The sequence below is a fragment of the Macaca mulatta genome, chromosome 4, assembly GCF_049350105.2.
Source record: "Macaca mulatta isolate MMU2019108-1 chromosome 4, T2T-MMU8v2.0, whole genome shotgun sequence".
Classification (NCBI taxonomy): domain Eukaryota; kingdom Metazoa; phylum Chordata; class Mammalia; order Primates; family Cercopithecidae; genus Macaca; species Macaca mulatta.
The window spans coordinates 1,637,040-1,757,437 of NC_133409.1; the positions used below are offsets into that span (position 1 = coordinate 1,637,040).

Here is a 120,398-nt window from a genome sequence, read left to right on the forward strand (position 1 = left end):
ATTTACTAATATTTAAGTTAAACACGATCGTTGTATTTAAGGGTGAAGATCAGTGAGACTTTTATGTGGCCGGCAGGTTGTTTTGATGAAGTGTCTGCCAGAAGGTTCTCTGAAGCCCCCTGAGCTGTGTCTCCACTCTGCTTCAACTCCTTGTTGCTCTAAGAGTCAGCCCCACTCTAACTGCTGCACGTAGGATGCACAGCACAGCAGAGCGGCTTAAGCCATGTCCACGTGATGCCATGCAACACATCTGTACTGGGCATCTGTGTAAAATGCACGGTGAATTTCATCATATGCCTTGATTGCAGAATAAGCAAGACACACTGACTTTATGCTCAATGTCCAAGTTTTTAAACAATGCTGTCTTCAACCCTGAAAGGGTTCTGTCCTATTCCGGCAAGTAGGTATCAGCTGGGCCACCTAAAACACCAGCAATCATGTGATATTCCAAGCCTACTCCTGGGACAGGTGACAGAATCAATGTCTCCCTCATCCAGTAGAAAGTGAGCTGCAGCCGGAGGATCTGGGGTGTGGGACGCAGCCCCAGGAAATGTGAGTGGCTGAGGCTGAGGAGCATCTGTTGACTGTGGACTTGTGGATCTGTCACTTGTAGTTCCCTTTGTGAGTGCAGTGGCTGAATTCCAGGTGTGTGTGAATGTGGCAAAGTGACCGATCTGTGGATTTGTAAGATATGTCAAGATTGATTGGGAAAACTTTGTTCTATTTTTTACATACCTATCTGACCTAATTCTAGAATGCCCTTCAGACCTGCTCCCTCCCTTCCTGAACGGAAGATCAAAGCCATCACTATGGATCTCCTAATTGCTGAAACCAAAGATCACATTTTCAGCCATTTTAACCTATGACTAATTATAGGCCCCTGGCATCTCAGGGACACCGCATGTGTTTCCTCGGGACGTGCCCTTTCTAACGGCCTGTGGTGCTGTGTGATCAGTTTTCTCCCCGCCCCTCTCTGTAGACTCACCTTTTCCAATAGACCCACGAGTGCTGGTGTTCCCAGGTTCTATTCTTGGGTCTCTACAAGATTCCTGAGTGGTGCTGGTCCCTGCCATGCCTGTGTCCAGCCTGACGGGCCTGCATGCCTCTAGTGTTGGAAGGAAGCTGTGCCACTGCGAATACAGTGGTGTGTGCTCACTGTGCTGCGTAAGGCTAGATGCTTTATGGATACACATTCTCTCATTTAAACCTGGGGGAGGTAATGTTATCCTTTCAGACATACGTGCAGATTCAAGGTGGCTGTCATGCCCATGCCCTGTGCTAACAGGCGGTAGACACTGAGTCAAGACCTCTTGCCCTACGCCAGTTGCCCAGCCACAGCAGTCCTCAAAGCTGTGTCTTTCTCCTCTGCTTGTGTCCTCCCCTGCATTTCCTAAGGTCATGGTGGTAAAATCTGAACCCAACTCAAGTCAGAAGCCTAGAAGTTGTCCCAAGGCCCTCCTCTGTCACCTCCTACCCTCCCCCAGTTTCAAAGGCTCAGAGCTTCTCTAGAATTTCTAAACTGTATCACTCTCCTTGTGTCTCCAAGAAGAGACCGGAGGACTCTTATCTAAGGAAACTGAAAAAGCTAAGGATTCTAAGATCAGGACTTCCCCAAGGACCCCATGACTGACAAGACAGCTGAAGACCCAATCAGGCAGGCAGGCTTTCGGCCACTTTTTTAAAGCCCAGCTCCTACACGAGACCAGGCATTCAAGAATCACCAGGCATTGCAGAAGAAAAACTGAAAATGAAAACAGACCGAAACAACCAAATAAACAGAAAAAGAAACTTGGAAAAAATAGTGTCTACAAAGGACACTATGAAATAACAAAATAAAACTACTGACACAATTTCCTCAGAGACAGAAGACAAAGTGTTGCAGCCATGAAACAAAGACTTTCCAACAAAAAAGGAACAGTCTGGGCTTTCAGAATTTAAAAACAGCAAAATTAAATAATTAATAGAAGGGATGAAAGATAAAGTTGAGAAACCTTCCCAGAAAGTAGGGCAAAATGACAGATATTAGGAGAGAAAATATAAGATCATTACAGGACTATGATATAGTGTATGACCTCTGAGACAGGGAACAGAACAGATAAAATGGAGGGCAGAAAATCATCAAAGAAATCATTCAAGAAAACTTTTCCAGATCTGAAAGAAATGAATTAGCTTTATGGCACTGCTACCTTTGCAGACAGGAGCACTGACAATGGGAGGTGAGGCTTGAGGGCTCTGGGGGCTGGGCCTCCCCCATGGGATCCTCTACTGGAAGCACCAAAAGGCTAGACAGGCAGGTGCCCCAGGACCACAAGGCAGCCATGCCTGGGTCCTTTCGAGAGGAAGCTCACCCATCCCGACCTCTTTAAGAGTGGGGGAAACATGTTCCTTGCCACAGGTCAGAGTCACAAACTCAAGTCTGTAGATGGGAAATGACAGAGATGAGTTGGCAAATAAAATACGTGGAAAGTTGAAGTAAATGCAGTGAAATCTCAGTAATGCAAAATCTTGAACATTGGTTCTGAAGTTGAAGCTTCTAATATTGGGAAAAGATGGAAAGAGCTGCGTCTTTTAAGTGGAGAATTGGATGAGGGGGGTAGGAAGCTCACTGACAGAGGCAGCACACCAAAAGCAGCTTCTACTGTGGAGGGAGGCTCAGCAGAAAGAGACAAGACAGACGGATTCTGGAAGAAGATTCCAGAAAATTATAAAAAGGCCACCTGGGAAGAAGTCAGATGCCCTTCCACCCATTTTCCTCCTCCCATTGATGCTAAGGATGGGACAGAAACTGTGGCAAAGACACCACTTGCACTTTTTGCTCAGGCAGGACAGTTTGATTGGACATTCTCTACAATAATGAAGCTAACAGTCAAAGATGAACTGAGGCAATCACACTGATATCTGGTCAGGCCAATTTAAGTTGCTAGGACATGTGTTCTGTGATGAAGGACTGAGAGGATACACTGAAAATTCTACAGAGTGCCCAGCATGGTAGGTAAAAACAAACCCACACCAAGGTCTCTCATCACAAAATTTCACAAATAGGGACAAAGAGAGGCCCTTATAAACATCCAGGGAGAAAATATGGGTACAGACAAGCATCGACAACCAGAAAAGCATCAGATGCCTGCCTGAAACACTGGAAGCGGGGAGACAATGAGGCAATGTCTTCAAAATTCTAAGAAATTATTTCCAACCTAGAATTCTACAACCAGGTAAACTTTTAATTAAATATGAAGGTATAATAAAGACATTTTCAGACCTGCAAGGCCTCAAAAACATATTCCCTATTCTCCTCTTCTCTCAGGATAAGGAAATAAATCGAGAAAGAGGATTGTATGGGACTCAGTGCCCCAATCCCAGAGAGAGGGATGACAGCCACAGCTCACAAGGCAGGGCTGGGCCAGTGAGCAGAAGATATGTCGAGAAGATGAAATTGACAGGATGCCTAATATATAGGTGTACTGTGTACTGAAATGAGATTTCTGCAACTGAGAACTGAAATTATGATAAATGTATAGAAAACTAAATAAACTCACAGAAAAAAACAAGAATCTAGGGAAAACAAGTGATAAGTGAAAAAGTAAAAGTAACTATTTGGTTTAGCTGTGAACAGTGATTTCATGGAAATAGTAATATAAACTAAAATTAAAAACATTCGAGAGAACTCGGAAACGCAGTGAGATGAGAGGCAAGAGAGGAAATCCTTTGATGTCCATACGGAGTGCTAGATAGGTAATCCCTAAAACAGAAAATAAAGAAATAGCAATAGGAATATTATTTAGAAGTACACAGATTATTAGGAAACAATCATCTGAAAAGCTGAAAGTGTAAGTAGGTGTTTCTGGGAAACACAGAATAATTTCTAAATTATTCTGCTTTTATAAACAGCCTATAGAACTATTTTGACTCTCTAAACTATGTGAATGTTTTACTTTGAAAAAATTAAACCTCAAATTAAAAAAGAGTAAGTAGGCTGGGAAATCAAGCTAATGAATTATTGTAGGAGACAATGTTGAAACAAATGACATCTTTATACACTGTGAACTCAATAATGTAGATTAGTCAGTTGTTTCTTATGCATTTGTCTTTCAAATCATATAGAAAATAAAAAGTGCAGGTCTAAAAATAATGCTTTTAAAATTCCCCATATATTTATCTCTACTGGAGATTTTTTACTGTTTCATGTGGCACTTGGGAACCAGGCATCAAGTTACTGTCTAGGGCCCTTTAATTTTAACCTGAGGGATTTCCCTTTGGCATTTCTTGCACAGCAAGTCTAGTGGTAATGAACTCCCTCAGCTTATGTTTATTTGGGAGTGGTTCCTTCATTTTTGAAGGATAGTTTTGCCAGACAGACAATTCTCAGTTGACGGTGTTTTTTCTTTCGGCATTTTAAATGTATCTACCTATTGTGCTCTGTCCTCCAAAGTTTCTGATAAAATGGCAATAATTCTATTGAAGGTCCCTTGTAATCTATCTGATTGGTAACTTCTCACTCTCAGGATTGTCTTTGGCCCTCAATGGTTTGGCTATAATGTCTCGGTATGAGTCTCTTTCCAAGTTTATCCTAGCTGGAGTTTGTTGAGTTTCTTGGATTTGTAGATTTATGTCTTTTATCAAATAGGAGTTTTCAGAATTATTTATTCTATTTCTCTCTCTCTTCCCCTTCTAAGACTCCTGAAATGTGTGTTGGTCCACTTGCTGTTTCCCAGGTTCCTTAAGCTCTGTTCACGTTTCTTCATTCTTCATTCCATTTCTCAGGCTCAATAATTTTCCTGTTTTCAAGTTTGCTGATTCTTTATTGTCTGCTCAAATCTGCTTCTGAACTCCTCTGGTGAATTTTCATTTCAGTTACTGTTCTTTTCAGATTTAGAATTTCTTTTTGGATCCTATTTGTAATTTATCCTTATTGAGTCCATTTTCAATGGACTTTGTCCATGTTTTCTTTGAGCATCTTTAAGATAGCTGTTTCAAAGTCTTGTCCACTAAGTCTGACATCTAGGCTTCTTCACAAATATTTACTGCCATTTATTTTTTGTTTTGTTCGAATGAATGGGCTATACTTTCCTGTTTCTTGTATGCCATGTAATTTTCTTTATCACTGAAAAACAGACATTTGAATCTTATAACGTTGTACCTCTGGAAATCAGATAATCTTCCTCCCCTTGGGTTTGCTTTTTGTTAAAGGGTGTCTCTGTGGTGAAGACCAGCCTGAGGGAAAAACGTCTCAGTTCTTCTTAGTTTTTTTCTGAACCTGCCACTCCCCTGGCCATGTGCTGGAGCTTTCTAAATTTTCTCTTATATATGGTTGCTCTTGAATGTCCTAATCCTTAAATGCCTGACTCCCCCAAAAAGCAAAAACAAATCAATAGAAACCCACCAGTGTCCCTCCATTAGATCCCATGAAGATGCTTTAGCCAGGGTCCTTATTGCTCATCCTGGCTCCAGCGAACTGCACCAGGAATGTGTGCATGACTGTCTACCATGCACTTGGGAACCAGGCATCCAAAACTGATGGAAACTAACCACAACTTACCAGGCAAGCTTCCCATTAGAGGCTGCAAGTTGTCAAGTAGACTCCCGAGTTCCAAAATACTTACTTTGGTTAGTTTCTGCCAGTGCCATTTTTGTTTAGGTGGGGATACAGATCCCTGGTGTTTCCAAGTCTGCCATCTTCTCTGACATCATTCCCCTCCCATGAATTTCTTAAGGTAACACTTCTATTTGTAAAAGTAATTTTGGTTTTGATTTCCTCAATACATATTTTTAAATGGTGAGTTAATTTCTGAGTGGAAAAATTTTTGCTTTTTATCCTTTTGTTGTTGATTTCTCATTCTATTTTTCTTTTCTTCTTCTTGTTTTTTTTTAAAGAGTCTTGCTCTGTCACCCAGGCTGCAGTGCAGTGGCGCAATCTTGGCTGACTACAACCTCCACCTCCCAGGTTCAAGCGATTCTCCTGCCTCAGCCTTCTGAATAGCTGGGACAACAGGCGGCCACCACCACGTCCAGCTAATTTTTGTATTTTTAGTAGAGACAGGGTTTCTCCATGTTGGCCAGGCTGGTCTCGAACCCCTGACCTCAGGTGATCCACCCACCTCAGCCTCCCAAAGTGCTGGGATTACAAGTGTGAGCCACCGCTCCTGGCCTCTATTTTCTTAAGGGCAGGAAATAGGCTTGTGTTATTTCAGTAAATTGGCTTTTCAGTATTTTGACTGAGGTTTACTTTGGGGTCTACTACATGGTTAAATTTTGTGAACTGCCCATCTGTGTTTGAGAATATTAAAAAAAAGGTATCTATTTGTTCTGTATATTTCTATTAGAATAAGCTTGTTTACTTACTCAAATGTATGTCATTTCTTTTGGTTTATGAAATCTTGATTTCCGAGAGTGAAATGCATGTTAAGTGTCCTACTACTGAGTCTATTTCTCCTTGTATTTTGCTTGTAATTTTCATTTATTATGCCAGATGCATGAGGATGATAGCTTTAAGACTTTCCTTTTATTATTTACTTTTCTTCTTTTAATGTGCACACTTAACATTTCAGCATACATAAACTTACATTTTTCCAAAAACATCCAGATTTAATAAAAATTTGTGTCCTTTCTAAGCAGGTAAGAAATTTAGTATGCTTTTTTCTTTTTATCTCATTGCCCTCATTCATCTCTTTCCTTGAAATAATATGGAAATTTAGTCTCCAATTGTTCGGCTGCTTTGCTTTGGGTTAATAGTTGCTTAGCAATGACTGAAATTTTACTAATTTCTGTACTCAACATTGTTTCTCATTGCCCATGTATTCCTGTTAGATGTGCTCATTTTGCTATCCAGTTTCTCTTGGAAAGGATCTATGGGTCAAATAATTTCCGATTCCTGAAAATGTGTTAACTTTTCCTTAGTGTAGAATGCTAATTTGGCTGACCTTAGGATTCTGGGCTCAACATTATTTTTCTATAAAGGTAAAGAAACATGATGTGGCCGCTGGAGTAAGAAGCAGGTTGCAGAAGTTTTCTGTAAGATGGGATGGACAGCATGGAGGGGACACCGCTGATGACTCAGGGACAAGGGGCTGTCTGAGCAGCTGAGGGACCCTGGGTTCACAGCTGGAGAGATGGCCTTAAGTAGGAGCAGAGTGAGCTCATCCATGTGGGTAGGTTAAAAAGTGGATACTTCCTCTGTTGTGGATTTGTCTATTTCTACTGGTATTCTGTTTATGAATTCTGACTTGATGATGCAGATGCTTGAAGGGTAGCAAACATGGGTGTGAGAACTTACAGAAAGCAAAGTTGTCACCTGTGACTGAGGACAGGAGAAGTGCTGGAGGGTTGAGAAGAGGACACGAACCAACCATCTGAAGAGCGGGGGGAAGTGGGGAATGGCCACTGGGCAGCACCCAGGGCTCACTGGATTTAAGGTGGGACCAGTAATGATGACTGTGGGATTTTCTCTAGCCACATTCTAAAAGCAGAGTTGGATTTAACACAGGTGTGTGGTTTTACCACATAGATACAATAAAATAAGAGAGGCAAAGTAGTGTATACAAGAAAGTCACTTCCATTACTGGCCACGGAAGTCAGCAGATAGGGGAGGACAGGTGAAGAAGGGACCAGGGCCGATGACGGGCACTCGGCTGCAGTGTGCTGGGTCAATGGACCCAGCTCCTGTCTGACTGAGGAATCACCGTGTGCCAGAGGTAATGAGCTGTGTGGCTGGAGAGTGCTGGGGACTGAGACTGTGAAGGAGTTGAGTTACTGGTAATGACAAGGCCAAAGGTGGGGAACAAGATCACTGGGAGGGGACATCAAGAAACTGAGATCAGGGCACTGGAAGGATCAGCTACAGGATACTAAGGCTGCCAGAAACGATTACAAGAGTCATACTGGGAAGAGTTGACAGCCAGGAACCCGAAGGCCAACAAGGAGGACTGGCGGGTGGCAGGGTTGGATGATGAGATTCCAAGTTTGTTGCTTTAATGGAGAAGGGGAAATGGTCTGTGCAGAAGACTATTTTCCAAAAACGGCCATAGTAATACTTCTGGTCTCACATGATTTCCTGGGACTCTGTCCTGCTCAGTCAAGAGGAAGCAGTTTCTTCATCTCCATCTGAATTTGGACTTTTTTTTTTTTTTTGGTCTGCCTTGATGGACAGGATATGGCAGAAGAGATGTTGGATGCTGTGACTTCGGAGGCTGGGCTATGAAGAGTAACATGGTTTCTACCTGGCTCTTTAGCCTTTGGGATGCTTGTGTTCAGAATCCAGTTACCATCCAGTTATCAGTTAACTAGTCTTCAGGACCAATGAGAGGCTCACATGGAGAGACAAAAGCCCCATCTAAGAGCCAGCATCAGCCAGATACAGGCAAGAACGAATATGTGTCCGACTCCAGGTCTTCCAGCCAAGCCCAGACATGGGAGCCAGGACAGGTGATGCCTGCCATGCCTTGCCTGGACTCAACGCCCAGAATCCATAAGCACAGTGAATGGGTGTTCTGCACCACTACATGCTGAAGCGACTACAACAGCCTGGAAACAGGCCAAGAATGCGAGGGGCATCGGCTCTAGGCACCAAGGTATGGGGGAAACGCCAGCTTTCTGTGAGCAGGAAGGTGAAGGGAACGGTCAAAGACAGGGTGGGTGACGGTAGATTTACGTGGAGTTTCAGGAGTCAGTGAAAGACCACAGAGCCGTGGCCATGGTGGCAGCAGGGAGATGTTTCTGGGGCAGGCTCACCATTCCCCACATCCACATGCTGAAATGTCTTACAAAGAATCAAAGAAATGTGAAAGTATATTAATTATGAGTAATAAACATATTTTGCTTTACTTTCAATTTGATACATGGAAATTTCATCATAAGACTTGACTGCAGTGTTAACTTACATATTGGAATGACAAAAAATTCAGTTCTCTGGTTTTTCAAGTGTAGTGAAGATTATATTAACTTAATGGCTTAAATAAGGCTTGTTAACCAAACACAAATATTTCATTGACAAACTAGAATTCAGGTATTATGAAGGAGAAAACAATTTTCAGAGATGCCCACTCTCTTAGTCTAAGAGATGAGGAATTTATTTGAAAGTTATACAAGTGCAAAGAAATAGATCTAGAAGCAGCAGGGTTTCAAATGAGCAAAGATGGAAGAAATAGAAAGTTAATGTTTACTGACATGGGGAAATCCTCACAAGAGCAATGAAAAAAATCTATTTCCAAAGCTAGGAAAAAATGTGGGTCCTACAAGACTTGCATGGAAAATAATTAGATGTAAATGTCCTTAAGAAGAAACTGAAGGGAGTGGTTAGGGTATTTAAAATGTAAGAAATACAAATGTCATAAAATACCCAGAGGCCATGTCCCTTTTTAGTAAACACTCAGGATTTTAAGGAAAGATGACGCTTTGGAGCTCTGTGCCTTTGGCCTGTTGGTCAAGGTAATTCGTCAAGTGCAGGCACACGAACGGGCCTGCAAGCACGTTCAGGGGCTTATTTTGTTTTTAAAGAGCAACAACCAGAAGGAAGTGTCTTCAGGTGACAGAAGTGAGCACTCCTAAGGACCCTGGGCACCTTCAGAGCCACAGTGTGGCCCAGCAGGACCGGGGGTCACACCAGCTTTTCCTCTCCTTTCTCAGGTGGAGAGAGACATGAGTTCGAGGTTTCTGGAAGACGGCCTCCCACAGAGGGCTGGCCTTCTAACTCCTCATCTGAATCTTTTCTATCATCAACACCCTGGCCATTCCTTTTGCCACAGGTACAGCTCCGTACAATCTGGGGCTTAAAATTTCAATTCTTGGATGACCTGAAGATTCTTCCATGAAAAGGATTACTCTGAACTTAATTTTTTTTTAAAAAACAAAAGCCTCCAATGCTCAGAGATAAAGAGGAACAAACGTGCCATTCACTTGCGGCATCGTAAACCAGGCCTGCTGGCAGCACAGCCGCCGGCTGCTCTCAGCATGTTCTCTGTGGATTTCCTGTGTGACTGCATGGAGGGCCAGGCCTGTCCTCACAGGCACTGCCACTGAAAATCCTGAGCCAGGCCCTGGCAAAATGAAATGAAAGGGATGACTCCACAGAAACAGATACAGGAGTCACACACATGCTGTCATGCCTCCCAGGCAGAACCCTCCAGGCAGAATTAACTCTTCCACCAGAAAGGTGGGAAGTTAGTTGTTACTTTTCTGTTCAAACACTTCTCAGGACCAAGAGCACACATAGTTGGAAACTTACGTTTGATTAGAATTTCTGATTAGAAAAGAATTTCTGAAATACGCCCAGCTTCACTTTCTGGGGTTTTGGTTCCTCATGGTCCACTCAAGTCTGAAAACATTAAATGGGAAATCCATTTTAACTTGCTCGCCATTGTGAGTATTGTGATGAAACTTCGTACCTCCTGCTCTGTCATGCCCGGGACATGAATCAGCCCCGCATCCAGCTTCTCCGACCATGAGTCACTTAGTGGTGGTCTTGGTTTTCAGATAGCAAGAAGGGTGATTACAGTATGATATTTTGAGAGAGATCACATTCACGTAACTTTTATTGGTTATTGACTGCTGTTAATCTCTTACTGTTCCTTGTTAAGCTTTGCCACAGTATGTACGTAGAGGAAAAAGCCACGTGTATACATATATGTAGGGTTCCACACATACTATCCACAGTCTCAGGCATCCACTGAGGGTCTTGGGATGTCTCTCCCACAGATAAGGGAGGACTACTATATAGTGTTTTCTGACTTTCTAATAACAGGAGACAATCCCTCATAATCTAGTGTTGTTAATAAAAAATCAGAATACAACAGATCCCCATTTATTTTAAAATGAAATTAGCTAGGCATCATATATATGAATGAAAGATCAGAATGAAATACACGAAGATATTAACAATGATTGTTTTGGGCCACAGAATCAGGCACAAGCTCGGGAGAGAAGCCAACAAAAGCTCTTCTGCATGATGGGCGGAGGCACCACTGAAAAGGCATCTTTCCTTCTTCATGCAAGCGAGGCCCGGCTCCCACAGGCATGGTCTCCTTGCAGCTGCGACAGCAGAGGAGGGCGCTAGCAGGGCTCTGCGTCCAGGTGTGCCTCTTTTTCTCTCCACGCTCTTTCTGGAGGAAGCAAGCGTGTCTTGAAACCAAGTTAACTCGGCACCAGGTCAGCAGGATTCAATATCTGAGTCCTGTTTACTTTGGTACGTGATACGGAAGATTTATGTTATAAAGGCAGACGTGACTGATTTCTTCTGGAGATGCGGGTGGTGAACTTACCTGGAGGACGGCTAGTACCTTCTCCACTGGTCATGCTCATACTGTCTGCTTCCTGCAGTAAACAGACATGAAAACCAAAGTAAGAATATATCTCTCTCAATACACAAACAAGAACGCTGCACATTTTTAAGTATGAACAAAGATGCTGAGCTGTATTTGGAGGACAGAGCTTCATCCTCTTTATAGTTGTGGCCACATGCCATTAAAACTGTGTTCCATAATTATTCCATTAAAGTGGAAGCAATTAATTAAGAGGTTCATGGAAGGAAACAATGTCGAAGTTGTTCCTCTTCACACCAGCTCCATCCATCTGCGGGATTTCTAGGCATTTACTATTGCTGACGTTTGGAAATGGAAATTCACATGCAGATGGCTCACCGTGGACGTTCTGCCAACACAGAAAAGCCCACGTGCAGCTCTTTCTGTGGCTGGCCCAGACTTCCCTTCTCCAGTCCCAGCGTGGGTGGCCACTGTCTGCCTTTCTGACAGACAGGGAACGTTGGGAAGAGACTCGGGGCGGAACCTCCCTCCTCGTAGTAGAAACAGTGACAGTTTTTCACATTTTAAAAATAACACTTTTCTTCCAGAGTTCCCTGCTCTATCTTCTGGTGTATGACAGCGTGAGCCTTCACTTGCAGTGACTGGGGACGGTCTCCACGACTCTCCTCTGACCCATTCCTGCCGTGGGCAGTCTGGGTCTCTCACACTCCCCCCAAAAGTGTGGGCTCCGGCAGAAGGTGTGAAAGGAGAGGGTTACAGCCACAGTGAGGTTTCCAGACCCTTGTTACCTCTGCCCCCACCCTTGTTATCACAGATGATCACAGGCAGTTTTACAGCAGGCCTCCTACAGAATCACCACAGAGAAGTGACAATCTGGAAAGTCACAGGCAAATTGTAGCTATGGACTGTGGAATTTAACACATCATTTCTTGCCAGCTGGGCTGAGCAACAGCAAGGAAGAGGTTAAAGCCTTCTCACTTGAGCAGCCTTTGTTCTCGGGGCAGCTGCCTGCACTGAGCTCTGAGGCCTTTGAAGTGGACCAGAGAGTTCAGGCTCCCCAGGACCCCACTACCTGTCCACACACTTAGGCCCCGGAAACTTGACAACCTTTTGGCAGTGACTGAATACTTTCATGATGAGGCATTTTTAGTGTTTTTACTAACACAAGGAATTTTACCTATCAATTGCCCTGGAAACAGTGACAACTTTCTACTTGAACTACTTTAATGTCTCCAAGAAATACCAAAAGAGGAGTTCAAGGTAGGCAAAACCCAGGAAGAAATGTGTTGCCCCAAAGTCACTCACAGTAATTACAAGTGAAAAAGTGGATTACTTGGTCTGAAAAGCACATTCCAGTATGTGTATAACATACCCTTTACACTGGAATCTCTGAAATGAGAATACACACAGGCACCCCGATGTCATTTCTGTAACTACGTCCGCATGGAAGGCAGAACGCAAATGAAACGTAGCACCCTCGCTTCTGTTTTGCAAGAACCGCTTAATTTCTCCTGCTCTTATTCCTAAACTCTTAAATCTGGCATTCGGCATTTAACATCTCAATTCTGCCTTTAAGCTGAGAGTCTCCTAGGGCTACTTTCTGGCCCCAAACCACATGCATCACCACTCTTTGATTTCTGTGTTACTGTTACGATCTACTCCAATAAAGCAGAGATCTTTGTCAAAGACCTATTTATGAAACTAGGGCACGGCCTTGAAGTGGTGTTAGGCTCCAGCTGCTGACGTCATTACAGTTTTACTGTTTCTAAGTGACCAGAACAGAAGTGGTAAAACGTGCTTCCCTAGGCCTTGCACCCAGACTGACAAACATTCCTTCAGGTGCCCAATAGTTCCTGAAATTCTAAGTGGTCCTGTGGGCGGCGAGAAGGGACCCTACACCTGGAGTTCACGCCACGTAGCCCGACCGTCTCCTCCTTTCTGGAGGGCTGCGGGCTCTGCAGAGCCCGGGAGAGCCCACTGAACAGTGACGTAGGAACGAGGCGGCAGAGACCGGTGTGGAGCTGCTCTCCTGGTCTCACGTCCTTCACTCAGCAGGGCCAGCGGTGCCCACACTTATCCTGGGCCCACTGCTCACATCTCCTCTGTGCTCCTTTCTGGGTCAGGAAGAGCTACAAATTCACTTTGGTTACTTGACTTTTTATTTGTCTTTGTCAATGACATCCTAAATAAATGGATATCAGAAATGAAACTTGTGCTAAAGTGGTACTTATAGATGTGCGTACTGGATTTAAAAGCAAATTACTGGGCATGCTACGGAAAGCTTGGCAAAATGCAGAACCTAGGGAGAACCTCTGCAACCCCACAGCCTTGTGGACCAGCTCAGGGATTCAGGAATCTACAGGAAGCAAGTATTAAAGCAAGACAAGAGGGCACACACACCAGGGGCCTTCATCTGCTAAGTCTGCCTCCTTAGGTCCATCCTGGGACATGCACAGCACCCTCAGCAGTGGGAACACAGCAAAGATGAAAATGAGGGACTGAGTGTGGGACACGCAGGGTGCAGGGGGCCACAGAGCCCATGGCGCAGGGAGTCCCGAGGGAGGATGGCATGTTCTGGGTAGAGAAAGGAGTGCCTCCTGGGGAGGCCTGTGGCCACTCATACGTCCAAACCCACAGAGACACAGGCTGCGGAGGCAGCCCTGGGTTGTTTACTGGAGGCTGAGTAACCCTTTTCTGAAATGCTTGGAACCAGAAGTGGTTCAGGTTTCAGATTTTTTTCAGATTTTGGAATATCTGCATTATACTTACCGGGGTTCAGCAACCCTAATCTGAATGTCCGAAATTCCAAAATGCTTCAAGGAGCATTTCCTTTGAGCGTCCTGTTGGTGGGTAAAAATTCTGGACTGTGGAGCATTCTGGATTTCAGACTTGGGATACTCAGTCTGTACATATTTTCTGCTTCCTATCAGCAGCTTACACTATTACAGGCAGAAAGGATTAAGAAACAAGTGCTCCCGGAGATACCGGCGGTGCCTGTCCTGGCTCCTGTCGGGGACAGTCTGCCTTTGTTCCCTTCCTCCCTGCTCCCTGGCCCTTTCTGTCAGCTGTCCTCAGAGCCTCTCCTCTCTGCCAGCTTCTGGACGGCCTCCCTCTCCAGCTCAGTCCTGATGGGACGCTGCCTCTGTCTGTCTCCCGCCAGCCCCCCATGTCCTGTCACCTCCAAACCTGTGTCCATCCGAGGGCTGTCTCCTCACCCACACAACCAGCTGCTGCATGCCACTTAGAGATCCCTCAGACTTAGCTCAGCCTGCCCCAAGGAGCTGCCACCAGGCAGGACGAGGAAACCATGGTGGCTTCCGGACTTCTGGCAAGACCAGGGGTGACTGGGGGCTGCCTGTTACCGGCTGGCCGAGGGATCTGCTGCAGAGGCACACAGGGTTCCAAGAGTGAGACTTTCCCCGGGCAGGGATCCAGGGCTGACAATGACTAGCTACGGTTCTGCCTATGGAAAGTCATTCTGCTGTTTTAATTTGCACGAGGAGGAGAAATTTCTGGACGCTGTTCTCTGCTAACAGAATCAGAAAAAAACCTGTTTCCTGTCAATCCAAGGAAGGGGGTTCTTCTGGTCTACTTCAAAGACGCTCCTGTCTCTGTCACCACACTAAAGAAAGAAAGAAGCCAATGTGCATGGCATGCTTCCTGGCACCCGGCCCAGGGCTATGCGCTGGGGGAGCCCCGGGAGGAGCAGACGGTTCTGCTCCCTCCAGGCCACACCTGCAGGCTTTGGTGCTGTTCCTGCTTCACTTCATTCTGCAAGAACAGCGACACTGAGGTAGGACTGACATTGCTTTATGTTTCACAGAACAGTTTGACATAAATATTAAGAGAAATGTTAGCATTAATGCCAGGAAAGGAAAAACTTGGTTTTGGAAGAAGCGGCCACGATCACCTCCGCCTGGGTGCTGGTGCTGTGGAGGCGCCGTCCCTGCAGCTGGTCAGGCCACACTGATCAAAAGCCAGGGAGCAGCCCAGGGGTCCAGGGATCCCCTAAGGGCAGGCCACTGGGAAGGGACAGAACCAGGGCTTGAGTCAAAGTCAGTCTGTCTGAAGCTACCACAGCGGGCCACCTCTGGAAGAAAGGGAAAAAAGAAAAGCCTGTGACTCTTACCATTCCCAGAGGAGTCAGTACCAAACAGGTCCCACTCTACCTACCTTCTAAGATCAGGGCAGGCCGGGGCATGTTCTTGATGGTACATCTGTCTGTAAATGACACAGCTCTACCTTTCTCACTCACTCCTAGGAGTTATGACATGGTTCCACCTTCCTTACTGGCTCCTGAGAGTTACACTTTACTAACGTCTCACCCACCATTCAATAAATAGAATCCAAAGTCACAGAATTCCAGAGCTAGAAAGGACACTCAAGGTTATCTAGGGCACGTGCCCGATGGAAAGGGTTCAGGGCGTTGCCTGCAGCGACACGTCCCGTCAGTGGCAGGCCTGACGGCACACTCTCGTTTCCTCCGTGATGTGACGGGCGGGCACACCTGTCTGCAGAACCCACAGCCTTTGCCCATCCTCCCATCTGGACTGTGGACTCTCTTGACCATCCCCTCCCCACCTTCCTGAGGCCCAGGGGGAAGAAGGGGACAACTCCAAGCCAGAGGGTAAGAGAAGGTCCCCTTTCTTACCACGAGGCTAGGAGTAGGGGACACGACAGCATGCCCTGCCCAGTCAGGCTGCCCGAAAGAGAGGCTGCGGCTCTTCCCTCCCCTCCAGCCTGCCTTACTGGGTCAGGTGGGTTCTGCTGAATCCTTACCTGGAGGGGCCGATGCCTTTCATGTCATCGAGGTTGGCCTGGCATTTACGGCCAGGCTGGTCATGGATCTCCAGGGCGGGAAGGTGTGGATGGATGAGGCTGGGATGCCCGTTACACCCAGTGGCTTTACTCTATATCAGTCAACCCAGTATTTCCAACATTACTAGACCCTAGATCTAGACCAAGCTGTGTGCCATCATCAGCTGGATGTGGACGGTCTGCAGGCCTTGAGCATTTCCACGGGATGTGGTCACTGAGGTCTCACCACCTGCTGCAATCACCTGGGTCCAGCTTCTTGGTTGGTGTGGACTCCAGATTCACACAGAGCTGCAGGGCCCTCCAGGTCTAGCCCACCTGACCTCGTGACAGCTCTGACTGCCTCCTCTGTCTCCACATCTGGCACAGAGGTGTCTGGCATCAGCTCCCACCCTCTCATCAGGCCTTTGCTTAAATATCACCTTGTCAAGGAGATCTCAGATCCGCTATTTAAAGCAGCAGAGAGAGCGAGGGAGTGATGGAGGGGGAGCGTAAGCTCTACCCACCCATTTGGACCTAAGTGCTCTGCACACGCTCACCTTCCTCTGGGAGCAGCCTCACCATGGCTCATGTGAGGAAGGCCTCTCACCCCAAAGACTCAGAAGCCCAGATCCCGCACTCTTCCCAAAGCAGCCCTAATGTGCACTGCCAGCTGCAGACAGATCCGCCAGGATCCGCCAGGTCAGGGCTGTAGGCCCCCAGCCCACGGGGAGCCCCCAGGACAGGCGCTGAGCAATCTACACACACACGACCTCAGGGCTGCAGTTTCTGACCTGAAAGCAGACTCTTAACCAGAGTGGAGAAGCGAACTGGAAAGCCACAGCACACGCATCGCACAGGACTGCACCCCTAGGCCAGAGTCACCGAGGGCAGCGGCAACGGCCCCCAGCACCAGGCTTCAGTCTGAGGCTAGGTCAGTTTACAAAATCGCTCCTGTTGTTTTCAGGTTCCCTGTTCGTGGTTTACTCCAATCAACTGCAGTACCTTCTAAGTTAAAAGCAATCTCAAATATCCTTGCACAAACGGAAGGTCTTCTGCCCAGATCTCAGCTGCACTGCACTGGTATAAATACTTGGATTTAGTCAGTGACAAAGTGGAAGTGACCCTTATGTTAAACTGCAGTAGAGACCATGAGAGGACGGACTGCACATGCTCAGTGGGGGCCATCTTGAAGCTCCAGATGACAGTGAGCACACGGCTTGGTGGGGTAGAGTTTCTGCAGGTTAGGCTCATTCAAGGAAACATCTCAAGCACATATAAACCTAAATTCATGGAGCCCTCTCTCAAGGACGGGCATTTCAAACACAGTCACCACGAATTCTGATCTACCCTGAACAATCATACGGTGGACTCGCAATGTTTGCTGACTGCACAGACCCAAGAGGAAAGGACACGGTACTCAACAGACATGCGGCCCTGCAGCCTCCATGCAGACTCCACCCCAGACGGACCCCAAAGGTCAACTGGATTCACACCGAAGACTTGCTGTGTTTTAGAGAATAATTTGAGCAGCTTGCGAGTCTACACATTTGAGACGTTGTGAAAGTCACAAATACCATAAATTAAAGGTAGATTTGGCTTTTAAGGCATTCAATGATAAATATTAGGTAATTTCAAAGTTTATGAAGTTTGGCTCTCAAAACTGTAAGGAATTTGAGCTCAAATCCTGATGTGAAGCTCTCGATGTATTTAAATTCAGCATAATACATGCATTAAAACAGTATCTGTACAATATATGTAAAAATCACAGGGTTGGGGCTATTTTCTACCTCACAGTATAATCCAAGTCACGGAAAATATCGGAATGCTATCACCTGAACACGGCTATGGTGAAACACTACAACCTGCCCTTTTTTCATGAGAACAATGGATCTTCCACATGTAAACTTTACAAGTGCCTTCTAGCGAGCAAATTACAAAAACTGGATCTTGAGCAGAATGAACTGATAGAAAATGAATAAAGGGGCCAGAAGCAGACAGGGCTAGCATCAAGCATGGAAATTATTTGTTTTTATTTCACTAAATGATAAAAATTAGATGCATCGGTATACTTATCTGTTTATTTACTGGAACTATACAACCTCTTTCTGAAAGAAAGGAAGGCAGTTATCAGCAAAAGCACAAGGTGAGAGGCAGTGCCATGCAGGTGGCCCAGCAGTGACCACTGGCCTTCTTACCTGGTCCCTGGTCTCTCCACGGCTGCCCCTGACTGGAACGGCTATACCCAGAGCCCGTCCTGTGGTAGCCGGAGCCCTGTCTTCCCCACCTCCCTGTGGGAACACATGGTCAGAGGATTAGCAAGTTGTCAAATGTCTTAACCCAAATGACACATCATGTAAAGGTGGCAAGGCGGCACCAGGTTGGCAGTTTGCCTGTACTTAAATCAGAGGGAGGGTCATGAAAAAACGCAAATTTAAGGGTTGCATCCCCAGAGAACCCGGCTCGGGAGGGAGTCATTGATCTGCCTGTTAAACCCTACCCCAGGGGAATCTGGTATTGGTGGTGAGAGGTCAGACTCTGCAAACAAAGACTCTAGCAGCCCAACCACTCCTCTTCCCTGGGGCCCCCTGGACCCACACAGGCCACGGCACCCATGACCAAGCCCATCCCTCTGGGGCCCTGGGTGAGGCATGGAGCAGCACTTCTGGGACTTGTGAGCGTCTCCCCATTCTCCATAAACTTCATTCACACACACTTTTCACACTTTAAAATTTCCGTAACTTCCCAGTCCATGACACCTTGTCCTGTTCGTCTCTACCAGAAGGCCTGATTCAATACAAACTCATGTGATTTTTTAAAGGAATCATGATAGTCCATGGCGCTCCACAAAGAAGGCCCAGGCCACTCAGCCCTGCCATGGGTACCGTCCCTGCTCCACAGGTGCACTGGAAGCATCTGCGAGGAGGGCCACACTGTCACCAGGACTCCCAGTGCGTGACCACACATGCAGCGTGCAGGCCACAGGCCGCCTGGGGCTTTAACTATGAGTGAAGGACGGCCTTGCAGGATGTGCCTCCGCCAGGCTGGTCCTCCCTGGACATGCTGCGGTGTCCATGGGGGCATGGCTTTGTGCTGGCACATGCTGCCGGGCTGCCCTCAGGACACACATGTCTGTTAACAGACACACAAATCTGTTAGTTCAGGACCTGTATCCTGAACTAACAGATTTCTGATCATATCACCTCAAAAAACTTCAAAAGCTCCCCACTGTGAGGTGGGTAGAAAAGCCATGACTCGCCTGGCATTCAACAGCCTCTGTGGTCTCTGAGGCCAACTTAACTTCCCCAGTGTCCTCCCACTGTGGTACCTTACCCCAGTCTAGCTACTGAAAGTCCCCCAAGTCCACCTTCCTGCCGGGATGTCATCCCTTTGTGACTGCTGCCCTTGCCTCTGAGCTACTGGTCTGCAGGACTGGTGACATGCCCCTCACATCTGGCCAGGGTCAGCCCGTGTGTGCTCATCTTACACACGTGGTCTCCAGCTCACCTCCAGCATGGGCACTCATGACCACACACGGAGAATAACAGGTGACTCCAAGCTCGGAGCAGTTGTGAGCTCACGGCTGTCGGCGTGGGTCCAGAGGCCAACACACCAGGAGTAGGTTGGCGTTGCAGTGGCCTGGCTGTGCGGCCCGTGTAAGCAGACAATGGCAGTCAGGACTGCAGAGCCCCACCACGTCCCTACAGCCCCTCCCCAACAGAGGAGGGGTAAGCTCGGCATTACCCGAGAACACGGGGCTGGGGCCAAGCGATGGAGGCTCCAGCCTAACGTCTGCAACTAAGAACCAACCTTGGTTTTGGGTGAGCCACGTGGGGAATAAGGTTCTTCAGCAAAATGAGGCACTGAACCACATAACCTTAAGTTGGATTTGTGAAGAAAATTACTTTGAGAACAAAAAAGGGAACAGTTTCCAAATCACGAAATGATCTTACTAATCTATCACAGCTCTTAAAATGTAGTTCGCCGCATTAATGGAATAATACAACAGGAAAATGCAGTCTGCCTCATTAACTTGGAATAATATGACAGGACACTGATTTCTGCCCATTTGTAGGCAAACTTCATTAGAAAGGAGTCAAAATTTAGTTTCTATACAAATTACAAGTAACTGTACCACTGCATTAAACTAACAGGTTATCTTTAGTGCTCAAAATAAACTTGTCATGCAGGACCTCCTGGCCTCTGAAATGAAAGAGGAGTTTGGCCTGACAGCCGCCATGCCTGCGGCCACCTAAGCAGCCTGTGTCTCTGAAACGGAAGAGTTGGGCCAGGCAACTGCCATGCCTACTGCCACCTAGGCAGCCTGTGTCTCTGAAATGAAAGAGGAGTTTGGCCTGACAGCCGCCATGCCTACTGCCACCTAAGCGGCAGCGTCCAGGACCTGCAGGTCTCTCAGCCCCTTGCCATGGTTTCGCTGACAACCTCAGTTTGGAGAGGGGAGGGAACCCTGCAGGACTGCGTGTGCAGTGCAGACTTTTTTTTTTTTTTGTAAAGACAGGGTCTCGCTATGTTTCTCAGGTCCGTGTCAAACTCCTGGCCTTAAATGATTCTCCCACCTCGGCCTCCCAAAGTGCTCAGATTGCAGGTATGTGCCCAGCCATGGCGCAGACTTCTGAGGACCTGCCAGCCAGGTAAGGAAACAGGCAATGTGAGAGAATATCACATATTTATTTTGCAATAAATCAACTTTGTTTTGGGGTCCCAATCTCTGTCTATCTATAGTTGGTGGCTGAAAGTCAAAGACAGAGAAAAGGATTGGGAACAGTAGAAAAAGCAGCCTTCCCTCTCATGGTTGGACATGGCTCCACACACCCTGGCTGCTCTCCTTTCGTGGGGTGCTACACACGACACCTGGTGGGATCTGGGTGCACCTGAGGTAGCTCACAAAACCTCTGAGAATGGTATTTGCAAGGCTGACACCAAGTAGTTCTCCTAGAGATACTCTGGGTGGATAAGAATCTGGGCTGAGTTCTCTTATTCCATCGAGAAAAATAATGGGACTGCAGTAGTTACAGGTGTAAACATGAACTGAAGGAGGGCATGAAATAATAATTAAAAAGTCTTATTAACAAAATAAGCTAATAAGATGTCTAACTTCACTGACAGACAAAGCAGCATTCAATCAATGAGATACATTTTTCATCTACCAAATTGTTTTTTACAAACCATCAGAACACGAGGTCAAGAGATCGAGACCATCCTGGCCAACATGGTGAAACCCCGTCTCTACTAAAAATACAAAAATTAGCCAGGTGTGGTGGCAGGCGCCTATAGTCCCAGCTACTCAGGAGGCTGAGGCAAGAGAATCGCTTGAACCCGGGAGGTGGAGGTTGCAGTGAGCCAGGATCGAGCCACTGCACTCCAGCCTGGGCAACAAGAGCGAAACTCCATCTCAAAAAAACAAAACAAAAAAAAAAACCCCAGACTTTTAGAAGTGTCAAGGGTGCCCTGAAATGGAAACTCTTGCTCACTGCTGGAGAAGGTATTCAGTGATCATTTTACCTAAAATTGATTAAATTTCAATCTACGATCCCACAGATGATGACACTCTGTTTTAAGAAAATAATAATAATACACATAAAAGCATTAGGAGTAATGAGAAAAAAATGGAAAGATCCTCAGAGCTCCAAACAGGGAACAAACTATCTAGTAGTGGAAGATTCTGGGACCGTTGCTTAAGAAGAATGGTGTTAACGCCCGAAATTAGGTGTAAGTGGGAAAGCAGGATGCACACTGCGTGGAGTGTGCTCACCACAAGATCCAAACACGGAAAGCCTCGGCAGAAGCCCACACTTGTTATCTTTATGTGACAGAATTAAAGGCCATGGATACTTCCTTTTTAATTACTTTCTTTATACTCATTTTTTATAATATACTTTTATTGTAAGAAAAAATAAACCTAAACTCTTGTCAAATAAACAAACATTACCTAAGCAGCCCTTCTACTTTGGGGAACCCCAGAAAGGTTGTTACACACGCAGAGAAAGAGTTCTTAATTATTTAATTAATGAGTGAATCCTTCCTGAGAAATTTTCCAAATGGGACCAGAATTCAAACCACTGGGTAGAGATCTATCATTTTAATTCTTCTTTTTTTTTTTTTTTTGAGATGGAGTCTCGCTCTGTCGCCCAGGCTGGAGTGCAGTGGTGTGATCTCGGCTCACTGCAACCTCCGCCTCCCAGGTTCAAGTGATCCTCCTGCCTCAGCCTCCCAAGTAGCTGGGACTACAGGTGCCCACCAACACGCCTGGGTAATTTTTGTATTTTTAGTAGAGACGGGGTTTCACCGTGTTGGCCAGGCTGGTCTGGAACTCCTGACCTCAGGAGATCCGCCTGCCTCGGCCTCCCAAACTGCTGGGATTACAGGCATGAGCCACCACACCCGGCCCCATCATTTAAATTCTATTCTGTTCATCCAATTGTATCAGCCTCTTCTTAGAATTCATTTATCAACAAAACTCAGGAAGCAGTTAGGGTCTACGTCTGTGGGGCTTCTTGAGGCACCTGGCCCTTTCCCACCTGCATGGTGTGAGCCCCAGTGGGCTCGGCCGGTGATGCGTCTGTTCTCCTTCATGCAGGCCTTGCAGACCACTGCCTTCAGGTTGTGGAATTTGGTGAGCCGAGATCTCTGCAAACAGACCAGATGCAAATGAGATGTGAGGGGCCAGATGTGACTGGAAGGAAGCTTATGGGACACCCTCCCACGCCACTCCCAAGGCTAGGCAGCAATGGTGGCTGCACCCTCCTCCCAGGCACAAATCGCAGCAGTTTTCCTTCAGCATGGCCACATCCCAAGGGGTTCTTCGAGAACATATTCTCCTAAATCCCCCAGAAAAATAACACCAAGAAGCTTGTGTAGGTTAAACAATCATTTCTAAAAAAGAATCTTCAAGTCCTATTATGACCATTTAGGTGATTACCACACAATCTTACCTTAAAAATGTTTGGATTTAATATATCTTAATCTTTCAATTCTTAATTATAAGAACATTCAGCAGAAATGCCAAGGCCAGAAAACAAAAACAAAAACAAAACATCAGCAGATCAAGAAACGGAACATGGAACATTCAACCTTTCCTTCAAGCTTCCTGTTTTATTACTATTATTCTATCCTGTACTTTTTTTTTCCAAACTAGAACCTATAATCACTTGGAACTCGGTCAAGAGATTGGATAAAGAAAGGAAAAGATCCTTGATGGATGATTTACAGGCTGTGGTCCAATAAGGCTACTTCAGCTTTCATTTCTATAGCCTACTTTCCAATACTTGCTGGCTTATTAGAAGCATATTTCTCCTCTTATTCTGCTTTTGCTCTCTACAAAATTCAGGCTGCTTCTAAGTTCTAAATACTTGCAGTCCTATGCCACTCTGGAATCCGTGTGTGTGTGTATGTGAGGAACAGTGATGGCAACACATTACCAAATGTGTTCTCTCTGCTATGAAAGCTTGGAGTGCTTTATCGTGACAGACCGGTACGCTCTCTCACGGATCACACCGCTTTTTGCATCCCTGCGGGTACTAAAACACATTCCAAATGAGCTTGGCTTGAGGCCTTATTTGGAAATCTTCCAGGAGTCATGTAGCGATTGTATTTATAAAGCTGGACAGCAGCCAGCGTCCCCAACTAAACTGGTAGTCTCTGGGGAGTATTTTCAAGTAATAAACCATAACTATACCTATCGGATTAGTCTGATATCTGTGGGGACACTTTCGCAGGGAGTACTTGTTCCTCATTAAAAAACGGGGAGAGGGGCTGGTCACGGTGGCTCATGCCTGTAATCCCAGCACTTTGGGAGGCTGAAGCAGGTGGATCACTTTGAGCCCACAAGTTCAAGATCAGCCTGGGCAACATGGAAAAACCTCATCTCTACAGAAAATACAAAAATTAGCCAGGCACGGTGATGCACACCTGCGGTCCCGGCTACTCAGAGGGCTGAGGAGGTAGGATCACTCGAGCCCAGGAGGTGGAAGTTTGCAGTCAGTGGAGATTGCACCACTGCACTCCAGGCTGGGCAACAGAGCAAGACCCTGTCTCAAAAAAAAAAGTATGTGTATTACATATATGTGTACACATATGTGTGTGTGTGAGAAATAGGGAGAGGAGTAAAAAGCACTTCAAAAATTAAAAATGTGTCAGACTGGTGTGATGCTGCTTGCCCTACCTAAGCATAAGTTTCGGAGTCCTGAACCCTATTTAAGAATTCTGGAAGAAGCTACAGGTTGAGCACTCCTAATCTGAAAATCCAAAATCTAAAACTGCTACAAGCGGAAAATTCCACACCTGATCTCATGTGATGGATGCAGTGAAAACACTGTTTCATGCATGTCGTTAACAATATTGTATAAAATTACCTTCGGGCCATTGTATAAGGTGTATATGAGACATACATGAATTCTGCGTTTAAACCTGGGTCTCAGACCCAAGAGATCTCATTATGTAGGTACAGCTGACCCTTGAACAACATGGGTTTGAACTGCATAGATCACTTACACTCCCATTCTCTTCTGCCTCTGCCACGCCTGAGGCAGCAAGACCCACCCCCTTCCTCCTTCTCCTCAGCCCACTCAACGTGATGATGATCACCTCCACTTAATGGACAGTAAATATAGTTTTCTCTTACGATTTTCTTAATCACATTTTCTTTTCTCTAGCTCACTTACTTTATTGTAAGAATACAGTATATAATACATATATAATACAAATGACGTGTTAATTGACTGCTTATGTTATTGGTTAAGGCTCTGGTCAACAGTAGGCTCTTTGTAGTAACATTTTGGGGGAGTCAAAAATTATCTGCAGGTTTTCCACTGCAGAACGATTTGGAGCCCTTAACCCTTGCACTGTTCAAGGATCAACTGTATATGCAAACGTTCCAAAATTCCAAAAACATTCAAAATCCAAAACACTCTGGTCCTAAGTATTTCAGATAAGGGCTATTCAACCTGTATGAGTTATGTTGACGCTGAAGCCAAATGCTTCAAATCATGTGTTCCTGGTTTAATGGAATAATGGAATCCTTTATTTGGAAAGCATTAATTTGAAAAATGCAACAGCCAACTTCATGTTTTTTGTGTAGCCTGGTACTACAGGGATGTTTCTGGTGAAAGGTAGGTGTCTGTGAACTCACATTTTGTTCTAAAAGCACCTCCACAGCATAACCCTTTTCAGACTGCAAGTACTTCTGATGAAAAAGCTTCCCATCAAATATATTCCAGGGCATGAAATCACTCATCTTCCAGGGGAAGCCACACGCGCTGTTGACTAAAACCAGAGTGGTGAGGCCGCGGACGAGAAGGGAGCCCAGCTGCACGGCTCTGGGGTTGATGTAATCAGGCTGTGGAGACCAGAACACACACCAAAAATGTAAGGCAGGAGTCACACACGCAGGAAACAGATCTCAGCACTGCACAGTTACTCTGCTCCAAACGGACGCTCGCTTAGAATGGACGGCATCACCATGGCTGCGTCCTCAAAGCTGAGCTTCACCAGCTCTACTGATGACAGAGGTCTTGGAAGCAAGCTCGGCTGACAGAAACGAGGGCGCCTCTTCATTAAGAGTGTCCCCATCCATCCGCCCATCTGTTTGAACCTCAGCCACTGACTCAGGCCTGCTCCACACACACAGGCGTGAGCACAGTCTCCTGCCTCCCAGGAACCTCTGGGCTGAGAACAGACATGGTGAAAACTGTGGTCCACTAGGAGAAAGCTCACATGATCATTCACTTCTGGGTGTATTCTTTCCTGAACAACTTTCTTCGAAGGCAAAGGGACGGACAGGGAAGCCAAGAGAGTATCATTTTAGACACTATTAAATTTATTGTATTTAAAAATCATAATTGTTGTAATGATGAGTATTTGTTACGAAAGATCTAACTTTAAATGAATACTTACAATTTAAGAATAAAACAGCTTACATATCTCACCAGGTTGGTAGGCTGATAATCTTTGCAAATTAAGATCATACCCGTATGAAATATTTCTTTTCACTGTCAAATTTACCTTGATGTCCAACATTCTGACTGTTCTCAAACAGGGAAGTCATCCTAAGATGCCGCAGAGGGCTCCTGCATTTAGCAAGAATGCTGCATGAGACACTCTCTGCCTCCTGGCTGACACTGGCCCCAGGGGAAGTGACACTGATATCTAGCGAGTGTCCACATGAATCCATAAATGAGGTAAGTGCAACTGAATCCGTCATCGTCCGGCTTATCTATGCAGCGCAAATTAACCAAGAGGTATTTTAAATAAAACTGAAACAAATTAGGAGAAAAGTAACAGATATTTTAGCCCCTTTAGAAGTTAAGGTTTCACTTACTAAAATAGAAGCTTGCTAACCATTGTAAGAAATTTATCATGAACTGAGATTATCCGAGAGTTAATCTAAGGTTTAATCACAATGATTTTGGTTGCACAGTACTACTTTATCCTCAAATAGTGCTGTACGACACTTTGTGTTGTACAAAATTATCCAAAACAACACTTGTTTTTAAAAACAGCAATCATTATACAAGTACACAGGGCTCAGCAGATGCTGACTAACAGGACGTGTTAGTGAGAAGTGCATTTCCTACAGAAGCCTGAAGGTGACTGCCAGTATTGTTTTAGCATCCATTCTATGCTTTTCTTATTCATTGTTATTTACAATGGTTTTCAAATGTTAAATCAACCTTGCATTCTAAAAATAAACCCAACTTGGTCATCATGTATTACTGGTTTTATATATTGCTGGATTTGATTTGTTAATATTTTGTTTGGAAGTTTTGAATTTATTTTCATGAAACAGAACGGCCTACATTTTTATTTCTTGTGACGTCTTTGTTAGATTTTTGCATCAGGATTTTGCTGGACTTATAGAAACAGTTGGAAAGCCTTCCTTCTTCTGCTCTCTGGAAGAATGGGTGCAGCACAGCTGCTGGTTCCTCCTTCGGGGTCTGGAAAAACTCACAGGGAAGCCCTCTGATCCTGAGGTTTCCTTGTGGGCACAGTTTTCATCTCAGATTCAATGTTTTCAGCAGACATGGAACCATTCAAGTTTTCTATTTCTTCATACCTCAGTCTTATTAGGTTGTATTTTTCAAGGAATGTGTTCATTTTACCTGAAATTTTTTCACACGTTTACTCTTCGTGGCACACATTTTACCTGAAGTTTCCAATGCATTGGTATAAATGTTCCCTCATCTCTTTAGTCTGCATTCTCTATGTATACAGATGTCCCTTTTTCAGGCTGTATACTGGCAATTTGTGCTTTCTCCTTTTTTGATCAATTTCATAACAGGTTTATCAGTTTTATTCATCTTTTCAAATTAACTTAGAAAAAAAGACTTTATGTTTTTAGAGCAGTTTTAGGTTCACAGCAAAACTGAGAGGAAGGTGCAGAGATTTCCCACATACCCTCTGCTTCTCTACAGATCAATGCCTCCACCTGCCAGTCCCTGGAGGACACATTTGCTACAATCGATGGACCCACACTGACACGTCCCTCAAGTCCACAGCTGACACGAGGGTTCACTCTTGGCGGTGCACATTCTGCGAGTTTGGACAAACACGTAAGGACCTGGACCCACCATGAGACTCATCCAGAGCAGGTGCACTGCCCTAAAGTCCTCCTGCTGCCTGCTCACCCTCCCTCCCCCGAGCCCTCAGCAAGCACTGATCTTTCTACTGTTTCCATTGTTCTCCCTCTTCCGACTTCCTATAGCTGGAATCAGACAGTAGCAGCTTCTTCAGGTTGGCTTCTGTCCCTCAGTAATACGCATTTAAGTTTCCTCCATGTCTTTTCATAGCTTGATAGACTTGTTTTTAGTAATGAATGACATTCCACTGTCTGGATGGACCACAGTTGGTTCATCTCATCACCCACCGAAGGACACCTGGCTGCTTCCAAGTTTTGGGAGTTACGAATAGGGCTGCTGAAACGTCTGTGTACAGGTTGTGGTGTGGCCGCAGCAAGGAGCACAGCTACTGGACTGCGTGCTAAGACCCGTCTAACTTTGTAAGAAACCGCTTCACAGCCATCCAGAGTGGCTGCGCCACTTTGAATCCCTACCAGCAAGGAGGGAGAACTCCTGCAAATGACATAAAAAGAAACCTTTCTCTATTCTCCATTCGTTTCCTATTTCACTAGTTCCTGCTTTTACTATTTCCTTCCTACCTACCACACACCCCGCGTTTGATTTTTTATTTGTAATTTATAGAGATGTATACTTAGATCATTGATTTTCAGCCTTTTTTTTTTTTCAAGTACATTCATTTAATTCTACAAATTTCCTTCTCAGAATAGCTTTCAGCTGCATCCCACACATTTTTATGGACAATATTTTCACTGTCATTCAAAATATTTTATAATGCCGACTGTGGTTTCTCCTTTTTCCCTGTGAATTATTTAGAAGTGTACTGTTTCAATTTCAAATAATTGAGAATTTTTACTTATTGTTATTACTGATTTCTAGCTTACTGTGGACAGAAAAAAGATGGATGATTTCAATTGTCTGAAATTCGCAGAAGCTTGCTTTATGAACTGTCATCTAGTCAATTCTGGTAGATTTTCCATATGCACTGGAAAAGTGTTTACTCCATAGTTTTTGGGTGCAGAATTCTATAGGCCCGTTAGGATGAGTGTGTTCACTGTGTTCAAAAATGTGTTCAGAAATTCGAATCCATAGCAACCTTCTGTCTGTTTGTCCTATCAGCTCTTGAGAGAGGCTTTGTTAAAGCTCCACAGACTTCCTCTGCAGGGGCCAGACAGTGAAGAGTTTAGGCCCCCTATAGTTTCTGTTAGATATTCTTTTTTAAACTAACCCTTTAAAAATCCCAAAAAGCATTCTTAGCTCATAGACCCACACAAAAGCAGGCCAAAGGCCACACTTGGCCTACTGGCTGCAGTTTGTGGACCCCTGTGCTCACAGGTCCCACCGTGATTACAGATGTGTCTGCTTCGTTCTTCAGTCGTGTCCGTTTTCATCTGATGTACCTGGAAGCTGTGCATACTAACTTACAGATCTAGAGAATCCGGAAATAATCCTGGGGCGCTGACCTTTCTTCTCGGGTGTCCCTTCTTTCTTTCATGGCCGTTTCTAACTGAAGTCTACTTCTGATGCAGGCACACTGGTTTCTTTGGGTTAGCAGTGGCATGGAACAGCTTTTTCTGTCCTAAAACTTTTAATTTTCCAGTGTCCTGAGACCTTAGGTATCTGTTTGGTTGGTGATTATTTTAATTTTTATTTTGAAATGACTACAGATTCACAGGAATTGACAAAGATAGGATAGAGGGCTGTACCTTTCACCGATGGTGAACATCTGACATACTATAGGACAATATCCAAACCAGGAAGCTGACATCAATGCCATCCACAAACCTTATTCAGGTTCTAGGCACTTTCAAAACCTGGTGGGTTTGTGCAGCCCCTGCCACCATCATCAAGACACAAAACCGTCTCTTCACATAAGACCTCCCTCATGCTGTCCCAAGTCTCTAGCAACTGGTAATCTGTTATCCATCTCTTTATCCTGTCATTTTCAGAATGTAACATAAATAGAATCATGTAATATGTGACCTTTTGGGATTGGCTTTTTTACTCAGTATAATTCCCCTGAGATCCATTCAGGCAGTTCCAAGCGCCAGCCACTCACCAAGCGCCAGCCACTCATTCCTCTTTATTGCTGAGTTGTGTTCCACGGCATGGATGCACCAGCCTGTTAAACATTCATCCATTTAAAGACATCTGGGTTGTTTCCAACCTATGCTACTACAAATACAGCTGCTCTGAATATTCATGCACAAGTTTTTGAATGAACCTAAGTTTTCACTTCTCTGGGATAAATGGCCAGGCGTGTGATTGCTAGTTCAGATGGTAAATGCATTATTAGTTTTTAAGAAACTGCCAAACTGTTTTCCACAGTGACCGACACCAGCCATGTAAGAGGCTAGTGTATGAGGATCGCATCCTTGCCAAAATTTGGTGGTGTCACTATTTTATTTTTAATTTCAGCTGCTCTAATCCGTGTGCAGTGATATCTCACTGTGGTTTTAATTTGCATTTCCCTAGTGGTTAATTATGTTGAACAACTTTTCATGTACTTATTTACCATCTGAATGTCTTGGGTAAAATGTCTGTCTTTTGCCTACTTTCTAATTGGATTGTTTTTAATGTTGAGTTCTGAGAATCTTCATATTTTCTAGATATAAGATCTCTGTCAGACAAGTGGTTTGCAAATATTGTCTCCCAGGCAGTGGCTTGTCTTTTCCTTATCCTAATAGAGCAACATTTTTAATTTTGAATTTAAAATGTTGAATTAAATATGTTTGAATTAAAAATGTTTCCAATTTATCAATTTTTCCTTTTATAGACTATGCTTTTGGTATGAAGTCTAAGAACTCTTTGCCTGACCCTAGATACCAAAGATCTTCTCTTTTTTCCCCAAAAGCGTAATAGTTTTATGTTTTACATTTAATTTCATATTCCATTTGAGTTAATTTTTGTAAAACGTGTGAGGCCAAAGACAAGGTTCTTCTGTTTTTTTTCTTTTTCTTTTTTTTGGCTTATGGGTATCCAATGCTCCAGCCACATTTGCTAAAGAGGCTGCCTTCCTCCAATGAGTTGCTTCTGCACCTTGTCCAGATCCGCTGGTGGGACTCGCGTGGGTCTACGTCTGGGTTCTCTATTCTGTTTCATTGACCTTGTGTCTGTCCCTTCACCAACACTACACTGTCTTGATTACAGCAGTCGTATAGCGAGGTATGTTATCAAGTGCAGTGATTCTGCCCATTTTATTATTCTTTTTCAAGATGATTTTTGTGATTTTTAGTTCCACTGCCCTTCCAGATAAATTTTAGAATAATCTTGCCATATCTGCAAAAAAATACCTTGCTGGGATTTTTGCTAGCAAGTACATCAAACCCGTACATCAGTTTGGAGGGAACCAACCTCTCTATTATGCTAAGCCTTTCAGTACATGAACATGGCATGTGCCTCCATTTATTTGGGTTTGCTCTGATTTATCAGTATTTTGCAGTTTTTAGCATATAGATCCTGTATATGTTTATTTGATTTATGCCTAGGTAATTCATTTTTGTGAAACAATTGTTAAATGGTACTATCTTTTACATTTAGGTTTCCATATGTTCATTAATAGTATATAGAAATGTAGGTGATGCTTGGTATGTATGTCTTGTAGCTTGAGGCCTTGCTGAACTCTCACTAGCTCTGGTTTTGTTTTTCTTTTTTATTTTTTTGAAAGACAGGGTCTCACTCTGTTGCCCAGGCAGGAGTGCAATGGCGCGGTATTGGCTCACTGCAAGCTCCACCTCCCAGGTTCACGCCATTCTCCTGACTCAGCCTCCCGAGTAGCTGGGACCACAGGCACCTGCCACCACGCCCGGCTAATTTTTTGTATTTTTTAGTAGAGACGGGGTCTCACTCTGTTGCCCAGGCTGGAGTATGGTGGTGTGATCATGAATCACTAGAGCCTTGGCCTCTCCAGCTCAAACAATCCCTCCCACCTCAGCTCCCTAAGTAGCGAACACATCCAGCTACTTTTTCAATTTTTTGTAGAGATGGGGGTCTCACTACGTTGCCCAGGCTGGTCTTGAACCTCTTTGTTTAGGTAATCCTCTTACCTCAGCCTCCCAAAGTGCTGGGATTACAGGCATGAGCCACCACACCTGACCTAGCTCTAGTTTTTTTGTAGATTCCTTGGAATTTTTTATTTGGAGAATCATGTCATTTGCAAATAGAGACAGTTTTGTTTCCTTCTTTTTGTCTGCATGCTTTTTATTTCCTTTTCTGTCCTCACTGCACTAGCCAGAACTTCCAGCACTATATTGAATAAGAGTGGTGAGGGCAGACATCCCTGTCCCTAATATCCCTGATACTGGGGAAAAGCAATTAGTCTTTTACTGTTATATGTTACATTGGCTGTAGGGGCTTTTGTAGATGTTCTTTATCAAGCTGAGAAAGACCTCCTCCATTATCATTTTTCTGAAAGTTTTTTTTACCATGAATGGGCAGTGAATTTTGTCGAATCCTTTTTCTGAATGATCTATATAATCATGTGACTTTTCTTCCTTAACCTATTAATATGGAGGTTTCACTGACTGAGTTTTAAGTACTAAACCAGCCATATAGTCCTGGAATAAAGAATCCACTTGGTCATAGTGTATAATTAATTGCTGGATTTGATTCACTCATATTTTGTTAAAGATTTTTGTATCTATGTTCATAAGGGATAATGGCCTGTAGTTTCCCGTTTTGCACTTTTTTTTTTTTCTGTCTGGTTTGGGTGTCAGGGTAATACTGGCCTCACTGGGGAGTAGTCTATCTTCTTGTATTTTCTGGAAGACTGTAGAACTGCCATTAATTCTTCCTTAAACATGTGGTAAATTGCCGAGTGACACTTCTGGGCTAGAGACATCTTTTGGGGGGAGTTTGCAAACTGTGGATTCAATTTCTTTAACATTTATGGAGTTCTTTAAAGAACCTGTTTGGTATTGGGGGTTGTGGCCACCTGTGCTTTTCAGAGATTTGCCCCTATATCTAAGTTGTTGAAGGCATGTGTGTAGAGTTGTTTGCAGTGCTTCCCTTTCTTCTCAGAAGGGTCTATAGTAATACCCCCGCCTTATCCCTAATAGTACTAATTTGTGTTTTCTTACTTCTCGACAGGCAAACGCATCAGAGCGTAAGTGGCTTCTAACGACAAGCTGACCCCCCTTGATCTCTGTCTTCTACAGGATCTTGACATGGCACTTTTTTATAACCTTTTCGGTTCACTGACACCTTCAAATAGCTTTATTAAAAAATGTTGTGCTAGCTTTTCTATTTGTCTTCAGCCAGAAAGTGAGTCCAAAAAAATTGTTTCTCTCTACAGCTCATTTTTGGAGTATGACACCCCAAGGCTCAGGCAAGAAAGGCAAAAATAAACAAGTGGGACTACCTCACATAGCAAAGCTTCTGAACAGCAAAGGGACCAATGAAGTAAACGAAAAGGCAGTCTATGGACTTGGAGAAAATATTTGCAAACCATGTATCTATTAAGGGGCTAACATCCAAAATATGTAAGGAACTCACACAACTCGACAGCAAAAAACAACCCAATTAAAACACGGGCAAAGAACATGAACAGACATTTCTCTAAAGGCAATACACAAATGGTCAGCAGGCATATGCAAAGGTGTCCAACACTAATCACCGCGGAGATGCAAATCAAACCCACAGTGTGAAATCACCTCACCACGTGTTCGGAGGGCTATCGTCAAAAAAGACAAGAAATAAGTGCTGGTGAGGATGTGGAGAAAGGGGAACCCTTCTACACTGTTGGTGGGCATGTAAATTGGCACAGTCATTATAGAAAACAGTACGGAGGTTCCTCCAAAGCCTAAAATTAGAACTACTATACGACCCAGCAATCTCACTTCTAGGTATAGATCCAAAGCAACTGAAATCAGTATGTTGATGAGATACCTGCACCCCATGTTTCCTGCAGCACTCTATACAACAGCCAAAGCTCAGAACCAACCTAAGCATCTATCAACCGATGAATGGATAAAGAAAACAGTACATATACAGAATGGAATACTGTTCAGCTATTAAAGAAAGAAAAGAAATCCTGTCACGTGACGACATGGATGGAAGTGCAGAACTTTATGTGAAGTGAAGTCAGGCAAAGTCAGACAAATACTGCACAATCTCACCTGCATGTGGAATCTAAAAAACGCCAAATACAAACAAACCAAGAGCAGAACGGGAGTTCCTGGGTGAGGGAGGAAATGGGAAGAGGTGAGTCCAAGGACACAGAGTTGCGGTTACACAGGATGAATGGGTCTGGAGAGATCTAATGCACAGCATGAGGACTAGAGGTCATAACACTCTACTGTACACCGAAAATCTGCCTAGAGAGTAGATTTTAGGTGCTTTTACCACACACACATACACAAAAGGTAATTATGGAAGATGACGCACAGGTTAATTTGGGAAAAAACAAACAAACAAAATCTCTTTTGTATTGTGAATCTTTCTGGTAGTCTCATGAAGCCTATGAACATTTTCTTAGATCAGCAGTTAATGTGTATAATAAAATACAAAGATTTATAAATTATGAGACAGTTTTCAAAATAATATAAAAATCAAATGTAAGATACAGTAATTTAGCCCCCTTTTTATATAGGTTGAGCATCTCTATTCTGAAAATACAGAATCTAAAATACTGCCAAATCCAAAGCTTTTTGAGCACCGACATGACGCTGAAAGAAAATACTCATGGGAGCATTTTGGATTTCAGGTCTTTGGATTATAAATGCTCAAGTGGTAAGTATAATGAAATATTCAGAAATCTGAAACACTTCTGGTCCCAAGCACTTTGGCTGAGAAGTACTCAACCTGTAAAAACTGTACATAAGACCCAGCAGTGGGCCTAATAACCATAGTTTTGAGAAAATGATGACAGTAAACAATATATGAGGACTTCTCCAACTGTAATGAAAATATCTGATTTCTATTGGTAACAGAACCACAGGTGCTGTTGACTATATCATAAAGGAAATGATACATTTCAGTTAGAAGTTAGTGAAAACACAGGTATATTTTTTCCTGTTTCAGACCACAGATCCCCACTGAAGGACCCCTGCACTACAGCCTAGTTTTAACAGAGCCAGCAGGCTGATTCAAAAGGTGAGTTGGGTCATGTCATTCCTTCGTTCCAAGTCTTGAGCAAGGAGAAACCCCTCACCAGGCTGCCTGGGCCCATGGCTCTGGCCCCGTCCCTTGCTCCTCCTGATTTGCCCGACACAGGCACACCCCCACCCCGGCACTGGCCATCTACTTAGTACGCTCTTCTCCCAGAAAGCTGAATAGTTAATTCTCTTATTTTTTCAAGTCTTAGCTCAAATAGCCCCTTTTTAAAGTGGTCAAATAAAGGTGCAGCCCACCCTGCCCATACCCGGAAGCTCAGGGCTCAGCTCTGCCTCTCTACGTTCCAGGGTGCTGGCTGCCCCTTTGCAGGCCCGTCCACGCCAATGCTTCCTGGTTCTGCTTCCTGCTTCCGGTCCATTTCCCCCAGTAGGATGTGGTTCTGCTTCCTACTTCCTGCCCATTTCCCCTGCTAGGATGTGGTTCTGCTTCCTGCTTCCTGTCTCTTTCCCCCGCTAGGCTGTAGATCCGAAAAGGGCAGGCGTCGGTCACTGATATCCCATTCTCTTCACAGAGCATGGCATAGAATAGGCGCTCAACGTCCTTTTTTTATTGTTTTAAACAAACGGAATGAACTGACAAGAAACTTTACTGTGGGACATGAATGGGAACAAGTCCTCAGGGAGGGGTGATGATGAAGAGGACTCTGAGTTACACATCCTCCTAGCGGGTGGCACGGTGTGTGCCAGGCGTCCACAGGTCAAGTCCAAACCAAAGGTCTGGGCTCTCAAGTCTCATGCTCCTCTTAGAAACTGCTGGGGGTTAAAGGATCCTTATAAAAAGAAAACTTAGGTAAGAGGTGCCACAGCTACTCTGGGTATGGTAAAGATTACTAGATAAATAATGGCAGGAGCGTTCTTTCAACACCTGGGCTGTGATCTCTGATGGAAGTCTGCAGAGTGTATGAACCAAGGAAAATTCCACAGACAGAAATGAGCATTTTATGGCAACTCTATCAGGTATTAAATATAAACTGTAAACCAAGAAAAAAACATTAAGCTGGTAAAAAGGTCACAGCCTGAAAGGGCTGACTGTTGATAAACTGATCTCTCAAAACATAAACATTTCCCTTTTGTTTTCAACTTCTTCAGTTAACTGCTCTATTCTAAGGGTTTCTCTGCCATCCAGAATGAATGGTGCTCTCCCAGGCATCTGGGACTAGGGACGCACGCACAGCACAGGGCAGCATGAGCCAGTGCTCTCCCAGGCATCTGGGACTAGGGACGCGCACACAGCACAGGGCAGCGTGAGCCAGTGCTCTCCCAGGCATCTGGGTTTAGGGAAGCGCGCACAGCACAGGGCAGCGTGAGCCGGTGCTCAGGCATCTGGGATTAGGGAGGCGCACAGCACAGGGCAGTGTGAGCCGGTGCTCTCCCAGGCATCTGGGATTAGGGAGGCGCACAGCACAGGGCAGCGTGAGCCGGTGCTCTCCCAGGCATCTGGGATCAGGAAGGTGCGCACAGCACAGGGCAGCGTGAGCCGGTGCTCTCCCAGGCATCTGGGATTAGGGAGGCGCACAGCACAGGGCAGCGTGAGCCGGTGCTCTCCCAGGCATCTGGGATTAGGGACATGTGCACAGCACAGGGCAGCGTGAGCCGGTGCTCTCCCAGGCATCTGGGATCAGGAACGTGCGCACAGCACAGGGCAGCGTGAGCCGGTGCTCTCCCAGGCATCTGGGATCAGGAAGGTGCGCACAGCACAGAGCAGCGTGAGCCGGTGCTCTCCCAGGCATCTGGGATTAGGGAGGCGCACAGCACAGGGCAGCGTGAGCCGGTGCTCTCCCAGGCATCTGGGATTAGGGACATGTGCACAGCACAGGGCAGCGTGAGCCGGTGCTCTCCCAGGCATCTGGGATTAGGGACATGTGCACAGCACAGGGCAGCGTGAGCCGGTGCTCTCCCAGGCATCTGGGATTAGGGACATGCGCACAGCACAGGGCAGCGTGAGCCGGTGCTCTCCCAGGCATCTGGGATCAGGAACGTGCGCACAGCACAAAGTGGCTTTCTGCACTTGCTCTACGCAGAAACAGGCACTTCCTCCTCTTCTCTAGGGGGTTACCCAAACCCCTGTGCCAAGCACTCAGATTTCTATTTCTTACCAAGTGGCCGCTTCTCCATCCTCTCCATGTTCACATCTGGCTAGAGTCCAGATTTTCAGTTCACATTCAAACGCCTCAAAAGATGATCTCACTGTCTCTCCTGCCTCAGCTTCGTCCCTGTACCAAACCACTCCAACCAGCCTCCACTCCTCCAATCTCCTGGAATTGTTCTCAACAAGGTGAGCAGTGACCAAGGCTCAGGCCCAATGCGTACTGACCAGTCTTTTCTGGCGTTCTGCCCTGCTGCACGTGGTCGCCCCCACATGCCAGCACTCTCTGCTCTACCATTCCTCTGGTATCCCCTCGCCCACCCCTGTCTTCCTCCTCCACACTCTGATCTCTGTGTTCACTGTCTTTCTGCTGGTCCTTAAACAAGGGTGTTATTCCCCTTGGCTTACTGTCCTTATCACACTACACGTACATCTCTCAACTGAACCTCATTCTCATCTATTTACAAAGGCATGTCTTATGCTTCCCAAATCTTCAATGCCAAACTCTCTTCCAAGCTTCACGCTTGCACATCCAGCTGTCTGGAAACAGATCCCATACACAGTCCTCACAAAGCTGACTTCATCACCTCCTCCCCTTGTCTGTTAACCTACCCCAGAGACCCAAACTAGAGAAACAGTAACCACACTAGGGCCTCCTCCTCATCTCATGCTGTAATCACGATGAGGGCCTAGCAATTTCACTTCCTGAATGTGACCTGCCATCTCTCTCTTCACCTCCACCTCCAGTTCTGCCGTCCCAGTTAATTCGTTACAGCTCCCCGTGTACCTGGGCAAGGCTCCTCACTGGCCTTTTTAGGGCCACCCGTCTGCGGCTCCCAAACACCCCAGGGAACTTCTTTGCTCTCTCTTCAGAAACAGTCCCCACTCTTTCCCTTGTTCTTACCTCTGACTCATTAAATCCTGCCCACCTTTGCAGATCTAGTCCAGGAGTCATTTCCTCCTTGGAGTCTCTGAGACACCTTCCAGGCCCAGACAGGGGCATCCCTCGTCCCTGCATCCACTGTGCCCTGTGTGTCTCCTGTGCAGTTCTTGCCGCTGCACTTACTTTCTCAGGACTCTGAGCTCTTTGAAGGCCTCCTTGCCGTACCTTCTCTGTACCCCTCCTCACAAATCTGGCACATCACAGGAATTCAAATTTCTACTGACTAAATGAGTTTGCTGATTAAGTATCTGAACATGATTCTCTACCAGCTGAGGCTGCTCAATGAATGCACGAGCGGAAGTGTCTGTATAAGGAAATATGCTGATTCCATTCGAGAACACAATGCTTATTTGCAAGGACACAATTATTGACTTACTGTGTAACAGGCCAAGATTCTTACTCAACATACGTCCTTTGTAGGCAAAAGCAAACCACAATAAGCCTACCCTGACCTGAGAGCTTGCTGTTAGGAACAGATAACCTGAGAACTGTGTTTTGCCAACAATCCGTTTCCACCCTGAAGGAATGGAGTTCACAAGGCCTTTGCTTTGTGAGCCCTGCTGCCTATGTGCTGTGTGATTACAAACATTCCACAGTGGGTTATTTAGAAAGATACTGAAATTGCGGAACTCTGTGCTGACACACTGATTACAGCAACAACCACAGATTGGACCTACTTCGTATGAACACTTTAACCACCAGCTTAGGGACCATCCCTGAGTTACAGCAGAGCGAGCCCTGAACTGGAAGCCTCAGCTCTCTCACCACCTGGCCAAGGGGCTGAAAGCAGGTGATGCCACTTGGGTGGGTTGTGGCGATCTCATCTGTGCAATGAAGAATTGGATTTGGTTCGGTTCAGTCACCAACAGCTAACAACTACTGAACCAGGTGCAAATGTGGAAGTCCTATCCTCAAGAAATTAAAGTATAATGGAAATAAAGACAGATGACATCAAACTATTATCTACTGATGTGCTCTGAAGGCCCTTCACAGGTAAAGCTGCTATGACACGCCGCAGCAATGACAGGTGAATATTCCTTAGGAATGTAAAGTGACATCACCAGTTCATCTAACAGATGCCATCCTGGGTCAGACACTCAACCAACAATGCTCCATTCGTTGCACTAACACTGAGTGAAGGGAAGAAGACAGGTGATTATTTCCCAAACTGAAAACTGAAAAGTTTGCTCTTGAAAATAACCAGGCCTAAATGACAGACGTGTTCATTATTAGCAGTTAGGATGTGCTCTGAACAAGTGTTACGTGTGGGTCATTTTTTCAGTGAAAAAAAGCCTCAACAAGTCAACAATAAACATTAAACAATTCTGTTCCAAGCAAGAACTCGCCAATTCCTGGTGCAAGAGCATCAAGAAGAAATGAGATCTCATCTCGGGGAGAGTAAACGGCTGAAACGGAACCTGCTGGGGCCACGCCAGTTCACCCTGTTTTTCCTAAATACACCTACTTCTGCCAGGCTCATTCAAGCTAAAAGTAAACCAAACTTGCCATGTTCCCATTTCACAATTTACATATAATTTACCTGTTTTATTTCTCTGCCTCAAAGAATTACACATATGATCAAATCCAAAATGGGCAAAACCACCAGTGGAGGGTTTGAAGGGTGAGGAGCCAGGACGACACAACCTGAGATGCGCTCTTGCCGAGTCAGAGCACCTACTGTGCGGAGTGGTGTCAGCACCAGAGTGAAAGTTTAACCCAAGATGCTTTTTATAGACATTGTTTCCTCAGCGAGGCTTTCTTTTGCCCGCTACTCTAAGGAGAAGTGAGGGTAACAAATCCAGGTAGAACTGAGGAATGATCTGGCATGGTAGCAGCACTGTGTTGGTGCAGGGGACTCTGGGATGCTAGGTTTGCATATTCCGTTGATTTGGTACCTGGGCATTTACATCCAGCATCAACAAGCACACCTATGATCTTTCCCGGACCAACAAGCATACCTATGATCTTTCCCAGACCAACAAGCACACCTATGATCTTTCCCGGACCAACAAGCATGCCTATGATCTTTCCCGGACCAACAAGCACGCCTATGATCTTTTCCGGACCAACAAGCATGCCTATGATCTTTCCCGGACCAACAAGCACGCCTATGATCTTTCCCGGACCAACAAGCGCGCCTATGATCTTTTCCGGACCAACAAGCGCGCCTATGATCTTTCCCGGTGTTTCTGGAGGTCAGGGAGACAGAAGATACTACTTTAAAAGTGTGTTCATTGCAACATTCTTATTTCCCAGAATATACTTTAAAAGTGTTTCTCAGGCCTGTTTGCCTTGTACTTTACTTTTCTAATTGTAACGTAAGTTTTGTAAAGTAAATTACACCTCTTCTCAGCACATTTCCGTGAAGAGGTCCATAAAAACACTGTGCTGTAGCCTTGGGACTTGTGAAAAGCCTGGAAACAAAGACCGACTTCCAAATTACTAATCACACAGAAAAAACGGCTAATTTAAGCTCACTGCGGTTACATGGGGAGACAGAACATTTTCACAGGCTGCAGGAGTAAAATCTGAGGATCTGAGGTTATCTTTTCAGCAACAGAGAAAGTCACCTGGCGACGCTCCTTCCCTAAGGAACTCTGGAATTTAGGGAACATCCTGGGAGCCCACGTCAGCGTGACAGAGGGTGGCCGCAGGTCTAAGGCCCACATCACCACTTCACTATGACTGAAAGGTATGGCCTTTGGGTTGTCCAACCCAACGAATAAAATTCGTAAATAAAAGCAGCCTGTATTTTGGAAATAGGCTTTAAGGTGCTCTGGAATAAAAGACAAGGAAAACTGAGCTCTTCCGGCTGAGGCCATAGAGTCCAGGGTCCCAGGGCATCCGATGGGAACCAGGAAACTGGAAAAACCAGTTCTTAAAGTTCCTAAAGCCTGACAGTAAATATTTAACAGTAAACAGCTCACCGTTTTTGTGTTTATATGCTAAGGAAGGTTCATTTACTAGGGTTTATGGGCAGTTATGTAAAATGATACTTGTATGAACAAAACTGCTATTTTAAGTTTCAGACATTGCTTCATCAGGGCCCTTGTCCTACAAGCTGGTGGAAATCTAAACAGAGGGAAAACATTATGAACACATTGTTATTTATTAGTAAAGAAAACAGCAAAAATAAACTGGTTTTCTTTGGTCCAAAAGGCCTAGTTTGATTTTATAACTAAGATTCGTTCTCTTCGCTGGAAGCCTTCCGATTGCAGTGGGCAGTCTTACAGAATAACTCAAAACGATGTCTTTTCCCGAAACCTCGATGGTCCGGCATTCTGGTGGCACGACGCACAGCGAGAGCCCATCCAGCTTCTACTCATGTCCGGCTACTCCTCAGCCTCCCTGAGCAGGGGCAGGAGGAGCCCAAACCTCCCATGTTGTTAGAGATGCTCCATGAGGGCAGAACCCACCAACCCAGCAGCACCGCAGTTCACAACTGCATTCATCTGAGATTCCCGTGTTGTATCCGACAGCTGCCTAAAGCCCACACAGTATTCACCTAAGGAAACAGCACGGCTCTGAGTTACAACTGTCAGTTCATAAAATTAGACTATCTTCTCTTCTAAGAACGCGCTCACATTCAAAGAATCACAGAGGGGAAGAGACCAGAAGCACAGCCAGGCAAGGCTGAATTGAAATCCCACCGTCCCGCCCCTGTAGATACTACCATCATCTTGGAGTATTTTACATTCGTCAAACTGCTTTCACTAGATGTCTCTGAAATACTAATCTCAGTGACTCCTAATAAAGATTTAATCACTCTTTTAACATTAATATAATTAAAATAACGTATATAAGCAGTACCTGAATTGAGGCTTTCTTAGCTTTTAAGACTAAATCGAGTATAAAAAATCATTCTTTAAAAAAGTTTAATTAAAACTGAGAGTAAACAAATTACTCAGACCGCATGAACCATGCTCTTATCAAATGGCTGAAACAAGACACTGTATGTCTCGATAGAAAATAAGCTCTCATAATTCCTAATAAAAAATTTATTTTACTCATATTAGTAGGATAAACTCCTTAAAAATAACTGAATAAATCTGAGAGTCAACTACCTACCTTCACGCTTATTTTTTCTATTTTTCAATTTCCTGACTCACTTAACACAAGGAAAACATTAAGAAAAGATGAATTTCTTGAAAAATGTGCGTGAAGGTCCTGACCCGCCTCAGTTATTTGGTTTCCATCTCTTCTCTGCTCCAAGCCTGAGGGTGGCAGCTGGCGCCAGGCGCTGGTCTCACGAGCTGCAGCCTCCTGGCCAATCATCTCTCCCTTCCTGTCCCGGAACGAATGGCGGACACTCTTCAAGGCCTGACTCCTGAAGACTCACAAGCTAGGCACACAGAGGGGGCTCTGACCACCAGGCCTCATTTGACAAGTGTTGATTGTGAGGTGCTTTTTGCTTTTTTCTTTTTCAATTAATCTTTCTGGAGAATTTCCTTTTTTCCCTTTTGCATCTTAAGGTGGAGGTTTTTATTCCAAATGTTTTTTACACACAATTCTTGAAACTCTTGAATGATAGCTTCTTATCATGGCAAAAGGTACATATCAAAAAAACAGAAAAGTTTTAGTTACTAACATCTGAGGGGATGTCATTCCACATATTTAAGGAAATTGCTAAGCAGGTCCACACAAACACTTGTAAAGAAATGTTCACAGCAGTGTTATTCACGGGGCCAAAAAGTGAAACTACCAACTGTCTCTCAGTTGATGATGGACAAACAAAACATCGTCCATCCACACAACCCTCAGCCATTGAGAACCTGGGAAACACAGTGCTCAGTGAATGACGCCAGACACGAAAGGCCACAAACTATGCGATGCCATGTTTATGAAATGTCCGGGACAAAGAAATATACAGAGGCAGAAAATGGATGCGTGGTAAACAGGGGCTGAGGAGTGTGGGGCTGGGGCTGGGGGGAGGGAGACTGCATAAGAGGTAGAGGTTTCTTTCTGAGGTGACAAAAAAGTTCTAAAATTGATTGTGGCTGAACAACAACTCTGTGAATGCACTAAAAGCCATTAAATTGTACACCTTAAATGGGTGAATTGTATAGTTTATGTGACTTTGTCTAAATAACATCTGTCTATCCATCCACCCGTACTGAGATACATATACACTATTTCTTGCTTGATGTGGTGGCTCAGTGTTCACTCCCACCTGCACACAGGGCTAAGTGCTACAAACTCTACTGCAGCATCTCCATCTGTGAGAGATGCACAACCATCCTGAGACCTCAGCATGATGATGAATATGAATAGCTGTATTTATAAATGTAAAGCTGCAGGAAGAAACCAAGTTTAACAGAATGTTAACGAAAACAAGTCCTTAAAGGTGTCAGAAGGCGAATCTTCCTGAGAAATGCAGTGAGGTACTATCTGAACTGCTGACTGCAGTTCCTCTGTTCTTCTCCTTTACTGCCTTGCCCCACCCTCTTTAGTCATTTAGGACATCCCACAATGACGGGTACAGGATCAGACAGCTAACTGGAGAGGGTAATATTACCGAGTTCTGGCTTCTGAGTTTAGGTTTAACCCCCAGAAGAACTTCAAAGAACTCAGATTTGCCAGAGCAGGACTGGACAGCACTCCTGGAACCAGGGAAGAAGGAGAGGAAGCCAGGGGCACAGAGAAACTGGGAGCCCTACAGAAACGGGGTCCTCTGCCTTGCCCCACCAGAGGGAGGGTGATGGACCCTCAGGTGGCTGGTGCATCTTAGAGCAGACCATCACTTTCCCTGCCCTCCACATAGAGCTCGGGGAAGTAGCTGCATCTCAGAAAAGAAAGGTCTGCATGGAGTGTCTGGGCAGCAAGGGCCCCCTAAGGTGCCACTGGCCTAGTGCATGTGGCAGCAGGAGGACACAGGGCCTGAGGGCCGCTCTCTGCGGAAGTCTGTGAGGTGCAGACAGCAGGGTCAGGAGGACACAGGGCCTGAGGGCCGCCCGCTGGGGAAGTCTGTGAGGTGCAGAGAGCAGGGTCAGGACAGCTCAAGGGCAGCTGAGAGTCTCCTGGTCTCACCTCTGCAATGCCTCTGTGATAAATTTCTGCCAACTCACAGAATGGGTTTAAAAGAGAAATTACATTGCTATATTCAAAAAAGGTACATTTTTGGTAAAATTGAAATTACATCCTGAGATTTGTTTCCACTGTAGAAAAATAAGTTACATGTGAAAGATTCTTATTCATGCAGACAAAACACATCTACCAGCATTAAAGCATAAACTCTAAGTATAAGATTTACAGATACATTCAGCAAACTGACCATTACTGAGCACCTACGAGGTGCAAAGGTTCCATGGAAATTAGAAAAGACTCAGTTTCCACCCCCAAGTAACCGAGCTCTCCTGATTCCAAGAACACAGACATACTTCTCTTAAGATTCTCCAGGACAAGAGAATCTCCTATCTAGGAATCAGGTAAGGGAGCAGGAAAAAAAAAAACTACCCTAAGTTTGCTGAGGCAAAGGTCACCCAAGGAGTGCCACAGGCTACATCCAGTGGTGGGTTCAGCCCCAGGGCCTGCTCCAGCACTGCTGGCAGTAACGCCTGGATCCTTTATCATGAGAGACCCCGCCAGCTGACCTCTTCACTCTCTCCAAACTGGACTCGGAATTCCTCACAGAGATCACATTTTCTCAGACACGGACCAGGCTCTGCAGCAGGAGACACCTACTACAATTATGAGGATGATGGGCAAAGCCAGTGAAAGTGAGGCCCTGCTGCCAAGTCCAGGAGGCAGACACGCTGCACAGCTGGTTCCAGGCATCTGAGTTCTCAAAGTCAATTCCTAGGTTCAAATGCAGCCACAAACCTCTCTTCTTTCTCGCCTGTGAAAATTCTGGATAAATATTGGAAAGTCCATGTGCACAAGAGAGAATAAAAGTGAGAAAAAAATATGAATACTAATTTATTTTGCTTTGTTCACTTCCATCTTATCTCATTTAAGCTGTTGAGGGACTCATCAGTCATCTTCTGTGTTTACATTTCACTTTGAAAAGTCCAGTAAAACTTTCAAGATTCCTATTTCTACTGCTATGGGCAAATATGTCCTTCCAAAATTTCTTTTTTTTTTTATGTTAAGCAATTCTTTTTTTGTTTTATACTTTAAGTTCTAGGGTACATGTGCACAACGTGCAGGTTTGTTACATATGTATCCATGTGCCATGTTGGTGTGCTGCACCCATTAACTCGTCATTTACATCAGGTATAACTCCCAATGCCATCCCTTCCCCTCCCCCCTCCCCACAATAGGCCCCGGTGTGTGATGTTCCCCTTCCCGAGTCCAAGTGATCTCACTGTTATGCTGAAGGCTAAATCCCCAATGGGAAGGTATCTGAAGGTGGGGCCTATGAGAGCTGACTGGGTCATGGCGGGGGAGGGGGGTCTTATGGAAGAGGGTGAGTGCCCTCAGGAGACTGCTGTCTGCTCTCCGCCCTGTGAGGACACAGTGAGAAACCGGCTGTCGGAAAGCCAGGAGGGAGCACCCCCAGACAGCCAGAGCTGCTGGCACGTCGATCTGGGACATCAAGTTTCCAAAACAGTGAGAAGGGAATGTTTGGATTTTAGGCCACCCAGTCTGTGGTGTTTTGTTATGGCAGCCCAAACTGACTAGCACATCTACTATTCATTCATTCACCAAATTTTTATTTAGCGCCTATTGTAAAGCAATTTTCCTTCTTTAAAAATTGTATTTCTTCTGTGGACTTGTGTAGGGAAGTAAAAGCAGTTTAATAAATATCTCCTTGAAAACATATTACACAATCCTGTATTTTCATGGTTGTCTTAGGGATTTAATCAGTAAAGCGCCATTTTAGCAGCTTGATCTCATTATGTCTCCAAAGCATTTTGATTCTGCCTACAGGAAAACATTTGATTCGTAAAGTGAGAATTCACCAAGAGCAGCACTGAGTAAAGATCTTTTATGAGAAGGTTTCTCAATCTAATTTTGACACAAGGCATACCTGCTTATCACTTTAGAGATATCTCACTGTCTAGTGAGAAGACAGGAAGTAAAGGCAGTGCCTGGTAGAACTCGGAACCCTGGCCTTTTGATCAGCTCGGACATGTGCTAGTACCTTGACCTGGAGCAAACCGTTCCCCTAATCTGAGCCTAAAATCCTGGTCTGTAAGGCAAAAGTGCTTGACTAGATTGTCTCTAAGGTACCACTGTGCTCTGAACCAACAGGCAACATGACACTTCACAATTAAATCACACAACATATACGCATATTGAAACACTGCACTGTACCCCATAAATATGCACAATTATTATGTGCCAACTGAAAGCATTACTTAATCTTAAAAAAGCACTTGATGCTTGTAAGGCATCCTAACAGGTGTGAGGAGATCCATGTGAGTCAGCCACCCCCCGACCCCTAAGACTCCCAAATCCAGGTTTTATCACGGCGAGAGTCTTTGTGTAGGAGAATGAGGTGGAGGTGGAACCAAGAGTCAGCGAATTTACATCCTCACTTCAGCTCCTTTATAAGGACCAAGGCCAAGACACAAAATTCTTTGTATCTTAATTTTTCTAAGAATAAGATAAGACTTAATTACCTCAAAGGAATGACATGAAAACTAACTACCGAAGCCCTCTAATGTCTTTAAAACCTGCCACATTCATGCATGGGGTTATTACTGTCACTGTGTGTGCATGCAGACCTGGCTGCAGGAGGGGCACAGAGACAAAAGCATGGGGCTCCCCGTCCCACCTCTCCCCGCGGACTGACCTGCTGGCTCCAGCCAAGGGTCAGCACGCTCTTCTGGAAAGAGCCGGATGGAAACACTTTTGGCTTTGGGGGCCATATGATGTCCCTCGCAGCCGTTCAACTCTGCTGTTGCAGGGCAAAGGTAGCTGTAAATGACTGAGCATGGCTATGTGCCAAGACAACCATTTTGGACACGGAAATGTGCGTTTCATGTAATTTTCACATCATGGAATAAGATTCTTTTGATTTTTTCCTAACCATTTAGAAACAAACACCATTCTTAGCTCACAGGACTCACTACATGCTGGTGGCGGAATGTGGCCTATGGATGATAGTCTGGTAATCCCTGGTTGAAGCTTTTGAAAAAGTGAGAGTATCATTATCATTTAAAGTTTCATTAATTTGTAGCAAAATAAAAATATCATTTGGAGATTCAATGGCATAGAATTATTTTATTTTCAACTTCTACTGGTGAGTTTTATAGCTTCTCTATAACCTAAAAATAAAAATTTGTTTAAATCAGAATTGTCACAATTTAAAACAAGCTTAAAAGTGACTTATTCTAGGTTAATGAACTGTTTCTGGTGAGAAGAAAAGGATCAAAGCAGTGTGGGCTCAGCTGCAATGAGCATGTTCTGCCTCATTCTTCTCTCATCAAAGTCCTGAATATGAATATGGCAATAAGAAGGAGAAAAAAAAATCTAAAAAATAACGTGAGCTTATCCGAGGCTGGGCAGGGTGGTGAGTATGTGTGTCCTGACCTGAGGCCATAATCAACAGGACTAACGGAAGATCAAGGCCCACAACACTGCTCATTTTGTGTACTCATGCTGACAAAGTACTCATTTGTTGGAAACTGTCACGTGTTCTTCTCAACAGCTGCATTCACCTAGTCTTTCACCCTCTAAGCCTTGTGGCTGGCTCTGCTCAACTCCCACTCACCCCACACCAGAGACCATGCGGGCCCTGAGCTCTCTCAACTCCACCCCCCAACTCCCAAGTGACGCTTCCCCTCCTGTGGGTGACACTGGCCCCTGACAGGTGTGGGCCACCAGGGGCACCCCATTCAGGTGCGCCCACACGCCACTCTCCCTCATGCCCCTGGCACCTGCCCCTCAAAGCACAGGTCCAGCCAAGTAGACTCAGCTGCCTGCCCCTTCCCACTTGCCATTCCCCTTCCCGGCCATCCCCCGCTCCCCAATGCAATGGAGAGATTCCTACTCTTTCCAAGGAGCCAGCGAGGCTCTGCCAAGGCAATTGGCCAGAACCTAACAGCTTTCACCACCCATGATTCCCAGCTCTCAGCTCCCCACACACCAAGCTCTCGTCTCACAAGGATAACTGGGGAGGTCTTTGCTCCCCTTTCATCTTTCAGGCAGCAGAATCTAACTCCCAAGAACAGCCAGTTAGTGCCACCTCCCAACAGCCGCAGAGTCTGGATGTGCAACATGCCACTAAATGACAGAATGCCACTGAGTCTACACTTTGCTTATTTATCTATTTTTCCATACAAGACTTAGGCTCCAAGCATTCTTCCACTGAGAACAAGCAGCAGCTCACTGCTGTTATAATCGTGAGGAGCTCCTGCTCTGTCCCCTTTGTGTTTCTGGTCAAGGGTCCTTTTACCAACACCTGCTGAGTCTGTCACAGACCACCCCACCCGATGGTGATGGCAGGCGGATAAACACTTGCACCAACTGGCCAGGCTTTGCAATTCTGATAGGCTCAAAAAGGGTGTGTGTTCCTTCCATGATTCCAACAGAGCCCTGCTCCAGGCAGCCTTGCGGGGGGCGGTGTCAGAGGCCCTGTGCTCAAGCCACTCTGCCACTGCCACCGCCCAGTTTTGCCAACTCTTTGATTTGAATTCCCTCAGAAGGACATATCCAGTTCATGAACAGAAAACATCTGGACCTTTTTCCTTGGTAATTCTCTCCTCCATGGTTTCACGGTTCAGTATCTGCTATCATCAAAAGCACTGCCTACAACCTCTTTCTTCAGGTGGACATTATTTGAGAGTAAGGGACAAAACCAAAGGGTGAAGTCCAAGACACAACTTTGTTTCAAACAGCCAAGAATGCATGACATAGACCACAGATGTCAACCCTAGTAAGGCAAGAAGGAACCCTGCAGACCAAGCAGCAGATGAACCTAGACTCTTTTCTGCCCACCATCTTGAGAAATTCCCACAGCCAGTGTGAATCCTCGTCCTCCGGGTTCAGACATAAACCTCTCATTAGCCTTGGTTTATGACATTTTGGTCTCAGAAAATCCAAGTGGGCTCAAAGTCTGACCAGCTTCACACACACACAAATACATATTCAATTCCACAAGGGTAAAGTGCCAGGAGGGGGCTGCAGGAGAGAGGAGATGGCCTAGGGCTCAGCCTGACTGGGGGTTTCAGGAGTACGTGCCCCAGGCACACCACACCTTCTCCTCCCTACTTTTCCGCACTCTGCCCCATCCTCTCCTCCCCTCGTTCTGATGTTGTAAACTCCAGAGCCCTAGCTTTGCTTTTCAACCCAGGAGCCAATCCAGCGCATCAGAAAATCATTCCATGGTCATCTACATGCATATGTACGAAAGGGCTTTTAGCTTCACCAACTGTAGGTCTCACCATTGTAATCTACAAGCTCATAACATTTCCAGGTAACAGAGGTGAGAAATGAAAATGCCACCAGTTATCTGAAGAGGATGATTGTGGGGAGGAAGGACAGGCATGCCAGTATCTGTGTTTCAGCAGCACCAGCCTCAGAAGGGCCCCCAGGCATCCATGTCCCAAGTGCCCCCATCAGCTCTTGAGACTAGAATTGTAGGGAACCCCAGAGAGGTGTCAGAGGGAGTTCTGCAAAGATGGGGCTTTGTCTAGACACCTGCTTTGTATTGCACAATCACTTTGCTGAACCAGAGAGACTCTGCCTGTCTCAGCAAATGCTCATGCATACTTTTAAATTGCAGGTATTAATTTAATCAAGTTAATCAATGTTGGCAGGATGCTGGGTGGAAAATAAAGAGGAGCAAGAACACTGCCCCTTTTCTCAAAGGGTGTTAGTCTGGGAGAGGAGGGAAACTGAAAACCCTAAGTGGGACACTCTGGCTTCTCACCCACGAGTCCCTCTCAGAACACACTCCAGACCAGCCTGGCCAGGACTCTCTGGGATAGTGACTTGGCATGTGGATTCAGAACAAGACCCACGGTGTGAAAGGCGCTGCTGAACAAAGATAATGAAAGGGACATCGCAGGCTCAAAGGAGGAGAGGTCGGAGAAGGTGGAGGAGACTCAGGGCCCCTGGATATGGAAGTGGGCATTTTTCAGCCTTTGCTTCATTGACTTCATGCAATGGAAGGGGCAGGCATCTCTCTCAGTGACTGAACAAGAGGAAATGCAGCACAAATCACCAGCACGCAGCCACGTCCCAGAGCCTGCCAGAGAAGGGAAACAGAGGGAATAGAAACCTTGCTGTAGGATAATTTTTTCCCCCAAATGAGAGACACCTGAGTTTTTCAGCAAGCGACCACAGCCAGTGAAAATAATGAAGTTAGAGAGAGGAGGTAGAGAAGACAGAGAGCTGGAGGGACGGTTCATGCAACAAACTCCCCAGGCAGGTGTGGAGGCGGGGTCCCAGGGCTAAGAGGGCGCTGCAAATCTGTAGGAAATGGTCAAGTTGACTCATTTTAAGTGATCTTCCAAATTATTCCTGGGATTTTTACAACTTCAATTATTAAAGTTCAAAAGTTTAAAACACACACGCAGCACATGGAGTTGATGAAGATTTACAGACTATTAAACCCACGAAGTTAAAAGACGGATGCTTTAACTCACATAATAGAGATCCCAGCAAAATACATTTTTTAGTCAGGAGTTCCAGACCAGCCTGGCCAACAGGGTGAAACCCCATCTCTACTAAAAATACAAAAATTAGCTGGGTGTGGTGGCGGGCGCCTGTAATCTCAGCTACTTGGGAGGCTGACGCAGGAGAATTGCTTGAACCCAGGAGGCAGAGGTTGCAGTGAGCCGAGACTGCACCACTGCACTCCAGCCTGGGCAACAGAGCAAGACTCCATCTCAAAAACAACAACAACAACAACAAACCCCAAAAAATCACATTTTAAAAAAAGTATGTTTTGGCTGGGCACAGTAGCTCACAATTTTAATCCCAGCACTGTGGGAGGCTGATGCAGGTGCATCACTGAAGGTCAGGAGTTCTAGACCAGTCTGGCCAACATGGTGAAACCCCGTTTCTACTGAAAATACAAAAACAAAAATTAGCCGGGTGTGGTGGTGCCTGCCTGTAATCCCAGCTACTCAGGAGGCTGGGGTTGCATGAGCTGAGTTCACGCCACTGCACTCTAGCCTGGGAGACAGGGGAGACTCCGTCTCGAAAACCCAAACCAAACACTATGTTTAATAAGTGCTTTCTTCAATCATGAGACTATCAAGGCAGTACTGAGAACAAGTTTCACAAAACTGGAATTGAGGCAGCGCCTGTTAGTACCTCATCTGGCTGCTCATCCCAGAGCCCTTAAAGAGACAAACTACTGCATCACGAAAAGATCCTAAAATGCCCTCCTGATCTTTTCCGTGAAACTTCAACTATAACGGGGAAGAGAAGGCTGGACTGCACAGCTGTCTTCCGGGCAGTGACAACTAATCGGTCATGTCTGTACCTGTAGATTTACAAGCTGCGAGGTGGATTTTCCTTGGAGGCACAAGGCCTGCGCAATAAACGCATGCAAATCCTCCAGGCAAAGAGTGTCCACCTGAAAAGGACAGAGAAAGGCCAGTGTTAGGCTACAGGAAAAATTAAACATTTCTTACAAATTGATCTCAGTTACTAACTATGAGTGTGTGTATAGGTGCAAACACGCACACACATGCACGTACAGGCACACGCACAGGCACATACATGTGCACACAAGCACACAGAGGTGCACAGGCATGCACACACACACGGGCACGCATGTGCACGCACAGGTGCACAAACAGGCGCATGCGCAGGCACGCACATGGTGCATCAGACCTCAGGCAGCGGACAGTGTGTAGTGGAAAGACCACAGCCTCTTCACACCATCCTTGGCTCCTGGCTGTGAAGCTCTCTCTATGGTGTCCCCAGTTGTGCCCACAACTCACAGCCCAGCTGGAAGGGGAGCCTGAATTTCTAGTACGGTTAGACTCTAATGAGGTAGAACTCTCCAGAACATCTGGGAATAATCATGAGGTGCCAACCAAGACCAGGTCTTAGGGCCAGACAGGTGATCATGTTCGGCACAAACTGCACAGAGCAAACAGTTTAGGGGTTTTCAGAGCGCGAGTATCCACAGCTGGGTTGAGCTGGGGACATCATACACTTTCAGCAACCCAGAGAAAAACTGTGTCCTCGAATCCTAGTTGAGAGTAAATCAGAACCCACAATATGAGACCCTACTAATACTCTGTGGAATCAAAAGACACAACAAAAGTGAGAAGAGGAAAGAGGGACAGAGTAACAAGAGACAGCAAAGGGCAGGCTGAGCATCCTGGGTGTGGAGTAGATGCCGGAGATGAGGAGAGGGCGTGAAGAGCGAGGAAGATCTGAACGGTCCAGGCTCCAACAACAGCAGACAGTGCTTTTGCCACATCCCATCCCCTGCCCCACTCGGCGAGGGGGTCGAGACAGTCCCCTCCCAGCCACCAAGTTCTGCCACCCAGAAAAAGGCAGAACATGCCCGCTGACTGAATGACTCCACGCCGTCCTAAGACCACAAGAGCTGCTTCTCACAGAAGAGCACCTCCTGTGGCAAATAAAGGCTTACAGAAAAAGAAACAGGAAAGCCAACAGCAAACCCATCAATAACAACTTCACTGACTCTTCTTGGATATTAAAAACGGCTAACATGCCTATTTGCAATAAGAACGACCCCACCATAAATCAGAAAGACTCCTGTGCTCCCCGGGAGGATGGTGGCATTTGCTTCCCCCAGGGTGGGGGTGCTGACTGCCGCGTGGACCTGCTGATGCTTTTACTCACCGTGTCACTATCCTAGTCTACTTTTATTCCAAGTAGCTGTTACCTTGGAATAAAAGGAATAGAAAATATGTGCATTTCTATGATGTAAACTTACCTTTCCAGAGGATATTCTCAGATGAGTCTTTAATAAAATCATTTGTGGCTGTTGTTAACTGGGAGGTCAGACCAAATGAGAGTACAGCTGACTCCTGACAATACAGGTTTGAATTGTATGGGTTCACTTATATGTGGATTTTTTTCCAACCAAATGCAGATGGAAAAATACAGTGTTCACGGGATGTAAAACCCGAATATAAAGGGCCAACTTTTCAAATACGTGGGCTCCGCAGGCTGACTGCAGGACTTGAGCATGCATGGATTTTGGCATCCTTGGGGGTCTTGGGACCAATCCCCCACATATACCAAGACACAACTGTATTTAGTTTCTCTGTCATTTTCAGGCACTGAACAGTATGCGATTTTATCCCATATTACACATCAAAACATCGAATTTAGGCTTAATATATAAAACTGTAATATTTTTATAAATGTATCTTTTTAGCCTTATTCATTCTGAGTTATTATCCCTGTGAATAATACAGCACCTTCTTCATCTAGTGAATGCCAAATTGATTTGTCAATCTGTTGTTTTCCAGTTTTAGAAAGTTCTGATTTAAACATCTCCTTTAAAGACAAGTTACCAAGTCTGCTCATGCCAACTTGCACTAAAGAGATTTTATTTAAGAGGTCTTTGTTAATAGAAAAAAGGTAAAGTGGAAATTTTCCTCCCGATGCTTGTCTTGCTTCAGGTTTATACAAATAGGGATGTGATGTTCCTGTTCTGGGGTCCTGGGCTTTTTCTGCTTGAAGTGAATTTAAAGAACTGACAGCCACCTGCGCAGTAATGAGAAGGCAGAACTGCGCTGCATGGCCACACACAGGATCAGCATTGTCAATACGGAACAGCAGGCAGCATGTCCCTCCTGGAGTGCCCACCATGGCCTCCCCATTGTTGTGTACACACATGGTTATCAACAACAAAACACATGTATTTTTACGGGTGAGAAAAGTCAGCTTACTGGCTACCACCACTTCTCAAGTCCCACTGCGATGCAATGTTAACCACAGACACCTGCAGATTATCAGACAACAGGAATACTAACCAACAGTGCATGCATGTTATATATAATATCAAAAGAAATATCTTTTTACTTTTTTTCCTCCAATGTTTGGGGGTACATGCGCAGGATGTGTAGGCTTGTTACACAGGTAAACATGTGCCATGAGGGGTGGCTGCACAGATCATCTCATCACCTAGGTATTAAGCCTGGCATCCATTAGCGATTCTTCATGATGCTCTCCTTCCCCCTCCCCCACCCCCCACAGTCCCCCGTGTGTGTCCTTCCCTGCCATGTGACCCTGTGTTCTCATCATTCAGCTCCGCCTTATAAGTGAGAACATGCAGTATTTGGTTTTCTGTTCCCGTGTTCGTTTGCTGAGGATAATGGCCTCCAACTCCATCCATGTCCCTGCAAAGGACATGATCCAATTCCTTTTTATGGCTGCATAGTATTCCATGATGTATATATACCACATTTTCTTTACTCAGTCTATCACTGATAAGCATTTAGGTTGATTCCATGTCTTTGCTATTGTGAATAGTGCTGCAGTGAACATATGCATGCAGGTATCTTTATAATAGAATGATTTCTATTCCTTTGGGTAGATTCAATGATGGGATTGCTGGGTCAAATAGTATTTCTGCCTCTAGGTCTTTGAGGAATCACCACACTGTCTTTCACAATTGTTGAACTAATTTACACTCCCGCCAACAGTGTAAAAGTGTTCTTGTTTCTCTGCAACCTCGCCAGCATTTGTTTTTGACTTTTTAATAACAGCTATTCTGATTGGCATGACAGTATCTCATTGTGGTTTTGATTTGCATTTCTCTAATGATCAATGATGTTGAATTTTTCTTCATATGTTTGTTGGCTGCATATATATCCCCCCCTTTTTTTTTTTGAGATAGAGTCTCGCTCTATTGCCCAGGCTGGAGTGCAGTGTCATGATCTCCACTCACTGCAAGCTCCGCCTCCCAGGGTCCTGCCACTGCTTCTGCCTCAGCCTCCGGAGTAGTTGGGATTACAGGCGCCTGCCACCACGCCCGGCTAATTTTTTTTTTTCTTTTTTTGAGATGGGGTTTCACTGTGTTAGCCAGGATGGTCTCAATCTCCTAACCTCGTGATCTGCCTGCCTCAGCCTCCCAAAGTGCTGGGATTACAGGTGTGAGCCACTGTGCCCAGCCACATGTCCTCTTTTGAGAAGTGTCTGTTCATGTCTTTTGCCTACTTTTTAATGGGATTGTTTGCTTTTTTTTTCCTGTAAATTTGTTTAAGTTCCTTGTAGACTGGATATTAGATCTCTGCCAGATGAATAGATAGTAAAAATTTTCTCCTATTCTGTAGGTTGTTTACTCTGATGATAGTTTATTTTGCTGTGCAGAGGCTCTTTAATTAGATCCCATTTGTCAGTTTTTGCTTTTGCTGCAATTGCTTTTGGTGTTTTCATCATGAAGTTTTTACCCATGCCTGTGTTCTGAATGGCATTGCCTAGATTTTCTTCTAGGGTTTTTATGCTTTTGGGTTTACATTTAAGTCTTTAATCCATCTTGGGTTAATTTTTGTAGATAGTGTAATGAAGGGATCCAGTTTCAATTTTCTGTATGTGGCTCAGTCAGTTATCCCAGCACTGTTAATTAAACAGTGAGTCCTTTCCCTATAGATTATTTTTGTCAAGTTGGTAAAAGATCAGATGGTTGTAGATGTGTCATCTTATTTCTGAGTTCTCTATTCTGTTCCATTGGTCTATGTTTCTGTTCTTGTATGAGTACCATGCTGTTTTGGTTATGGCAGTCTTGTAGTATAGTTTGAAGTCGGGTAGCGTGATGCCTCCAGCTTTGCCCTTTTTGGTTAGGATTGTCTTGGCTATTTAGGCTCTTTTGGGTTCTGTATGCATTTTAAAATAGTTTTTTTCTAATTCTGTGAGGAATGTCAATGGTAGTTTAATGGGAACAGCATTGAATCTATAAATTACTTTGGGTCATATGGCCATTTTCACAATATTGATTCTTCCTATCCATGAGCATGGAATGGTTCTCCATTTGTTTGTGTCCTCTCTGATTTCTTTGAGCAGTAGTTTTTAGTTCTCCTTGAAGAGGTCCTTCACTTCCCTTGTTAGCTGTATTACCAGGTATTTTATTCTTTTTGTAGCAATTATGAATGGGAGTTTATTTGTGATTCTCTCTCCTGTTGTTGGTGTATAGGAATACTAGCAATTTTATATCCTGAGACTTTGCTGAAGTTGGTTCCCAGGGATAAAGTCAACTACATCATGGTGGATAAGCTTTTTGATCTGCTGCTGGATTTGGTTTGCCAGTATTTTAGTGAGGATTTTTGCATCAATGTTCATCAAGGATATCGGCCTGAAGTTTTCTCTTTTTGTTCTGTCTATCAGGTTTTGGTATCAAGATGACGCTGGCCTCATAGAACAAGTTAGAAAGGTGTCCTTCCTTTTCAATATTTTGGAATAGTTTCAGCAGAAACAGTGCCAGCTCTTCTTTGTACCTCTGGTAGAATTCAGCTGTGAATCCGTCTGGTTCTGGATTTTGTTTGTTTGATCGGTAAACTATTTATTATAGCCTTAATTTCAGAACTCATTATTGGTCTATTCAGGGATTCAATTTCTTCCTGGTTCAGTCCTGGGAAGGTATATGTGTATAAGAATTTATCAATTTCATCTAGATTTTCTAGTTTATGTGCATAGAGGTGCTCATCGTATTCTCTGATGGTTACTTATATTTCTGTGAGGTGAGTGGTGATAACCCGCTTATCATTTCTGATTGTTTTTATTTGATTCTTCTCTCTTCTTTACTAGGGTAGCTAGTGGTCTATTAATTTTTTTCAAAAAAACAGCTCCTGGATTTGATGATTTTTTTTAAAGGGTTTTTTGTGTCTCTATCTCCTTCAGTTCAGCTCTGATCTTGGTTATTTCTTGTGTTCTGCTAGCTTTGGGGTTTTCTTTTGCTCTTGGTTCTCTAGTTCTTTTACCAGAGATGTCAGGTGGTTAACCTGAGATCTTTCTAGCATTTAGTGCTATAAATTTCCCTCTTAACATTGCTTTAGCTGCATCCCAGAGATTCCGGTACGTTGTCTCTTTGTTCTCATTAATTTCGTTATTTAACCAAGAGTCACTCAGGAGCAGGTTGTTCAATTTCCATGTAGCTGTGTGGTTTTGAGTGAATTTCTTAATCTTGAGTTCGAATTTGACTGCTCTGTGGTCTAAGAGACTGTTATGATTTCAACTCTTCTGCATTTGCTGAGAAGTGTTTTACTTCCTATTATGTGATCCATTTTACAGTAAGTGCCGAGCAGCAATGAGAAGAACGTATATTATGCTGAATTTGGGTGGAGAGTTCTGTAGATATCTATCAGGTCCAAGTGATCCAGAGCTGAGTTCAGGTCCCGAATGTCTTCATTAATTTTCTGTCTTGATGATCTAATATTTGTCAGTGGGGTGTTAAAGTCTCCCACTATCATTGTGTGGGAGTCTCTGTGGGTCTCTAAGAACTTGCTTTGTGAATCTGGGTGCTCCTGTACTGGGTGCATATATACATATGATAGTTAGCTCTTCTTGTTAAATTGAAACCTCTAGCATTATGTAATACTCTTGTCTTTTTTTATCTTTGTTGGTTTAAAGTCTGTTTTGTCAGAAACTAGGATTGCAGTCTCTACTTTTTTCTGTTTTCCATTTGCTTGGTAAATTTTCTTCCAACCCTTTATTTTGAGCCCATGTGTGTCTTTGCACATGAGACGGGTTTCCTGAAGACAGCATATGGATGAGTCTTGGCTTTTTATCCAGCTTGCCATTCTGTGCCTTTTAACTGGGGCATTTAGCCCATTTACGTTTAGGGTTAGTATTGTTATGTGTTAATTTGATCCTGTTATCATGATACTAGTTGGTTATTTTGCAGACTTGTTTATGTGGTTGCTTCACAGTATCACTGGTCCGCATACTTCAGTGTGTTTTTGTAGTGGCTGGTAATGGTTTTGCCTTTCCATATTTAATGCTTCCTTCAAGAGTTCTTGCAAGGCAAGCCTGTTGGTGACAAATTCCCTAAGCATTTGCTTGTCTGAAAAGGATCTTATTTCTCCTTCACTTATAAAGTTAGTTTGGTTGAATATAAAATTCAGGGTTTGAAATTCTTAATAATGTTGAGTATTGGCCCTCAATCTCTTTTGGCTTGTAGAGTTTCTGCTGAGAGGTCCGCTGTTAGTCAGATGGGTTTCCCTTTGTAGGTGACCTGGCCTTTCTCTCTGGCTGCCCTTAACATTTTTTCTTTCATTTCAACCTGGAGAAACTGATGATTATGTGTCTTGTGGTTGATCTTCTCATACAGTATCTTACTGGGGTTCTTTGTATTTTCTGAATTTGAAAGTTGGCCTATCTCGCTAGGTTGAGAAAGTTCTCCTGAATGATATCCTAAAGTATGTTTTCCAACTTGGTTCCATTCTCCCATCTTTTTCAGGTACCCAGTCAGTTGTAAGTTTGGTCTCTTCATAATGTCATATTTTTTGGAGGTTTTGTTTATTCCTTTTCATTCTTTTGTCTCTATTCTTGTCTGCCTATCTTAATTCAGGAAGACAGTCTTCAAGCTCTGAGATTCTTTCCTCCATTTGGTCTATTCTGCTACTGATACTTGTGGCTGCACTGTGAAGTTCTTGTGTTGTGTTTTTCAGCTCCATCAAGTTGGTTATGTTCCTCTCTAAACTGGCTATTATGGCTATCAGCTCCTGTAGTTTTATCACATTTCTTAGCTTCTTTGCATTGGATTACAACATGCTCCTTTAGCTTGGCGAAGTTCATTATTAGCCACCTTCTGAAGCCTACTTCTGTCAAATCAGGCGTTTTAGCCTCAGCACAGTTCTGTGTCCTTGCTGGAGAGGTGTTTGCAGTCACGTGGAGGAGAAAAGGCACGCTGGCTTTTTCAGTTTTCAGGATCTTTGCATTGATTCTTTCTCATCTTTATAGGCTTATCTACCTTTGTCTTTGAGGTCTCTAACCCTATCCCTAACCTTTGAATGAGGTTTTTGTGGGGTCTTTTTTGTTGATGTTGTTGTTTTCTGTTTTTCTTTTAACAGGCCATTCTACCGTAGGGCTGTTGCGGTTTGCTGGAGGTCTACTCCAGATGCCAGTTGCCTCATTTCTCCCATACCTGGAGGTATAGCCAGTGAACACTGTGAAACAGCAAAGATGGCAGCCAGCTCCTTCCTCTGGAAGCGCCGTCCTAGCGGTTACTGACCTGTTGCTGGCCCACACCCACCTGTAGGAGGTGGCTGGAGACCCCTATTGGGAGGACTCACCCAGTCAGGAGAACAGGATCAGGGATCTGGCTGCTTTTTGGTAGAGCTGATGTGCTGCACTAGAGGTGGGGGTCCCTTCCTCGTCTGGACTGCCTGTATTCTCCAAAGCTGGCAGGCTGGAGCAGGTGAGTTGACTGAACTGAGGCCTCCCCTCTTCCTAGGAACTTGGACCCATCTAAGGCAGACTCCAATTCACTGCCATTGGCTGGCTAGGATTCCAAGCCAGTGGGTCTTAAATTGTGAGGTGACATGGAAGCGGAGCCTGCAGAATGATGCCGTTTGGCTCCCTGGATTCAGCCCCTTTCCTAGGGATATGTACGGACAGATTTCTTGTCTTGCCAGGGATCCCAGAGCCGGAGTATGTAAAACTCTTGGGTCTCTGTGTATGCCTGAGCGGCTGCTCTGCTGAGACTCCAAACAGCTCTGTGCATTGGACCCTAGGCCCTGGTAGCATGGGCTCATGAAGGATCTGATACACGGGTTGTAAAGATCCATGGGAGAAGCATGGTTTCCCAGGCAGGGTTGCACAATCATTCATGGCTTCCCCTGGCTGGGGGTGGGGGTTCCTTTGGCTCCATACTGTTCCCAGGTGGGGCCCTGCTCTCCACCCCTGGTTTACTTTGTTCTCTGTGGGTTGTGTTGTTTGCCTAGTCAGTCCCAATGTGAAAATCTGAGCATTTCAGCTGAAAGTGTTGAATTCACTTGCCCCTTTTTGTTCCTCTCTGTGAGAGCTATGGACCGTGGCTTTTCTAATCGGCCATCTTGGATTCATCTCCTCTCTTTTTACATTTACATTTTAAATAGTCCTGCCATCCTATATTAATTTATAATCTTCTATGTCTTGAGCAAATAAAGAAGTAATCTGCTTAAAATGATAATGCAAAAACTAAGGTTTACATGGCATGTGCATGTGAAACCAATAATGCAGCAATAAAACCTCTAAGCACTACTCAGCCATATTATGTCTTACAAAATGCAAAATGTAGAGCAAGCTATAGAATGGGCAGAGCCAAGAGGACATTTAGAAAGAAAAAATCAGTCCAAGGTTCCCTTGAGACGTAATTCCACAATAAGAGTACATTTCTTAAAGACAATCAATAATTTGTAAAGTAAATTCAGGTTTGAAAAAAGAATTATATAATTTTCTAATCCAGGAACACTGAATGGCTATGCCAATGGAGACCCACCATATAGGGAGGTCAGAGAAGCCGGGATGATGGCTTGAAGGAGTGAAGAAAGCTTATGAGATGTCTCGACAGCCTGAAGAAGTAGATACTTTGTCCACAGTGGGACAAAAATCATCTTAAATCACAGAGCTAGGGAGGGAGGTGGGGGGGAGCGATGCAGAGAAAGAGGGGCTGGGAGACGGGAGCGTTCTCAGCCTTTCTCTTACTAAAGGTGTCCAAGCAATATTGTGCATGTAAAAAACTATTAAAAAGGTGAATCTTTTAACTGACCTTTATGATTTTCACATATAAACTAGGTATAAAGCTAATGCAAAAGAAACAGTCCACCTTGTTGAGTGAGCCTAAAACGAAGGTTCTAGCACTACAATGCCTAGCGCAGCTGGATGGGAGGACATAAATGATGAAGGTCATGACACCACCAGCTGATATCGTCCCAACAGCCCTAGGAAGCAGCTACTATGATTATCTCCTTTTCAGATTAGAAAATGAAGGCACATAATCAGTAAACATTTGCTGGATGATGGAATGAAACTGACAGAGGAAAAAGCTGAAGTAATCTGCCCAGAGGCAAAGAGCTACGAGAAGCTAGGTCTCTAGCTGGTCCCTTCTCACCTTTACACTAAAACCCAGAAACAAGAACCACCACCCAAACAATGCCATGAGGACAGAGGAGGTACACTATGGTCCACAAAGTTGGAGAAAGTTTAGTCAAGGCCAAAGCAGCTTCCATCACCTGCAAGATTTCCTAAGCCTCTAATACAATCTCTAAGTCTCCATTGTATTAGTGACAAGAGTTTCTCGTACGTATTTTGCCATACAATCTTCTTTTTAGTTTTAGAGCACCTCAAAGAACTAATAATGTTCCATGGAACAGACACTGGAAAAAGACGATCTGGGACACCAGCCATGGTGATATTCCACACACTCCCCCTCATAAAGTAAGCGCAGGCTACAGCGACTAGAACGGGCAGCTGGACATTACCTGCACAAAGAGGTAGATCAAGAGGCAGCACAAAGCTTGAAACGGGCTTTCGACAGCCTGCAGTTCTTCTCTTGAGGAGGAAAGGTTGAAACAGGCGAGGAGTGTGTCCAAGCGCCGAACCTGCATTTCTGGCTCTTGATTCAGCCATAATATTTTCAAACTAGGCGTTCCCCCTAGTTAGGAAAAAAAGTCCATTAACTATTGTTCTTTGCAGCACAGAGTTATAATATGCTACTTGTAGAAATACAGTGAAAGGAAACAAATCTCGTCCCTTCCTGATGTAAAACGAACTAGGAAGTAAACACGATCAGATTCCTGGTTTTTTAAACGCCCAAACCTAAAGGGCTGGCATACGTACGTTTCAACGAAAACATTCCTTCTTTTTTTAATGACTAAATTGTGAGGGATACTGCACTTCCAACCGTTAAGAATGTTTTCAGAGCATCTTTCAAATGCACTGTCTCAAGGATACAACAAGGCACTGCCGCCCTGCAGTATCACAGCTCTGATGGGGCACTTGGATGAAACGCCATCCATCTACCCCCTTAGTTTGCTCTCTTACTCTCCTAAATTAATGGTTTTCAACCCTTCATGTGGAAAAGAATCAACTGTAGAGATTATTTTTAAAAATGCATTTTCCTGGGATCTATATGCAGAAACTCTGATTTGATTTGACAGGTATGGGTGCCTGGAAGTCTGCATTTTCACAACCCAGAAGGCAATCTGTGAACCCCAGGCTTTGGAAAGCACTTTCCTAAAACTATTAAACAAACAGAAATTCCTAAAATGTAATTTTTAGTGTTTCACTTCTATATTTTATATATACGTTTAAATTATTAAAATCAAAAGAAAAAAGCCCTTACTCATTTACTTAAGCCACGACAAATGACGACGACTTACGCAGAGTTGCAGATGCAGGTGCAGCTCTGCTTCCACACTGACAAACAGAAAGGTGCCGTTCATAAGGTCAGACTTGTTCATCTGTGACTGGCGAGATGGCCTCCCTTGCTATCCACAGCTGTGATTTTCTGTGAGAGCCACTTGACAATAAAATATATGCCAAAAGCTCAAAGCTGGCTGGGATCTAAATGTCCCTTTTGTTTACTAAGGAAACAGAACCTACTAACCAAATGGCTTCAGAGTCAAATGACCTAAAAAAGGAAATTCTTCTCTTTCTTTTCTTACGTTTCCCACGATGGCAGTGATTACCCTCAGGGGTATATTTCCCGCCATCAGAAGTGAAACAACTCAACAAAACTCACTTGAATTCCAAAATGGCTGAAGTATTCCCTCCACCTGATAAGCTTTTTTTCTCTAAAGAGAAAGAAAACGCTAAAGATAATTAGCCAACACAAAACAACCCTATGGCAGTAGTACTTCAGAGATGAGTCCGAGACAACCACAAGTGTCAGTAATTGCTTCTTAGAAACATACTTTCAGGAGAATAATCAACTCAGGCAACGTGTGCAGCCTCGGGACTGTGGAATACAGTGCAGCAATTCCTCAAGAGTCTAGACACAGAAATACCATTTGACCCAGCAGTCCCATTACTAGGTATATACCCAAAGGTATAAATCTTTCTACCATAAAGACACATACACATATATGTTTACTGCAGCACTATTCACAATAACAAAGACTTGGAACCAAAACAAATGCCCATCAATGATAGACTGGATAAACAAAATGTGGCACATACACACCACAGAATACTATGCAGCCATAAAAAAGAATGAGTTCATGTCCTTTGCAGGGACATGGATGAAGCTGGAAACCCTAATTCTCAGCTAACTCGCACAAGAACAGAAAACCAAACACCGCATGTTCTCACTCGTAAGTGGAAGCTGAACAATGAGAGCACATGGACACAGGGAGGGGAACAACACACACCAGGTCCTGTTGGGGGGTCGGGGGCAAGGGGAGGGAGAGCATTAGGACAAATACCTAATGCATATGGGGCTTAAAACCTAGATGATGGGCTGATAGGTGCAGCAAGCCACTATGGCACATGTATACCTCTGTAACAATCCTACAAGTTCTGCACATGTATCCCAGAACTCAAATTAAAAAAAAAAACAAAAATACTCAAAAAAACCCTGACTACGCACATGCAAAGTGAATCTTTAGATGAGCAACTTCAAAAGCCTATTTATAATAAGCAAAAAAATTCATTCATACATAAACAGAATACATTTACATCTCAATCCATCAAACTCTATACTTATATGGATAAGTATTCTAATTTCACGCTTGCAAAAATGACATCATTACACCACTCCCATCTGGTGCATTCAACAATGAAAGTGGCTATAAAAAGTAGTAAATGCAAAATTTAACCCTTGTGACTCTAATGTGAATTTGTTAACACATTTGACAAAGCTTCACACTATTTTTTACAAGTTGGTGAAAAACCACTTTCAAGATTTTAACCGATTTATGTTGATCTGCGATGGTCGGGGTGGTTTCAGACACTGGCAGCCACATAAGCAGAGCCTCCACCAAGGCCAGGCACAGGTACACCCACACACCAGCTTCCTTAAGTGCATGTGCACACACACACACACGCACACACCCAGCTTTCTTAAGTGCATGTGCACGCACACACACACCCCCCAGCTTCCTTTTACCACTCACAGAAGCCTCCAAGACTTGTTGAGACTTTCTTGACTGACCTGTATGCAACAAGGGTCAGATGAAAACCTTCAACAATGTATGTAAGAGGAGGTGAACAAGAAAGCCACTGCAACTGTTTGATAGCAAATGACAGACTGAATCAAATACGTGGTCTTTTTTTCATGAAATGCATGACTTACCCTCATTTCATTTTGTAAAATAGTCTTCTAAGATATTCTGCAATTCTGGTAAATCAAATGTGTATAACCAAGAAATACTAAGCTTTCTGATTGTTGAACACCACTTTAAAAAGGTCCTTCAAGATAGACAAATTACCAATTAGATGTGTGCATTAGTTTTCCTAGGTTTCTAAAATAAGGATATGCTTAAAGTAACTTAAACAATGACACTTACAAGAGAAAAAAAGCTATCAGCACTTTGAAAATGAAGAATTGACAAATCTACAATTCTGGAGACTGAAAAGGCAATTTCAAATGCTTGCCTTTGGTGTGGGCCAAGACTCCCACCCAAAGAATGGAGAATGTCAGGAAAGTGAGTAAGAGGAGTGAGAGCAGTGTGCTGGGAAAGGGTAGACACACATGCACAGATCAAGGACCTTCACGAGCTGGGTTTGAGAAATGGAAGCTAAACTGCGTTATCAGAAACATCATCTTCCATGATATATTGTAAAGGAAATGAAATGTAGTATCCTGTAGACATGCTCCCACACGCACACATGGGAAGAAGTGTAGTATATACGTCCTGTAGACATGCTCCCACACGCACACATGGAAAGGAAGTGCAGTATATATGTCCTGTAGACATGCTCCCACATGCACACATATAAAGGAAGTGCAGTACATACATCCTGTAGACATGCTCCCACACGCACACATGGAAAGGAAGTGCAGTATATATGTCCTGTAGACATGCTTCCACATGCACACATATAAAGGAAGTACAGTATATACATCCTGTAGACATGCTCCCACACGCACACATGGAAAGGAAGTGCAGTATATATGTCCTGTAGACATGCTCCCACATGCACACATATAAAGGAAGTGTAGTATATACGTCCTGTAGACATGCTCCCACACGCACACATATAAAGGAAGTGTAGTATATACATCCTGTAGACATGCTCCCACACCCACACATATAGAGGAAGTGTAGTATATATATGTCCTGTAGACACGCTCCCACACGCGCACATATAAAGATGGGGCTCATACGCTGGGCAGTGGCTCACACCTGTAACCCCAACATTTTGGGAGGCAGAAGCGGATGGATCACTTGAGGCCAGGAATTTGACACCAGCCTGGCCAACAAGGCGAAACGCCAGTCTCTACTAAAAATACAAAAATTAGGGTGTGGTGGCATGTGCCTGTAGTCCCAGCTACTCAGGACGCGGAGGTTGCAGTGAGCTGAGATTGTGCCACTGCACTCCAGTCTGGACAACAGAGCGAGACTCTGTCTCAAAAAAAAAAAAAAAAAAAAAAAGATGAGGCCCACAGAAATACACACATGTAAATAAGCTCCCTGAATAAAACAAACCAGTGTCTTGGTCCATCTGAGATGCTACGGAAAACACCATAAATGAAGTAGCTTGTAACAGCAGAAAATTTCTGGAGGCTGGAAGTCCAAGATCAAGGTGCCAGCATGGTTGGTTTCTGGTGAGGCCCTGCTTCCTGGTTCACAGACAGCACACGGCACCTTCAGACCGAACAAGGGGCCTCTTTTATAAGGGCAGGAATCGCATCTAATCACCTCATTCCCTCCCAAAGGCCCAACTCCAAATACCATCACATTAGTGATTAAGTTTTCAACACAGGAATTTGGCAGGGGGCGGTGGGGGGGGTTACAAACATTCAAACCATAGCACCCAGGAATGAGATTTCTTTTTCTGCTCCCTGGCTGGTTAATTTTGATTATTTCCCCTTCCTAATTTTTAACTAATTTCTATAGTTTTTTCCTGCACTTCCACTTTGTTGAAAAATACTTGTGATTTCCTTTTATTTCTACAATTCAGGAAAGCCAACATTAAATCACACGTGCTGTCAGAGGAAAAAGCCTTTAAAAAAGAAAAAGAACATGGGCCACTATATTGAAAAAGTCACTGAAAATGTAGCACTCATGAGATTACCCTAATTAAAACTGTCTTAGAAGAACAACGAAAATCAGGTATGGGTGTCATTTGGGAAAAACCGGCTCTAATGGTGCGACAAGAACCTTTTGCAGGTTTTCCTGACAGGTGGAAGAGGAGGGCCCATCGGCAGGATCTCACTTTTTTTTTTGAGATGGAGTCTTGCTGTTGTCGCCCGGGCCGGAGTGCAATGGCATGATCTCAGCTCACTGCAACCTCCGCCTCCAGGGTTCCAGCAATTCTCCCGCCTCAGCCTACTGAGTAGCTGAGATTACAGGTGCCTGCCACCACACCCGGCTAATTTTTGTATTTTTAGTAGAGACGGGGTTTCACCATATTGGCCAGGCTGGTCTCAAACTCCTGACCTCAGGTGACCCACCTGCCATGGCCTCCCAAAGTGCTGGGATTACAGGCGTGACCCCCACCCCGCCAGGCTGATCTCACTGTTTTTAATCGTATCTTGTATTCTGTGAATACTTGTGACAGGAAATTGGTTGCTCTGTTTTCCATTTTCGTTTAAAATCATTTGGCAATATTCCTCATAGATACTGAAAAGCATTTTAAATTTAAAATAGTCTATTTTTAATTATCACTAATGCAAGTGTAAATAAAGAGTCATCCATTGAAATAACCTGGAATAAAAATTCAGTAATAGTTGTGGAAACCAGTGTGTTTGAGACGTGGCCCTCCGTGTAAAAGTTCAAATCCTATGTCCAGAGTAACAGCTGTGGAAATGAGTGTGTCGGAGATGTGGCCCTCCGTGTAAAAGTTCAAATCCAATTTCTAGAGTAATAGCTGTGAAAAAGAGTGTGTCTGAGACGTGGCCCTCCATGTAAAAATTCAAATCCTATGTCCAGAGTAACAGCTGTGGAAATGAGTGTGTCTGAGACGTGGCCCTCCGTGTAAAAGCTCAAATCCTACGTCCAGAGTAACAGCTGTGGAAATGAGTGTGTCTGAGACGTGGCCCTCCGTGTAAAAGCTCAAATCCTACGTCCAGAGTAACAGCTGTGGAAATGAGTGTGTCTGAGACGTGGCCCTCCGTGTAAAAGTTCAAATCCTATGTCCAGCGTAACAGCTATGGAAATGAGTGTGTCCGAGACGTGGCCGCCGTGTAAAAATTCAAATCCAATTTCTAGAGCAACAGCTGTGGAAATGAGTGTGTTTGAGACGTGGCCCTCTGTGTGAAAGTTCAAATCCAATTTCTAGAGTAATAGCTGTGAAAAAGAGTGTGTTTGAAACGTGGGGCTCCGTGTAAAAGTTCAAATCCTATGTCCAGAGTAACAGCTGTGGAAATGAGTGTGTCTGAGACATGGCCCTCCGTGTAAAAGTTCAAATCCTACGTCCAGAGTAACAGCTGTGGAAATGAGTGTGTCTGAGACGTAGCCCTCCGAGTAAAAGTTCAAATCCAATTTCTAGAGCAACAGCTGTGGAAATGAGTGTGTCTGAGACGTGGCCCTCCGTGTAAAAGTTCAAATCCAATTTCTAGAATAATAGCTGTGAAAAAGAGTGTGTTTGAAACGTGGCCCTCCGTGTAAAAGTTCAAATCCTATGTCCAGAGTAACAGCTGTGGAAATGAGTGTGTCTGAGACATGGCCCTCCGTGTAAAAGTTCAAATCCTACGTCCAGAGTAACAGCTGTGGAAATGAGTGTGTCTGAGACGTAGCCCTCCGTGTAAAAGTTCAAATCCAATTTCTAGAGCAACAGCTGTGGAAATGAGTGTGTCTGAGACGTGGCCCTCCGTGTAAAAGTTCAAATCCAATTTCTAGAGTAACAGCTGTGGAAAAGAGTGTGTTTGCAACGTGGCCCTCGGTGTAAAAGTTCAAATCCTATGTCCAGAGTATCGGCTGTGGAAATGAGTGTGACTGAGACGTGGCCCTCCGTGTAAAAGTTCAAATCCAATTTCTAGAGCAACAGCTGTGGAAATGAGTGTGTCTGAGACGTGGCCCTCCGTGTAAAAGTTCAAATCCTACGTCCAGAGTAACAGCTGTGGAAATGAGTGTGTCCGAGACGTGGCCCTCCGTGTGAAAGTTCAAATCCAATTTCTAGAGCAACAGCTGTGGAAATGAGTGTGTTTGAGACGTGGCCCTCCGTGTGAAAGTTCAAATCCAATTTCTAGAGTAACAGCTGTGGAAATGAGTGTGTTTGAGACGTGGCCCTCCGTGTGAAAGTTCAAATCCAATTTCTAGAGCAACAGCTGTGGAAATGAGTGTGTCCGAGACGTGGCCCTCCATGTGAAAGTTCAAATCCAATTTCTAGAGTAACAGCTGTGGAAATGAGTGTGTTTCGTGGCCCTCCGTGTGAAAGTTGAAATCCAATTTCTAGAGTAACAGCTGTGGAAATGAGTGTGTCCGAGACGTGGCCCTCCGTGTGAAAGTTCAAATCCAATTTCTAGAGTAACAGCTGTGGAAATGAGTGTGTTTGAGACGTGGCCCTCCGTGTGAAAGTTGAAATCCAATTTCTAGAGTAATAGCTGTGGAAATGAGTGTGTCCGAGACGTGGCCCTCCGTGTGAAAGTTCAAATCCAATTTCTAGAGTAATAGCTGTGGAAATGAGTGTGTCTGAGACGTGGCCCTCCGTGTGAAAGTTCAAATCCAATTTCTAGAGTAACAGCTGTGGAAATGAGTGTGTTTGAGACGTGGCCCTCCGTGTGAAAGTTCAAATCCAATTTCTAGAGTAACAGCTGTGGAAATGAGTGTGTTTGAGACGTGGCCCTCCGTGTGAAAGTTCAAATCCAAGTTCTAGAGTAATAGCTGTGAAAAAGAGTGTGTTTGAAACGTGGCCCTCCGTGTAAAAGTTCAAATCCTATGTCCAGAGTAACAGCTGTGGAAATGAGTGTGTCTGAGACGTAGCCCTCCGTGTAAAAGTTCAAATCCAATTTCTAGAGCAACAGCTGTGGAAATGAGTGTGTCTGAGACGTGGCCCTCCGTGTAAAAGTTCAAATCCAATTTCTAGAGTAACAGCTGTGGAAAAGAGTGTGTTTGAAACGTGGCCCTCGGTGTAAAAGTTCAAATCCTATGTCCAGAGTATCGGCTGTGGAAATGAGTGTGACTGAGACGTGGCCCTCCGTGTAAAAGTTCAAATCCAATTTCTAGAGCAACAGCTGTGGAAATGAGTGTGTCTGAGACGTGGCCCTCCGTGTAAAAGTTCAAATCCTACGTCCAGAGTAACAGCTGTGGAAATGAGTGTGTCTGAGACGTGGCCCTCCGTGTAAAAGTTCAAATCCAATTTCTAGAGCAACAGCTGTGGAAATGAGTGTGTTTGAGACGTGGCCCTCCGTGTGAAAGTTCAAATCCAATTTCTAGAGTAATAGCTGTGGAAATGAGTGTGTCCGAGACGTGGCCCTCCGTGTGAAAGTTCAAATCCAATTTCTAGAGTAATAGCTGTGGAAATGAGTGTGTTTGAGACGTGGCCCTCCGTGTGAAAGTTCAAATCCAATTTCTAGAGTAACAGCTGTGGAAATGAGTGTGTTTGAGACGTGGCCCTCCGTGTGAAAGTTCAAATCCAATTTCTAGAGCAACAGCTGTGGAAATGAGTGTGTCCGAGACGTGACCCTCCATGTGAAAGTTCAAATCCAATTTCTAGAGTAACAGCTGTGGAAATGAGTGTGTTTCGTGGCCCTCCGTGTGAAAGTTGAAATCCAATTTCTAGAGTAACAGCTGTGGAAATGAGTGTGTCCAAGACGTGGCCCTCCGTGTGAAAGTTCAAATCCAATTTCTAGAGTAACAGCTGTGGAAATGAGTGTGTTTGAGACGTGGCCCTCCGTGTGAAAGTTCAAATCCAATTTCTAGAGTAATAGCTGTGGAAATGAGTGTGTCCGAGACGTGGCCCTCCGTGTGAAAGCTCAAATCCAATTTCTAGAGTAATAGCTGTGGAAATGAGTGTGTCTGAGACGTGGCCCTCCGTGTGAAAGTTCAAATCCAATTTCTAGAGTAACAGCTGTGGAAATGAGTGTGTTTGAGACGTGGCCCTCCGTGTGAAAGTTCAAATCCAATTTCTAGAGTAATAGCTGTGAAAAAGAGTGTGTTTGAAACGTGGCCCTCCGTGTAAAAGTTCAAATCCTATGTCCAGAGTAACAGCTGTGGAAATGAGTGTGTCTGAGACATGGCCCTCCGTGTAAAAGTTCAAATCCTACGTCCAGAGTAACAGCTGTGGAATTGAGTGTGTCTGAGACGTAGCCCTCCGTGTAAAAGTTCAAATCCAATTTCTAGAGCAACAGCTGTGGAAATGAGTGTGTCTGAGACGTGGCCCTCCGTGTAAAAGTTCAAATCCAATTTCTAGAGTAACAGCTGTGAAAAAGAGTGTGTTTGAAACGTGGTCCTCGGTGTAAAAGTTCAAATCCTATGTTCAGAGTATCGGCTGTGGAAATGAGTGTGACTGAGACGTGGCCCTCCGTGTAAAAGTTCAAATCCAATTTCTAGAGCAACAGCTGTGGAAATGAGTGTGTCTGAGACGTGGCCCTCCGTGTAAAAGTTCAAATCCTACGTCCAGAGTAACAGCTGTGGAAATGAGTGTGTCTGAAACGTAGCCCTCCGTGTAAAAGTTCAAATCCAATTTCTAGAGCAACAGCTGTAGAAATGAGTGTGTTTGAGACGTGGCCCTCCGTGTGAAAGTTCAAATCCAATTTCTAGAGTAATAGCTGTGGAAATGAGTGTGTCCGAGACGTGGCCCTCCGTGTGAAAGTTCAAATCCAATTTCTAGAGTAATAGCTGTGGAAATGAGTGTGTCCGAGACGTGGCCCTCTGTGTGAAAGTTCAAATCCAGTTTCTAGAGCAACAGCTGTGGAAATGAGTGTGTTTGAGACGTGGCCCTCCGTGTGAAAGTTCAAATCCAATTTCTAGAGTAATAGCTGTGGAAATGAGTGTGTCCGAGACGTGGCCCTCCGTGTGAAAGTTCAAATCCAATTTCTAGAGCAACAGCTGTGGAAATGAGTGTGTTTGAGACGTGGCCCTCCGTGTGAAAGTTCAAATCCAATTTCTAGAGTAACAGCTGTGGAAATGAGTGTGTTTGAGACGTGGCCCTCCTTGTGAAAGTTCAAATCCAATTTCTAGAGCAACAGCTGTGGAAATGAGTGTGTCCGAGACGTGGCCCTCCATGTGAAAGTTCAAATCCAATTTCTAGAGTAACAGCTGTGGAAATGAGTGTGTTTCGTGGCCCTCCGTGTGAAAGTTCAAATCCAATTTCTAGAGTAACAGCTGTGGAAATGAGTGTGTCCGAGACGTGGCCCTCCGTGTGAAAGTTCAAATCCAATTTCTAGAGTAATAGCTGTGGAAATGAGTGTGTCCGAGACGTGGCCCTCCGTGTGAAAGTTCAAATCCAATTTCTAGAGCAACAGCTGTGGAAATGAGTGTGTTTGAGACGTGGCCCTCCGTGTGAAAGTTCAAATCCAATTTCTAGAGTAACAGCTGTGGAAATGAGTGTGTTTGAGACGTGGCCCTCCGTGTGAAAGTTCAAATCCAATTTCTAGAGCAACAGCTGTGGAAATGAGTGTGTCCGAGACGTGGCCCTCCATGTGAAAGTTCAAATCCAATTTCTAGAGTAACAGCTGTGGAAATGAGTGTGTTTCGTGGCCCTCCGTGTGAAAGTTCAAATCCAATTTCTAGAGTAACAGCTGTGGAAATGAGTGTGTCCGAGACGTGGCCCTCCGTGTGAAAGTTCAAATCCAATTTCTAGAGTAACAGCTGTGGAAATGAGTGTGTTTGAGACGTGGCCCTCCGTGTGAAAGTTCAAATCCAATTTCTAGAGTAATAGCTGTGGAAATGAGTGTGTCCGAGACGTGGCCCTCCGTGTGAAAGTTCAAATCCAATTTCTAGAGTAATAGCTGTGGAAATGAGTGTGTCTGAGACGTGGCCCTCCGTGTGAAAGTTCAAATCCAATTTCTAGAGTAACAGCTGTGGAAATGAGTGTGTTTGAGACGTGGCCCTCCGTGTGAAAGTTCAAATCCAATTTCTAGAGTAATAGCTGTGAAAAAGAGTGTGTTTGAAACGTGGCCCTCCGTGTAAAAGTTCAAATCCTATGTCCAGAGTAACAGCTGTGGAAATGAGTGTGTCTGAGACATGGCCCTCCGTGTAAAAGTTCAAATCCTACGTCCAGAGTAACAGCTGTGGAATTGAGTGTGTCTGAGACATAGCCCTCCGTGTAAAAGTTCAAATCCAATTTCTAGAGCAACAGCTGTGGAAATGAGTGTGTCTGAGACGTGGCCCTCCGTGTAAAAGTTCAAATCCAATTTCTAGAGTAACAGCTGTGGAAAAGAGTGTGTTTGAAACGTGGCCCTCGGTGTAAAAGTTCAAATCCTATGTCCAGAGTATCGGCTGTGGAAATGAGTGTGACTGAGACGTGGCCTTCCGTGTAAAAGTTCAAATCCAATTTCTAGAGCAACAGCTGTGGAAATGAGTGTGTTTGAGACGTGGCCCTCCGTGTGAAAGTTCAAATCCAATTTCTAGAGTAATAGCTGTGGAAATGAGTGTGTCCGAGACGTGGCCCTCCGTGTGAAAGTTCAAATCCAATTTCTAGAGTAATAGCTGTGGAAATGAGTGTGTCCGAGACGTGGCCCTCTGTGTGAAAGTTCAAATCCAGTTTCTAGAGCAACAGCTGTGGAAATGAGTGTGTTTGAGACGTGGCCCTCCGTGTGAAAGTTCAAATCCAATTTCTAGAATAATAGCTGTGGAAATGAGTGTGTCCGAGACGTGGCCCTCCGTGTGAAAGTTCAAATCCAATTTCTAGAGCAACAGCTGTGGAAATGAGTGTGTCCTAGACGTGGCCCTCCGTGTGAAAGTTCAAATCCAATTTCTAGAGTAACAGCTGTGGAAATGAGTGTGTTTGAGACGTGGCCCTCCGTGTGAAAGTTCAAATCCAATTTCTAGAGCAACAGCTGTGGAAATGAGTGTGTCCGAGACGTGGCCCTCCATGTGAAAGTTCAAATCCAATTTCTAGAGTAACAGCTGTGGAAATGAGTGTGTTTCGTGGCCCTCCGTGTGAAAGTTCAAATCCAATTTCTAGAGTAACAGCTGTGGAAATGAGTGTGTCCGAGACGTGGCCCTCCGTGTGAAAGTTCAAATCCAATTTCTAGAGTAACAGCTGTGGAAATGAGTGTGTTTGAGACGTGGCCCTCCGTGTGAAAGTTGAAATCCAATTTCTAGAGTAATAGCTGTGGAAAGGAGTGTGTCCGAGACGTGGCCCTCCGTGTGAAAGTTCAAATCCAATTTCTAGAGTAATAGCTGTGGAAATGAGTGTGTCTGAGACGTGGCCCTCCGTGTGAAAGTTCAAATCCAATTTCTAGAGTAACAGCTGTGGAAATGAGTGTGTTTGAGACGTGGCCCTCCGTGTGAAAGTTCAAATCCAATTTCTAGAGTAATAGCTGTGAAAAAGAGTGTGTTTGAAACGTGGCCCTCCGTGTAAAAGTTCAAATCCTATGTCCAGAGTAACAGCTGTGGAAAAGAGTGTGTCTGAGACATGGCCCTCCGTGTAAAAGTTCAAATCCTACGTCCAGAGTAACAGCTGTGGAAATGAGTGTGTCTGAGACGTAGCCCTCCGTGTAAAAGTTCAAATCCAATTGCTAGAGCAACAGCTGTGGAAATGAGTGTGTCTGAGACGTGGCCCTCCGTGTAAAAGTTCAAATCCAATTTCTAGAGTAACAGCTGTGGAAAAGAGTGTGTTTGAAACGTGGCCCTCGGTGTAAAAGTTCAAATCCTATGTCCAGAGTATCGGCTGTGGAAATGAGTGTGACTGAGACGTGGCCCTCCGTGTAAAAGTTCAAATCCAATTTCTAGAGCAACAGCTGTGGAAATGAGTGTGTCTGAGACATGGCCCTCCGTGTAAAAGTTCAAATCCTACGTCCAGAGTAACAGCTGTGGAAATGAGTGTGTCTGAGACGTAGCCCTCCGTGTAAAAGTTCAAATCCAATTTCTAGAGCAACAGCTGTAGAAATGAGTGTGTTTGAGACGTGGCCCTCCGTGTGAAAGTTCAAATCCAATTTCTAGAGTAATAGCTGTGGAAATGAGTGTGTCCGAGACGTGGCCCTCCGTGTGAAAGTTCAAATCCAATTTCTAGAGTAATAGCTGTGGAAATGAGTGTGTCCGAGACGTGGCCCTCTGTGTGAAAGTTCAAATCCAGTTTCTAGAGCAACAGCTGTGGAAATGAGTGTGTTTGAGACGTGGCCCTCCGTGTGAAAGTTCAAATCCAATTTCTAGAGTAATAGCTGTGGAAATGAGTGTGTCCGAGACGTGGCCCTCCGTGTGAAAGTTCAAATCCAATTTCTAGAGCAACAGCTGTGGAAATGAGTGTGTTTGAGACGTGGCCCTCCGTGTGAAAGTTCAAATCCAATTTCTAGAGTAACAGCTGTGGAAATGAGTGTGTTTGAGACGTGGCCCTCCGTGTGAAAGTTCAAATCCAATTTCTAGAGCAACAGCTGTGGAAATGAGTGTGTCCGAGACGTGGCCCTCCATGTGAAAGTTCAAATCCAATTTCTAGAGTAACAGCTGTGGAAATGAGTGTGTTTCGTGGCCCTCCGTGTGAAAGTTCAAATCCAATTTCTAGAGTAACAGCTGTGGAAATGAGTGTGTCCGAGACGTGGCCCTCCGTGTGAAAGTTCAAATACAATTTCTAGAGTAACAGCTGTGGAAATGAGTGTGTTTGAGACGTGGCCCTCCGTGTGAAAGTTCAAATCCAATTTCTAGAGTAATAGCTGTGGAAATGAGTGTGTCCGAGACGTGGCCCTCCGTGTGAAAGTTCAAATCCAATTTCTAGAGTAATGGCTGTGGAAATGAGTGTGTCCGAGACGTGGCCCTCCGTGTGAAAGTTCAAATCCAATTTCTAGAGCAACAGCTGTGGAAATGAGTGTGTTTGAGACGTGGCCCTCCGTGTGAAAGTTCAAATCCAATTTCTAGAGTAACAGCTGTGGAAATGAGTGTGTTTGAGACGTGGCCCTCCGTGTGAAAGTTCAAATCCAATTTCTAGAGCAACAGCTGTGGAAATGAGTGTGTCCGAGACGTGGCCCTCCATGTGAAAGTTCAAATCCAATTTCTAGAGTAACAGCTGTGGAAATGAGTGTGTTTCGTGGCCCTCCGTGTGAAAGTTCAAATCCAATTTCTAGAGTAACAGCTGTGGAAATGAGTGTGTCCGAGACGTGGCCCTCCGTGTGAAAGTTCAAATCCAATTTCTAGAGTAACAGCTGTGGAAATGAGTGTGTTTGAGACGTGGCCCTCCGTGTGAAAGTTCAAATCCAATTTCTAGAGTAATAGCTGTGGAAATGAGTGTGTCCGAGACGTGGCCCTCCGTGTGAAAGTTCAAATCCAATTTCTAGAGTAATAGCTGTGGAAATGAGTGTGTCTGAGACGTGGCCCTCCGTGTGAAAGTTCAAATCCAATTTCTAGAGTAACAGCTGTGGAAATGAGTGTGTTTGAGACGTGGCCCTCCGTGTGAAAGTTCAAATCCAATTTCTAGAGTAATAGCTGTGGAAATGAGTGTGTCCGAGACGTGGCCCTCCGTGTGAAAGTTCAAATCCAATTTCTAGAGCAACAGCTGTGGAAATGAGTGTGTCCTAGACGTGGCCCTCCGTGTGAAAGTTCAAATCCAATTTCTAGAGTAACAGCTGTGGAAATGAGTGTGTTTGAGACGTGGCCCTCCGTGTGAAAGTTCAAATCCAATTTCTAGAGCAACAGCTGTGGAAATGAGTGTGTCCGAGACGTGGCCCTCCATGTGAAAGTTCAAATCCAATTTCTAGAGTAACAGCTGTGGAAATGAGTGTGTTTCGTGGCCCTCCGTGTGAAAGTTCAAATCCAATTTCTAGAGTAACAGCTGTGGAAATGAGTGTGTCCGAGACGTGGCCCTCCGTGTGAAAGTTCAAATCCAATTTCTAGAGTAACAGCTGTGGAAATGAGTGTGTTTGAGACGTGGCCCTCCGTGTGAAAGTTGAAATCCAATTTCTAGAGTAATAGCTGTGGAAATGAGTGTGTCCGAGACGTGGCCCTCCGTGTGAAAGTTCAAATCCAATTTCTAGAGTAATAGCTGTGGAAATGAGTGTGTCTGAGACGTGGCCCTCCGTGTGAAAGTTCAAATCCAATTTCTAGAGTAACAGCTGTGGAAATGAGTGTGTTTGAGACGTGGCCCTCCGTGTGAAAGTTCAAATCCAATTTCTAGAGTAATAGCTGTGAAAAAGAGTGTGTTTGAAACGTGGCCCTCCGTGTAAAAGTTCAAATCCTATGTCCAGAGTAACAGCTGTGGAAATGAGTGTGTCTGAGACATGGCCCTCCGTGTAAAAGTTCAAATCCTACGTCCAGAGTAACAGCTGTGGAAATGAGTGTGTCTGAGACGTAGCCCTCCGTGTAAAAGTTCAAATCCAATTTCTAGAGCAACAGCTGTGGAAATGAGTGTGTCTGAGACGTGGCCCTCCGTGTAAAAGTTCAAATCCAATTTCTAGAGTAACAGCTGTGGAAAAGAGTGTGTTTGAAACGTGGCCCTCGGTGTAAAAGTTCAAATCCTATGTCCAGAGTATCGGCTGTGGAAATGAGTGTGACTGAGACGTGGCCCTCCGTGTAAAAGTTCAAATCCAATTTCTAGAGCAACAGCTGTTGAAATGAGTGTGTCTGAGACATGGCCCTCCGTGTAAAAGTTCAAATCCTACGTCCAGAGTAACAGCTGTGGAAATGAGTGTGTCTGAGACGTAGCCCTCCGTGTAAAAGTTCAAATCCAATTTCTAGAGCAACAGCTGTAGAAATGAGTGTGTTTGAGACGTGGCCCTCCGTGTGAAAGTTCAAATCCAATTTCTAGAGTAATAGCTGTGGAAATGAGTGTGTCCGAGACGTGGCCCTCCGTGTGAAAGTTCAAATCCAATTTCTAGAGTAATAGCTGTGGAAATGAGTGTGTCCGAGACGTGGCCCTCTGTGTGAAAGTTCAAATCCAGTTTCTAGAGCAACAGCTGTGGAAATGAGTGTGTTTGAGACGTGGCCCTCCGTGTGAAAGTTCAAATCCAATTTCTAGAGTAATAGCTGTGGAAATGAGTGTGTCCGAGACGTGGCCCTCCGTGTGAAAGTTCAAATCCAATTTCTAGAGCAACAGCTGTGGAAATGAGTGTGTTTGAGACGTGGCCCTCCGTGTGAAAGTTCAAATCCATTTTCTAGAGTAACAGCTGTGGAAATGAGTGTGTTTGAGACGTGGCCCTCCGTGTGAAAGTTCAAATCCAATTTCTAGAGCAACAGCTGTGGAAATGAGTGTGTCCGAGACGTGGCCCTCCATGTGAAAGTTCAAATCCAATTTCTAGAGTAACAGCTGTGGAAATGAGTGTGTTTCGTGGCCCTCCGTGTGAAAGTTCAAATCCAATTTCTAGAGTAACAGCTGTGGAAATGAGTGTGTCCGAGACGTGGCCCTCCGTGTGAAAGTTCAAATACAATTTCTAGAGTAACAGCTGTGGAAATGAGTGTGTTTGAGACGTGGCCCTCCGTGTGAAAGTTCAAATCCAATTTCTAGAGTAATAGCTGTGGAAATGAGTGTGTCCGAGACGTGGCCCTCCGTGTGAAAGTTCAAATCCAATTTCTAGAGTAATGGCTGTGGAAATGAGTGTGTCCGAGACGTGGCCCTCCGTGTGAAAGTTCAAATCCAATTTCTAGAGCAACAGCTGTGGAAATGAGTGTGTTTGAGACGTGGCCCTCCGTGTGAAAGTTCAAATCCAATTTCTAGAGTAACAGCTGTGGAAATGAGTGTGTTTGAGACGTGGCCCTCCGTGTGAAAGTTCAAATCCAATTTCTAGAGCAACAGCTGTGGAAATGAGTGTGTCCGAGACGTGGCCCTCCATGTGAAAGTTCAAATCCAATTTCTAGAGTAACAGCTGTGGAAATGAGTGTGTTTCGTGGCCCTCCGTGTGAAAGTTCAAATCCAATTTCTAGAGTAACAGCTGTGGAAATGAGTGTGTCCGAGACGTGGCCCTCCGTGTGAAAGTTCAAATCCAATTTCTAGAGTAACAGCTGTGGAAATGAGTGTGTTTGAGACGTGGCCCTCCGTGTGAAAGTTCAAATCCAATTTCTAGAGTAATAGCTGTGGAAATGAGTGTGTCCGAGACGTGGCCCTCCGTGTGAAAGTTCAAATCCAATTTCTAGAGTAATAGCTGTGGAAATGAGTGTGTCTGAGACGTGGCCCTCCGTGTGAAAGTTCAAATCCAATTTCTAGAGTAACAGCTGTGGAAATGAGTGTGTTTGAGACGTGGCCCTCCGTGTGAAAGTTCAAATCCAATTTCTAGAGTAATAGCTGTGAAAAAGAGTGTGTTTGAAACGTGGCCCTCCGTGTAAAAGTTCAAATCCTATGTCCAGAGTAACAGCTGTGGAAATGAGTGTGTCTGAGACATGGCCCTCCGTGTAAAAGTTCAAATCCTACGTCCAGAGTAACAGCTGTGGAATTGAGTGTGTCTGAGACGTAGCCCTCCGTGTAAAAGTTCAAATCCAATTTCTAGAGCAACAGCTGTGGAAATGAGTGTGTCTGAGACGTGGACCTCCGTGTAAAAGTTCAAATCCAATTTCTAGAGTAACAGCTGTGGAAAAGAGTGTGTTTGAAACGTGGCCCTCGGTGTAAAAGTTCAAATCCTATGTCCAGAGTATCGGCTGTGGAAATGAGTGTGACTGAGACGTGGCCCTCCGTGTAAAAGTTCAAATCCAATTTCTAGAGCAACAGCTGTGGAAATGAGTGTGTCTGAGACGTGGCCCTCCGTGTAAAAGTTCAAATCCTACGTCCAGAGTAACAGCTGTGGAAATGAGTGTGTCTGAGACGTAGCCCTCCGTGTAAAAGTTCAAATCCAATTTCTAGAGCAACAGCTGTGGAAATGAGTGTGTTTGAGACGTGGCCCTCCGTGTGAAAGTTCAAATCCAATTTCTAGAGTAATAGCTGTGGAAATGAGTGTGTCCGAGACGTGGCCCTCCGTGTGAAAGTTCAAATCCAATTTCTAGAGTAATAGCTGTGGAAATGAGTGTGTCCGAGACGTGGCCCTCTGTGTGAAAGTTCAAATCCAGTTTCTAGAGCAACAGCTGTGGAAATGAGTGTGTTTGAGACGTGGCCCTCCGTGTGAAAGTTCAAATCCAATTTCTAGAGTAATAGCTGTGGAAATGAGTGTGTCCGAGACGTGGCCCTCCGTGTGAAAGTTCAAATCCAATTTCTAGAGCAACAGCTGTGGAAATGAGTGTGTTTGAGACGTGGCCCTCCGTGTGAAAGTTCAAATCCAATTTCTAGAGTAACAGCTGTGGAAATGAGTGTGTTTGAGACGTGGCCCTCCGTGTGAAAGTTCAAATCCAATTTCTAGAGCAACAGCTGTGGAAATGAGTGTGTCCGAGACGTGGCCCTCCATGTGAAAGTTCAAATCCAATTTCTAGAGTAACAGCTGTGGAAATGAGTGTGTTTCGTGGCCCTCCGTGTGAAAGTTCAAATCCAATTTCTAGAGTAACAGCTGTGGAAATGAGTGTGTCCGAGACGTGGCCCTCCGTGTGAAAGTTCAAATCCAATTTCTAGAGCAACAGCTGTGGAAATGAGTGTGTCTGAGACGTGGCCCTCCGTGTGAAAGTTCAAATCCAATTTCTAGAGTAACAGCTGTGGAAATGAGTGTGTCTGAGACGTGGCCCTCCGTGTAGGGCACCGGCTTCTGGAGTTCCTTCCAGAAGAGAACCCAACGTGTGGTCCACGGTGCTACACACACGCTTTCCCACTCCCAGAGTGCAACAGAGGATGTTTTCACAAGCTCTGAAGTAGTCTCTCTAATATACAATTTCTGGAATTTAATAAAACATTATATAGAGTGGCCCTTAAAATTAACTCTTGACACAATGACGAATAGTCAAATGTTCTCTTTAATTCAAACAATGGAGAGCGATGTAATAGTCATTTTCCATATTATATTTGGAAAGATACTATAAGATGAAAATTACATATATAATAAAACATTTTTGGAAAATTATTTTGGCTATCCTTTAAAAAAATGCTGCTTAACATAAAAACAAATGTCAATGCATTTTAATTATGTTTCTGTGATAAGTACTTTTAAGGTTTTAGTCTACGATTGACTGATTAACAGAATAAGGAACACTCCCTACAACAGCTTTTCTTAACTTCTCTCTCAATACAATTCCATGTATTTAAAAACCATTTATAGTGCTCAGATCCATACTTGGTAAATTACAGGTTCATGTGATGGAGAATAATAGCAACACCAGAGAATTGAATGTATATGAAAATGGAATAGCAAAACTGTGGGAAAATATTTGTTCTGTGAAACAATGATGTGAGCCACTAAAAATAAACTCTGAAGCTTAGCCTCCTCTTCCTTAACTGTTTGTATGTAGAACCCTACCCCGACACTTGTACATTCCTGACCTGTTTCAGATACTACGAACTCACAGAAAGAAAGGCTGTTCTTTGGATATACTTCAGCTAATCTGTAGGTGAACTTTGTTTTTCCTTACCTCTCATTAAGTTTTAAGATACTACTCATGAAAATATAACCTTTTTTCCAGTTAAAATAACCCTCCTTTATCTTCTCTTTCTGGTTCCAGAACTCATCAAAATATACTTTCAGTGGTGGGGAAAAGATAAGATTGTTGATTCCAGCAGAATATCAAGAATCTATCCTGCTAAACTTCATGGACGTCTACCAAGCAACAACTAGATGTCAGGCACTGGGGCTGTGGCAGCAACATGCCCTGACCACGGCCATCCTTCTGTCTCTTTTCTCTCCCCACTGCTGTGGACCTGGACCAGGGTGGTGGAGAAAGAGGCAGAGCACCGCCGCAGATGGTCCAGGGTAAACATGCCACAGCATCTTCCTTCCATTATTTTAGGACTTTATTAGATGAATACATTAATCATGAGCCAAGAGTTTAAATAAAAACTAGTATTTGTGCAGTTCTGGTAAAAGATGCTTTCCATAACTGATTCATTCTTAGACTTTTATCATAGAATGGAAAGATCTGTGGTTCATTTAAAGAAAGGCTGTCTGTACCTGGAACACTCATCTGCAGTGGCCTGACGAGGTCCGGGTGCCTCAGTGGGTTCCCAGGATATACAAACCACTCCTTGACAGCCGGGCAGGTGCTGGCAACATCTGAAGAAAAAGAGTTGGGTCAGTAGATGTGCAAGAGCACGCGTCGCCAAGCTCACAGTGTCACAGACCCAGCTCTGCCCAGGTGGCCAATTCAAAGTCCATAAATAGGTGAGTTCTCAAATCCAAGGTGACTAAGTAACCTTAGTTATCCAACAATTAATTTCTTATCCTCCAATCTGAAGGTAACCTGTTCACTCCATCAAGAACCATACTCTGTGGAACCGACAAAATCCTCAAGATAATCTGGGTAAGTAAACAATAATATGGGAGAGAGAGTTTACCATGTTAATGACTCCTACGATGTCCTTCCTCCCTAACCCCCTCACACTGTTCCAGAAAACACATAAAGAAAACTACTGGAATTTGACAGTCAACACGGATACAGTTCTTTAAAGCAAGACCAGGTAAAGAAGACAGTGGGTGTAGCTGAGGAACTCTAAAGGGAGGAGGTCAGCAGAGAGCAGGTGCTTACAGGGGAAGGGAAGAAGAGGTGGTGTCCCTAGATGCCAGACATTCCAGCACAAACATGATCATCAGTCAGACAGCTGGTCAAGTTGGGCAGAGGGCTTCGATGCGGGGCAGAGAGAGGCGGTGGGCTGGATCCAGGGCTGGGGGAAGCAGGCCTCGATGAAGAGAAGAAGAGGGGGCACTTTTCTATAAAAGAGCTGAGAAATGAAGTGGAGAGATGTTCCCTTAAAGTAGAAGAAAAAGACAAAAACAGGAATCAAAGATGAAGAAAGAGAGTATCAATCCAGGGAGCCCCACCTGCATTTCACAGCAGTTCTAGGAGAGAACTGAGACAACAGAGATTTGCTAAACACAGGATAAAGAGAACATCTCAAAACCTTCTAAGAAAAAAAAAGTCAGCAAAAAAGGAACATGAATCACTCCAGCACTGGACTTTGCACTTGGCATTATCAGCACCTGTGATGCCACAGGACCGTGGCGGTGGCTGTGATGAAGGAGAGTTGCTGAGCAGGGGACCGTGGCGGTGGCTGTGATGGAGCCACTGGGCAGGGGACCGTGGTGGTGGCTGTGATGGAGAGTTACTGAGCAGGGGACCGTGGCGGTGGCTGTGATGGAGCCACTGGGCAGGGGACCGTGGTGGTGGGCGCTTGCGAATGGGCAGAGCCACCGACCTGCCTTCCTGCCGTCAACACCAGAACTGAAGAAAGGGTTCTAGTGACTGCATTCATGTGATGGACGATGGGCGGGGCCAGATTGTTATCCCAGGCAGAAGGGAAACAACCCTCTATCACGCCAATTTTCTGCCCACAGGCACTGTCCAGATTGTATCCTAGTGAGGGAGGTAGTCCTCACATGAGGACACAGAGACTGGAGATCAAGACTACTGAGGCCACGATCTGCAGGACAGAGCACCAGAGAGCAGGGCAGCGTGCAGACCCAAGTGCTCTTTAGCCTCCGGCTGAAGAGAGAGCTGTCAGGTTTAGGGTAAGACTCAGAGAAGCCAGGCAAGGTCCTGGGGCTGACCAACCAATGGAGCTTGCACGGGGCTTGAAGACAGCGGAGTGTCCACCACCAGCAAACATGAAGAGGCCTCGTCCTACACCTCGGGCACTCTGGTGACAGCCCGGGAGGCCCTGTCTTAGGAGTAGGCCTGTGCTAGCGGTAAAGTGAAAGCCACAACGGACACAGCCTAATAAAGTTTAAACGTAAGTCTCGGAAGGAGCAGGCAGAGCAACTGCCTGACAGAACAAAACTCAACACTCTTCTTAGTATCCAAAATGTTCTAGCATCCAATCAAAAAACGCCAGACGTGAAAATAAGCAAAACTATGTGGACCCTGTGGGAGGAAGTCAATAAATGGCCCAGAGGAAGAGGCAAAAGAGACTGAGAAAGACAAAATCTTATTTTAAAAATGCTCATCTCTTCCAAATTTGATAGGAAATATCAACCCATAGATTTAGGAAGCTCAAGAATCCCATGAAGGGAGCAGAGTGAACCTTACTTAAAATCCAGCAAACAGGAGAGGAATTGTAAAGACAGCCAGAGGAAAAAAAGCCATGATACACATGGGGAACAATGATAAAGATGAGCCTTGTTGTCTCATAAGAAAGTACACAAGCCAGGAGAAAATACAGAACTACCTAAAATTCTATATGCAGCAAAACTGTACACCCCCAAACAAAGATGAAATACAGTTCCGCAGGGCATAACAATAATCCGGTTAGTGACGGACTGCATACACATTCCTGGTGACGCCTTGATGATCCTGACCCCGTGGAGTCCTAGACTAAATTTGTGTGCTTGTGTCTGAGTTTTTAACAAAGAAGTTTAAAAAAATTAAAAATTTCTAAAGTATGAATTCAGGAGGTAGAGTTAAAAAATTTTCCAATAGAAAAAGGCTTATACAATGACGTAAAGAATTTTTTGTTCAGCTGTATAATGTATTTGTATTTTAAGTTAGGTGTTAATTACAAAAGAGTCAAAAAGTTAAATAAATTTAAGTTTATAAAGTAAAAAAGTTAGAGTAAGGTTAATTTATTGTTGAGGAAAGAAATATTTTTTATGAATGTATGATAGCCCTAAGTGTGCAGTATGTATAAAGCCTACAGCAGTGTATGGTCGTGTCCTGGCTTCCCATTCACTCTCCACTCACTCACTGGAGTCACTGGAGCAGCCGCGTGTGCAGTGTGTATAAAGCCTACAGCAGTGTACGATCATGTCCTGGCCTTCCCATTCACTCTCCATTCGCTCACCCAGCGGACTCATCAGAGCAGCCCGTGTGTGCAGTGTGTATAAAGCCTACAGCCGTGTATGGTCATGTCCTGGCTTCCCACACACTCCCCACTCGCTCATGGACTCACGAGAGCAGCCCGTGTGTGCAGTGTGTACAAAGTCTACAGCAGTGTACGATCATGTCCTGGCTTTCCCATTCACTCTCCACTCGCTCACCAGCCTCACCAAAGCAGTCTGCGTGTGCAGTGTGTATAAAGCCTACAGCCGTGTATGGTCATGTCCTGGCTTCCCACTCACTCCCCACTCACTCATGGACTCACGAGAGCAGCCTGTGTGTGCAGTGTGTATAAAGTCTATAATTTAAAGTGGGTATTGGCAAACTACCAGCTCATGGATCAAATCTGCCTGCTTTTATACAGTCTGAAAACTAATAATGTTTTTCATATTTTTTTAATGGTTGGAAAAAAATGTTTTTAAGAATATTTTGTGACTCCTGAGAATTACACTCTCTAAAATTCAAGTTTTGGCCTGGTGCGGTAACTTGCATCTGTAATCCCAACACTTTGGGATGCTGAGGTGGGAGGAGCGCTTGAGGTCAGGAGTTTGAGACCAGCCTAGGTAACACAGCGAGATCCTATCTCTTCAAAAAAAAATTTTTTTTAATTAGCTGGGTGTGGTGGCGCATGACTGTCATCTCAGTTACTCAAGAGGCTGAGGCAAGAGGACCCCTTCAGCCTTGGAGCTGAAGGCTGCAGTGAACTGTGATGGTGCCACTGCACTCCAGCCTGGGCAACAGAGTGAGACTCTGTCTCTGAAAAATAAATCAATCAATAAAATAAAATTCAAGTTCTGTCACATGGGAACATTGAATAAAGGCTTCCTGGCACACAGCCACACTCATTCCTGCACATGTTGTCTCTGGTTGTTCTTGCACTACAATAGCAGGATTGGGTAGTTGTGACAGGGACTGTGGAGGGAGCCCTCAAAACCTATAATATTTATTATTATCTGACCCTTCACAGAAAAAGTGTGCCAACCCCAATTTAAAAGTGTTAAAATCATGTATTATAGGGTTTAAAACATACGCATAATCTCCAAACGTTACATATTGGTTACATACTGTATGCTGCTATTTATATAACATTCTCAAATGAACAAGAACATAGAGATGAAAAACAGACTAACAGTTGCCAGAGGACAGGAATGGGGGGAAGAAAGATTGCCAGGACATAGGGGCACATGGAGGGAGTGCTAACAAACCAGTCCGTATCTTGGCTGTGGTGGTGGTTGCAGGATCTTTGCACGGACCTACACACCCACACACATAACTGCATGCATGTAAAAAACGGCACAAGTGAATAAGGTCTGCAGTTTGGTTAGCACTGTACCTGATGTTAAATTTCTGGCTTTGATATTACACCACAGTTATAGTAGATGTCATCTTTGGAGGAATCTGAGTGAAGGGTACATGGGAATCTATGTACTATTCTTGCAACTTCCTGTGAATCTGTAATTATTTCAAATTTAAAATATATATATATATATGTATAAGACATAAAACAACAATAGCAAAAATGTTGGGGAAAATGCAAATACACAGTTATAAGGTTTTTATATTGCAAGTAACATGGTATATTATTCGATAGTAAACGGTGATGTTAAAGATATTAAAAGTAATTGCAAAAACTGCAATTACTTTTGTACCAATCTAACAGACCCCCAGATCAACCACTTTTTTTTTTTTCTTTTGAGACTAAGTCTCGCTCTTGTCCCCAGGCTGGAGTGCAATGGCATGACCTTGGCTCACTGCAACCTCTGCCTCCTGGGCTCAAGCAATTCTCCTACCTTAGCCTCCCGAGTAGCTGGGATTACAGGCGCCTGCCAACACGCCCAGCTAATTTTTATGTTTTTAGTAGAGACAGGGTTTCACCATGTTGGCCAGGCTGGTCTCAAACTCCTGACCTCAGGTGATCTGCCCACCTCAGCCTCCCAAAGTGCTGAGATTACAGGCATGAGCTACCACGTTCAGCCAACCACTTTTTTTTTTAAATGGTAAATCTAGTAATCCAAATGAGTGCACAACAACACAATACTAAAAATTATTAAACTAATCCAAAAGAAGTAAGAAAATGAGAAAATAAGGTGGGGGGAAAAAGAACAAAGAGTAAAATGGAAGAGTGAGCCCTAATTACGCCAGAAGTTACATTCAGTGTGAACATTCCAATTAAAAGAAAGAGACTGTGACACTGGACGTGCCGTCTTTAAAACAGATGCACTTTAAATGTTAAGAAATAGTTTAAAAGTAAAAGGATAGAAAAAAACACATCATGCAAACATTAATAGTAAGAATACTGGAGTGACTATATTACAATAAAACAAAGACAACTTTAGGACAAGGAGTATTACCATGTTTTTAAAAGTGAACTCTCCTATTAAAAGGGTTGATTCATTAAGAAACATAACAGTCCTCAATATATATGCACCTAACAACAGTTTCAAAATACCTACAGCAAAAACTGACAGAACAGAAGGAATAAATAGACAAATCCACAGTAAGAGCTGGAGTTTTTAACTGTTTTCTCTCAGGAACTAAGAACAAGTAGACAGAAACTCAGTAAAAGACTTGAATAACCTTATTAGCACTACTGACTTCTACAGAACACTCTACTCCACAACTGTAAAATACACATTTTCAAATACAAATGGGATCATAAACTAAGTCAAACACATAACATAGAGTACAGTTCATTATCATCATATATAAAACAGCAAAAACAGCATTTTATTTTCACATATTAATAATGTAAACTTCACGTAGAAAGCCAAAAATTTGAGGGAGAAAGAACTAAATATTAACCATGAAGACAAGTTCAATGTGAATGTTTTTTCCTGTTTATGTGGTTATCTAATAAAGTTATCCACTTGGTCGTAAATACATTACATTAACAAAGTATGAAATTTAGGTTAGTGAAGTTTACATAGTTTAATTTAATGAAAGAGTCTGAAAATAACTCCAATATTGTGATTTAATGTAAAAACGTTTTCATGAGGAAGATCTCTTTTTTCCATCATTAGAGTCAATGTGCAAATATCCATGTTAAGAAAGAATGTGGGTGGAGAGCACCTAAGAAAAAGAAATTTTAAAAAATGATTTAAATATGTGCAAAAATCACAAGCATTCTTATACACCAGTAACAGACAAACAGAGAGCCAAATCATGAATGAACTCCCATTCACAATAGCTTCAAAGAGAATAAAATACCTAGGAATCCAACTTACAAGGGATGTAAAGGACCTCTTCAAGGAGAACTACAAACCACTGCTCAGTGAAATAAAAGAGGACACAAACAAATGGAAGAACATTCCATGCTCATGGATAGGAAGAATCAATATTGTGAAAATGGCCATACTGCCCAAAGTAATTTATAGATTCAATGCCATCCCCATCAAGCTACCAATGACTTTCTTCAAGAATTGGAAAAAACCGCCTTAAAGTTCATATGGAACCAAAAAAGATCCCGCATTGCCAAGACAATCCTAAGTCAAAAGAACAAAGCTGGAGGCATCATGCTACCTGACTTCAAACTACACTACAAGGCCACAGTAACCAAAACAGCATGGTACTGGTACCAAAACAGAGATATAGACCAATGGAACAGAACAGAGTCCTCAGAAATAATACCACACATCTACAGCCATCTAATCTTTGACAAACCTGACAAAAACAAGAAATGGGGAAAGGATTCCCTATTTAATAAATGGTGCTGGGAAAACTGGCTAGCCATAAGCAGAAAGCTGAAACTGGATCCTTTCCTTACTCCTTATATGAAAATTAATTCAAGATGGATTAGAGACTTAAATGTTAGACCTAATACCATAAAAACCCTAGAAGAAAACCTAGGTAATACCATTCAGGACATAGGCATGGGCAAGGACTTCATGTCTAAAACACCAAAAGCAACGGCAGCAAAAGCCAAAATTGACAAATGGGATCTAATTAAACTAAAGAGCTTCTGCACAGCAAAAGAAACTACCATCAGAGTGAACAGGCAACCTACAGAATGGGAGAACATTTTTGCAATCTGCTCATCTGACAAAGGGCTAATATCCAGAACCTACAAAGAACTCAAACAAATGTACAAGAAAAAAACAAACAACCCCATCAAAAAGTGGGCGAAGGATATGAACAGACATTTCTCAAAAGAAGACATTCATACAGCCAACAGACACATGAAAAAACGCTCATCATCACTGGCCATCAGAGAAATGCAAATCAAAACCACAATGAGATACCATCTCACACCAGTTAGAATGGCAATCATTAAAAAGTCAGGAAACAACAGGTGCTGGAGAGGATGTGGAGAAATAGGAACACTTTTACACTGTTGGTGGGATTGTAAACTAGTTCAACCATTATGGAAAACAGTATGGCGATTCCTCAAGGATCTAGAACTAGAAGTACCATATGACCCAGCCATCCCATTACTATATGACCCAGCCATCCCATTACTGGGTATATACCCAAAGGATTATAAATCATGCTGCTATAAAGACACATGCACACGTATGTTTATTGAGGCACTATTCACAATAGCAAAGACTTGGAATCAACCCAAATGTCCATCAGTGACAGACTGGATTAAGAAAATGTGGCACATATACACCATGGAATACTATGCAGCCATAAAAAAGGATGAGTTCATGTCCTTTGTAGGGACATGGATGCAGCTGGAAACCATCATTCTCAGCAAACTATCGCAAGAACAGAAAACCAAACACCGCATATTCTCACTCATAGGTGGGAATTGAACATTGAGATCACTTGGACATGGGAAGTGGAACATCACGTACCGGGGCCTATTGTGGGGAGAGGGGAGGAAGGGGGGGATGGCACTGGGAGTTATACCTGATGTAAATGACGAGTTGAAGGGTGCTGACGAGTTAATAGGTGCAGCACACCAACATGGCACATGTATACATATGTAACAAACCTGCACGTTGTGCACATGTACCCTAGAACTTAAAGTATAATAATAAAAAAAAATGATTTAAGTAACATTTGGCTCCAGAGTCCGTTTTTAAATCAGCTTAAACATCTTTCTTCTGTCCGCTTCCTTAGGCCACAGGGGTAAACTCTCGCAGTATGTATGGGAGAAAGCAGTGCACGCTGGGTGGTGCTACAGGAACCTAACGAAAGCTGGATTAAATAACCCCACTACCCCTGAGCCCCATCATCCAAAAATAATAATGATGACTTTTCCATCTGATGATTCTATCAGCACTTTTAGATCATGTAAATGTTCACTTTCTGGAACAACAGAGTAAGGTTAATATTGACACGTTTGGAAATAATGACGTTTAGGCAAATGGACCACTTTCACCGGTATTCTACTCCTTCTCTCTCTCATCCTGGTAATAGTGTGTAGACCATGTTTCTTATCAACACACTCTCAAATCAGACTGTAAAGTACCTGTCAAAGGTCTCTGTTTAAAAAAACAAGGCCTTACTGAAATAGGAGGTCACTAAATGCATTCAGCATCTCTGGTTTCTAATATGAAGTGTTCTTCCACACTCCTGATTCTCCCCAAAACTATTCCAAACGGTGAGTTATGGGACCTTCACTAACTTTCTCCTTGGGGTTAAAATTCCTCATTTTCACTGTTTGGGTGATTGACGGTCCACTCTCTACTCTTGTTGCTAAGCACATAATGGAAATGTAGATGAGAAAAACACAAATTTAATTACAAAAACACCAAAGGAAAATTGTTTGTATTTAAAAACATGACATACGAGATTCTGTAAAATTATTTTATAAAAATCACATTTTGAGGGAAGACTAAGTAGACACTGTTTTCTTCTAATAATAAGTATATCCTACTCTCCCCTACAGCAGGAAAGAGTTTTCACATTTTTTAAAAAAGCATAAATCCTTTTAAGGCATAAAAATATGACACTTTATAGAAATCATGCATTCTTTTAACACATACTGATCAACTGCCTGCTAATTAGATATAGATGTCAAATGGCACTTATACTTAGTTTTTTATAGATATCAGTGGTATTCTCAATTACAGATTTGACAGGGAAATAAAACCTACTTAATTGTCTCCATGTCCTGAAAGAATGCACTCTATTTCATGTGGCCAGTTTCTCAGAATTCAACTCCAAACAGAACCTTTCCTAAGAGGGGCCAACCAATCCTCACCTTGACAGTCCTCCAGTAAGAGTGAGTAGACCCGCTGTCGGATGGGACGGTAAATGAAGGCCTGGCTGGGTAAGGCCTGGTCAAGCTCATCTTCCAGGGTGTTGCTGCATTCAATCTCTCCACTGCTCATGATGTTGTACACCAGGTAGCTCTCTGCTTGGACGTGATGTGTTCTAGCAATCTGTTTGAAATTTAAATACAACTGGATTTCTCCTTAAAAACAAGATAGTAACCTTCAAATCAAATAGACAAAGTCAATGCCTTTCATCATACGGCAGTTTTTTAAGGCCCTCAGAAATGTAATTGACACTGAAATTCATGACATCAAGTTGCCATGTTCTCTTTCCTTCGGACTACCAATTTCAAACTTTCTATTCCCCCTCCTCCGCCTCTCTCCAAACATCTACGTCTTCTGCAGTATTTCACTGTTCTGTCTCCTGGATACCCTCCCAGTAACCGGGTGTTCACTACTTCTCACCAGTATTGCTATGAAAGGGTCTTAATCCCCTAGCCCAGTTTCTCTCCTTTCCAACCCATCCTTCACACCATTGCCACACTGTCTTTGAAAACTTTGCTACCCTACTCAAAACATTTGAAAGGCTACCACAAATCCTTCGCATAACATTCGAGGTCCCACTATGAAGCCTCAATCTCCTTTTTCTAGCCTTGTACACCATTTCACCCTCATAGAAATGGCCATAATCCAGTCTCAACAGAACATCTTCATTGTTCCTCAAGAGTACTCAATCTTCTTCTACCTTCACTTGTGCCCCATAAGAACTTACCCTATCCAGAATCTCTCTTCCACTCTTTCCCAGCCTCTCACTTTACAATCCTCTTTCCCTTTAAGGTTCGCTGATGTCACCCTCTCCTCCTCCCTTAGACAGGACCAACCTCCAGCTTGCCTTATGGAGCTCATATCCTATTTTCCCTGTAACACAGCTGTCTGGTCTGCCTCCCTTATTAAGCTGTAAGCTGCTTAGCATTAGAAGCCGTACTGTATTCATTCACTCATTTGTTCAGAAATTGCTTCATGAGTGAAAACCACATGCCAGGCACAGGTGCTTCTCCTCTGTAATGTCAAGACAGTGCTGGCTCATGGTAGGTGATGAGATACAAGATTTAAATTAATTCCACTTTCTCATTAAATAAGTAGTTAAAATCAGAAGGTCTATCATAGCCTAAATATATAGGTTTTACCTTCCAGTGAAGAACATTATTACTGTAAGAATAAGTTCATCTAGGTTACTATTCAAAATTTAAATCCAGTCTACTACTAAAGGCATTAAAATGTGATGCTAGGATAACCTGGATACCAGAAACTCTGAATCGTAAGTGTCTCATTTATATGTACTTAAACAGTCCTAGTTATGTTGATTCATTATTCCTAGGCTTCAGTCTTAATCTGTTCCTTACCTTCTTCCTAAAGAAAATGGGTTTAATAAAAAAGTGCCCGGCTCCCAGGACTATTGTGAGGATTAAATGAGTCAATATAAGAAAAACACTTGTCCTGAGGTGTGGCTTGCAGCTCACTGCCAATGCATGTTCTATAGGATTATAAGACTAGCCGGCCAGGCATGGTAGCTCATGCCTATAATCCCAGCACTTTGGGAGGTCGAGGCAGGTAGATCACTTGAGGTCAGGAGTTCAAGGCCAGCCTGGGCAACATGGCGAAACCCATCTCTACTAAAAAATACAAAAATTAGCTGGTCGCGGTGGAGCGCGCCTATAGTCCCAGCTACTCAGGAGGCTGAGGTAGGAGAATTGCTTGAACCTGGGAGGCAGAGGATATCTTGCCACTGCACTGCAACATGGGTGACAATGAGACCCTGTCTCAAAGAAACAAACACTCAACTGATCTTCCAAAATGCTGACATAGAGAAGACACAGATATATGGCTGTGGTTATGTGCGTACCCAATGTAACTGCTGTGCCCACAGCCTTTCTACCTGAGCATTTTTCCAGGGTGACTATGTATAGTTGATATAGTTGAAATACATGTTGGAATTTTAGTTGCCTATTAGGGTTGGAAGATGACACTGCAAAAAATTTTTTATAGAGAAAGTGTAAGGGCAATGTAAGAAACTTCAAAACTGTTTTCAAAGATACAATTAAGTTAAATCCATGTCAACAACTCGACCCACCACTTTGCCCAGGCACTCCCTTCCTGTGAGGACTCTCCTTGACCCCGCCTTCCCCAACAAAGGCTCTTACACTGCCAAACCCCCGATGGCTTTGCCTCCACTCCCAACCCTGTGCTGCAGTAACTCTCGGAGGCCACCAGGACCTCCTCATGACTGACCCAAGTGCCTATGTCTAGTCCTATTTCACTTCTTTACCTCTGTAGCATGTGATACTCCTGTTTCTTTTCTCCTTCGCGAAACCTGCCCCCTTGGACTTTTGTGGGGATTATCCCCTCCTTATTCTTCCTCCTCTGCTCACTCCAGATCTCTCAGTGGAGTGTCCCTTAGTCTCCATCCCACATCATCTTTTACTTTACACATAAAATAGGGTAACTCCCAGATGCCTGTCTCTTGCCAGTAATAGAACTTTAGGCCCATATTTCACTATGAGAACATGTGTTGGAGGTGCTATCTACTTAACTAAAATATAACCCACTTAACCTTCTTCTCCCTGTCAAACCTTTCCTCCTCCTTCCTTAGATTAACAGCATCTACCATCCCTGGTGCTCCAGGAGGAACTTCACCTCCACAGCAAGGCTTATTTATTAGTTTCACTTCTGAAACATTTCTTGAATTTGTTTCTTCCTATTTCCACTGCCATTTTCCTAATTCTAGCTCTTTTGTATTTTACCTGAGTTTCTGCAATGGCCACTTTAACTCCACTCACTGCACTGTAATGTTTCTAAAACCAAAAATCTGATCACATCAATATACCTGCTTACAAAAATCGAATGCTGGTTGGTTGGCAGGTTCACATCACTGCCCTCCAGGTCTCATCACACAGCTGCTCAGCTGCTGTCCAGGCCTGAGTTCTGTATCAGACTTGGGGCAGGAGCTTCCTTACAGATCTATGTAGTTGTAACTAGATGAAAGATGGTGGCGTTCACAGCACCGGGAACAAGGAAAGGTGTGTGGTTAAGATAGTTAAGTTTGGTTTAGAACTTGCTGAGGTACCTTTGAGACATTCATGTGGACACAGACCTCTTCTGTAAAACAAGGATAAGTCTATCTCACAGGGCTGTTGAGAAGATCTAATGAGAAAAGTTACCTAATGCACCTACCACAGAACCTCATACGTAGTGGCCCCCTTCAAAAATCTTCAAAGGTGCTATCATACTTTCAGAATTAAGTCCAAATTCCTCATGAGGCATTTAATAACCTTCCCAATTTGGCTTTGTCTACCTTTTCCCATTTTTTTTCTCCAAACCCCACGCTCCAGCCTGGCCTTTCTCCCTGTGCCCCCGAGTGATGCAGATTCGAAACCTACACCTTTAGTACTTCCACAACTCCCAAGTATTTGCTTATTCAATGCATACTTTGCCTGCCTCATTAAGGTCTGGCTCCAGTTCTACCTCTTTGGGGAATTTTTCCCTGTACTTTATTTATTTTTGTGACAGAGTTTTGCTCTCATTGTCCAGGCTGGAATGCAAATGGCATGATCTCAGCACACTGCAACCTCCGCCTCCCGAGTAGCTGGGATCACATGTGTGTGCCACCATGCCCAGCTGATTTTTGTACTTGTAGTAGAGATGGGGTTTCACTATATGGGTCAGGCTGGTCTTGAACTCCTGACCTCAGGTGATCCACCTGCTTTGGCCTCCCAAAGTGCTGGGATTACAGGCGTGAGCCACTGCACCCAGCCTTCTCCCTGTACTTTAACCCACAAAGTTCTCTTTCTCTCTTGTATTCTTACAGCACTTTTCTGTAACATTCATGTGATAGTATCCAACACTGGTTATGAGTTTTCACACATATAATGTCACACTTCCTAACAAGCCTTATAGACTCCTGTTGTGCATCCTCTCACAGTGGCCAAACACCAAGGCAGTAATAGATCTTCACCAACAAATCCGTCAGTGGGTATATTTTCAATCATGGCATACTGGCTGGGCAGATCCACATACCTTTAAGATTTCTGTGTCTGAAACCATGGTTACTTGTTGCTTTATTTCAGGCCCCACATTCGTGGGGTCTTCTTGTTTAATTTCAGGGTTTGTACACATGAGAGCTTCTAGCTTAAATTCAAAATCTGTTGCTACAGGTAATTTTTGATTGATTTCAGGGTGTGTACACATGGAGTCTTCTTGCTTGGATATAGGATCTGTACATATGGGAACTTCCTGTTTGGATTCATGGCCTGTACACAAAATTTCTTGCCTAGATTCAGGGTCTGTCCATATTAAAACTTCTTGCCCGGACTGAGGGCCTGTACACATGGGAACTTCTTGCCTGGATTCAGGGCCTGTACACATGGGAACTTCTTGCCTGGGTTCAGGGCCTGTACACATGGGAACTTCTTGCCTGGATTCAGGGCCTGTACACATGGGAACTTCTTGCCTGGATTCAGAGCCTGTACACATGGGAACTTCTTGCCTGGATTCAGGGCCTGTACACATGGGAACTTCTTGCCTGGATTCAGGGTCTGAACACATGGGAACTTCTTGCCTGGGTTCAGGGTCTGAACACATGGGAACTTCTTGCCTGGATTCAGGGTCTGAACACATGTGAACTTCTTGCTTGGATTCAGGGTCTGAACACATGGGAACTTCTTCCCTGGACTCAGGGTCCGAACTCATGGATATTACTTGTTTGTCCAAAGTTATTACACCTTTGGGTTTTTGGAAAAACCATGGAGATTTCTGTCCTGGTAAAAGATACGATGCCATTCCTTTATAAAAAAGAGCTTTGTTTGGTCCCAGAGGTAATAACTCTTCTAATTTTCTCTCACCTTGATACAAGTGAAGAACTTTCGATATATGGTCTGACACAGCTAATATGATGTTACCTTTTTTGTCAAAGTTCTCTTTTACAGAGGTATAGGATGATAAGCATTTGTACCTAAAGCTTTCAAACATGCCCTCTGGGATGATGTCGTTGCCAAGGAGGCAGGCCAGAAGAGGAAGGTCGGCTACATGGAGGCCCAGACTCTCACAGAGCTTCTCTCTGCAGAGCATGACAGTGTCCAGGCTCTCGAGGCAGAGCTCGCTAATTGAAAAGTAGGGACAAGTGTCATAGATTAGGTAATCAGTGTCTTCCCCTAGAATCCCAAGGCAGTTATGCTGGAGGCCATAGGAAGCTACCTCATAATCTGCTTCCTGTAAGGAACACAAAGTTTCCTGGCCCAGTGTCTTTAGAGCAAATCGTGTAAACACAGCTAGCCCTGAGGGGATGAAAAACATATTTCTGCCTGGCTGCTCCTTGTGTGACTTGATGTAATGAAAAATCCTGGATATCTCCCTATTGTTCTTGAGCCTTCGTTTCACCCATTCATCTCTCTTATCCTGCTCCACCATGCCATCAAAGAAGAATATCAACTTGATCCCAACCGCCGTAAAAGTTTTAACAAAATCTCGCAAAGCAGAAAAGTATTCTCGCCACTGGCCACCGCAGATCCAAGACTCTGGAGTATACCAGTATCTGAGACAACACATGGCATCAACCACAATGGTAGGGGTACATCCAGGATACTTGCTTCGGTGGTGCTCTGCCAGTTCTTTGAAATTTACTACTGTACATATATGTGGACAGGTACTTCCCACAAATCCTTGCAAACCTCTCACACCCATAACTGAACTCCGGGAAAGGATCTGGAAAGAAAAATAAATTAATCAGTAATTATGGCATTATCATTAGACGTATGGCACCTTTCAAAGCAAACACAGTAGTTAATATTTACACTCTGTTTCCAAAAACATTCTTGTCTCTGAGGTAACACGATACGCTGGTTAGGAGCCTGAAGAGTTCTCAATTCAAACATATGAGGAACTTCACCGAAGTATAAGTTAATTACTTGAGCTGGGCTTTCACAAGGACAAGAGAGTGCAGCAGTCTTTTAATGTTTTCACTAAGATTATTCAAGGTATTTCTTGATAAAATTCAGAAAGAGGTTAAGTTTTCAAAGTAGTAGTATTTCTCACCTAGGGACTCAGAAGTTACTGTCAAAAATCTAAAACATAAATTGAAATACCACATGGATGATTCTCAAGATAATTTTTCTGAGTAAAAGAAGTCAGACAAAAAGAGTACACACTATGACTCGACTTACATAAAATTCTAGTTCATGAAGAGTTAGGCTAACCCCTAGGGACAGAAAGCAGGTCAGCGGTTGACTGGGATGGGGACAGACGGTGGAGGGAAGGATTACCAAGGGTACACTTTTGGGGGTGACAGATACATTCACCACTTAGTGGTCATGGTTTTACAAGTATATGTGTATGTTAAAACTTACCAAACTGTACACTGCAAACATGTGTCACATACACCTGAATAAAGGTGTTAAGAAAGTCACATAAAATTCACTATGCCTAATGTTGTAGTATCTGAGATAGTGACTGACTTTGCAGAGAAACTGCCCATTTGGAAATTTAAAAACAGATACAAAGTAGTTTACAGTTACAATTTGGAATCTGGAAAAGGTACGAGCACAATATTGTATATGACGTTATAAAAGGCGTTCTTCAAGTAGGCAATGATGGGCGTCAATGGTCAGAAAAACTCCATGCTGACATTCTTTATGATCTATGCTTTTTCCACTACAGTTTTCTTTAAGATTAATGCAGGCTTTATGTCCTTTGATAAAACACAACAAAAAATTCTTAATATGCAAACAGCAACACAAAACCAACGACGCCCCTCCTCGACAGGCTGAAGGCAGCAGGCACCAGGTGACTAAGCGCATGGGTATCTCTCATGTTCAGGGTATTTCCCAGCTGCCAGGCAGAGGTGAGCACTTTACACAGACATTCTAATCTTTAGGGTGACCCTGACATGTAAGTATTATCCGCTTTATTCTACAAATGAAGAAACTATAAATTGTCAGGTTGAGAAAAGGCATCCTCATAAGACTATCTTTTAAGAATGTACTGATTTTTTTTTTTTTAGACCAGGTCTCACTCTGTTGCCTCATCTGGAGTGCAGTGGTGTGATCACAGTTCACTGCAGCCTCAACCTACCAGTTCAAGCCATCCTCTTGTCTCAGCTGCCACCACACCTGGATGATTTTTTTTTTTAATTTTAGCAGAGACAAGATCTCACTATGTTGTGTTGTCCAGGCTGGTCTCAAACTCTCGAACTCAAGTGATCCTCCTACCTCAGCCTCCCAAAGTGCTGAGATTACAGACATGAGCCACTGTGCCCAACCAGAATTTACTGATTTTTAATGGGCTCTAGCCCCTAACGGCAGAATTTGAAGGTATCCGTTTAATAGCCACATTAACAGGATTTTCATTAATTGCATAATGAAAATATGCAAAAATTGGGTGAACATAAATAACACACATTTTATGTTGACATTTAGAAAAGTCTTGCTCATAAAGCTATTAAATATAATGGGATACATTCATACATCTACACCAAAATCACTACAGTGATGTGATTTGTAAAGAGTTTATCTTGGAAACACAGCCAAGGTATTTGAGTTTTTGAAGTGGAAAGTGGGCTTCATATGTGATTATGTCAACTGTAAGGAGGTTCTACGTACGGGATGGACCCTATGTACAGGAAGGTTACACTCTTATTTCTGAAAAAGGGTATTCTTTTTCATTTGTTATTTCAACAGAGTAACAGGGGACAGGCGTTGGAAAGGAAATACAAGAATACAAAGAAGATTGGTCAAAATGGATTTTAAAAGAAGGCTTAGATTTCATCAGCTCTAGACGACTGCTGTATGCCTGGCTTTAATTTAAACAGGGCTTGCATGGTTTGCGGCTGATGAGCTGGCTCCAGATAAGCGTCACAAATCTCAAGTGTGACTTGATTTCTATGCTGTGAGGGAAGGCCCCACTTCTCTCACCAAGCTCTGTGCTGGCTGCTGCGGGCCCAGGAGAGGCCCTGGACAGCAAAAAGGAAAAAAAAGGAACAGCATTTGAATACAGTCAAAGCAGAGGACTGAATCTGACTGCGAGCCAGGTCCTAGGGTTCACTGCACGCCCACTGTGGTCAGAAGCCAGCAGCCAGTGGGGCTCTGGGGCCAGGCAGTTCCCAGAGTTGCGGGTTGGACTGCTCAAGACACACAGGACCAATTTCTCACAGTTTAAATCATGAGTTCGAGTGTGACACTACAATATGCTCTTCTACAGTATTCACCAAGAAAAAGTGGGATAGTAAAGGTTTTGGGAACTTGTGATATTAGAGGATGTCTTCCAGTATTTCAGTATCTTCAAAGTGCTATAATACTCACAACATCCATTAATCAATGCAATTAGTGACGTAGGGAATAAAATGTATAAAAAGGTATGGAAAATTCCATGGATATGTCTCTAAATTTTTTCTTTTTTAAGCCTTTCATTGCTAAGACTATATATGGAGGCTTTTCATTCTCTAAAGGTGGTTATTATAGGATGACTGGGGAAAATAATATGTGTATATAAAAGTCATTCTATCTGCAAATTATATAAGAAATTTTCACTATCTAGGTAATCATTGTTTAGAAAGAAAACAGAAGTTATTTCTCATTAGGGAGGAGTCTAATTGCCCTAAATACGGCCTGGGACCCTTTGGGGATCACTCCCTTTAAGGTGGGCCTCACCATCCTGTCTTATCCCAGCACCTGGCACAACATCTGCATGGGACAGGCCCAGTATTTGAATGAATAAATGAATTAATCCAAGGACAGTATATAAAGATAAATCAGGAATCAGTAAGTTACAGACTTCAATTATCGCCAAAGAAGCAGTGCAAAGTAGAATCACTGCCCTCAAGCAGCTTACAAAAGGTTTGGGAAACAAAGCATCAACAAATCCTAGTAAGGAGCTGCAGCAGGCGTAAGGTACAGCTGGAGGCTGCCTCGTTCCTGGGGCTGGCTCATTCTCCTGACAGCCAGACCAGTTCCAGGGTATTGGGTTACCAGTAAACGGGGAAGTGGAAAGTGGAAAGAGAAGTCCAGAAGCTCCTTTACTATAATCTTTCAGCTTACAGACACTTGAGGTTAAGAGCAATGTGCTCAGCAAAAACGAAACTGCCTGACATTGATGGACACACACACAGTGAGGACGACTCGTCTGGCGTCACTCTAGACAGAGGGATGAGGGACTTATGGACAGCCCAAGGGCAACTCCCCATCTAGACAGCAGCCTCTGCAGGACAACCAATACCCGGCTGCTATAACCACCTTAACACACTCCCAGCATCTAAGCCATGTCAAAGCATGACTGTAGAAAGCTAGAAGTGTAACTCAGGCAAGTAGTAATGAGCAAGGGCACTTAAGAGACAGGGAAGCTGGATCAGAGCACTAGAGGAGCTCAGGCTCACACAGTCCATCACCAAAGGCCCACTGGAATAAGCAAGGTAAGCTGGAGACAATAAAACCGTAATCTTTGCACAGAAATAATTTACATCTCTAATCTACAAACTAGCACATAACCCCACAATGTCTGTACTCTAATGGAGAGTAAGCAGCAAAGCCAAACAGAGGTAAATCTGTTAGAAAATTAAATAATCTTGGGTTAGTCTGAAACAACAGCCCAGTATGACAATACAAAACACGAAGTCTTCTTTTTTCTTGTTTTGTTTCCAAATACAAAGTAATTTTTCTTTCAATGGTAACTTCTGGCTAAGCCTGGGTCCAGGCTCTCCCAGTGATGTCCCCCCATGGCTTGCTGTGGAACATCTGAGGTCTGTTGTTTCTTCTCTCCTCTCCTCCCCCGCCTAAAAAGTGAAACTCATAGGGACGTCTCGAACACCAGTTGGGTGAGAACAGGCACCAAAAACCCCAGGAGATTAATAGTTATCCCTCGCCAGCACAAAGGACAGCATCTGCTGAAGGTTTATAATTTATGAATGCACAACCAACCAGGTGAATAAATAAGGGTGGGTGCCAGTTAAGTTGGTCTTGATGCTTCAGAGGATCTCCATACAAGGGTCATTAAACTGCTGAGCTTTGCAAGAATTTCCAACCACCGATAAAGACTCTCACCTTGACTCTCACCTTCACCACACTTTTGCTAGGGCCTTGAGCCCTCTTCTCTACCAGGCCTCAATCTGGGGCTTTTAGCAAGAATCCTGCTCAGTTTAGAGAGAACCCACCTTTGATATCTGGCCACCCTGGCCTGCCTTCAGCAAGAATTTCCCTGTCCCTGATGTCTTCCCTCAGAAATGCCCACCCCTCACCCTCACTCTGCTCGTTGGTTGTAAATCCCCAGCTGTCCTCACCGTGTTCAGAGTGGAGTCAGATCTCTCTCCTTCACTGCAACAGTCTTGAGTAAAATCTTCCTACTGTTTGAACAAAGGCCAGAATTTCAACATCGGCACCTCAAAGAAAGCCTATAGCTATTATGTACTTTAAAATTTCTAGGAATAGATGTGTAGACTCAGGGTGCCCTGGAGGATACCTCAGAACAGTCAGGCCATGACCACTGGCGCCAGCTGATGTCACAGGGGAAGTGGGAGAATGATGGGCAGAGTTTTGTTGATAAAAGGAAAAGTTCCAGAATAAAATGCAACAGTCCAGATTCTAACTGCCACTTAGCAACAGTGAAATTGTGGTACAATTTTATTTATAATTATAAATTTGTTCATCAAACATGTTTATCAATTGCCTAAAGTTTAGTAAAATCTGTCCAACATGTCAAAATTCTTAAATTATCACAAATTTTAAAACAAAGACATAAATTTTAGTAAGGTTTTATTGTATTTATAATTTTTATAAGCTAGATTACTTTTTAATATTGGGAAATATATTAGTTTGTAAAAAAAATGATCAAAAAATGAACCATTTGCAGAAAATTCAGAGAAAACACAAGAAAAAATTTTTAAACATTTTACATATTTCAGCCTTTTTCTACTATTCACTGCTTCTAAAAATTGAGATTGTACTTTCATAATCTGTTTTTGTGTCCAATTTATTATACATTCCCAACTCATAATGTTACTATTCTCCCACAGTGTCATGTATAACAGATGTACAACATGGACGTGAGTTCTCTAACTCCACTGGAGAACACCTGGATTATTTCCAACTTTGCACGCCATAACTAAGAATGTGAAACGCATCCTTGCATATAAATCTTAGAGATCTCTCATCATTTCCTTAGTATCTCAGACAGGAAGCTGCTGACTCACGGCATAGGCACACATTGGCAGTTTTTCTCCAGAAGCATTGTATCAAGAATAGACCCACTTGTAACATGAATATTCAGCTCTCTTCAACAATATCAGGTAATTTTATTTGAAAATAAATTTGGTTTACTCATTTAGCAAGCACCTTTATGTCAGACATTGGAGTAGTCACTGAGCTATGAACAAGACAGATGAGGTCCCTGCCCTCCAGCAGTCAACAGTCTCTTGGACACAAGTGTAGGACTGAGAAAGTAAGAGTGTTGGGGAATTTTCAGCAGGGAAAGCCAACCTCGTTTAGGGCTCTAAGACAATCCCCTGAGGAGAGGGTAAAGGGAAGGCCTGAAGACAGGCAGGTGTGGCCAGAGGAAGGCATGAGCAATATGGAGGAAATATTTTAAAGGTCTATAAGGTATCTTTTTTCAAATTATTAGGTGCTTAAAACATCTGCTCTATTAAGTAGTTTAATGTAACTTGCAACTGTATAAATTTGTTCAAGTATAGAAATGGAAAAAAAAAAAAAAACGCCACCTTCAGTATGTCTAGAACCTATTTTAGGGGAAGATGAAGAGATGAGATACTGCTGGAGGAGTTGGGGCCAGGTAAGTGAAAGGCCTAGCAAACCATGCTAAAATGTCTACGCTTCATCCGAAGGGAAATGATATGTCACTAAGGACTCAAGCAAGTGCGTTTCAGAAACACTGCTCTGCCTATGTTCCGGGGATGGGTGGAGGCAGGCAAGTCTGGAGTCAGATGGTCCATCGTGAACCAGGTGCTATGGCTGTTCAGCATCCACTCTCCCTCCCTATTCTGGAAGAATCCCAAGGCTAGTGGGATGCAGGGCCACTTCCTATCACAGAAGAAAAAGAAGGGCAGAGAGACCCTCTTCTATCCCCCCACAGACACACTAAGAACATGAGATCTAAACACAACCACATTCCCACATTCACTCATAAATACTCATTCAGGATTTACTGTGCTCCAAGGCCTGTGTTAGGAGCCGTGGATACAGCAATGAATAAGACAAGATTCCCAGCTAAGACCATGAACCCTGAGGAAGGAGGCAAGCAAAGACTCGGAGTCCTCTAAGAAGCAGAGAGTTTTGGGTGAGGGCTGTAACACACATATCAAAATATACCTAACTGTTAACTGTGTGCAGTCTACTCCAAAAGTCCCATGGCAGCCCCTCTAGTCCCACTGGCCCAGATTAGAGCACATTATCAGTTTTGTGCAGCCTCTTAAGTCAAAGACACATTCTAGCAGCAAAGAAGGCGGGAGTCACTTTGGGGAGGCAGCAAACTTTGTGTCAGGTGAAATCACCTGCCTGAGGCCACAAGCAGTAATTAACAAGGAGGCCAGGATTTGAATCCACCTGACTCCACAGCCCAGCTGCCTTTCACTAGGCCACAACCCTCACTTAGCACTGCTGTAGGTTAGTGATCTGGTCATTGCTGTGTGCTGCCAGTGGGGCAAAGGCCTCACCACAGAGCCACCCTGTGGGATGTGTCCTTACCCGAGATCTCTCCTTCCCACGTTATTCCCAGTCACTAGCCTATCGGTGGGTCCTAAGAGGAGGATGGAGAATTAAGGAGACTCTCTGGCTTCTCCCAGCAACCCAGAATTCTGGTGCCCTTAGCCTTTCCTACCCACACTGCGCTCTACAAAACCCCTTGGAGGCTCTTGCAGCATAAACAACTTATTCAGAAGACACTTATTTAGGCTCTTATTATCATCTACAGACGACTTTTCGAATCAGTTCTAACAATTAGCTCCTAAACCCATAATAGAGAAAAATACAGAAACTTTGGGCAGGAAAACTGACAGCAGTTAGAAGTGCTAACAGCTGACTCAATGAAATAGAGGACAGAAAACTTTAAAAACTGGAAAGATGCAAAAACCCCCACAGGAAATAGCTGTATATGCCTCAATAAACCTAACAACATTACTGTTCACATCACAACAAATTATATTTTAAATGGTCACTTGAGATCACTGAGGAAAGTTTACATCACATTCAGTACATTCCATTTAAGAACACAGGAAATAATACACTTTAGGAAGATTCCCAACCTAAACGGGATATTTTGGTGCTTAATGGGCAAAAACCTAATCTAGCCAGAAAACTCCTCTGCTATTCAGAAAGTTAATATCCTTTGGTCATAATTAGCCATGGTTTTATTGTAAATGACTTTATAATAATTTGCACAAATCCAAATTAAATTAATTCTTTGGACTAAAGTCCTAATAGGAACACTATCAACACTGCCCACTTTTAAAGAACCTAGTGTGTAGATACATATGGATGTGCACAGATAGGTATTAACATATGGAAACACCGAAGGATATAATTTACTCCATCTTACATTAAATGTTCTATAATAAGAGCTGACTAAAATAGATTCCTCTTTATCATTTGTTTGTAAGGAAAACAGTACTCAGAAGCTGGCTTTTTTGGTTAAGGGAGGCCCTGATTTACTGTACAGCTGAAGACAAATCATTTAACCTCTTTGTACATCACTGATTTCCTCATTTGTAAAAATAAGATAATTATTTACTTCTCAGGGAGATTTAAAACTACTACTAAAAAATTCCTTAGAAATACCTTATCTTTGCATAAATAATTTAAACTTTAAACATGTTTTAAATCTGAAGATTTTCCAACAGAACACAAATTAAAATTATTTATACTCATTATAAAGCTCTATAAAACTGGTGGCATTTTCAAAGTAATAAATCAAAAGTCGCAATAAATTCCTGTGTGAATTCACATAGTGTATAACTGTAGTTTCCATGGAGTTAAGAGTTGCTTTTATGATTTCCATTAAGCAGACTCTCCTTCTTAGCATCAACCTTTTCTTAAAGGGGGTGGCAACTCTGCAGTGAAATAAATCTAACAATACAGGCATTTAAGCTTGCAACAAAGAAGTTACAAAGATCCTGTCCAACATGCTGAGTTACTAAGCTCTGACATCTCCCTCCGGACATTACAGCTAAATAAAGTCAGGTTATGGCAGGAACTTGATCAGTTCCATTAGTTCACATTTTTTCCTCCATGCCTAAATAAAAAGCACACACCAGAAGAGGAAGAAGTAGGAGGTAGGGAAAGGAAGGGGTCTGAAGGACAAAAATGCAAATCTCAAGGAAGGATATGACAAATAGCCAGTTTTGCAGGGATCTAAGTTGTAAAAGACTTGAAACATACCATTTGGGAACCCTCTTTTCAAAAAAGCATACAAATTATAAACAGAAGATCTCTGAGGTCCCAGTGCCTAGGTAAGGGCCCATGCAAGTGACAGACCCAGAAACCTGAACTTCATTAGCTTTACAGTAAATCTGCCCCATAAATGGTATCCAGATTCAGGATCATGGATGGGGGAGAATCTCAGAATGCTAAAAACTATGTTACCCCAGATGTCACCTACTGTAGTTTTCTCAGTGGGCCACAGGTGGTCAGAGATTTCAGTATGTCTGGAAGATTAGGTGGTTAGAAACTAAGTAAAAAAACTGGAGGGTCAAGGTAGTCACAAAATGGGGTGTGTGTGGGTGTGTGCGTGCGTGTGAAGATGAGCGGTGAGGACCCTGACCCAGCAATGGTGTTGGTGCTTTTCAAGAATACAACTGGTAAGAAGGCTCAATTAGAGTTCCAAAACAAAAGGAATGGCAAAGTCAGGGGGAAAATCCACTAATGACGGAGCTGGGAGATGGCAGAAATGGGATGAAGAAGGTATCAGAACACAGACTGTGAAGGCTGTAGTGGTGACAGAGGGTGGCTCCTAACAGTAAAGTCCAAAGATGGGCAGGTCAAAGAGCCTATGTGAAGGGGAGGTCAGAGAAAGGTCAAAAACAAAAGCATGACACTAGACATGGGGGAACCTGGGAGTACAGCTGTGGATAAGATGCTCTCACATATTCAGGAGATGGAGGTTAGGACCCTGCTGCTCCAGATATGGTCCCCATTCTGGGCTTTTCCCTCTCCATACTTCTCCACTCAAGGACCCAGGCCATGAGAAAGTCCACCCTCTCACTTCTTTACCTCCAGGTTCTCTCCACTACCACTTCGGGGTTTCCAGTCCCTGAACGACGACAAAAGCCTTTTGTCTGTCCACAGTCACCCTCATCCCCAACCCTGTATCTGCCAGACTGAATCTCTTTAACGCTAAGATCTGATCACATCACTTCCTTGCCCCACATGCTCTTTAGCTTCCTTCCTGCCATTCCCCATCCCTAACCAACATTTCTCGTCTCACAAATGCTCAACTCCTAGTTCCCAGAATATGTCAGACTGTCTGAAACCATCATGTCTTAAACATTTATGTTCTTACTGCCAGGAATAGGCTCTCAACTCTCGTTCACCTCCCAACTCCTGCTTACTCAAAACTCTGCTCAAATCCCACCTTTATGGAAATTTCCTGGACCCTCTGGGCAAATCACCCTCTAAGGTACCCTTTTCTTTCTGCATCGTAGGATCTGCTTGACGCTCAGTGTTGTCCCACGGGTCTGTAAACTCCTTGCTGGCAGGGAACTCTGTCTTTCTGTCGTTCCCCAAGGAGCTGGGGCCCTGACTCAGGGATATGCGAGAAAAGTGAAAAGATCAGAGGATGCCTCTCTCTTCTAAGGACGACCACAAAAGTCGTGCAGCTATGAAGGACAACAGATCTACCCAGAAATGACACACAGGAGCCAAACGCACATCTTAAGGGAGGGAGTCGAGGTCACAGGTGACCTCAAGATGGGGCAGGCAAGGCGAGCAGCTGCGGGTCGCGAGGTCGGGGAGCACGGGACGACGCGGACCAGGGCCCGGCAGGAGGGTCCTGCGCAGGGGCAGGGATGACGACAGGCCCGGCAGCGGGGAAGCGAGGATCCCATGATGTCGCAGCCGCGGTGACTAGGGCAGAAGCACGGCCAGGACGGCATTAGGGACCGGGCAGAGGCCGAGGGGCTGACGCGCACAAGGGTCGGACGCGGGTAAAGGACGGTCACGCAGGCCGGAAGCGGCCCGGACGGCGCGCGGGTGCCCTCGGGCCCGGCCCTACCTAGAGATGCGCCAACACCAGCCGCAACGCGCCCGCTGCGCCCTAGGCCCAGCCGCCTCAGCCACCGCAACCGCCACAGCCGCCTCGTTCACTTCCGCTTCCGCTCAAGGCGCTTCCGCTCCGGACTTGGCCAGGTTCGCAGGCGCGGGGTCTGTGTGGCCGTTGCGAGAGTGAGGCGCGCAGGCGTCGTGGGTGGGGCGGGGAGAGAGACGCGCAGGCGCAGGGAGCAGGGGCACGGTGCGCAGGCGCCGGCGGAGTGGGACTCCACGGCCTGTTGCCACAGCAACTGCGCCGGTCCTCGCCGACCTCCGGTCCCGCAGTCAGGTAGCTGCCGGGTGGCGTCGGGCGGGTGCCGCCCTTGAACGTCTTTGTTCATACACTGTCCTGCGGCCGGGATTGTGTCTTGATGCTGCATGCCGGTCTTTGTCCTGCCACAGGCACGGAGGACCGGCGGCTCCCGGGGCCTCAGGCCGCAGTTGTGCTATCGCGGCCGGGAGACTCTTCTGGGCCGGAAACGGGGACGGCGCGGGGGCTCCTGCCTTGGGGACCCGCCGCGCGCCTCCCCGCCCCGCTTGGAAAGGGAGCGGGGACGTCCCGGCGTGCGACCCTCGTCTCCCTATCGGGACGGCCCGGCCCCAGTCAGCGCTGAGCACTTCTTGGCCGGGTGGTCTGACCGCCACCGTTGTCGCTCTCAACTACTCTTCAGCTGAAAGTCGTTTCGGGCAGGTTTGCTAGTCTGGAATTGGGTGGGAGAGAATTCCAGGGAGAGGAAAGGCTGAGGCAATAGCAATGAGGGAGCAGGATGCTTCAGAGGAATTCCAGTGGCTGCTGTGGATACATGGTGGCGGGGACCAGTGCCACCTGATCGTGCAGGTCCCTGTCGTCACGTTCAGGAGTTTGGACTCTGCAGTCCACAATCACAGCCTTATTTCTGCAGCTGCTCTAAGATAGAGAAACTCACCTTCAGGACATGCTCCCTTGGGCTAGGAGATCAGGTGAACTCCGGGTGATGCGCAAGTCCACCCCTCTTGCTGCAGTTCCACCTTTTTCTCTACAACCAAGCAAACATTTTGGCAGCCAGGTGTGAGTGATGACCTTGAAACCAGTCTGATTTATTTTTCTGAAAAGTAAGTTATTGACAAATGTCAATTTTTAATAATATCACCTTATTTAGGATGTATCTCCAAACCTATCCTTACACACAGTATGTCTCGGCAAGGCAGCTATAAGCCCTGGTGAGCTAATGGGTCTTCCATCAGGGAAGTGAAATGGTCAAATACTGTTCTAGGAAAAATGTTCTGTTGATTTTCTTCAGAATCTCTGGCAAAGCACTTGATCAAGTACTCAGAAAACATTACCAAATGGAAGTGGCACCAGGTCTGCATTAAAGTATTTGGGAAGGAATCTCCATTCAGCATACACTTACTTTCCTGATGGGCCTTTCTTTAAGTAAAATCAACAGATGGTGTTCAGCACCTACTGCTGATTAATGCTGTGGGGTGACACCAAGAAGTATGTGAAATGACCTGTAGTCTTAAGGAGTACTCATCGGGGTTGGGGACATAAACTAACATACTTTAAATACCAGGCAACAAGTGAAACATATTGTAAGGAGTAAGGGTTGTAATGTTTCTGTCCCCCCCAACATTCATAGGTTGAAATTAATCCGAGCATGATGATCTTTGGAGGTGGGGCCTTTGGGAGGTGAATAAATCATGAGAGTGGAGCCTCATGAATGGGAATAGTGCCATAATGAGGCCACAGAGCTCTCTTGCCCACTTTCCACCATGTGAGGATACAATGAGAAAATGGCCTGCAACCCAAAAGAGAGGCCTCACCAGAACCTAACTATGGTGGTGTCTGATCTGAGACCTCAGCGCCTCCAGAGCTATGAGAAATGAATTTGCAATGAATTTGTACCACCCAGTATAAGGTACTTTGCTGTAGCAGTCTGAACAGTCTAAGACAGGGATGAAACAGCTTCAGGGAGCAAATGTGGGAACTGAGCCTGGAAGAAGGAGTAGGATCTGACAAAGGGTTAGAAGAGGAAGGACTCCAAGCAGAAGGAGCAAACCTAGGAAAGAGACTGAGGGAAAAATTCAGGAGACTAAACTCTCATGCGCAGGAGGTTCATGCTGAGGGGAGCAGGAAGCGGAGCTGGACTGGGGAGGCCTTGAAAGGCAGGCAGAGCAGGGAGCCCCAGCAGGTGACAGTGCTCATTGGCCTTCCAGACGGATTTGATGGTATCACTCATGATGGAACAAAAACAAAAAAGACACAAATGTGACATCTGAAAAACAGGAAAGAGAAAGATAATAGAGAAAATGAAGAGAAGAAAATCTTCCCAGGTCTAGAAGATATATTCTCATATGGAAAGGGCCCAGCAGGTGCCCAGCACAACAAACCTAGAAAGACCAACACCAAGGCACATTGCCACAGCATTCAGAACGCCAGGGATAAAGAAGAGATCTTCAGAGTTTCCTGAAGGAAAAATGAAAAGGTCACATTTAGAGGACTGGAAATCAGAATGGCATAGAAATACTCCACAGAATCCCAGGAAGCTGAAATACAATGGGGCATTAACTTCAAAATTCTGAAGAAAATTCTAACATAGAATTCAACTCTCATTATATTAGCTGTTTGTGGGTAGGATATAGATATTTTCAGATATCTTTTTCTCAGAAAGCTACTGGAGGATATTCTTCTCCAAAATTAAGAAATAAGTCAGGAAAGAGGATAATATTTGGGACCTAGAAAACAGGAAGTCCCAGCTTAGGAGAGAGGAGGTGGGAAGTACTAGGACAGAAGCTAGGACTTATACAATAGGGGATAGAGGCCTCTAGGAGAGATGTCTCCAGAAGGAAGTGAATCACATGGAATGCCTGATATGGATGAATATCTTAAAAGGGGATCTTCAGAATTTGATGATAAGTAATAGCTAGATAGGAAAGTGAATAAGGAAATAAATGAGGCCATTATTGAGTCTAGTGAGAACAATAAACAAAAAAGGATATAGCATATGTCTTGGCTGTGAATAAATATGTAATTATAACAAGGTAATTACTGAATGGGAGTTTAACCCAAAGGGGTGTTATAATTATTTTTGAAAAAAGGGAGGAGACCTTATATGTGTGTATATAAATGTGCGCGTGTCTAGGAAGTGAGGGTGGGAGAGTTAAATCCTTGTCTTCTAGAGTTAGGAAGTCCATAGACTATACACACAACTGAAAAGTAAGGACAGAACATTAAATACACATTCTTAGAAAATATGAGCATAAGGCCAGGCACAGTGGCTCATGCCCATAATCCCAGCTCTTTGGGAGGCCAAAGTGAGAGGACTGTGTGAGCACAGGAGTTGGAGACCAACCTGGGAAACATAGTGAGACCTTGTCTCTACAGAACATTTTTAAAAATTGGCCAGGTGTGGCATGCACCTGTAGTCCCAGCTACTTGGGAGGCCGAGGTGGGAGGATCATATGAGCCCCAGAATTTGAGGCTGCAGTGAGCTGGGATTGTGCCACTGCACTCCAGCCTGGGTGACAGAGTAAGACCCTGTCTCACAAAAAAAAAAAAAAAAAAAAAAGAAGAAGGAATTGGGAGTGGGAATGTGTGGTGTGGGCAACCACTATTTTTGTTACAAATCTAGAAATACCATTTGAATTTTAAAATTATTAATATTTGATATAAGGAAAAAGTTTTAAGTTTAAAAAAGTTATTCACTAGTACAAGTGGTACTAAGGGGCATGACTGTCACTCAAATTCTAATCTGTCTAAATTCTCAAGCTTTAAAAAATTGTTATGACTACAGTACACTACAATGAAGGGAAGGAAAAGTCGAGGATTACTTCAAGGTCTCTTTCCTGGGAGACTAGAAGAAAAGTTGCATGCAGAAATCAGTGTAACAGGAGCAAGAAGAATTACATAGGATTATCCACATCCTGCTTCACCTCCTGCGTCATAGCTCAGTAAAGCACTTCCCTGTGCTCTGCTGTGCACAGCCAGTTTATCAGTGTGGGAAAAAATCTAAAAATGAGATGGAGGTTTACATAAAAGAGAAACATAGGAAAAGAAAGGGGAATAAAAAAGAAACTAGAGCGAATTTGGGGGTTAATGCAGAGGAAAAAGCTAAAGTGAGAGACATCACATCAGCTGTGAGAGAGAAACCCAGAAAATGAATGGCAGGGGCATCTGGACAGGTTTCTCTTGGTAACAAGTTGACCCTTTAAATAGACTGCAAGATGTATTTGCAGTTTTAATTTTATTTGGATGCTGAACTAAATTTCTTTGAGTATAACAACCACATGAGCTCAAGATTTTATTTGGGTAATGATATGGTTTCACTGTGTCCCCACCCAAATCTCATCTTGAACTGTAGTTCCTATAATCTCCACATGTCATGGGAGGGACCTGGTGGGAGGTAATTGAATCATGGGGGCGGTTACCTCCATGCTGTTCTCTTCATAGTGGTTGAGTTCTCATGAGACCTGATGGTTTTATAAGGGACTTTTCCCCTGCGTCACTCCGCATTTCTCCTTGCTGCTGCCAAGTGAAGAAGGACATGCTTGCTTCCCCTTCCGACATGATTGTAAGTTTCCTGAGGCCTCCCTAACCATGCTGAACTGTGAGTCAATTAAACCTCTTTCCTTTATAAATCACTCAGTCTCAGGTTTGTCTTTATTAGCAGTGTGAGAATGGACTAATACGCAAATTGGTACCACGTAGTGAGGTGCTGCTGTAAAGATACCCAAAAATGTGGAAGTGACTTTAGAATGGGGTAACAGGCAGAGGTTGGAACAGTTGGAAGGACTCAGAAGATAGGAAAATGTGGGAAAGTTTGGAACTTTCTAGAGACTTGGAGGGCTCAGAAGATAGGAAGATGTGGGAAAGTTCGGAACCTCTTAGAGACTTGTTGAATTGCTTTGACCAAAATGCTGTTAGTGATATAGACAATGAAGTCCAGGCTGAGATGGTCTTAGATGGAGATGAGGAACTTGTTGGGAACTGAAGTAAAGGTCACTCTTGTGCTTTAGCAAAGAGAATGGCAGCATTTTGCCCTTGCCTTAGAGATCTGTGGAACTTTGCATTTGAGAGTGATGATTTAGGGTATCTGGTGAAAGAAATTTCTAGGCAGCAAAACATTCAAGAGGAAGCAGAGCATAAAAGTTTGAAAAATTTGCAGGCTGGCAATGCAATAGAAAAGAAAAACCCATTTTCTAGGGAGAAATTCCAGTTGGCAACAGAAATTTGCATAAGCAACGAGGAGAAGAATGTTAATCACTAAAACAGTGGGGAAAATGTCTCCAGGGTATGTCAGAGACCTTCATGGCAGCCCCTCCCATCACAGGGCTAGAGGCCTAGCAGGGAAAAATGGTTTCCTGGGCAAGGCCCAAAGCCCCCCTTTCTGTGTGCAGCCTAGGGACTTGGTGCCCTGCATCCCTGCTGCTCTAGCCATGGCTACAGTGGGCCAATGTACAGATCATGCTGTGACTTTAGAGGGTGCAAGTGCCAAGCCTTGGCAGATTCCATGTGGTATTGATCCTGCCAGTACGCAGAAGACAAGAACCTCCCCCTAGGTTTCAGAGTATGTATGGAAACGCCTGGATGTCCAGGCAGAGGTCTGCTGCAGGGGCAGAGCCCTCATGGAGAATCTTTGCTAGGGCAGTGCAGAAAGGAAATGTGGCATCATATCCCCCACACAGAGTCCCCACTGGCACACCACCTAATGGAGCTGTGAGAAAAGGGCCGCCATCCTCCAGACCCTGGAATGGCAGATCCACTAACAGCTTGCAAAGTGCATCTGGAAAAGCCACAGACACACTATGCCAGCCCATGAAAGTGGCCAGGAGGGGGGTTTTACTTCATAAACCCACAGAGGTGGAGCTGCCCAAGGCGTGGGAGCCCACCTCTCGCATCAGTGTGATGTGGATATGAAACATGGAGTTAAAGGAGATCATTTTAGAACTTTAAGGTTTAATGACTGCCCTATTGGATTTTGGACTCATATGGGGCCTATGGTCCCTTTGTTTTGGCCAATGTCTCCTATTTGGAACGGGAGTATTTACCCAATGCCTGTGTCCCCATTGTATCTAGGAAGTAACTAACTTGCTAGTGATTTTGTAGGCTTATAGGTGGAAGGGACTTGTTTCAGATGACACTTTGAACTTGGACTTTTGAGCTAATGCTGGAACGAGTTAAGACTTTGGGGGACCGTTGGGCAGGCATGATTGTGTTTTGAAATGTGAGGACATGAGATTTGGGAGGGACCAGGAGTGGAATTATATGGTTTGACTGTATTCCCATCCAAATCTCATCTTGAACTGTAGTTTCCATAATCCCCACATGTTGTGGGAGGAAATTTCTGGGAGGTAATTGAATCATGGGGGCAGATACCCTCATGCTGTTTTTGTGGTAGTGAGTTCTCATGAGACCTGATGGTTTTATAAGGGGATTTTCCCCGCCTTCACTCTGCACTTCTCCTTGCTGCTGCCAGGATGTGTTTGCTTCCCCTTCTGCCATGATCGTAAGGTTTCCTGAGGCCTCCCCAGCCATGCTGACCTGTGAGTAAATTAAACCTCTTTCCTTTATAATTACCCAGTCTCAAGTATGTTTTTATTAGCAGCATGAGGACAGACTAATCCAGTTAACAACTGACCATCCAAAAATTAGGAAAGACAAAAAGCCAAAACCATGAAAACATACTGATTTCTACATGGGCAATGCACATTAAATGCTGCTGAAGTGTTTTATTGCTGATAAAAGGTATCATATAGAAAGACAATGTTCCTCTTCTTCTAATGATCATTGTAATGGTGAAGATGTCTGGTACTGCTGCAGACATGCAGTCGAGAAATGGAGTGACCGACAGGCATGGATGGCAGAGCAGAAAGACAAGAGCACTTGGGCCTTGACATGGCAGAGCCACTACATCAACCGGCACTCAAACCACCTTCTTTCCTGATTATAAGAGAGAGTATCTTCTTTATACATAGTCAGATAGTCAATCAGGATGTTCTGTTACAACCAAAAGTGTCCTGTTCTAGCTTCCATCTGATAAGGAATAATTCCTACAGAACTGCTCCTCCCACTTTAAACAACTAGAAAACTGGACAAAAATACAAAATTACTATTTTCAGACAACAGATAACAGGAAGGAAAGGATGGAGAATCTTGAAAGGAGGAAAACAAATGAAGTGAGCCCAGTGGTTGCCCCATCTCTACCTAGAGCCCAGAAAAATCAATGAAACAAAAGACTGGTTCTTTGATAAGATCGATACAACTGATAAGCCTATAATACTCTGATCATAGTCTCTCAAGAAGAGAGAAGACACAGATTGTGCATCCCAGCAATGGAAGACAGTATCACTACAGAAACCACCTGCAGTTAAGGAATAAAAGAACATTTGAACAACTTTAGATAAGAAATTCCTTGAACCATGCAAATCACCAAACCTGACCAAAGAAGTAGAAATGATGAGTAAACCTATATTTAAAAAGTTGAATTAAGTAAACAAAACAACAACAACAATAAAAAAATCCTTCCCACAGAGAAAAGGCCAGGTGCTGACAGCCTCACTGGTGACTTCTATCAAACTTTTAAGGAAGAAATAGCAATCCTACACAAACTTTCAGAAAATGGAAAAGCAAGAAAGTCTTCCCCAACTCATTCTATAATTCACCTGGTGGCAGAGACAGGTCCAGTTCCACTTTGGGTCCTCAGCCCCTGTGGTGAGTCAGGAGTGAACAAGCCAGTGAGGAAATGAAGTGGTCTTCTACTTCCTGCATGTCTTGCCCTAGCCCATGAGCTCTAAGTCAGTGTGGGTTCCCCTCTGCCTGCAGAGTGGTTGGCTCCTTAGTGCCCAGATGCCTGAGCTCTAGCCACTGAGAAATGAGTGACAGCTGGCAGGTGGTGTTACTTTCTAACACAATCAGTGCCTGGGAGCTTCACAACCTGCAAGCAGCTTCACATCTTGCCTCAATCAGTTTATTAACAGGAATAGGAACAGTCTCAACTAGCAGAAAAGCAAATCATAGTTCGTGATCTTTCCTAAAAAAAATTCAGACTCACCAACTAGGCTCCTACTGATCCCCCAACGAATAGATTTTGAAGGCATTGTATGATCATGAGTTATTAGTGATGACGACTGACAAATATGCCACCCCAGTTCCCCATTTTCCTAAAAGGAACAAAAAAAAAAAAAAGAAAGAAAAGAAAATATTGTATCTTGAAAACAAACCTTGATGGTGATCCAGGACTATCCCTGTTCTGTTTCCTCATTGGAAGTGGTGGAGTGAGGGAATAGGAATTACAATAAGAATGAAGGAAACTGTTGAAAGCAAGGAATGCAACGATGGAAACTAACATTCTGAGATTAGGAAATATGTTGATTTAAAAGTGAAAAAATACTTGCCTAAATTTTGTTCCTTCTTTTTTTTTTTACCCTCTGATACTTGGATACTTGGGCTGTTTATTGGGGTCCCTTTCTCTCCAGCCCATTTATTGGAGCAGGGCTTTGCAAAGCCGGTCTCCTAGCAGCCGAATGCAGAAGGCCCATTCATATTACAATGGAAGGAAAGGAAAGAAAGAGCTTGGTTTGTTTAAACTGCCTCTGTCTTCATTCACAGCCTGATGTCCGTGTGCATTGTGAGTCCACAATGGCACTAAAGGACTCATTGTGGCCGAAAACAAATCAAAATAAAATAAGGGATGCTAAGATAAAAGAGTCATGCAACAAAATTGCTTAAAAAATCTAAGTCTTGCATCTGAGATTTACGTTACCTTTTGGCTGTGTGGCCTGTTGACCGGTATTTATAACAACCGCTAGAGTTTAATAAACAAAAAGATAAATGGGAACTTCATGTACATTTTTAAAGGCCTTACACAGAAGGGGTGGGTGTGCTGGGTTGCTTTGGAAGCTGTTTAATAATTATTGTTCTTTGTTTGCACAACATTTGGGGAGCCACACTCCGCACTTTGTGTTTATTTTCTGTCTGATAAACATGCCCTCCCTATGCCCATGTGGGCCAACAGCTCCCCAGCACGGTCCCCAACCTCCACCCTGCCTGAACCAACATTAGAGGTTGCAATAACCCACGCCCAGTGCAGCAGGCAACAGGTGGAAAGTTGAATAACTTCACACGTTTTTCGGGGAGGAGGGGGCGGGGTGGGCGGGAGGGAAGGCTTTGGGAGCCGATTTAAGGATTAGATCAGATGTTATTGCTAGTGAAAAATTAAACAGCCCGGTGCTCTGGGGAGTACAGATTAATATATTTAGTGACTCTGTGCACACAAAGGCCGCTCATTGTGGCGACGTCTGAATGCCTGTGAATGGGATGGAACGCACGCAGCCGGTCACCGCAGGTGCCCACATCTGTTCTCCCCGGCAGATGCTCACAGAAAGGGAGGCGGGGGGCGGCGGGGAAGGACGTCGCGTTCGAAAGCTTCCACGGCCGCGCTCCCCGGGGCTCCTCCGGAGCAGCCTGGGGGAACGCGGGGTTCCGCGGGGACATGCGTGAAAGGGCGTGGAGGAAACCCTGAGCCACACGCGCCCAAGGCCAACCAACCCTGCACCCGGACCGGCCCAGGGGCCACCCCAGAGGCTGTGTCAGGCCCTGCGGGCGCGCGCCACGTTTCTGAGGTTATTGTTTGCGAGCCTCTGAGCGCTGGGCCTTGAAGCCCCCGCGTTCCCCCGCTCCCGGCGAGCGGAGCCCAGCGTGGGTGATTGACAGGCCGCCCTGGGAACCAGGAGCGACAGGTGCCGCGACCTCCCTGGGGTGGGCACGGCCCTTCCGCCCATCGCCCCTCTCAGCGCCTTTTCTTCCCCATTCACTGTTTTACAAAGTCACAGGCTGCGATTTCCAGGTGCGACGCCTCGACCTCCCGGAAGGAGCCGGAAAGGATCCGCAGCGCGGAGGCGGAGGGTGGCGGCCGCAGGGGGCCCGCCCGGAGGGGCCTGGGCCGGAGACGCCCACCCCGCGCGGGCTCCTGCAGCACCTCCTGGCGTCGGGATCCGGGGTCTCGGCGGGCCGCGCTCCTCCGGGAGCGCGCGGTTTCCGCCAAGAGCGCACAAAGGGCGCGCCCCGGCCCCGCCCGCCGACCCCGGGCCCGCAGGGCTCGGCGGTGTGCGCAGTCGCCTCGCACGGCCCGGGGCCGGGCCGGCTGCACCCGGTGAGGTGGGAATGCGGGCACGAGTCCCGCACGAGGCGGCGGCCAGGCGCGAGGCTGCGTGGGGCAGTCACGACGGCGACTAGGGGCCACCAGGAGGGCCCTGGCTCCGCCCTCGCAGTGACCCGGGGATGACCCGCCGCACGTCCTGGCCGCCTGTGCCCTTGCGCTTCGGGCCCGCACTGGTGCCCCTCCTAATGCTGCCCGGCGCCGCCACCACCTCCAGGAAGCCCTCCGGTGGGCCCACTCCCCGTCGCGGGTCTCAGCGTCCGGCAGTCATCGCACTGAAAACAGCCCTTCCCTGGGCCACGCGGCCTCCACCTAACCCCCCACCCCCGGCCCCCCAGGCCCGGGTCCCGGCGCGTTCAGTCGGCACAAAGTTCGGAGGGGCAGCTCCGGCGTTCGCACGGGGCGGGCCCAGAGCAGCTGCCGCGGTAATCTGATCCCGGGACAAAGGCGTGCCCGCCGGTGCTCCGGCCACAGGTAAACACGCGCTTTGTCATGGAGATGGAGCGCGGGACAGCCCCGGCAGATGATCCGCGGGTTCCAGGGGAAGGAACCGCGGCGCAGAGGGGGGGGGGCGGGGGCCGGCGGCCGAGCCGTCATCTGCGCTGGGGCCGCCAGCTGAGCCACGCGACCCGCCCGTTCTCATGCAAATCAGCACATGCCTCCGCTGCTCGCCGCGGGCCTGGCCTCGGCCCCGGGCTCCACGCACGCGAGAGGTGGGCGTCTCGCAGGCCCGTGGCGCGGTTCGGACTCCCCCCACAGCAAAACGACCGCCCGACACGAACCAGGTGGGGTCAGAGCCCGCCTTCCTGTTCTCTGCACGGCCGCGGATCCTGAGAAAGGAAAAGGGTGTGTGGCTCCGGGACCCCGCCGCACAGGGGAAGTCACTCGCTGGGTCTCCAGCGGCGCAGCCTGCGGCCAGCGGGGCGGCTTAGGAGCCTCTGCGGGGCTGATTCCTTCGTCCCCGGCTGCTGTTCTCGTGCCCCCACCGTGGCCCACCCCCGCGCAGAGCTGCCCGCGCCAGGGGTCGCGCTCCTGCCCGCTTTGGAAGCGCCGCTGCCTGGGGGCCGCTCGCCTTGTGTGCACGCGGGCGGCGCTCACCTCCTTCCTGCCCGCGCCAGCGCTGGGGGAGCCTCGAAGTCCAAACATAAACCAGATCGACGCCCCCTCCCTTTTCCAGGCTGTGACGAACGATGGCTTCGTGGGCTTGTAAGTCCACGCACGCGGCAACCGAGTGTCCACACATCTGTGCACACACTTGGGTGGGCGTGGCTGGGCAGGGGACACGGCCCAGTGAGTGTGTGTGGGGGGGGTAAGGTTCTATGTTCACGTGTCCAAAGACAGCCTTAAGAAGTAAGCAGCAAGGACGTATCCACGATAGCTCCACTACGCAGAGGCTTCGCCTACGGACGCTTCTGAGAGCTTCCCTTGTGGCAGCAAGCGGGTCCGTTCCTCCGCTACGTTAACTGCTTTCAGATTCCAAAACTGACTGATGGAGAATGGGCAGAGGGTGGTTGGTGCAGATGTGATACCAATACTAATTAATAAGCATGGTCTACGTCCCCTTCTTCTTCTTTATTTCAAGTAAGCTGGCATGTTTGATCAACACCAGATTTGCTGCCTGGAAGTTTTTTATCTTGTTGTTCTGAACAAGGACCCTAATTCTTCTTAGGAATAAGAGAACCTCTCTGTTGGGTATACAGTATTCAGTTGGTCTGAGAAAACACAAACCCCACTCAAGTCTCCAGACTTGTTTACACAGAAACTGAACCTGTGGCTGGCCTAGAGTCTGAGCCTATTCTGGGCATTGTTTATTGCAATCTGCCCAGGCCCTCCTGCCCCCACCACAGTCACCACCACACACAAACCTGGAGAATGGAACCTTTCTTTGGAAAGGGCGGTTGGAATAGGATTGGGTGACCATGGTATTAGGTCATGCACACACTGCTGAGGATGGCCACATTGGAATTTGATAAGATGATGGCCATAAGCTTTTATTCCCAGGTGGCCTAATAAAATGGTGGGGAGATAATCAGTGTCTCCAGCAAACAGAGAACTCCACGTGGTTGCTGTGGCTGCAGCTCTGATCATTATACAGCCTAAGCTTACCCTGGACACTGGAGTTACTCAGCCTGTGGGTTATGCTGCCCAGAAAACAAAACAAAAAACACCACCACCAGGCAGCAAATTCCTCCTTGCATTTCTGTGTCTGATGTATTGGGTGCCTTCTAAGCCCTAATGAGCCTCACTTTGTACAGTAAATTTGCTGAGACATAAAAAAGTATTTAAAAGAAAGTTTCCTGTTTTTTTTTTCCTAATGAGCAAGGTGAGGATTTATAGTGTGGGGAGGAGGGACTCTGGCAGCCAGGGCCAACACTGAGGCAAGCCTATTTAACATACCCTGGCTTAAGCGCCCTCATGCATTTGTGGGGTTCAGAGTGCTTAGTTGTGGGAGTATAGAGACATGCAGTTAGGGAGTGAAAAAACGCCATTTGGTTCGGAGCAGATGGCTGGCTAGGGGGCTGATGGCGTCTAAAGGCGTGTCGTCCCCTCCAGCTCGAATCCCTAAGGGCTCCCCTTGTCTTCCCAATCAATGAAAATTAAAGTGCAAAGAAAGGATGAATAGTTGGACCTCGAGTCTCTCCTTTGTTCATCCCAGCTACTGGTGCGCAGGAGTTAAACTACAACAGGCTCCTATAGAAACGCTGAAGTTAAACAGTCTCCCCGTTAGCACAGCTTTTGAAAGAGAGAGGGAGAGAGGAACAAACTTGGGGGTGGGAAGAGAGAAATGGGGGAGAGGAAGAAGGAGAAGAAGGAGGAGAAGGAAGAAGAGGAAGGAGGTGGAGAAGGAGAAAGAGGAGGAGGAGGAGGAGGAAAAAGAGAAAGGAGAAGAACAAGAGGAGGAGGAAGGAGAGGGAGAAGAAGAAAAGAGCTTTCTGCTTGATTTCCCCAATACAGAATCGCGTGGCATAAATTAAGTTGGAAAAGAATGAACGCTTTGGGCAGGATTCTGATGGATTTTACGATGCCTTTCAGTTCCGCTTTGCCGCCGTAATCGAGAAATCTGTGCCATGTCAATTTAACAAATACTTGATACTGAGGGGGGTTTGTTAAAGATTTGGGGCAAGTCTTTTTTCCCCCAAGGTTTAAGCCCTTGCGCGTGGAACTTTTTATTTCCAGTTTTCTAAACAGGCATTCAAATGAGCCTGTTTTCCACTTCCATTTTCTAATTAAAAGGTTCCTGATATTTCATTTCTTACTGAAATCTACGCTCAGTCTTACAGGCAGAGGATTCTGGATTCTGACCTCGAATTCTTTTCTTTTACATTTCTTCTGCTCCCGAAACGCTCTCACCTACCCCCACCCCCACCTCCACCCCCCAGCACAGGGAACAGCTCCTGTGCCTTAGGGAAGCAGAATGCTCAGAAGTCAGCTTTTGGAGGAAACATCAACCTAGAGAAAAAAGGATCCTGACACTAGGTGGCAAGATTAAATTAGGATTTGAGCTGGCCCCTCCCTGTGGTGACAGCAAGTCCCTCTAGAGCCCAAAAAGGACACCATCATGGAGGTGGCAGCATCTTCTGAAGACTCCATTTGCTCTGAACCAAACAGTAGGGGGTTCACGGTGAGGTCCCAGCCTGGCTTTCTCACCTGGCACTAACCATCATATGCTTGTTTCTGCTGGTTAACTCTTCGCTATTCCAGGAGGCAACAGTGGAAAACCTGAAGTGGACATCTCTGTTGATCCTAAAACTTTACAGGTATTTGGGAAACAAGGTAGCAGGAGACAGGCTGGGTCACCTGAAGAGGAGTAGCAGTTCCAGCTGTGCGACAGCCAGAGGGCCTGCCCTGGACGACTTTACCAGGTGACCTTCAGATGTCTGGCTGCAGTGGTTGTCCTTGGTGTTCGAAGACTTTCCCTCTGCTTAGACACTTTGTGATCAAGACATCTGCCGGGATGAAAGTCACATTCTGCCTCGACAGTGCCCTGTTCTCACCAATAAGGCAGTTGTAACACACCTACAGAGGACACTGTGGCCATTCTGCTTCCTTGGGGCTGAGCTACAATCAAAGGGGGCACTCCAAGAGTCACCTGGAACCCTACGGTTTGAAGCTACGGAGGTGTTGGGGGTGGTCAGGGAGCCGCTGGCGGGGATGGTAAAGAGAG

General features: G+C 44.7%; 1 protein-coding gene across 31 annotated transcripts; it reads right to left on the reverse strand.

Annotated features, from left to right (window-relative positions):
• Positions 1-10,493: 10,493 nt before the first annotated feature.
• FAM120B (family with sequence similarity 120 member B) lies at positions 10,494-106,173 on the reverse strand. 31 transcript variants are annotated; one of them, XM_015137765.3, is made up of 11 exons: positions 106,063-106,173; positions 93,883-95,565; positions 89,796-89,976; positions 80,788-80,889; positions 61,064-61,236; positions 51,157-51,249; positions 25,192-25,398; positions 22,583-22,691; positions 18,242-18,334; positions 11,250-11,301; positions 10,494-11,086 (listed from the first exon to the last, which is right to left on the reverse strand). In XM_015137765.3, the coding sequence occupies exons 2-10, from the start codon at positions 95,542-95,544 to the stop codon at positions 11,261-11,263; spliced, it is 2,661 nt and encodes an 886-aa protein (XP_014993251.1). In that variant the 5' UTR covers positions 95,545-95,565; positions 106,063-106,173; the 3' UTR covers positions 10,494-11,086; positions 11,250-11,260. The 31 variants fall into 31 exon arrangements, 26 of the variants coding, with proteins under 26 accessions (XP_014993251.1, XP_001084300.1, XP_014993250.1 ...); XM_001084300.5 differs by having other exon boundaries at positions 10,494-11,090; XM_015137764.3 differs by having other exon boundaries at positions 10,494-11,168.
• Positions 106,174-120,398: the final 14,225 nt, after the last annotated feature.

Coding starts and splice junctions, on each gene's coding strand:
- FAM120B (XM_015137765.3), bottom strand. CDS start 95,544: ATGGGTGTGAGAGGTTTGCAAGGATTTGTGGGAAGTACCTGTCCACAT. Junction 61,237..80,787: donor ACTGCAGATGAGTGTTCCAG/GTACAGACAGCC, acceptor TTTCCTAACTAG/GGGGAACGCCTAGTTTGAAA. Junction 25,399..51,156: donor CGCAGCTTGTAAATCTACAG/GTACAGACATGA, acceptor TGGTCTCCACAG/CCTGATTACATCAACCCCAG.